Genomic DNA, 144179 nt, shown 5'->3' with positions numbered 1-144179 from the left:
CTCAATCCCACACCCGTCCCCCAACCCATATTTCCTGACCCAATCTCACCCCCGTCCCCGCTGCATTCTGCGGTAAAAGAATAGGTACAAAATAGGCAATAAGAAAGACACGCCATGATAAAAGTGTGATAAATAAAACTGGATACTGTTTTCATTTGAGAACTTTTGTGGGCAGGCTGAGGTCTGAGCTTTCATCGTCTACATTTCATTCTAGCAAATAATTATTTGTGTTCCTATATGGCGCTTCATGTCAGATTCCTCCAGCTTCTAACAGGAGCTAGTACTACACCAATTAATACCGCTGAATTTATTGACCTTGGACGGATAAAAGGTGTAATTTGCCCTATCATGGATTTGGACTTGAAGAGGGTAGGCTGGCTCCATGTGAGAGGCAAGTACTTAACTCGTGAGCTGTCCACTCAAGCGTAACAGATACTGCGGTTGGGGTAGTTTTCCAAGGTATACCAGAGGATGGCTGGTGGTCCACCTGGCACCACTCCCTTCCCCAGAATAAACAGAGGACTCAGCCAACGGCAAGTTAGAACTGCGGTTTAGTGCAAAAACCAACAAGGATCATACAAGACAATCTGTCACGCTCACCTGATTCCCACGGAGGCGCAGATCTGGCTTCGAGTGCTGATGCTTCTTCAATGGTGAAGCGCAGGACTCTGAAGATGGACAGGTAGGGCCCCTCTACTCTGGCTTCTCTGACTCGCAGGAATATTCCCCTGTGCGTGAAAAGGGAGTATCCCCTTACGGGCCGGGGTTCGGAATGCCGGAGTTATGGCGCCGACCCGAAGTGAAACGTGCAGTTACAAATAATGACAGGTAAGTTCTGGATGAGCGTTCGGGTAATGTCTTTGCATTCGCTCATTCAATGTCTTTGTCTTTTTTCCCCATAAGGGCCGGGGTCCGGAATGCCTGGAAGCGGCAGGACCCGAAATGAAATGGGAATGACCCAACAGGTAAGTCTTAGAAGGAAACTGAGCTTTTCCTATTCCCTTCCTTCTCTCACCTTGTGTTCTTGTCTTTTTCTCTCTAGGCTCTGGGAAGTGGCTGCGGATCTGGATGATCGCTGCTGAAGATGGAGGTGCCCAGGAAAGGTGAGTGAAATGCAGCGCTGCAGCGATCGAAGCGAAATGCTCTTAAAAATGATGTTTCCCTTTCAGGATCGTCGGTGTGATGTCTCCGTGATACAGCTTTAGCAGGTAAGGTCTTATTTCTCTCCAATTATCTCTTATCTCCCTTTGCAGGTGACCCAGGATGCTGACAGGCGTGGCTGAAGTCCAGATGCAGGAGCTGACATGGTGAGCGTCCAGCTGCGAGGAGCAGAACAACGCGAAGCGTGAGTTGCTGATCGGGCGTGGTTTAAATAGCTTTGGAAGAAGTTCCAGGTATGTATCCTTCCACCGATCAGGTATGTATCCTTCCCTGACCACACCCAGGTGGAAAGTAGTTCCACAGGTAAAGTAGTTCCATTCAGGCCACAAGAGGGCCTGGATGTAGCAGCATGGTCTGCATCAGGTAAGTGCACATTAAAGCACTTGAACACATGTCTAGCTTTATGAGCCTGGCGCCTAAGGCGCCAGGACAGGGCTCCAAAGGGCCCCAGCTTGGGCCCGCTGGCACTTCCCTGGGGGGAATGATGGCTGCCTCTGGGGTTGCTGGGTCGGACCTGGCTCCTTGGAGGTAGGCATCATGACAGTACACCCCCTCAAGGCCCCTCCCAAGGTTGTTCCCTCCGGGGGTTTTGGCTTGTTCGGAATTCTCCGGTGGAACCTTTGTATTAATCGAGGTGCGTGAACATGGTCACTAGGCTCCCACGATCTCTCCTGAGGTCCATATCCCTTCCAGTCAACAAGATAGAAGAGTTTTGACTTTAACACCTTGGAGTCTAAAATGTCTTTAACTCCGAATTCTAATTCCCCTTCAATTTTAACTGGGTCTGGAGGCTTGGACAGTCGGGTCCCTGGTTGTACTGGCTTCAAAAGTGATGCATGAAAAACTGGATGAATACGCATGTTGGACAGTAAATCCAGTTTAAAGGCCAAGGGATTGATTATAGCCTTGATTGGATAAGGTCCGATGAATCTGGGATTGAAGGTTCGCGGGCCCTTGAGGGGTAAATGTTTCGTTGCTAGCCATACCTGGTCTCCTACTTGGTAAGGAGGAGTTTTACTTCGGTGCCAATCAGCGTTTTCTTTATACTTTTTCTTGGCTTGCTTTAAATGAGTTGCAGCTTCTTTGAAGGCTCGGGTTATTGTGGAATGCAAATGATTTACTGCGGGCATTTCCAGGGTCAGAGGTGGATCTAGGTCAGAGGTCCGAGGATGGTGACCATACAAAGTATAAAAAGGAGTTTGTCCGGTTCCAGAATGCACTGAATTGTTGTATGCATATTCTGCGATCCAAAGGATGCCTTTCCAATTTAACTGGATTGGTGTAACATGCACCGAAGATATTGCTCGAGAGTCTGATTGGTTCTCTCGGTTTGTCCGTCGGTCTGGGGGTGGTGGCTGGTGGATAACCGCACATCTATTTGTGCTAGTTGGCAACACTTCTTCCAAAAATAGGAGATAAATTGACTTCCACGATCCGAGACTAATATGGAAGGGAAACCATGTATGCGAACTATATTCTCCAGAAATTCCTTGGCCAAGGTGGAAGCTGAAGGCAAACCTTTTAAAGGGATAAAGTGGGCCATTTTGGAGAATAGGTCCACAATTACAAGAATAGTGTTGTAACCAGCACAAGGAGGCAGGTCATTTATAAAGTCCATTGACAAGGTGTGCCATGGTGCCGGTGGAATATCCAAGGGTTGAAGTAGGCCGGCTGGCCTTTTCTTTTGACCCTTGTTTTGGGCGCAAATTCCGCAAGACAATACAAAAGACTTTATGTCTTTTCTCCAAGAAGGCCACCAGAAGTGGCGTTTGATTTTTTCCTCCGTTTTAGCGATACCAGGATGTCCTTCCATTAATGATTCATGATGATGGGCAATAACAAGTTCTTGCAATTCTTTACTTGGCAGAAACAACCGCTCCTGGAAGTAGGGTAAATCATCCTTAACGGTGTAATGAGGACCCTTTTGACTCCATTCCAGTAAGGCTGAAGAGTCTAGAAGTTGTTTTACTTGCGTTTGGATGTCCTCAATAGTTTGCAATGAAGTTAGGCCTAAGATTCTTTGTTCAGGTATGATTGGCACAGGTTCTAAACTCGAATTGGGTTCTTCCATGCCAATCCGGGATAAGGCGTCCGCTTTACCATTCTTGCAGCCAGGGCGATAGGTAATTACAAAGTCAAATTCCGCAAAGAATAGAGCCCATCGGAGTTGTCGTGAAGATTGAGCTTTGGCCGTCTTTAAATACTGTAAATTTCTGTGGTCCATAATTACGGTGATGGTGTGTCTTGCCCCGAGAAGGTAGTGACGCCAAGCCTTGAAAGCAGATTTAATAGCCAGTAACTCTTTGTCGGTAATTGCGTAGTTGATTTCAGGAGGAGAAAATTTCCTGGACCAAAAGGCCACTGGGTGTAGTTGGTTAGTTTCTGGGTCTCTTTGCGACAGGACAGCTCCCATGGCCGAACTGGATGCGTCGGTTTCCACAATGTAAGGGAGATCTGGGTGCGGGTGCTTCAATACAGGTGCAGAGGTGAATTTGGTTTTCAGGTCCTGAAAGGCTTGTTCGGCCTCTAGAGTCCATTCAAAGCATTTGTTTTTCTTTAGGAGAGCTGTGATGGGTTGGACTGTTCGGGAAAATTCCGGGATGAATCTTCAATAGAAATTGGCGAAGCTGAGCATGCTCTGAACTCCCTTCACCGAGCTAGGAGATGGCCATTTGAGGATGGCGTCCACCTTTCGCGAGTCCATTCGGACTCCTTGTGGTGTCAGGATGAATCCGAGAAACTCAACTTCTGTGGTATGAAAAACGCATTTTTCGAGCTTTGCAAATAGTCTGTGCTGGCGCAATTTCTCAAGAACTGCCCTAACATGTTTTCTGTGATCGGATTCTGAAGAAGAGTACACCAGGATGTCGTCGATATAAACAATGACACAGACATCGATAAGTTCCCGAAGAACATCATTCATAAAGTACTGAAAGGCGGCAGGTGCATTGCACAAACTGAAGGACATCACCTGATATTAGAAGAGCCCAAATTTGGTGCGGAATGCAGTCTTCCATTCGTCGCCTTCTTTTATACGTACCAGGTGATAAGCTTCTCGAAGATCTAACTTGGTGTACACACAAGCGTCTTTCACCTGGTCGATAAGCTCATGGATCAGGGGCAGAGGATAACGATTCTTAATCGTTATTTGATTTAGGGCGCGATAGTCTATACATGTTCAAAGGTCGCCCTCTTTTTTCGGCACGAAGAACAAAGCTGAGGAGACAGGAGACTTGGACGGGCGAATAAAACCGTTGGCTAGGTACTGATCTAAATACTGACGCAAATGCAGGTTCTCAGGTTCCATAAGAGCATAAATCCTACTACAAGGTAGTTGAGCATTGGGTACCAGATCGATTTGGCAATCATAAGACCGATGGGGAGGTAACCTGTTAGCCTGTTCCTTCTGAAAAACGTCTTGGAATTCTTGGTATTCTGACGGTAGCTGTACAGGGGTGGAAGTTGCTGAGGCTAAACCCATAACTGGATTTCTTGGATAACAAGTTGGTTCACAATCAGGAAAACTTGTCTTCTTTGCTCGCCAGTCAATTCTGGGATTATGTGTTTCTAACCAAGGAATTCCAAGAATTACTTGAAATTGTGGGGCCTTGATCACATCAAACACGATTGTTTCCCTATGTCCATCCTGACCCACCAGTGTCATTTCAACAGTGGAATGCGTTACAGGCCCTGAGGCTATTTCGGTTCCATCCACTATAGTAATGACATCTTGGGTTACTTTCGGGCGGAGAGGGAGCTTAATCCTGGAAGCCAATTCACGGTTTATGTAATTTCCAATAGCTCCACTGTCGATGTATGCTTTTATAGCATGCAACTGCTGAGGCTGTTTTGGATCCACGAGCACCATTGGCATGACAAAATGCGAGGTCAAAGAATCTGTTTTCAAGCTCGGCAAGCGGACCCCTAGGCTTGTCGAGCTAGGTCGTTTCCCGAATCAGGTGTCAATAAATCGTTATCAGTGGCTCCAACCACCTTCTTAGGTGGTTTAACCGGACAATTTCGAAGAAAGTGACCGGAAGTCCCGCAATACAGACAAAGTTGCATTTGCCGCCTTCTCTCTCGTTCCTTCTGCGTTAATGGTCCTTTAACACCGCCGATTTGCATAGGTGCTGATGCTTCTTCAATGGTGAAGCGCAGGACTCTTGAAGTTGGCGTGGGTTTTGATCGGTACTCGGGTTTCGTACTTGAACCGATCTGCTTTTCTATTTTGAAGTCTGTGATCAAGTTGAACCACAAAGTCTATGTAGTCTGCGCAGACCTGGGGTGGATCTACTATCTGAGCTAGAACATCCTTAAGCTCTCCGCGCAGGCCTCGATGAAACAATGTGATCCTTTTGTTTTCTGGCCATCCAGTTTCCACAACCAGTCTATTAAAGGTGGCAACGTAGGACAGGAGATCCTGATTACCTTGTCGTAAGGATAGCAGTTCGTTATCAAGGGCCTGTCCTTGAGAGTGTCGAGCAAACAATCTTTCCATGCTGGCCTGGAAACCCTGAAAATTCTGGAGAATGGGATCATCCTGATTTACCAATGGAATAGACCAATCGGCAGCACTGCCACTGAGGTAAGATAGTATAAAGGCTACCTTGGTCTGGTCGTTAGGGAAGGCCCCGGGTCTGCATAGAAAGTGTAAACGACATTGGTTCATAAAGACGGCATATTTCTTGGTATCCCCCGCAAAACGTTCAGGCGGGGCCAAAGGCATGTGTCCTGGTAGATTGATTTGTACCGGGTTATTCAAACCCATTGATGTGGAAGTACCTCCGGAATTAGGTAAAGGAGTGTGCCCTGCCTGGGCCTGCAATAACTTTTTGGCCAGGTCATCTGTTCTTTCCTTGGATAGGATCAGTTCTCTTTTGAAAGCGTTAGTCTCCTGGCGGGCTGATTGCACTTCTGCCCGTAATTCCTCCAAAAGCTGGGCCAGCTGATCCGTCTCGGAAGTCTCCATAGCGCCCGGGTGGGAAATTGTGGGTAGGCTTCGCGTTCTGTCACGCTCACCTGATTCCCACGGAGGCGCAGATCTGGCTTCAAGTGCTGATGCTTCTTCAATGGTGAAGCGCAGGACTCTGAAGATGGACAGGTAGGGCCCCTCTACTCTGGCTTCTCTGACTCGCAGGAATATTCCCCTGTGCGTGAAAAGGGCGTATTACCTACTGACGGAATAATGCTCAAGCATCCCACTCCCTTCCAACCCTCCACGATTCCCTTCCACGATTCCCCGTGAAGTCTCACCTTAGGGTCTGGAAGGATGAGTTCTCCATCCTGCTTCTGATGCAGGGACGCGTTGAAACCCAGTTACTTCACTAGATTGTGGTTTGTTGGAAGTTCAAATAAGCTTGACTATTCAGGTAAGGCGCTGTAAGAGTTCTGTTGCAAGTTCAAAAGTCCAAGCCTTATAATAATGTTCATAGTCTTATTGCAGCAAGCGCTAACGCTTATGTCTTTTTCCCCTTAGGGGCCGGGGTTCGGAATGCCGGAGTTATGGCGCCGACCCGAAGTGAATCGTGCAGTTCCAAATAATGACAGGTAAGTTCTGGATGAGCGTTCGGGTAATGTCTTTGCATTCGCTCATTCAATGTCTTTGTCTTTTTTCCCCATAGGGGCCGGGGTCCGGAATGCCTGGAAGCGGCAGGACCCGAAATTAAATGGGAATGACTCAACAGGTAAGTCTTAGAAGGAAACTGAGATTTTCCTATTCCCTTCCTTCTCTCACCTTGTGTTCTCTTTCTTTTTCTCTCTAGGCTCTGGGAAGTGGCTGCGGATCCGGATGATCGCTACTGAAGATGGAGGTGCCCAGGAAAGGTGAGTGAAATGCAGCGCTGCAGCGATCGAAGCGAAATGCTCTTAAAAATGATGTCTTCCCTTTCAGGATCGTCGGTGTGATGTCTCCGTGATACAGCTTTAGCAGGTAAGGTCTTCTTTCTCTCCAATTCTCTCTTATCTCCCTTTGCAGGTGACCCAGGATGCTGACAGGCGTGGCTGAAGTCCAGATGCAGGAGCTGACATGGTGAGCGTCCAGCTGCGAGGAGCAGAACAACGCGAAGCGTGAGTTGCTGATCGGGCGTGGTTTAAATAGCTTTGGAAGAAGTTCCAGGTATGTATCCTTCCACCGATCAGGTATGTATCCTTCCCCGACCACACCCAGGTGGAAAGTAGTTCCACAGGTAAAGTAGTTCCATTCAGGCCTCAAGAGGGCCTGGATGTAGCAGCATGGTCTGCATCAGGTAAGTGCACATTAAAGCACTTGAACACATGTCTAGCTTTATGAGCCTGGCGCCTAAGGTGCCAGGACAGGGCTCCAACATGAGCCTGGCGCCTAAGGCGCCAGGACTGTGTCCAAAGGGCCCCAGCTTGGGCCCGCTGGCACTTCCCTGGGGGGAATGATGCCTGCCTCTGGGGTTGCTGGGTCGGACCTGGCTCCTTGGAGGTAGGCATCATGACACAATCAAGATTCTCCAGTACTTCTCAGCTTTCCATGGTGTGTGCTCCATTTTTGTACAAGTATTACGTCATCACCTGGGCCCTTCCCCGAAAAACCTATCATCACAGAGGATTGGGTATCGAGAGTAATAGTACCTATGGAGGTACCCTATAGAGGTTATTCTACTGGCCCTTGCATGTTAGGTGACTGGCGTGTCCCGTCCCCAAGAAACTATCTATTACATTGTTGCAGAGTAATGGTCTTATGATTGGTTCTTGCCCCTTTGCCAACTACCCCTGATTATCTATGCTGTGATTTGTTAGAGCTGATCTCCCCAGGGATGGAACCCGATCCGGTTCTCAGCCCTCAAGGTAATGTGAACGATTGTGTGTCTGTATTGTAATGTGTAGTGTACCAACTTTTCTAATGAGAGTGTGTTCAGACGTTTCAACACATGTTGCTTCTTTCAGCTTGCTTTGCTGGGACTGGCTCTACTTTCCCACCATGGGTGAATGCCTTTTGTTTCGCTCGGCTGCATCACATGCTTAGAGACCACAAAATCGAGCTCTTGGGTCTGTATTTATGAGGATGCATTCCCTTTGTCTGCAGCTGGTTCCCTTGTTGTCTGAAGATTGGAATGTGGCTGTGTATCTCTGACCTTGGCTGTGAGCCTGCTTTGCGCTTTGTGCAGCCTGAATCAGCTCTTCTCATCTCAGGCTATGTGGCTTCAGGCCTTCTTTAATTTTCCTTAAACATTATTTGATTTCTACATGCTCTTGTTATACTAGGTAACCTATAATTTAGTCACACATGGTCCTATCAGGCTCCATATATACTCCTGTAGTCCCATAGGGTTATTTGCGTTAAGCATAGGCAAACTTGCTCAGGATCTCTTGTTTGATGAAAAAAATTATAAAAGCTTCGACAGTATGTATCTGTCCTCTAGCTATAGAACTGAGTAAGCATGTTCTTCGTGTATGCAAGTGTGTGGCTGTGTAATGCAGTGCAGGACTGCGAGTGTTCTTCAGGACTAACAAATCTATGTCGTGGTGTCACTAGTGACGTCAGCATCGTGGCTTCTTGGTGCTTTAATCGAGACTGCCCTTTAGGGTGTTTCCATCCGCGATCTCCGTGGTCTCCCCTATACCTGTAAGGATGTGCACTGGATTGGGTCTGTATGGTTGATTGAGAGGATATATCTCGATGTACGTATCAGCAAATGGTGCACTTTGGTTTCGTCCGAAATAAGACGGGAGCTGCGAGCGTTACTGGCTTTTCATCCTGTCATGAATCTGGGGGTGAGGAGGGGCATTTTGGGACCCTCTCTTCACTGCTACTACCCAACTAAGGGCCTGATTCATAAAACCTTTTCCTATGACATTGCGCCATTATAAAACACAATGAAATTCATTTTATTGGCCCCTCTGAGGATGAAAGGCAGAAAGGACGCAGCCAGAATTGAAACATATGTAGGCAGGTTCCACAAATATTTTTAGAGATGTAAATCTGGCCCCATTGGATGAACTCTCCTAATTAGTCTCCCCTTCTGTCAAGAACTGCATCATGCTAGTTTGATTTACCTTTCTTCCTGGTTCCAATTCCGCAGGCTTCGTCCGACTCGGCTGTTGTGTATTATGGCAAAGAGAGGTATCCCAAAAGACTTCTAACTGGATGGGAACCCAGGAATCCTCTGCGACCTCTCCCAGTACCATGAGTCTGGCTTCCCCTGATTAGCCTGGTACCAGGACAGTGCAGAGCATGGGCATGGGAAGCCAATGTAGGAGATCTAAAGCAATTCACTGGAATGTGATGTCTGGCCATAGACAAGGTGAAGAAGATGTGATGAAACAGTCTGGCCAGAATGTCGGGTAAATCTTCTGGAATGGTGGGATGCAACAATCAGGCAGCACAGCAGGACAGCAGGACAGGACAGGGCTGAGGAGGAAGGACAAAATCCTGGAGCAACCAAAAACCAACATGGGAAAGCAGAGGGTACAAAGCTGGCACAGGAAGCAAGGAAGAGAACTGGAGAAAACAAGCAAAAGGTGCAAGGGCTTAGGCAGGAGAACAGAGAGTAAATGGAGTCAAGAATCATACAAAATGATTCAGTGAGAATCATTAATAACAAAACTAGAAAGGATCACGTCACAGAGGACAGAAAATCCATACAGTGGCTGGCCATCTCAGATTGTATCACCTTTAAGTCAGTTTCAATAGTTCATCACTGCATCTATGGCACTGCCCCAGCATACCTAAAAGAACAAATATCACTGTACCAACCAGGACAATCCCTATGTTCAATGAACCAAGGCCTAGTGAAAACCCCTTGTATCAAAAAGACCAATGGCCTAGGAAGATTCTTTCCAGTTAGAGCTGCTATCAGCTGGAATAATCTTCCTGCCATGCTCAGACTTGAACCAAACTTCAAGGCATTTAAAAAGAAACTCAAAAAGCTTCTTTTCAAGTACTTACAATACCGAATACCGGCTCCCGCCCTGTCCTGTTTGTACCCGCTGTTATATGTTCGGACCCTGATGCCTGCGGTGCGCTATAAATAAATAAAGAGCACAGGGCATGAACATCCGGAGCATTGAGGCTCAATGAGTACTTGTGGAGGCCAGCTTTTTTGTCTTCGGGGTTTCTGTGGCATGTACATGTCACTGTGGAGACCAGAGCACCAGGCTGGGAGTAGAGAGTGCCGGAAGGGAGCAGGGCCACTGCCCTGACTTGGCTGAATTTACATGGAGTGCACCACAGCTTTACAGGGAACTCGCCGCAGCTCAAGAGCTGCCCGTCTTGCCCTGTGGCACAATTGGCACAGAGAATACAAACGCCAGTCCGCTGCAGGTAAATTACCGCCGTGCGTCACGCAGTGGGCTTGCCACCTTCCCAGCTCTCTCGCTTTTCTCTCTCTGTAGTCTCCCCCACAGCACATTGTGGCTAAGGAGCTACGTTTGTGCGATATAAATGTGATAGCTTTATAAATAGGTAGATTTCCTCCTCTGCAGCACAACAGAAATCTACATGCAAGAGCACATTCTAAAGGTGGTAATGCAGACAAACCTCTGTCTACTTTTGTAAACCAACTACTTCACTCACACTCTTTTTTGTAAAGAACTGCCCATAACAGAGCTCTCAAATCATATTCTGTAAGTCCTGGCATTGTTAACGTGTGCCATTTTGCATTACTGTACAGTTACTACATACATGCCTACAAGTACCAGACTGCAATATGGTGTGAGCCTAAATGCCAAGACTGATTTAATATTTGACACCTGGCATGAAAGAACATGATATCCCACCAAATGTGTTGTCCTACCTTTCTCGACCTAAACACACCCCAGACGCAGTGTAACATGCCTTTATTCATTTTTGACACAGGCATGCATCTTATTTTTTATCCTAACACGCATTAACATTTGCAGTTCCACAAAGGTTTCAACACATTGTTCACACATCAGACAAACTAATATGGACACTCATTAGCTACCAGGAGCTGCAACACAGCCGAGCTGTGGCCAGGACAAATATTTGGGCTCTGGAGCTATGTGGGTGGGCCTTGCCCCTCATGCCACAATCTTTTATTCCACTGTGTGCTGGCATTAATTCTACACGCAGCGTGGTTTTGCTTTCCCGCAGTTGTTCTTTTTCTCGGTCCACGTTTGCGGCTAAAAACAACGTATATTTGCAGAAGGTTTTGCAGTTTATTTCGCATAATCATTAAGCCTGACATGCATCCCCGGTATCTCCATATCTAAGATGACCTTGGTGGAAAGACCAATTTAGCAATAGCAACTGGTTGCATCTGGATCCAGTTGCTGACATATGGATTTTGAGACACCAATTGAACTGCTATCGAGGGAAGTCCAGTGTCGGCTTGGAACTGCTCGTTGGTCTTCATTAGTTCCAGTTTAACTACTGGGGCTTCCCTTGTTTTTGCACTACACATCTCCTGCCCTGTCCAAAAAACGACATGGGCCAAGGGGATCCCGTATAGATTATTTGAAAGCAGTCAAATGGAATTCGGGTCTTGCTACTGAATAGCCTACGAAAGCCACATTGAGATTCCTTCCACCCGTCCACGGTTATGGTGTGATGGAGCTTTGACTCTACCTACAAATTGCAATGTAGAAGAAAAACCCCTGCAAGGGATCTATGATGTCACTTCACACCCATTCCCACCCTACATCAAACCTGCCATTATGCTTTCAACCCCTTCCGCCTTCATTGCCCATCTGTGTTTTCCTTTCTTCTCCTTTTTCCTGGTACCTCATCAACTGATCTAACCAGTGGTCGAAGTGAGCGAGAACGTTCGAGAGCCTGTCGCTGTACTTTTATTGTTTACTGTTAACAGATCTACTACTTTTGCAACCATTTCACCATTCCGGAAATGGTCTTTATGAAGTTAAAGCCCACTTCTCCACTTTACCACCTGACGTCAGTTACAGTATACTACTTTTTTGGTACACTTCTATCACTGGATCTAGCTCAAGCCTTCCCCCGCCTGACCCGCCCCATCCGCCCTCCCCCCCCTGATTCGTGCCACCTTCTCTCCACTTCAAGGGGTCAAAGGCCCAGCCCTCCCTCTGCCATAACTCTATCCCCAACCCACTGCGCTTTCTCCGCTCTTGTTTCCACGACATCCCTAAATTTAAAGAGATTCCGGAAATCCCTATGTTTAGCTTTCTACAAATTCCCATCAAATGAGGACCATCTCCAATTAAGTAACATCAGCCGGCACCTGTGAGAGACGTGATGGCTCCAATCCAAACATACCTTCGCCCTCCTACCTCAATCCACAGTCTTCCAAAGCCTCCCTGTGTATCCGCTTGGGGAATGGCTGTTTCTTCCAATTTGGTATAACGAAAATGATCAAAACTCCCTTATTTCGAAGTGAGTGAGAGGGGTTAGGAGTGGAAGGGAGGGGGGAACGCTGGAAGATGCTGTTAAAAGGAGGGTCCCTATAAATGCAAATGGCAGGGCTGGGAAAAAAGATGCAAAATAGAAAAAACAAAAATCGTAGCAACCTGAATGAGGAAAAACCCAGCATAGAACTAGCTGCTTTGGGTTCCATCATTCCTCGTCTTCGAATATCTATTTGGACAAAATGAAAAGATTCTACTTTGGTCAAGATATTTTTCTGTGTTTTCTTATTTAATAACTAACACATGCTCCTCTAGCCAGAAGCAGTGGCAGCCTCAGCTCATATTAGCTGACATGGAAGAGTGCACCATATACACAATGAGTGCACATGTCCATTATAGAGAGTAGGTGAACATTAGCTGACAGTAGATTTGTAACTGAGTGCAATACTAATGCAGAAGGAGGCATTAGGAGTGAGTGGGGCTGTTGTGATGGAGTGGAGGAGGGGAAAGCAGAGCTGGATAACATATGTGGAAAAAAGAAGCAAGTAGCGAAAGCAAGGAAAATCACATCCATACTATCATAGGCCAAAACAAGACAAACTAGTAATTGAAATTTTGAACAAGCTGTTTCAGAAAACAGAATTCATTTAAAGAAAATGTGTATTCCACAACATCTTAATAAGACTCTAAGAACACTACTTATTGTCACAAATCAATACAATTGAATAAAACACCAACGCGTTTCGGGTTAACTATCTCTTCATCAGTGGTATAATTCTTTAAGGTGTCTGGAAAAAAATCGAGAAACACTTACATGTGTGCATGATCAAAAGGCATAAAATAATCATAGCGATATATATATTCAACAGACACTGTTAAAGAGGGTACCAAAAGCTTGATAATTCCCTTCGTGTTCCATGGCCCAATTTATTTCAATGTGATTGGTAGTCACTCATGTGCATGTGTCTAGCACATGTGAACATGTAAAGCCTTGTCAACAGGCAGGTGCCTAGAAGAGGCTGTCAGGGATGCGGCAGTGTCAGTCACATGTCGGGGAGAGTGACATGTTGCTGACTGTGGCTCAGCCTTGCTGGCATCTCTGCTTGGAAATCTCCCCACTTTCCTTGAGCCTGGACTGCCATTGCAGGTGAGGGCTGAAATGGTGAGCGGGCCTCTACTGCTTTTAATAGGTAGGGCATAAATAAATGCAGACGAAAATAACTCTGTTTTATTTCTGTTTTTATTTGTAAAAAAAACGGAAAAAGTGGAAATGCATGCGTCTTTGTTAGCTTTCTAGGTTGTCAAGTGTGGAGCACAGGCGAATGTTTGCAAAGTAACACAATTGAGCACCTACAAAAAGTGATGTATTTCCCCTTGAAGTTTTAAAGGGTTACCGAGATGTTTATAACATCAGCACAAGAAACAGTGTTTGTTTTTAAAGTGAAAATACATCTTGACTTGATGTGCAAGAACCCAGCTCTATGAGCTTCCCATCACAGGCATTAAAGCACTACATTATTTGATTTGAATTAATGCATAAAAGCACTAGGTGTGCATTATTTTGTTTACAGAGCAAATATACATTTGGATAAATACAGATAAAATGGCTAACAGGTAAATAGGGATGGATACAGATGGAAATGTAGGAAAAATAAATGCCATAAAAACGGGAACCTCATTTATAGGGAGGAGGAGTGGTGGGATTCTGTTTCCCTCAGGCAGAAAGCCTGCTACACCTAATGCCTTTGGTGCATCCCTGGGTATGTCTCTTCTTACATTTATAGTCGCAGTTCACATGTCCAATATGATGACAAAAAATTCATTACTCTCTTAGAGTGCGTTCAGGTGCCAATGTGACATTCAGCTGTGCATTTTAGGCAGAGTTCACTTACATTTGTCTTTTTATACACTTTGTTGACAAGAGAAAGTCCCTAGTTATATACAGTACCTGCCATAGACATATGTAATATCACACTGAATGCAATGTGCCAGTTGCAGCAATACAATACCCCCTTCACATCTGTGAGACCCCTTCAACACATTATTTTCATTTCCCTATCCTGTCCTGGATAGACGCTAAAGAAAACGGACTGTGTAACTGCAAGGGGTAGCACTAGACACAGATTGAACTACACATGTGCAAAAGTGTAGCCGCACCCAATGTGTTGGATCATCTGATGATGGTGGCTGGTACCTATTGATGTAAGTTCCTGTACACTTGTAAGTGCATTGTCACCGGATTACTGGTAGTTCAGAGGTTTGAACATGTTACTTTAGAAGGGGAGCAGCAATGCAAGCTGTGTTTGAACATCTCTGCCAGTGTTCTACTTTATGATTTTCCCCAAAACTGTTCTTTTTTCCACAGAAGAACAAGTTACTTACCAACTGGTAATGTTCTTTCGACTGGATGTTCTTCCAACGTATTCCTCATCTTAGATGTATTCGCCCAGCTTTAGCTGCTGGAATTGTTTCTCAAAGGCCTCCGTCGAGGGTGATGTCATCGGGTATACAAGTAGCACGTGCGGCGCCCGTTGGCCTCAGTTATGTTTTTCCCCTCTTGCTCTTGATGTATAGATAGTGTAGGTAGCCAGCTGTCAGCCTTGCGAGAGTTGAAGTGGTAAAAACACCGGAGAATCTCAAGAGGGGTAGGATGGGAGGGTGATGAGGAATACGTTGGAGGAACATCCAGTCGAAATAATGTTACCAGTTGGTAAGTAACTTGTTCTTCGAATGGATGGTGTCCTCCAACGTATTCCTCATCTTAGATAGACTCCCAAAGCAGTGTAAAAAGATCTTTGGAGGAGGGAGTAGATTTCTAAAATTATATAGCTGAATACAGCACTGCTTTACCAAAAGCAAGCTCTTTAGAGTGGGAAGCATCCAGATAATAGAATGTATAAAAGTGTACAGCGAAGACCAAGTTGCTGCTTCACAAATAAGGGAACACCTCTTTGAAGGGACGTCAAAGAGGCAATGCCTCTGGTTGAATAGGCCCTCAAGCCTTCTGGTGGATCTTTTCCTGCCAATCTGTAGCATTCTGAAATGCAAAGCACAATCCAACGTGATAGGGTTTGTTTTGACACCGATTGACCCAACTTTCTTCCGGTGTAGCCAATGAAAAGTTGATTTTCCACTCTGAGCTTGGAGAGCGTAGAAATGTAAAAGCTTAGAGCTCTTCTCGGAACCAGCCAGTGCAATCTTTCCTCCTCCTTACTGTACTCAGCATCAGGGACCCCAGTCCAATGGACCGTCAATCAGCATTCGGAAAAACATATAATGTAGTCTTACAGATCAAGCTCAGTCTGCCCTGTGTTACAGAGCCTCACCCCGTCTCCATCTCAGCGGCGACGCTTCTGGTAGTTAGGCGACCTCCTCCCACCGATTCCATATCTTGTTCGCCTTTTGCGGGCAGCCTCTCGCCTTGTACACCCGGTGTTCCGTTGCAGCGCAAATGTCCACATCTGTGACCCATTGATCATAGCTAGGAGTTCGTTCGGAGCCCCACAGTTGCGCAATGTTCCGCCTAAGTATCACTGTTGCAGTCGACCAGAGCAATTTCTCATAGCAGGAGAGGTCAGTTTCACCGGAGACCCCTAGAAGCAGTTGTTTCGGGCACCTTTGTATCGTCTTACCTATGACGCCGGAGAGTTTATCGCAGCATCTCCGCCAGAGCTGCTGAATGTTGCTGCATTCCCATATGATGTGGTAGAAGGTGCCCTCCTCCCGCTTGCAGCGGAGGCACCGCGCGTCCGACGACCTGCCCCAGCGGAAGAGGGCTACTCTCGGATAATAGGTGCGGTGTAGGATTTTCAATTGGACCAGTCTGAGTCTTGAGGAGATGGCTACCTCGCGTGGGTACATCAGGGCTTCCAACCAATCTTCGGGTTGAAGCGGTCCAACATCTCGTTCCCATTTGGTTTTCAGGCTGGTTAGTTCTGGTGTCGCAAAGGAAGTTATCACATTGTATATTGTCGAGGTGACTTTTTGTTCCACTCGGTCAGTCACTATGTTCCGCTCTAGAGGGGAGCTTTCTGGCATGTCTCGTATGTCCTTGGGCGCCCCAAGCGTGTTTCAGTTGAATGTAGTAGAACCTTTCTGTGGCAGGGAGGAAAAACTCTGCCTGTAGTGTCGCGAAAGATGCCAGATTGTCCTCCCGTACCACATCTCGATTCTGGTGATTCCTCGCTGAACCCATTTAGGCCATCTAGGCAGTTTTTGTATTTCGGGAAGGTAGCGGTTGTTCCATAGGGGTTGGGCCAATGTCAGTTTCCATTCACAACCTAGAAATCAATGTGTTTCCTTCCAGATTCTCACAATATGCGTTGTCATGTCTTCTTTTTGTGTACAGCTGAGACCCCGTATAGGTGCTCTATCTGGGTTGTTGCACTGATGGAAGTGATCCCTTTAATGTGTGGCAGATTTGTGTCCCCATGAAGCATATCATTCACCACCGTCATCTGACTGTCCCAGTAGTATGATTGCAGTCTGGGCAGCCCTATCCCCCCCCTCCCAGATGGACCTCTGGAGAGTAGATAGGGCAATCCGCGGGTGTCCTCCTCCCCATATCAGCTTCCGGAGGGTGCAGTCTAGTTTGTGAAATTCTCGGTATGGGATATATAGTGGAGCATTTTGCAGTATGTACAAAAATTTGGGGAGGGCGATCATCTTGTACAGGGCGGCTCTGCCCAACAGCGTCAGCGGCAAGGAGATCCAATGACGAGTGTCCTCTGCGAATCTTGTAACCAGGGGGGAAAGATTCAAAGCTGTGTAGTCATCGAGTTGTTTCGAGATGTGTATCTCCAGGTATTGAAACTGGTCTACTTCAATTTGATAGGGGCGGTCGATAGGTTTGCCACCGAGACACCTTTTATTGGAAATAAGATGGTCTTGGCCCAGTTCACATGTAGGCCACTGAATGCACCGTATTGTTCCAGCATTTGCATGATTTTGGGGCAGGAATTGTCTGGATCTTTTAGACAAATAAGAAGCTCATCAGCGTAGAGCGATACTCTATCTTCCCATATATTAGACCAACGGAACCCTCCCAGGTTGGAGAGTGTCTCAGGAGGATCGCCAGTGGCTCAATTGTGATTACAAAGATTAGGGCCGATAAAGGGCAGCCTTGCCTTGTGCCTCTCCCTAGGCTAAAAGGGTCCGATCGCCAACCATTCACTCTGGTCCTGGCCAGTGGGCGTTTGTATAATAGTTGCACCCAGCTCATGAAATTCTCGCCGAAGCCCATGCGGTGCATTATGTCCCAAATAGCCTCCCATCTTACAGAATCGAAGGCCTTTTCGAAATCGATTGCTAGCTAGTAGGGCCAGGGGGCCTTGTATGCCGTCGGCTCTTTCCAGGGCTGAGAATAGTCTATGGAGGTTCATGCGTGTTGATCTTTGTGGCATGAAGCCGCATTGGTCCGGGTGGATCAGGGAAGGGATAACCCTCTGTAGGCGGTCTGCTAGTAGTTTTGGCCTCTATGAGCTGCAGCTTTGAGGGGGTTTTCCAGGTTTGGGTATGACTATGATTTTTGCTTCTCGCAGATCTGGAGGGAGAGTGCCTTTTACGCGCGCATGTTGATACATCCGTAAGAGGTGGGGGGCAACCACGTTAGCCCCCACCTTCTGCCATAGTTGAACCGGGAAGCCATTGGGCACTGGGGACTTGCCTGTTTGGAGGCCAGAGATGGAATTTAGGACTTCATCTTCTGTGATCTCCCTCTCTAGGAGCTCCTGCTGCGCTTCATCTAAGGTGGGGATGTCGATTTCCTCCATAACTGTAGTGTCCATTGGCATTGTGGGATCCCTATAGAGTTCAGCGTAGTATTCCGCAAAGCCCTGCATTATGTCCTGGTCTGACACGCATGTGTTTGGCCCTCCTGTTTCTAGCCGTTGAACATGGCTTCGTCCTAGCTCTCTCCGTTCCAGCCATGCCAGCATTTTTTCAGCCTTGTCCCCTGTTTCATAGATTTGTGCACGCATTGCTGTATGTGCTTGTCTAGCATTGTCCATTGCAATATTTTGGAGCCTTTCCTGTGCCAGGAGTAGCTTAAGGTTTGTGTCCGGCGTATCCTCACGTATATGCTTTTCTTCCGCCAGTTTCACTTGCTGTTCGGCTTCATGTTCCTTACTCAAGGAGATTCATTCTTGAATTTCCCAATGCCACAATTGCTTCTCGGCACAGAGGTAGTGACCCTACACCTCCTCTTTTGTTTAGGTAATGTATGGCCACTATGTTGTCCGTCATTATCAGGACATGTATTCCTCTGACAGATGGCAGAAAAGCCTTCAGTGCTAGTCTAATTGCTCTCAGCTCTAAAAGGTTGATGTGTAGTTTGGACTCCGATGGAGACCAACGACCGCTGATTGTCAGATTGTCAGATCGTTGGCATGAGCTCCCCACCCCATGAGTGAGGTGTCCGTCACTACTGTAATCTCCAGCCATCGTTGCCAAAAATGTTCTCCTTTTAGGATGTTTTCTGTGTAAGTCCACCACAGAAGATCCTGCCGAACCTTGTTCGTAATCTGAAGGAGATCCATCATTTGTCCTGAGAACTGGGACCATTGAGTTTTTAGAGCCCATTGAAGGGATCTCATCCTCAGGCGTGCTTCTGGCACTAGGAACATGCAGGATGCCATGAGGCCAAGCAACCTCAAGAAGTCGTATGCCTGGAGATTTTGGGCATTTTGGAATTTGGAAACCATCTGAAGAATGTCTTGAGCCCTCGACTTGGGAGGCGAGCTCTTTCCTGAGGATGTGTCTAGTACAGCCCCTATGTACTGGAGCTGTTGGGAAGGTGTCATTTGTGATTTTTTGAAATTGGGGGGGAAGGCCAGTCTTTGGAGGAAGTGGCAGGTGATTTTCAGATTATTCAGGGCTTGCTCGGCCGCAGGGGCGTTGCTAGGGGGGGCTAAGGGGGCTATAACCCCTGATCTTTTGGTTGTAGCCCCGGATAGAATCTCAGGAGCTACAGCCAAAAGACTAGCTAGCCCCCAGTCCTGACAATTCCGACATCAACTTAGCCCCGGGTCTTTTCCAGACCTAGCAACTCCCCTGCTCGGCCGAATGCGCCCTGATCAACCAATCGTCCAGGTAGGGGTAGGCATGAATCCCTCCTCTCCTGAGGTGCGCTGCCACCACTGCCATTAACTTGGTGAAGACCCTCGGGGCAGAGGTCATCCCAAATGGTAGGACTCGAAGCAGATAATGGGAGTCGCCAACCATGAACCTCAGGTATTTTCTGCGCATGAGATTGATTGGCACATGAAAATAAGCATCCTGAAGTTCCAATGACACCAACCAATCCTGAAGTTGAAGTGCCTGAAGGATCTGAGAAAGAGTAACTATCTGGAACTTGTCCTTCCTGAGGAACGTGTTCAAGCCTCTTAAGTCCAAGATGGATCTCAGTCCCCCGTCCTTTTTGGGGATCAAAAAATATGGGGTGTACCATCCCTTGTTCCTTTCCGCTACAGGTACTGGTTCTATATCACCTTTCTCTAGCAGAGTTAAAACTTCCTGCTGTCTGGAAGCTTCAAGACAGTCTACCTGGTGGATTGCTTTGAGGTTGCGTTAGAAAAGGAAGGCAGTAACCTTGGACTATTTTTTCTAGAGCCCAAACATCTGAGTAATTGCTCACCATTCTTGCAGATGCTGTGACAGCCTGCCTCCTACAGGTGTCTTGTGATGCAAGTCCTCAAAGTGGTTTTGCAGCGGTTGCTGCAGCCGCTGATGGCAAAGAGGCTGCAGCTGGGGCTGGCTTAGCACGTTTACCTCGTCCACCATGAGTGGTTTTTCTCTGGCCCCTTTGACTGGCCATTCCTCTCGCCTTTCCATATGAGGAGTAATAACGATCGGATTGTTGTACATGATGTACGAAAAGGCTGAGGTTGCCTAATAGCAGCTCCTAAAGATTTGGCTGCTGCTTTTGAGGTCTGCACCTCTCAAGGCTCTCGTCAGCCTTGTTGCCGAAAAGGTAAGACCCGTCAAAAGGCATGTTCAAAAGACGGTTTTGCACGTCTGGTGCGAAACCCGACTTTCACAACCATGCAAATCTACGTATCACTGTGCTAGTAGCCATGGACCTGCTCACTGTATCTGCAGTGTCCAATCCAGACTGAAGGGATTCTTGCATAGCTTCCTTTCCATCTCTAACGATGGCTAGAAATCCTTCCCTTTCTTCCCCTTCTGGTATGTGCTCTGCCGCCATAGCAGTGCACTCCCAAAGAATGTACGAAAATGTTGGCAAAGCACATGTGGAGTTGGCCGATTTTAATGCCATACTCCCAGCTGAAAATACCTTGCGTGCCCAACCATCCACACGCTTGTCCCTATCTGGAGGGATGGAAGGGTACGCCACCTTATTAGAAGCTGTGGCTGCCTGGACCACCAGACTCTCAGGAGTAGGGTGTTTGGACAGATAGCCGGGGTCGCTACTGGAAGGGCGGTATTTTGAAGTGAGGCCCTTATTCACAGGATTGAGTCCGGGGTCTCCCAATTTTTGGCCACCCTATTTTGTAAGGCTACACGGAAGGGTAAAATCGGATCTTCGGTGGGCCCATGATCCAATATATCAGTCAGGTCATCCTGGATGAACTGAGTTGGTAGTCTAGCCCATCCTAAATAATCCACCACCTTTGTCATCAGTTGTCTGTATGAGGGACTGGCATGTTCCCCTGGTTCTGGCCTGCCAAAATCTGTTTCAGGTGATGTGTCAATTCCACTTGCGTTATATGCAAGGTTTCCACCAAATCCCTCATTCTGCTTTCCTCAGAAATCAGACATTCTGGGACATTAGGTGTGCCATACTTTAGGCCTCCTCCACCGACCTTTCTTGTTCTTCAAAAATTGAAGTCAAGTATTTAAAATATTCCTTCCTTGGTAGAGGTTTATACATTTTTTCTGGAGGAGCTGCTACATTGGAGGTTGAAGGTTTTATAGTCTTTACAGCTTTTTTTGTTGCTGTTTTGTCAGTTTCTGGCTGAACTGGAGCCTTTGAGACTTTTGGCACTGAAGACACCGAAGGCTTCGAAGTTGACGTCGACAAAGGCGTCGATGGTGCCAACGAGATAACAGTCGTCGACGGAGCTGGCTTCGAGGGCGTGGAAACGCTCTTCAAAGGCTCGCCCTGCGAAGTGTGTCGGGTTCCGGACGGCATCAATGACCTCGAGTGGTCGACTTGACTCGAGCGATCTTTATCACCCGGGCTCGAGGGCGCACGAGTGTCGGAACGGTAACGCTCTCGGCCTGCTTCCGAGGAAGGCGCAGACCAAGGCTTCGCCTTTTCAAAAACCTCCATCATTTTGACTCTAACTGCTGCCCATTCTTCAGAGGAAGAATGTTTTGTGGGGCATTTCATTTTCTTGGGGGATTCGTACGAAGACGGGGTGGGAGGGGACCGGTGGCGTCTCTTTTTGGACTTTGTCATCGAAGACGAAGAGTGGTGTGAACCACTTCGGGACCTAGACCTGTGTTTTCGGCTTTCGCATTGAGGAGATTTCTCCTCATGGGATATGGACTTGACGCTTGAGGCTTTTCGGTCGTGTTTTCGACCAACCTGTAGTTTTCCCTTCCTCTCTCGCAAGGCCTTGCCCGTCATTGCCTGACACTTCGTACAGGCCTCCATGTCATGGTTTTCACCAAGGCACCACAGACATTCTCGGTGCGGATCAGTGATCGACATCTTGGAACAGCAGGTTTGAAATTTTTTGAACCCCGAATGTGGTGTACTCGGGGTCGACGATGAGGACATCTCGAATATCTTCTTTCTCAATAACTGCGTCACAGAACTATCGAGGCGCACTGAGTCTCCAAAGCAACACGTACTGCAAAAAAATGGAACTGAGGCCAATGGGCGTCATGCGTGCTACTTGTATACCTGATGACGTCACCCTCGATGGAGGCCTCCGAGGGACTTCAACTCGACAACATCAACGCACGGCGCCCTCTGCCGAGAAAACATTTCAGGAGCAGCTAAAGCTGGGCGGATCTAAGATCTAAGATGAGGAATACGCTGGAGGACACAATCCATTTGAATAAGGACTTTTGCAATGTCCTAAAGTAAAACGTATTGTGCCAAGCTTAAAGTAGCACGCATATTACAGTATGCTTTGGTAGCTTTTGGTAGGGTAGATTTGACAATTTAAATGTCATCAGCATCCTGAATTCATACATTTAAGGCATCTCCATGCACAACATTCTTTCTTTTATGTCGTTGTTTTATAAATGTGTATCGGCTCGAATGTAATGTTTGTCACCACAGAAAAGTCTCACGTATTTTTAAGGCTACACTGTGGGTTATATGACCATGGAACTAATACGGGTGGTATTCTGCTTGACATGTTAGGCTTTCTTGGAAAGTGAGAATTCGCACACATCACAGGGAGTATTCATCTCCTTGAAATGCCAAGGTCAAGTGACCCCGATTACTGAATCCCCCATGTTTGAATGGTGTGCACAAAGGAGTTCTCAATGAATAAAAAAACCAGACAACATAGTGCAATTTGCCGCCAATTCTGTCACGTCGTCAGCTCTTTTAAGGACCTAGTTTTGGCATTAGCGTTATGTGCACTGTTACAGATTGTAAAATAGTGAGAACCACTGCATCAGATCATGCTGTAGTTAACAGATTCCCCCTTCAGTAATTAAAATGATTGGGCCCAAGTTAGGCACAAAGCTCAAGGAGTGTTCTACTGCAGGATGTTCGATCAAAGAAAACTTTCTGTGCCTCTTACGCAGCTTTCTAATTTGTAAAGGTATGGATTTCATGTCCCAACACTGATCAAATGATGAACTTCAACTGTTTTCACTGCATAGTCTGCTTAGCTTAGATTCTAAAGCATCAGTCTTTGCATTGGGGTGGAGGTGCTCTCTTTTCCTCTCTCTTCATTTTTAAGGTAGGGACTTCACGTCCCAACACTGGTCTAATGACGACCTTTAGCTGTTTGTATGGCATAGTCTGAAAAGTGCAGATTTTAGAGTTTTGTGTTTGACTTTGGGGGCATTCTATTTCTCAGCTCTCATAATATTTAAGGTATGGACTTCACGTCTCTGTTGGGACGGGCTCCTTAAACACCTTAACCCAAGCGGGCCCACCACTTTAGGAACGAGTGCACAGTTTGTACGTAAAACAAGTTTTTTCAACAATCATCCGGGGAGAAGTTAGATGGTGCTGTTGAACCAAACTAACCCAAGTCTCAACAAACTACATCAGTTGAGATCTTATATACAATCTTGCAACAGTTAAAAGACTCACAGATACCTTATTACAACCAACACCTCACATGTGATTGGACAAAACATCTTGAAAGAAATCCCATCCTTCTCAAATTCCTACACTCTCATTGGTGGTCGTTATCTTAACCACCATCTTCAGCTCATTTGTAGAACCCACCTCCTTTTAGGATTTGTCTGTGGTAGGTCATGACATCATCAGGCAGTTAAACATTTGTATGCAAACATAATTCATTACTATTAATAACTAGCCTAAGCCCTTTAATCCTCAACTCTTAACTGCAGATGGTTCCCATAAATACTTCAAGCGATATGAAGAAGGCTGGGTATACAAGTTCTCTTTGAATTAGCGATGATTATCTAATTCCCCAGGTCAATGGTTCCATTGGAACATTATAATCTAAATTACTGTCATTTTATTGCACACAGCACATCTGAAACTCCTGGGTTTCAATTACTTTTAGCCTTGGGCATTGACTCACTCCATGTTTTACTGTTGGCCAAAAAACAAATAGCAAAACCCCTCTGTCAAGATCCCATCCATTCATGAGATTACTTGTGCTGCCTGCAATCCATAGCATACTATAAACGCCATGGCCGGCTCCTTCAGCTGAGCACAAAGGTTGAGTTACTTATGTACCCATCCTCTGGCCTCTGAAATCCAGCAGAATCAGTTTTTCAAAAGTCAAAATTCACCTTGCAAACAGCCCTGACTGTCTTAATCCATTTTCAAAAAGCCCACGACATTTAGGTTGCATTTGTATCAGTGTACCTGCATGTTTAATAACTGTCATACTTTCTTCACAGTGGGTTCTCTATGACAGCCCTTTTCCTTGCATGCGCATTAAAAACCTTCCCCGTCTCTCAGTTTCCACATACTTCAGAGCACTCCATGTGTGAATTGTGTTTATGTTTCATTTGGTGGGTTTAACATTTTATCTTCTGCGCGCGTGTAAGCTAATATGCATCAGTTCTAAACCAAATGTAACACTACAGTAACATATTCCATCCATACTTAACTAAACTGGATGAATATGAAGTTGCAACATCGCGCATATTGCTTAAATGTTGGCCTTTGGGGGCCATTCTCAACTCTCTCATTTTTTAAGGTAGGGACTCCACGTCCCTACACTGCTCTAAAGATGACCTTTAGTTGTTTGTGTGGCATAGCCTGCTTAGTGTAGATTTTAGAGCTTTAGTGTTGGCCTTTGGTGGGTGTTATCTCTCTCAGCTCTCATCATTGTTAAGGAAGGGACTTAACATCCCTACACTGTTCTAATTATGGGTTATATGTCGTTTTATTGACAGTAGATCTTTCGGTGGATTTTATACTGAAAATAATCCATCCAAAAAAACTCAGACAATTTATTTTCAATTTTGGGGGGGTTCCCCTTAAACTCCCATTTACCTATGTTATTAACCCCATCCGACCACCTCCCCATGCCTTTTTCACCCCCTTACCAATGCCCCAATATATATTTCAATGAATTATTTTGATGGAAAATTTTCGGGTAAAATTTCAACAACAAAAAAACCACTGTCGGCAAAAGGACGTTGTACCCTTATAATGAATGACCTTTAGCTGTTTGCGATGCATATCCTGCTTAGTGTAGATTTTAGAGCTTTAGCGTTGGCCTTTGGTGGGTGTTTTCTTTCTCGGCTCTCTTCTTTTTTAAGGTAGGGACTTCATGTTCCTTCACTGGTCTAATAACGACCTTCAGCTGTTTGCACGGCATAGTCTGCTTAGTGTAGGTTTTAGAGTTCAGTTTTGGCCTTTGGGGGCGTTTTCTTTGCCAGCTCTATTAAGGTAGGGGCTTCACAGCTCTACGCTGGCCTAATGACGACCTTCAGCTGTTTGCACGGCATAGGCTGCATAGTGTACATTTTAGAGTTAGTTTTGGCCTTTGGGGGGCATTCTTTTTCTCAGCTCGCTTCATCTTTAAGATAGACCGCAGAGGAAAGGGTGTTTGCTCTCTGCTCTCTGCCAAATGTGCAGGAACCGGACTGTTGCGAGGGAACCTGAGCCGTTCTTGGATGAGTCGTTTTTTTTTTTTTTTTTAAATGGTTCATTTTACAATACATTATCTGTGACAAATATGGTAAAAAGCCACACAGTTTATAAACAGTTTTGAAAAAATCCATTACATGCCATGTCACCAACAATGCACAGGAGCATTTTCCAATGCATTTTCATTATGCCTTTACCCACTACATGCCAATATTCTGCCAGTGTAAAAAACATCTTCATGCTGATTGTGCCCATATGTGTCCATACTGTTGTGCCCATATATGCCAGTGCTCCCACACAAGAACATACTCGTGTTTGCTTTACCCATAATACAATTAATCATATAACAAAACATGTTCATTCTGGGTCTGCGAATATGTGTCAGTTTCCCCACATAAAAGCACACTCCTGTTGGCTTTGCCCTTAATGGCAGTAAAATTGCCATGTCACAGTAGGAAGAAATTGACTTGCGGGTTTCACATATGCCACCATGTAAGAACGCTACATTTTGCATTTGACCTTGAGACCACTAAAAAAATGCCATGCCACTGTAAGAAAACATGCCTTCTCCTCTGCCATTTAAGAGCACTTATCTTATAGTCTTTGTTCTTAATGTGAGTAAAAGATTCCATACCACAGTATGAAAAGCTGCCAGACCCTTTTTAGTACCGTCCCCCCCTTACTTGTTCCCTCCAGACTCGACACAACACTTTCTCCTCAGCTGCTCTCCAAGCCTCCAGCTCCCATGCTCCACACAGACAGGGATCAGGAAGCAGGGAGAGCTTCCTAATTTTTTTCATGCACAGAGGAGCCAGAGAGTGGCCCCTGCTGCTCAGCTATCACAATGACATCTGTAAATGCCCACACATCACTGCTGTGCGGGCATGCACAGGTTTTGAGTGGGCATCGCTCGCTTAGGCCCTAGCAGGTCTACGCCTCTATAAGGGGACATGGCTTTGTCAGGTGACAGCACTACATGCAAGGGGCATCACCAGTTCCATTGGGCTACCAAAGCTGGGGCTATAATCTGCACTGCAGCTTTTAAAAACCTACCCTGCATTAAGCACTTAATTTGGAAGAGGAGTTCCTGAAAATGGCCCTGTGGAAAACTCTCACAGGGAACACCATATTCTAGTCCAGGGCTTTGCATTTACTTTAGTCCAGTTTATTGAATTGAAGTGAACCATGACTACAATTCCCAGAACGTAGTTGATGTCGAAATGAAAGCCCTGGTGTGGGTCATGGACATATCTCATGGAGTCATCTGGTACATGTAGGGATTGCTAGCTCAAGAGTTAAGTGCTCACCTCAAACATGGGATCAGCCTGCACGTGCCATGTTTGAATCCTGCAGCAGGGATGACGCAGCCTTGTTGGGTCGATAAACTGAGTAAAACAACATCTGTTATTACATGTCATAAAAGTGAGAGGAATACACTTGAAGTGCTACTTAAGAGCACACATTATTGTTAGCTAGGGGAGCTAAGCGGCTGCGAATATCCAAGCACACAAATCACCTTGATGCATTTCAATGGAGGGGAGAGATGAGCCACAGATAGACACTTGTCAAATAATCAATACTGCTTGAAATGTCTGATAATAACATTAATCAGCCATACGGCCAGCCTCTACTTCGCAAGCTCAAATCCCAAAGCAGGGCTGACTCAGTAGTTCCTCCTTCCGGGGTTGATAAAATAAGGAGCACTAACTTAGGTAAGATTAGCAACTATAAGTACAGGTTTTGGAAGTGGAAGAAACCCGATTGAAGTTCTATAAAAGAACACAAACCATTGTTGGTAGAGCCAGGTGGCCATGATTAGGCAAGCACTCAAACCGCGTTCATACTTTTCACTGTGTGGGGGAGGGAAAAGATGAGAAGCGGATAGACACTTGTCAAATAATCAATACTGCTTGATATTTGTGGTAATAATAATATTTCACAGGCTCATGCAGCGGCGGGCTCATTGGTGGGGAGGATGGAGCCCACAGCTCATGCAGCGGCGGGCTCATTGGTGGGGAGGATGGAGCCCACAGCTCATGCAGCGGCGGGCTCATTGGTGGGGGTGGTGGGAATGATCCCGCAGCTCGTGCAGCTGCTTGCTTTTCAGTTCAGTGTTCTAACCTCTGGTGCATGAAAACTTTGGCTACCATGTGCGCCTCAGTACATGTAAAACTACTACCGTATATGGAAGGATCATGAGTGTGCACACAGGAGGGGCTCCATTAAATGATAAGGAGACATCTACTGGTGAAAGGACAGAAGAGTCTCGCATGAGTGCCTCCTCACATCTGAGGGAGATTTTGGAGGCAAAAGAATGGCCGTTGTACATCAATGATATGGCTGTTGAGGGGATAAAAACAAAGTAGTTTGTTCAAATATCACCCCATTGCACAGTAGCAAATTATAATTACAAGCAGTATTTTGTCCCTCTTTTGTCACAGCTTTATGACCGCCCAAAGAAATCTGATATTAATAAATCATGTTCAGAACAAAAGGTACATGTATTTTACATAAGTGCCAAATAACTGCAAACTACCATAAATACAATCACAACATAAGTCAAATGCAGAATTATATGTACATCGAGTATAACTTGTCCAGAGCTTAAATTGCAGGTCAATATGCCTGTTAATTAAACACATTACAGTTTTGCAACATGTAAAAGGGGCGGCTGAACTATGAATTAAAACAGTTGATTTATATTTTGGTTTAGCGGCAGGTTAACACAACATGGTCCAAAGTGATTTCCAAATAATACATTTGTTAGTACAGGTGGTGTTCTGCGTGGACCTCGGTCCACCTGGCATGAGCTCCAGGGACTGCTTGAAAAAGGAGTAGCCAAAAGCCGTCTCCCTGCTCTGAATGGAGTCTCTCCCGCACACCCAGTCTTATCACACTCACGCTTGGATTTTAAAAGAGACACCATGCATCCCGGGACTCTATGTACCAGCCTCTTCATGTGATAGCTTCTACTAGTCTGGATTCACCTCTCCTTCCCTCATAGTGGTTCTGTAGCTGGCTCCTAGTCCCATCTCTAACTCCTAGCCAGAAATGTAGAGCCCGGGGAGCGTCTGATTCTGAGAGTCGGCAGTCCACCCCAAAGCTAATAATGGTATTTACTTTCGAGGGGTGACGGCAAAACAACCACATCGGTACTCGGTACATTTCGAGGGTCCAGATGAGGGGTGTGAGCCAATCGTCAAACAGTTCCAGGGTGCGGAAGGGAAAAGGGTGGTGTCTGCTTCTCAGCAGTGGTGGCTGGTGAATTTTTTTATTCGAGGGGCATAAATGTATGTGTCTAATATGCAGCAGCGACTGAGCGCAACGAGGGGTCCTGAACCAAACAAGTGTGCTTAAGCAAAGTTTTTAAACAATGGGCTTAAATGGTGCATTTTACAGCACTTTATGTGAAAAAGGAGTAAAAAGCTACCCAGTTCGCCATCAATTTTATTTTGTAGCACATGAAAAGAACCAATAGATGCATGTTGCCAACAGCGCACTGGTCCATTTTCCAACGCATGTTTATTATGTTTTTGCCCATGACATATGCCAGTATGTTTCTTGCTGGCTGTGCCTATTCATGTACATGCATGCAATATATATCAGTATTACCATATAAGGACTCCCAGCCAGTAAAAAATGACATGCTGCAGAAAGAAATATATCCAAACTGACTATACCATTACAGGTCATTGTACCAACTGATCACACTTATGTTTGCTTTTACTCTTGATGCAAAGTACAAAAATGCCATGGCACACAAGAAACATATGGCAACACTGGAGCCACCAATAAAAGCCACGTAATAACACTCATCGTGTTTGTTTTTTCCCTTGATATCAAGCAAGAAGTAACAAATGCCCTGCCACAGTAAGAAATGAAATGCACATTGACAGCATAGGCCCAGCGAGCCATGTAGTAACACTTATCATGTTTGCTTTACCCTTGGCTCCAAGTAAAACATGTCATGCCACTTTAAGAACGTAGATGCAGACTGGCACTGCATATACTTTCTTAATGTGGCATGGCTTTTTTTTACTTGGCATCAGGGGTAATGCAAACATGTTAAGTGTTATTACATGGCTAGACTGACCTACACTCAATGCAGGCCATTCTACCCAGGTAATAACACTTTGTGGCCTGATTCACGATATACCTGTTTTTCTATCGATTATATATATATATGAAACAAAGAATGGCAAATTTAATCCAGTATCGTTTTAATCTTGGTTGGGTGGAAATCTATCAAATGATCTAGTAGTTCCTTTGAGGAAAGGTCAAAGGTCACTAAATCATCCTCATGAGTTAATGGGAGAAGCCTCTTCGTAATGGAATTGCTCAGCTAACCAATCTCTGTGAGAGGTTAACATCTGTTCTCAGAAGTCATGTATCGTCTTGGATGCTAATTACAAGAAAATCCCATTTGGCAGCCAAAATATGTTCAACCTCTTTGAGCAGTACTGCAACTGTGCAGGAATCATCACTTTGCCAAATTGTACAGATTCATTTTATAATTCCAAATCTCATTCTGTCATAATTCCTGTGACAAATGCAATGTGGAATATTTTGTTTTTTTGTATGAAAGATTTCAGATTTCAGTTTTGAAGACTATTTATTATTTTTTTTATTTTTATAATGCTCTGAATTGCAATAAAATTCATCGCTTCTAAGCGCAGACTCATGATTTTGTATGATTCAGGCAATAAACCCAGAGACTGCGGCCCATTACAGCATAAGCTAATGCCCCTGGGGCCCATAGTTACAGGCCCCGGGGGCATTACCGTATGCGGTAATGATATGCAGTCTCGGGGCTTATTGCCATTAGTACCCCTGCCCATTAGACTGGGGTACTAAAGGCATTATTTTTTCTGTTCCGAAAACGCAATGGCGTTTCGTAACAGAAAAAAAAAAAAAATGATAAAATGGCCGTCGGGGAAGGGAAAACAAAGTCTGTTTACCTTTCCATGGCAGCCATTGAAATAAAATGGGAAACAAGTAAACAAACAAAATGGCCACCATGCGAAGGGAGAAAGGACTACACATAGTCCCTTCTCCCTTTCCATGGCAGCCATTAAAAATATAGGAAAAAAGTAAACAAACAAAATGGCCGCCATGGGAAGGGAGAAGGGACTACACATAGACCCTTCTTCCTTTCCATAACGGCTTGTCGCAGATCGGGAGCGGACGCGCTGGGGACTGAAGTATTCCCAGCATGTCCGCTCTCGAAAATGACAAAAAAGAATGTAAGTGAGGTTAGGAGGGCGGGCAGGGAATTCTGTGGATGGGGACATGTGGTGGGAGAAGACTTAACCGATTCCTCAGAGAGGGGAGATGGCACCCGCCAGCCATGAGAGAGGCTTAGGGCAGCGGGATTACCATGTTTTAATGTCCGCATTCTGAGCCTCCCCATTGGCTGTGAGGCCGCCACACCCCCCTCGCAGGGTACTAATTCTGACATCCGAATCCACATGTTGTTTGTAAAGGGTTAAAGCTAGTGCCAAATACTACGGAATGAACATGTTTTGGGCCAATTGTGCCAATTGTGTTTTTCTGGTCAGTTTTCAAATAAGGTCCTGGAGTCATAACTATTTTTAGAGCACCGTAGGGCCTTGAACCTTGGTGAATGAATTATGCATTTTTTGGACCTCTAAAATATCATTCATTTGTACGCACAATTTTTGAAAAATCATACAAAAAGGGTAATTGCAATCCTGGTAGGGCAATGCATTTACTTCTAGCATCATGGCATTCCATTCCTAAAATGCCTGACAACCCTCAACTTTCACCTTTGATTTGATGCCTCATGGTCGCAGATGAAATAGGTATCAAGGCATCAGCACAAAATTATAGCAATTCTTGGGAAAATGTTATGCTTATTCCCTAAGGCTGAGGCATAAAACATTAACCAGAACCCTTCCGCTAAAGGAAATAACCCAACAAAGGGGATTTGGTGCTGAATGCTTGACCTCTCGTGGGGAGTGGGGGTCTTTTAGAGTTCTGTGACTGTGGTAAACCAGGAAGTATTTCACGGCGTCAAATTCTGAGTTTCAAATCAAACTGTCTTTGTATGTAAGTAATTACTGCCACGGAAAAGCATTACCCCATGAAGTAATGACCACGTGCTGTAATTACTTCCTATTGGACTCCAAAATGGGGCATAACTGCATGAGTTTGAATCTTACTTTCCGCATGCGGTAGTGGTATTGTTTAGCGCCAATTCCAGAGGTAATACCACCAAACTCTGAAAGACCTCCTCTGTGATATTATTAATCAGGCATCCCTACTAACGTAGTTGCTCCTTTGGGAATTATCACCCAATTACCTAGAGCCAATGGAGCTAATTTTCCATGTCCCTGTAGCGTGTATGGCAGCGCTAACGATGGGCGTAATGGTGTTACGCAAGTCTTAACACCGTTTTTCACGCTGTGGGGGATTTTCAGGTGGTGGGTGGAAGCGGAACAGGAGATACGTTTCCGTCTCCCGTTTAATCTCCACCTTCAAAAACAGCATAGATTCGTGCCACCATAAGAAACCACCTGCAGTTTGAACCAGCAAAAAGGAGGCTTTTTCCATAGGGAATCATTGTAAATACCAACTGCCTTGCGTACATGGCTAGCAGCATTTACTCTCTTTACACTGCTGAGTGTAAAAGAGAGGCGTAAAGTGGCTTCTGCCACCTCTTTACACCTCTCTTTTGCACTCCACAGGGCAAATGACGAAAATTGCCCAAAGGAAACAGTTTGCATATCCGTCCAGTCAATTTATGTTTTTATGAAAAATTAGGTCCAATGTGTTTTAAAAGTTCTTAATAGAAAGCAGGGTGGTCGATCTCTGTAAATTTAGTTTAAACTATCCTTCTCATAATTGGTGGACGTCATCTTTTAGTTTTCTTTCTTGCATTGTAGGTGAGTTGAGTATAACAAAGTTACTCACCGTAGTGACTATCTTAGTCCTAGTCCATAGTCCCCTTTCCTCCATACTTTTGGGACATTCAGTCCAGTTGGACGGGACCGGAACACTTTTGTAAAAAAGCACCAAATTGAAAAATGTGTCCTTCTCTTTTTATGCGGGGTACCACGGGGTACCGCACGTGGCCATAACCCTGCCCTCCTTAGCTCCGCCCCGCGCATTGCCCTTCAGTCCTTTTCTATCGACAAGTTTGAGACCTTTAATTAATAATAGAGGATACTTACTAGAGGGGATGGCGGGCAGGCATATGGAGGAAAGGGGACTATCGACTACGAGTAAGATGGTCACTACGGTGAGTAACTTTGTTATACTCCTACATCCCGTCCGCTTTCCTCCATGGTCTAAGCAGTAATGCTTACCAAAAGCTGGTGGGAAAGCCCCATTGCTGGAAAAAGTTGGAGATGATTTTGCTGTTCATCTCACACTCGTAACCAATGTCGACTGGCGACTGAATTAATCTGCGGTCAAATTGAGGAGACCCAGAATGTGTGGAGCCTGGAGCCAAACAATATACTGTATGAAAAGATCCACAAGGAGAGGAGAGTCTGTGTCGCCCCCTGTTTGTTGATGAAAAACCTCGCTTTAAGGGAGGTATTCAAAATAGCCACCGTGACCCGCAGAGGTTGGGCAGCCATTATCACACACCAGGGGCAAACTGCGTCACAGGAGCAAGTGAAGCAATAGTTTCCTCAGAGGAGTCAGGGGGCCTTGCATGCCATGCTAGACTTGAAACAAGGAACCTCAGCAGAGCCGGTACTGGCAGATCTAGGGTATTTGCTCGACACATCAGGGGCTTCCCCAAAATTAGCTTCTAGTGGAGGATCCTCGGCACTGTCTGTGGTACTTGACAGCCTTCTTTAGCCCCCTCGACAGAACTGGTATCACCATGGCCGTGTGCGAGAAAAGGCTCAGGGATATACCTTACAGCCAGGACCCTGGATGAGGGACTCTCAATTCTGTTGGAGACCGATTTAGCCCCAAGCAGGAGAACCTCAGGTTTAACCCTGGTCTTATAGCCACCTCAAGAGGGGCTTCGAGCCAAGACTCGATACAGTTAGCTCCAGATGGAGAAGCCTCAGGGCGAACCCTGGTATCCAAAGAGACAGACAGTCAGCCTTAGCCCCAAATGGGGAACCTTGGAAGAAGATCTGGTATTTGGAGACCGCTGCGGGGCCCCTCAGTGGAGTTTCCGGTGCATATTGCTTAGCCGAGACCAAAAGGAGTACCTGAATCTGAAGTGTTCTGCTCCCACAGAGAACCGCAGATATTTCATATGCGGACTCCAGAGAACCGCAGATATTTCATATGCGGGCTCCAAGTCAGAATGTGCATTTATGCATCCTGGAATACCACCACGCTGAGCCAATCGCCCTTCCGAAGAGAGGACTTTATTTGGCAGGGCGTAATCAACTTGAATTTCTCTGAAAGATCGAAGATAGTGCGCATACCAGCCTGGTTGAGCACTGTGAAAGGACAGCAGTACTAGCCCCTCCCTTGCTCCATGAGGGGAACAGGTTCCACCGCTCTGAGGTATAGAAGTTTCTGTAGGTCTGCTCTGAGGGAGGACATCCGTATCTGTCAGAAGAGATGTTTCAAGGGTGGGGTAGGAAGAAAGGGCAAGCAAAAACTCGCCTAAACGATGGACAACCCCCACCAGTCTTCGGTGATGGTTTGCCACGCCTCCAGATGAGACGAGCTTCGGCCTCCCACCGAAGTGTAGTGTGACCGATAAAAAAATTATAATTTGGTGATATGGCAGCAGGGAGATTACCTATCGCTGTAGAGGAGGCTGATGGCCGAGAGAAAAACCAACCACCTTGTTGCTGCCGCTTAAGGCGGGGCTACCAACAGGAGTTTCAGATCGGCACGCGCATCGACCCTGAAACCCCATGATCCCAGAGAAGGCTGATTCTGGGACCCTGACCTCTGTGTACAAGGGGCCTTAGCTGAAGCTGTCACCGGGACCAACAAACGGATCTTTGTTGTCCACATAAAGTGGAAAAAATGCTCAGCCCCAAAAGGAACGCTCCCAGCACCAGTCGTCATGAAAGTTGGTGTAAGGGAGGTATCCAAAATGGCTGCCGTGGGCCAAGGAGGTTAGGCCGCCATGTAGTCAACACCTGAAGAGAACTGCATCATAGGAGAAAATGAGGCAACTGTCCCCTCAGGGGAATCAGTGGACTTAAGAAACGCTTAGCCTTGAAACAAGGATCCTCTGCCGATCCAGTGCTGGCATATCTAGGATGTTTAGTGGACATCCTAGGAACTGACCCAGAATTAGCCTCCAATCGAGGAACTTCGGCAGAGCCGGAGCTGGAAGGCCTGTTGCTAATCACCTTCTTTGCCTCCTCGACAGAATCGGTACCACCACAACCCCGAGCGTGGGACGGTTGAGGAATGTACCCTACCGACAGGACCCTTAGAGGATCCCTCGACTCCGTCGGTACTTTATTTGGAGGAACCTTGGGTTTTGACCCAGGACATATAGATCCCTCAAGAGGGGCCTGAAGCCATGACTCGGTGTGACAAGCACCAGAAACGGAGACCTCAGGGTGTACCCCAGTATCAGTGTGGAAAAATCCAGAAATTGAGACCTCATGTAGAACCACGGTATCCAGAGCCGCAGACGAACTGAACTGAACCTTAGCACCCAAATGGTGAACCTCAGAACCACATCTGGTTTTGGCAGGTCCTCTGAGGGACCGTCAGTGAACACTCTGCTGCGCCTATTAGGCCCTTGAGGCACCTCAGGGGAATCCCTGGTAACAGAGCTACACAAGCCCCTCCCGGTCATGGAATGCTCTCGCCAAGCGGGGCTGCTCATCACCGTCCTCATCCGCTTAAGGCTCATCCCAAAGAGGCGGGAACAGAAGATTGGTCCTCCATGCCTACCGCCTCAGGTTTTAAAAGGAAACCCAAATCGGAGCAGCTGGGGCCAGGGTGGAACAGAAGTGAAAAGACACTTCAAATACATCCTCATAGGGTCAGAGTGCATGAGCATCGGAAACTTCCCAAAAAACTCATCCTCAGTTGAGGGCTTAGGTGTCGAAGAGGAAGAAACCACTCGTAAGGGACCTACCCCCCCCCCCGAACACAAGGAGGATGGTTGCCAGGAGGGTCCACCACCAGCCGGGTCCACATAGATCAGTGGCGCAAAAGCAGGAGGGAGCGAGACAGTATGAGGCAACGGAGTCCACGCACCCTGGTCAAAGAAGGGCAGAACGGGTTACTATTGCCGAAAGGAATGCTCCCAGCACCAGACGTTGCAAACATAGGTGTAAGGGAGGTATCCAAAATGGCTGCCGTAGGCCACGCTGGTTGGGCCGCCATTTTGTTGCCACCTGAAAAGAACTGCGCTGAGGCAATTGCCTCCTCAGGAGAGTCAGAGGACTTAAGTAACACTTTAGCCTTACAAGGATCCTCGGCAGAGCCGGTAATGGGTGGTCTCGGATGTTTAGTCGACATATTCAAACCAATCTCAAAATTTGCCTCCAACGGAGGAACCTCGGACAAGCTGGTACCAGAGGGAATGCGGTCCGTGACCCCCCTCTTTGCCCCCTCGACAGAACCGGTACCACAACGATCCTGAGCGTGGGACGGTTGAGCACAATACCTCACTGACAAGAGCCTCAGAGAAGGCCTCTCAGATCTGTCGATATAGACTTTAGCCTCCACAAGAGGAACCTCAGGTTTCAACCTGGTATGTAAAGCTTCCTTAAAGGTATGTAAAGCTCCCTTAAAAGGGGCCTCGAATCGGGACTCGGTACAGACTTTAGCCTCCACAAGAGGAACCTCAGGTTTCAACCTGGTTACAGCGGGGAAAGCTCCAGAAACTGAGACCTCAGTGTGAACCCTGGTATCCCAGCACCCAGCCGAAGAGGGCTTATCTTTAGCACCGTGATAGTGAACCTCGGAACAATGTCTGGTACTGGCAGGTCCGTCAGAACCCTCTGAGGAATCTCTGGTATGCCTGTTAGGCCCTTGTGGCACCTCAGGGAAAAACCTTGGTGACAGAGCTACAAGAAGGGCCCTTAAAGTGCTCCCTCATGGGGTCAGAGTGCATAAGTCTCTGAAACTTCCTGAAAAAGGCATCCTCTGACGAAGAGGCTGCCAGGAAGCGAGACCGTATGCGGTAGTGGCATCCGAGCGCGCCAATCATAAGAAGAACGGGTTCGCACTGACCCGTGGAAACGGTTGTTCACCAAAAAGAAGGTTCCTAGCACACGCCGTCGATAGCATGGGTGTAAGGGAAGAATCAAAAATGGCCGCCCTAGACCACGCGAGAAGGTACGCGATTTTGTTAACATCTGAGGAGAACTGCGTCACATGTGTGGATGAGACAGGCATCTCCACAGACTGGTCAGGGGACTTGATTGAAACTTTAGCCTTGATGCAAGGATCCTTGGCAGAGCCGGTACTATGGGACCTCAGATGTTTAGTCGATATCCTGCCCCTTGAATTAGCCTCCAAGAGAGGAACCGCGGCAAAGCCGGTAACAGAGGAGAAATGGTCAGCGACTTCTCCCTGTGCCCCCTCAACAGAACCGGTACCACCACGAGCGTGGGAAAGTTGAAGAATCCACCTCACAGACAAGACTTTGACAGGTCTCTCAGTTCTGTCGGTGCACACCTTAGCCTCGATTTTTTTTGTAAAGTATTTTATTAGCATTTGTGCAAATACATATGTTTTCATAATTAACAGATTTCAACGTAACAAACAAACAGATAACCAATGCAGTCCTCATGTTGCAGTGTGAAGTTCTTGTCGATTTGAGTGGGGAGGGGGCAGGTGTTCAGCGAATCCGACGTCAGAAGGGGTTGGTTTCAAGGGGTTTCCATCTCTCGGGTGGTTCTTCATCAACTTGCTGTTAGGGGTGCATTTTCAGGGGGGTTTATGGTCCGCGGCGTACTGTATGTTGCGCAGCAGAGCTTTCCATGATTCTAGGGTGTCATTGGCATTGTCGCCGCCTGCGTTGATTCCCTCCTGCCAGGCTCTGGTCTCAGCTTTCGTCCATCTTTCTAGGTCGTTAAGCCATCATTCATGCCCCGGTGACTTCCAAGCCATTGCTATGGATCTCTTTGCGAGAGTGCAGGCTAAGTCCATTAGTTTGAACAGGTGTTTGTACTTGCTCAGTCTGGGATGGGCTCCTAATAAGCATTCTTTTGGGTTCCACTCGTATCTGGTTAGGCCAGCGTTCATGCAGGTGTTTTTCACCATGGACCAGAATTTTGCCATTTTGGTGCAAGTCAAGAACATGTGGATCATGTCAGCTTTGTCGTTTCCGCACCAGGGGCATTGTGGGGATACCTGTTTGTGGAAGGTAGCCACTCTCGATGGGGTCATGTACGTTCTATATAAGACGTTCAGCTGGATCTGTTTGAATCTGGTGTTTCTTGACCACACCTTAGCCTCGATAAGAGGAAACTCGGAACGGAGTCCGGTCTGAACAGCACCCCCGAGAGGGGCCTCGAACCGTTGTTCAGTACAGAAAGTCTCAACGGTGGCCTCTGGGTGCACCCCGGTGTCTGTATGGGAAGCTCCAGACAAGGAGACCTCGGAGCAAACTCCGGTACCCAAAGCCTCAGCACGACTGGGCTGGCTATTAGCACCTGAATGGTGAACCTCGGATTGTGATCCGGTGATGGCAGGCCCCTCACGGGAACCCTCGGAGTAAACCCCTGGTACGCCTATTAGGCCTGCGAGGCCCCTCAGGGGAAACCCTGGTAGCAGAGCTCTTAAAGCCCCTCCCCGACCTGGAGGACGCCAGGAAGGAGTCCCCCGGCCGGGGTTCCCTGAAAAGTAAGGAACTTACCGGGCGTCTCTTCTTTCCGTTGATGAAGAGTTGAAAATGCAGTGGAGGAACGCGCTGGAAGACTTCCTCCTACCAACGAAGACGACGCTGAAGTGCCCGGACCAAAAGGGAGTTGCAGTAGAAACACGAGTCCCAACAGTGATCCGGTCCCACACACTCCAAACAGAGAGAATGGAGATCCGCCCTAGCGAAACAACGTTCGCAAGAGGAACAAGATACAAATCCCACATGATCCGGCATAGACGTGTACTACGCAACCGCAGAACCGGAGCAGGAGAGAAGGACAACGGAAAGAAGAAACATTTCTTTCTGGTGATGCAAGTGCGTAAAGCCCCGACCGCGCGGCGAAAAGGCCTGAAGGGCGATGGGTGGACGGAGCTAAGGAGGGCGGGGTTATGGCCGTGTGCGATACCCCGCGTAAAAAGAGAAGAAGGACACATTTTTCAATTAGGTGCTTTTTTACAAAAGTGCTGCAGTCCCGTCCAACTGGATGGTATGTCCCAAAATTATGGAGGAAAAGGGACGGGACATAGGAGTATTAAGGATTATTGTGTCTCAGTTTCTCAATTTTAAAACCCAGGTCAGTATAGTTAAGTTGACTTTTTCAAATTGGGTCAATTTGACTTTTGATATGTATGTAAAAGAAATGTGTGGAGCAAGATAAAAACAAGCTGTTGCCATGCCAGCTTCCTTCCATCCAGGTGCGTTAGGTCTGTACCAACTCGGCCGCCTTGCCCATGAAGCCTTCCTAGAATGTTTTGGTTGGGAGTTCACTTCTACTTCGGAAGCTTGCGCCTCATTTGCTCACACAGCTTCTTGGGACGCCGCATTTTGCTGGCGAGATCACAACGTGATCCAACTGGATCTGAGAGCTATAAACCAATGGACAATAAATGATCCGTTCTTTATAGGGCCCTTCATCATAAGTGATATTTTCTCTAGAACATTTTCATGATTAGTGTCAGGTGTACACAACGGAATTACCCAAATTGACCGTTTACAATTGACCTTTTGTCCTTTTTGACCTACAAATTGATGTCCTTGTTTACCTTTTAAACATTTGACCTTCCATTACCACATACCTTTCTTCTTTCTCTTCCCTTGTATCTTACCATATTTCCTTCACGTCTTTTCTTGGTAACTTCCTCTTTCCCTCTGTCAAAGGTTGGAATAAAAAACATCCATGAATATAGATTCTATAACATTCTATTGGTTTCTCTACAATCCAACTAACATAAACCATTCAACAATATTTATCAAACTATTTCATTTTTACGTTTAATGTTCACATGTATCAGATTGTCTTTCGTTCACAACTCTGCCGCAAAGGCATTAATATAATAGTGAAAGACATTTCATTTCAAGAGTTTTCCACTACAATGTTATGAAGCTAACTGCAAAGACCATGCTGGTCAAATAGTTCGCCATACTCAAGGAAGTAAACATTTATGCAATTCCTCTCATTTAAAAAAAAAGTTTTGCACTCATTTTAGGCTTCTTTTTTGCATGTTCATACCGCTCAATGTTTGAATTATTGTGTTCTCCTACATCCCCTGCCCTGTTTGTAACACGCTTAGGAATTTCCATAATGTGGGTTTTGCATGGCCCCTTACCACATTCCGGCCATTATTCCACCCTTCGAGTTTGTTATTTGTTTTGAGTGAGTCATTTACTATGGCATTGAAGCATTGAAACAATTCCAGTAGTTTAATTGGATTTTGGGTACCTTGTGTCCACAACTGGTTTGTGCCCCCAGCCATGTTTCTTCATTGTAATTAAGAAAGTCAACCAATTCCATTTTGTGTCTTTTATAGTATGTGTCATTTACTAATGTTAATTATCCTGTGATCACATCCTCCTTGGGTATGAAGGCAAGAGCGCAAAGTTTGCGCACATGGGCCCTCATTACAACCCTGGCGTTAAGGGGTTAATGGCGCCGTAAAAGGTGGCGGCGCCATTAACCCCTTAACGCCTGATTACGAGGTCCTTTTGCGGGTTGGAGATGTTAACGCCTGCTTTTTGCAGGCGTTAAAAACCAACCCGCAAAGGGACCTTGGTGCGAAGTACGGTGCCGCAATTTGTGGCACCGTACTTAGCGCCTTCCCCATTCCCATTGAGCCCTATGGGGCAAAAATGGGAATGGGGAAGGGCCATGGCGGCATGGGGAATTACCGCCCCGCCAACCTCGGAATGGGGCGGTAATTCCCCATTCCGCCATGGCGGGGTCGGTAAGTTAGCGGCATGGACCATGGTGCTATTAGCACCATGGTCCAACGCCAGCGTCGTAATGAGGGCCAAGGTGCTGAAAGTCACTGTTGGAGCAATATTTTTTCTGTAATTCAGGCTTTTGCAAATTGCGCCACAGCGCCAAGTTGTAATGAAAATAGCAACCTTGTACAATGAAATTCTGGAAAACATGTGTGATTGCTTTTATCAGAGCCATTTCATAGTCCATGTTAAATGCTTTGTTTGCTTCACATGTCTCTTTTAAACCCTTCATCTTTTCAAAAACCTCCAGTATCCCTTTTCACGCTGATCACTCATCAATATATAAATGAGTGGAAAGAAATCCGTATTTATCTCACCATGTACACTATATAGTTGTTTAAATGGCTTAGGGCATGTTTTAAAAGTTCTGTCTAATATGCAATTTTTGGATAATCCTAATCTTGTTAAAATTTGAGCAGTTGCAAAAATTATATACATGTTCTCATCATTTCCACTGTCAAAGTGCAAGAAGCTTTCCCCTTGTAGTATTTTTTAAAGGTTTTCTGGTTTATCAATATCGCTTACTTAGTTTGGTAGTCTTGCAACCTTATTTACTAAATTCCGTTGGTACAGAATGTGCTTTTTTAACAATTTTCCACATGGCATTGCACCAGCCAAACACAGATGTAGTTCTTCCAGTACTTGTCACTCTAGTTGTCGACTAGCACTTTTAGCCTTTCTTTTGAGTTCATAACATTTTTTTTTTACTTCAATTATTGTAACCCTTGGTTTGTGATTATGATTCTTAGTATTTTCTAGGTATTCCCCTTTTGTTCGTGCTCTTCCTCTACAATTACATTTCTTGTACTCTATAAACTTCCACCACATTTTGTCATTCTGAAATCTCTCCAGATTCATTGCTTTTCAGTTGTTTTTTTCCTCTTGAAGATATTACATAATATGCCTTTTCCATTTTTCTAAAATAGAATTGACCCTAATATACATCAAATGAAAGGCAGACGTTAGCTCACAATGATGTCTTTTTTTGCTTATCATTTATATTAATGGAAACAAACGAAATTACCAGATAAATTAATATCCTTTCGAATCCAAACTAGTGCATTTATCTTCTGGTGATGTGTCTATCATGATTTCAAACTATTCAGGATTGAAATCAACTTAATTTCACAATATCCCTCTTCTTTCAATCCTGTCAGCTGTTGTTCGCACGTACCACCTTGGCACGTTCACTTTCCACTCATACACCACAGTTAACATATCATACGGCTTCAATTACCTGGCATGCAAAATTCCCATGTCACCATCCCAAACTTGGCGAGAGCGCTATCCGGAGACCTTCTAGCCCTCGACTTCTTCTTCGGTAAGTTCCTTCTTTGAATATTACCATTTTTGCCAATATTCGTATTTGTTTTACAATAATCGTTATTGCGCATTTACATGAATAATATACCATACGCACTGAAGAAATATTGATTGGACAGATAGATTATAACGCACATTCACTTTTTAAAGATGTAATTCACACTTACAAACTGTTGATCCTACAGACAGGTTGCCCGTGAGCTGTTCACTCGTGAACAATTCCTGCACAACGACATTGATGGTTAATTGGGGTTCTCGTTAGCCTTTCATTAACTCTTGACCTTTGGATCTCCATCGAGGATATGCACAAGTGCATACATGATATTGTGTCTCCCCTTTAGAACAAATTGTATCTTGGGCTCATTTCTGCAGACTTGTGCATGCTCCAAAGCCAACTGGCCATGCTTCCATGTTCCCATGCATCATTGCGGTATGAGTGATTTCAATATTTTTCACATTCCCTTTGTCAACTATGGTTATGGATTTATTCGGTCTATCATTGTTGGCTGTTGCTGAGTCTTATTTACAAAAAATAATTTGAGTAGACAGATCATTTGACAATGGATCTATAACTCATCTTTTCCCCGTTTAATTATTTAATATGCAGTCGCTTAAGGCTCACAAAAAATATTTTGTAAACAATCACAAATGTAGCAGTCAATTAATGTAGTCTATAATAGGTGAAATACATGTCAATAATTCACTAATTAAAACATAATCCAGGCAGTATTCGAAGCGAGCAGAAACGTTCGGGAGCAGTATTCCATTCCTTTTTTTCTGTTTACCATTCCTCTTCTTTTTACAACCGCATTCACCATTCTATAGAGAGGATGTGTCCATTCATGCCCCTGTACAGGTGTTACTAGTCACTTAGTCTATTGTAATGCTCCGGCCGCCACAACTTGTCACATGTTGCACTATGCTTTCCCCTACCCTCTGCCCTTCCGAGACCACAATTCCACTACTTTTTTCGGTACACTTCTACCACTGAATCCAGGCCTTCATTACAAGTATGGTGGTGTTGGGAAATAGTGTCTGTAACAGATTTACTGCCATTTTTATCACACCAAACCCCAGAAGAGTTGTTTAGGGCTCCAAAAAAAAATGGGGGCTTACAATAGCGCCCCGCCACTCGTAATGTAGAGGATTTACCGCCAAAGCAAGGGGCATGAACAGAAAATAATTTTGGTGGTATTTCCTCTGGAAATCCTGCCATACTGATTACAAGGCCCAATGTTCAAATTCTAACCTCCCATTCTAAATATTCATCCAAATGGCACCATGTATGCAGACATCATTTCCATTGTAGTCCTGAACAGAGAGTGGTCTCCTGCCTCTTTAGCGCCCTCTCACACTGAACGCTGGTAAATACTTATTCAGCTTTGAGAGTGACATCAGAAACGGTATCAAACAAACAGACAAAGGTATCCATAGAAAAAAGAAAAATTTAAAAAACGAATGGGTTATTTGTTAAAATTTCAGCTGAACGAACATTTCAAACAGCCAACATTTTTTAACAAAGAACCCATTCAGGGCCATTATAGTGTACCAGGGGAGCAGGCGTTTCAGGGGTGTCCCCAACACCCTTCTTCACTACAATGGCATCAGGGGTTGCAGTGGTGTCCACCGCTCCCTAAACAATAAAGCTTAAAAAAAAGGATCCTGAAGCACAGGTTCCCATGCACGTAAGTGAAGGAAACCAGCATCGCAGAGGGATGGAGGAATCGGCGGCACAGAGCAAAGTGTGCCGCCAAAAGGTAAGGAACGGGTTGGGGAGGAGAGGGTTGCAGGAAATGTCCACGGGAGAAAAAAACGAAAGTAATTTTCGTTCAAATAACTTTTGTTTTTTTCTACCGCTGACATTTCTCATTCGATTATTCATTTAATGGACATCCACAATAAAATACCCTCCGCAAATACTCAGCGAGTTAAGTGCTCAAACATTACTGCAGGTTGCAAGTTCATATCCTGGCAAGACCAACTGAGGCTTTTATTCTAGACTATCCAAGACTGATAAAAATGAGTATCAATTTCACTTCAGTAAAATTAATTTTACATAAAAATAGTTCTATGTAAAGCACTTTGGAGAAATTGATATATATAAATATAAGTTTTCTAGCTGTACATGGTTGATCATGCATGTTCCAAGAGCTTTCACACACGCACAGGATGGTGGACCAGCCTGTCGCATGTAATCATGAAATGGGGTGCTTGTTTTAGCATTAGAAGGAACTAGGGATGGCAATCTCTCATTCCAAGAACCTCTCAGAGGGGGAGTATTATGCCTTCACCGAGCACTTAAATTGCCCGTGAAATGCAGTACTGCTCCGTATATATAGATAAAACCCAGGAAATAGACATTGTTGTTGGTACAGCTAACCCACAATTTCTCCCCTCGCACACCCACCTTTGTAACTTAGCAGAAGGCAAGGTCTCACTCCACACACCATGCACACACATTTAACACAATCACAATTGCACATCACCTCTGCTGTAAGAATTAAGCTACTGTTAACGACAGAAATTTCAACTGTAGCCTCCCACATATCTCCTTAAACACGATTCCTCACGTAGCCATTGTATTCCTCCACTGCACCCATACACACTGCTTTTAGACATGGGTAACTACCAGGGTCTTGGTCACTCTCACATAACTTTAATGGCCGAAATACAAACACGCATAATATTACCTCTGAAACACTCACACATTTTTAGACTCTGGTCCCTCCGAGGGCATTCAACGAAAAGCACGTTGGGACAATAGTTATGGTTAAAGGTGCTATAACAAATGACAAAATTAATGAATATGAATGTGTGCAACCCAGCTGTTGCTAACAAGAGTGTTGTGCGCCTTTCATATTTGAAAGAATGAGAGCAACATGTGTGTCGTGCAGAAATGCTGTCCATTACACTGACGGCTCATTATCTGCACTGGGAGAGGTGAGTGGGATGTGGACAGAAACTGCAAGGGGTGATGGGCTGTAAGGGACATTAGGATCAGGCTGCAGTGTCTACAATTTCATTTATTTTCTTTTCCTGTTTATTTCTGTTGGCGCATACCGTAACAAATGTCTGAGTTTAGCAGCACTATTATTTACCAGTGGCCAGCACAAATAACTAAACATGACTCTTTGCAAGAAGGAAGAATATTTTCGGAGATATAATAGTGTATACTCTCAGTAAAAAAAGGTTAATTGAAAAATGAAGATTATTCAGTTGTACAAAGATTGTAAAATGGCCCTTTTATAACGATTACTTTCAAAATGTATTTCAGTTATAATAAGAACTTCGAAGGGATTGTGTCCTCCGACGTATTCCTTATCTTAGATATCTCTTTCCAGCTTTGCTGGCCTCAGAAATTTTTTCTCTCTAGAGGGTGCTGCGCGTCGACGTCCGCCGAGTCGATGTCCCTCAACAGCCGCCGTATCGACGTCGATGTCATCCTGCCTACAAAGGCTGCACGCAGCGTCCGTTGCTCAGTTCCGTTTTTCCGCGCTTACTCAGTGCCTCGGAATATCGTTGCTCAGTTTTGTAGAGAATTTATGGGGTGGTCAACACCTTCACAGGCTTTCCAACAGGATGACCTCACGGATATTCTTTATAAAGGTCCACAGGAGGATCCTGTAGTACCTTTTCATAAAGCTCTTCAAAGAAAAATCATGACGAACTGGGAAACCCCAGATGTCGTCCCGGCAGTAAATAAAAAACTATCTACTAAATACAGGGTATCTTCTGCAGACCCAGAGTTTTTGTCTAAACACCCATCCCCAGAAAGTCTGGTGGTACAGGCAGCATCTTCTACTGACATCAAGACTGCTTACCCTACCGTCCCACAGGACAGGGACGATAAAAAATACGATGCTATGGCTAAGAAAGTCTTTTCAGCATGTAGCATGGCGTTAACATCTATTAATGCTACTTGCACCCTTGCTAGATTCAGCCATACACTTTGGGAGTGTGCTTCTACAGCGGCTGACTGCATCCCGAAGGGAGAAGAAAGGGAGGCGTTCCTAAATATCATAAAGGACGGTAAAGACGCTATGTGCGAATCCCTCCAGACGGGCATTGATTCGGCTGACAGTATCAGCAGAGCAATGGCGGCAAGTACAACAACCAGGAGATTTGCTTGGTTTAGAAAGTCTGGTTTTGCCCCAGATGTGCAAGCCAGGCTCTTGAACCTGCCATTTGATGGCTATTCTTTGTTTAGGAAAAAGGCGAATGACAGTTTAGAAAAACTGCAAACATCAAAGGCAGCAGCAAAATCCCTAGGCGCTGCAATCCGTCAGACACCTTTTCGTCCCACAGGAACCTCTGCGAGAGGCAAGTCCTTTCGCTTCTACTCCGCATTCGGAAGAGGTAGAGGACGACCGGCTCAAAGGGGACAAAGAAGAACTACCCGAGGTGGACTGGGTAGATATTTAAAAGCCGCAGCAACAGCAGGTGCCTCTTTACCATCGGCATCTGCATCAGCCGCCCCAAAACCACTCTGAGGACTTCCCTCACAAGACACCTGTAGGAGGCAGGTTAACTCAACATCTGGCGGAATGGCAGGCTATCACGTCAGATGCTTGGGCATTGGAGACAGTTGTACAAGGTTACTGCCTGCCTCTCCTACGCATACCTCAGAGTCATCCACCGGGGATCAGCTCTCAAAAAGCTCCAGATCCGCTCCTCTTGCAGGAAATTGTAGACCTGCTAGAGAAAAGTGCCATAGAACTGGTACCTGTAGCGGAGAGGGACAAGGGCTGGTACTCCCCTTACTTTCTCATACCAAAGAAAGACGGAGGACTGAGACCTATCTTGGACTTGCGAGAATTGAACAAATTCCTCAGGAAAGACAAATTCAGGATGGTAACTCTTTCTCAGATCCTTTAGGCCCTTCAGTTCCAGGACTGGTTGGTATCTCTGGACCTTCAGGACGCTTATTTCCATGTGCCAATCCATCTCAAACACAGGAAATACCTGAGGTTCGCAATTGGCAACTCTCATTATCAATTTCGAGTGCTGCCATTTGGGCTGACCTCCGCCCCGAGGGTCTTCACCAAGTTAATGTTGGTAGTGGCTGCAAGTCTAAGGAGGGAAGGGATTCACATCTACCCCTACCTGGACGATTGGTTGATCAGAGCTGTATCTTCGGAACAAGCTCAGATCCAGCTAGATCATGTTTGCCACTCCCTTCACAGACTGGGCTTCTCCCTCAATTTAAAGAAGTCACAAATGATACCATCGCAGAGACTCCAGTTCATCGGAGCGATCCTGGACACTTCCCTGGGAAAAGCCTCGCCACCAGAGGTGAGGGCTCAAGATATTCTACAGATGGTCACTAAGTTTCAAAATGCCCAACGTCTCCCAGCCTTCGACTTTTTGAGGTTGCTAGGCCTCATGGCATCCTGCATTTTCCTAGTGCCAGAGGCTCGCCTGAGAATGAGATCTCTCCAGTGGGCACTGAGAACTCAGTGGTCACAATTCTCAGGGAGAATGACAGATCTTCTTCAGGTTCTCGACAGGGTGGCTCGAGACCTTCAGTGGTGGGCCTGTCAGGAGAACATTCTGAAAGGAGAGGAGTTTTGGCAACCCTGGCCGGAGATAACAGTAGTCACGGATGCCTCACTCACGGGGTGGGGAGCCCACGCCAACGTCTTGACCATCAGCGGTCGTTGGTCTCCATCGGAGTCCAGACTACATATCAACCTGTTAGAGCTGAGGGCCATCAGACTTGCGCTGAAGGCTTTTCTGCCATCTGTACAAGGAAAGAATGTCCTGATAATGATGGACAACACAGTGGCCATGCATTACCTCAACAAAAGAGGAGGCGTAGGATCACTACCTCTGTGCAGAGAGGCGATGCAGCTCTGGTTTTGGGCAATCCAAGAAGGAATCTATCGGCAGTTCACCTAGCCGGAGAGAAGAACTTGACAGCGGACGCTCTGAGCAGGCAGAGCACAGTCTCCCACGAGTGGGAACTAGCTCAGGAAGTCCTTCAAGAGATCTTCGCCCTTTGGGGAACCCCTCAGGTGGATCTGTTCGCCACCAGTGTCAACAGGAAGTGCGATCTGTTCTGTTCAAGGGAATTTCCCACGAGAGGAACTCTGGGAGACGCGTTCATAGTGGACTGGGAGTTTCCACTCCTGTACGTGTTTCCACCGGTCCCGGTCATTCCTCAAATGATCAGGAGGTTGAGAAGATTCCGGAAAACCATGATCCTAATTGCCCCAGATTGGGCCAGGAGAACGTGGTACCCGGACCTTCTAGACTTGTCCATCTGCCCTCCAATTCGACTTCCACTCAGAGAGAATCTGCTCTCACAGAAGGGAGATCAGGTTCTCCATCCAGACATCAAAACCCTCAACCTTCACGCTTGGCTTCTGAAAGGCTGAGGTACAAGGATTGGGACCTCCCTGATGACGTTATGGAGGTGTTGCTATCGGCAAGAAGGCCAGCAACAAAATCTTTATGCCGCTGCCGTTGGAACAGATTTTGCAGCTGGTGTAGGGAAAAGAATATCAATCCCTTTTCACGTGGTACACCAATGGTTTTGTCCTTCCTACTTTATTTAGCTAATTCAGGCCTTCAAGTTGGCACCATCAAGGGCTATCTCACAGTGCTATCCATCTTTAAGCGCACTGCGGAAGAACCATCCTATTTCAAGTTACCCTTGGTAATACAGTTTCTAAAGGGGTTAACTAACGTTTATCCCCCAAGACCATTCCAGGTTCCCCTATAGGATTTAAATTTAGTCCTAACTTTCCTGATGGGCACACCTTTCGAACCACTCCACTCTTGTTCGTTAAGATTTCTTACCCTTAAGACTGTTTTATTAGTAGCACTTACATCTGCTAGAAGGGTGAGCGAGTTACAAGCTCTTTCTTGTAAACCCCCTCATACAATCTTTCACAAAGACAAAGTTGTTCTGCAAGTGAAGCCTAATTTCCTCCCAAAGGTGGTTTCTGAATTTCATATCACACAGAAGATTACCTTCCATCTTTCTATCCTCCTCCCCATCCGGGGAAAGAGGAAGAGAGGTTACACAGGCTGGACCCAAGAAGGGCTTTAAGTTTTTACATTAGTAGACTGCCTAGGATAAGACAAGCAGACCAGCTGTTTGTAGGCTACGCAGGTCACAATCTGGGGCTACCGATAACTAAGCAGACCATTTCCAGATGGATCATTTTAGCCATTTTGGAATGTTATAAACTGGCAGGAAAAGAGCCCCCTCAAAATCTTAGGGCTCATTCGACCAGAGGTATCGCAGCTTCATCGGCCCTCAAAAGAGGAGTGCCGGTTAGAGACATATGTGCGGCAGCCACATGGTCGTCCGTCCATACCTTTACACGGTTTTACAACTTGGATTCCTCCTCCAGTCAGGAAACTAGGTTTGGAAGGGCAGTATTGCACTCTATTCATCAATAAGAAGAAGCATGAAGTCAGTACTCCCACCTCCAATAACAGAATACTGATATGGGAGCCTATCTAAGATAAGGAATACGTCGGAGGACACAATCCCTTCGAAGAACAAGTTACTTCTTAACTTGTAACGTTCTTTCGATGGGATGTTCCTCCGATGTATTCCTTATCGACCCTGCCATCCATCCCCGCAGTACTACTTCCCTTGTTGTTGCAGTTTACGCTCCTTCAGGGTGATTAGTCTAGTCCAGAAAGAATTATTGTGGGCTACAAAACGGAACTGAGCAACGGACGCTGCGCGCGGCCTTTATAGGCAGGATGACGTCGACGTCGATACGGCGGCTGTCGAGGGACATCGACTCGGCGGACGTCCACGCGCAGCGCCCTCTAGAGAGAAAACATTTCCGAGGCATGCAAAGCTGGAAAGAGATATCTAAGATAAGGAATACGTCGGAGGAACATCCCATCGAAAGAACGTTACAAGGTAAGAAGTAACTTGTTCATTACATTTACCTTACATAGCACACCATTGAAGCACATTACAAAAACATTCAAACAAAGTTTTCTTTTTCTGATGCACGCACCAGACAACCCATTCTCATCAAGGCAATTCTGAACTGCCACTTTTACAATATAACAACACATACACTGGCCATGATCCAAGACAACACAAATCACATTCCTTAAGGAAAGGATGGACTAATTAGAAGAATAAATGACTGACATTTCAAAATGGATGGAAGAGGTCATTAAAATCAATAGTCAGTATAAATATGTATATAGTCAGGGAATAAACTCTAGTTGAAGTGCAGTTAAGGTGAGTAAATTTAACACAACAAAACCATTGGGAAAATCAGAACTGGCTTAACTCAGAGCCTTCTCGTTGATCTCCCCCATAATGCCATTGGGTATGGCATTGTAAATTCCTTCTCTTATAATATATATGTGCCCTTGGGCTTTGCAACGCGAACAAGCTGAATTAAGCCAGTCCTCAGTTTCCCAATGCACTGCATTTTAAGGGTTTTGTTATTCCATAGGTTTTTCATGCCCACTGTATATTTTTCAGCACCACTGGCGTTCAGTCATTGTCTAGTGGGCACGCCTTCGGCCATGTCTAGTGCATAATTTTCAGCGCCACTTGCCCTTCCACCTGGCCACTGTATATTTTTTGGCACATTTGGCCATGCCAGTAGGCACGGCCTTCAGCCGTGGCCACTGTATGTTTTTTAGTGCCACTATCCATGGCCTGCAGATTCCCTCGGTTATACCTTTGGTTATTTGTAGTCATTAGACCCACGGTTATTGGGAAAAATGGCAATAAAATCCTTTGTTGCCCTTCCAGCCACTAAACAGGTTTCCACCTCATCTGTGCCTGCTCCACCACCTCCACTCATGGCCTCCTAACCTCCCCTGCCCTCTCCCTTTACCCCAACACTCGTTGTTTCTGTGACCCAGTTTTATCTGTGAAGTGGGGTAGCCGTGGTTATTCCTTCAATACCCAAGAGTATATAAAAGCTGTATGTTGCAAACTCTCTCTCTTAGCCCACCCCCAAATCTCAAATGTCACTTAGTGTCCTCTTGCCTCCCCCACCTCTTGCCTAATGGCATTTGCTTGTTTTCTGCCCTGCAAATGGCATTTATTTGCCTTTTCAATTCCAATAACCAAGGGTGTACCTTCGGTTATCTCTTGCATCGAGAAAAAAAATATGGCGGCTCTTCCATTTCTGAAAAGCCTCATGGTGCAATGCATCATGGGGATATAGCTATAATATTGGGAGAATGGGGTGCCCCTTTCCCTCTCGAATATTAAAAAAAACTCCACGACAGAATATCCTGCCAAAACCACAAATGTATTGCAAGTCAACGCTTCATGTCCCAATTGTTTTGGACCAGGTCCAAATCCGTCCAGCGAAATGGGGAATAGGCAAAAAGTGCACATTTTTGGTTTCTTAATAACTTGTTATTTTTAACAAATCTTTCCCAAACTTTGTATTCTGTGGGGAGAAGGGGGTGCAAAATTGTCCGAAAAGTTATTAGCAAGTTAACAAGTTATGGTGGGTTTAAAAAGGTTTGAAAAAAAATCCTTTCACCTGAAATGTGAAAGTAGGATGTGGGACTTGGCTCAAATGGACTTTCCTGCACATTGGAAACTGGTCATGGGCAGAGACGCACTTGCCCTGAGTTCCAGCACCTTTTCTTCTAACACTCTGTAAAGGCTTTCTCATATGAGAGAGGACACATTAGCTCCAGAAAAGAGAATCTCAATTGAGCCCACACCCTAACCGAATGATAGATGTAGCAGCCATTTTATCCTCATAACCAAATTCTGAGTATGTCCCAATTAGTATATATGGTTTAAATTGAAACACAGTGGGTGTTTAAAAAAAATAAATGAACACAAAGCACAGGGATTCATGCATACAGCCCTTTTATCACTAACATGTTTTTGAAATATTAACTATGGCCATTCATATGTTCCCAAAATGTTCTTTTAATGTCATGCGCAGCTGCAAGAAACCCTATTTGGTTCTATTTCTCTCCTTCCCTTTTCTCATAGGGGTAGTTTGAAATAGTGTCATAGGAGTTTATCAGTCTGTCCATCTTGGAATGATGACCTTCTAGCAGAATATTTTTTGTGTGGTTACTTAGGTTTTGATAATGTGCTTTCCACACTAAGAAAAGTATACTTTTATTATAACTCCAATATATAGTAGAAGTGATCATTACAAATTGGCATTATACAATTGCAAAAAGAGCCAGTTTGCAATTTTAGTGCACTTAAACAATTTACTTTGACTTTATTAGCTTCTTTTTCAGACAAAAACATTCTTATTTTGTCTCTCAAAATATCCTTCCTTCTTGGGAAACTACACTCTGCTGAACCCACACGTGGGGCAGTAGGCACTAACACTAATAGTTTGCAAAATATAGAAACGAATATGTTCCTATGAGAAAGCATATATCCCCAGTTTTAAAGAAGCTTCCCTGGATGCAAGAATCAAATTTGGTACCCGGTGATAATAACGAAAAGATAATAACGAATATTTTTAACAAATAATTTTTACTGAAAAAATACTGAATTTTAAAAATATACATATGAGGTTAAAATGTGTGGGGCAGTGGTTGGAGTAGGGTTATAAGGGAAATGTTTTCGGTAAACATTTTTCATAAAAAGTTTTTTGTTATTTACTTATTCATTAATATCACAGTGAACCTCAAATTTAAGACCTTGGAGCTCATAACGGGTGTTCCGGTAACTCACCGGTAATTCCAGCGTGTTACCGGCAAACCTGCCTTACTGTTACTGGTGTCCGATATCCTGGTATTACATAGGAATCCATAGAACGGTTTTTACCGGACCAACACACTTTTTCACATTTTTACCAGACCAACACTCTTAATGAGACCCCTTGACTTTGATTTTAAGGTGTTACAGAAAACCAGCCCCAAATACGTTTTATTCTCCCCTCGTGTTCTCAGATGCTATCATGCTCTGCTTCTCTTAGACATTAGAATTAGATGTTCCAGAGCAATGGCAAGGAACTTTCAAGCATTAGCCATCAAACTCTGGAATTCACTCCCCTTAGATCTTCGGATGCTAAATAACCTTCTGGATTTTAGGAAAAGGTTAGAAACCTTCATGTTGGTGTGATTTCTTCTCTTATTTTCAGTATCCTTAGGAGATCGTTAGTGCTTAGATGTGTTGGCAACAGGTGCTTGATAAATAAATGTACATACATACACTGCAATAGTACAGCCCTCAGCCTGATCCTCTGATTCCTTAAAAGGCCTGTTGTAGATTCACCAGGCCCTGCAGAGCCTATTTGTGCACCTTTCACCTTCCATATCTGTACAATGTGTGCTCAGTGTGAGGGCAACATTCCTGCAGGACACACGTGATGACAATATATGTATCGAAATACTAGCCTGCTCCCCAACTCGTGTGTGATGCCTCTGCTGCTCTCGTTTTACTTTTAACCATACAAAGATCACAGCACCTACCCACCCATCCAAGATATCTGTGTTGTTTCTGTAATTGTACTGCTGTCAGCAATGGCTGGGGTGGCTCTAACAGTGCATCTGACAAATTGATTCTTGACCACAGACAGACGGAGACAGATATAGACTGAGCGATAGAGAAAGAGAGAATAGAGAGTGTTCAGAAATAAAGAGAGGGCTCAGAAATAAAGATAATGCATTGTTGCACCTCAAAAAGAAAGAAAGTATTTGGATACAATGGGCCTCATTACTAGTTAGCCGATCCGGATTTAACTGTGCCGGTAAAACCGTACCAGCACCGTTGTCTGGACCGGCTAGCTCCGAGTTCTATGGCCGGGTGGTGTTACGCCTGCCAGGACTGACCTGCCGGGCGTAACGCCACCGGCCTCAGACAGACGCGGAAACACCAGCACCATTACCGCATGGTGCTGGTGTTTGCGCAGCCCCATTCCCGTGGAGTCCCACGGGAATGGGGAATAACGGAATACTGGTGCTGGAATTAACGGACCACCAGGGCTTTAATGCCCCAGTAATTCCGGCAAGTCTGGCGCCGGTATATCCCCACGAGTCCAGCGGCAGCCTGCCGGTTTTACTGGCATGCCTACTGCCAGACTCGTAATGGGGGCCAATGTCTTTGAGGAGCTACATCTGAACTAATCAAGAGCAATAATTTTAATGTTTCTTTAGGATATTATGTTGTTCTACTCAATGGTGTTTGATTGTATATGGGATATGTATTAGGGGTGTGATATCATGTGATGTTTGGACCAGCCTCTCTGGAAAAACATTAATCAAAATAACAAATCAGCAAATTAAAGGTTGGAGTATTCCAATATTCCAGGTCTGACAACAATGAGATTACATCAGGATCTCCCTGTTATGTTGGAGGCTTGTCTAGAGCTGAATGCCACAGAAAGATCATCATGCAGCAATGAAAGTAAAGAGCAGAAATGGCCGCGGGGATCTAGAGAAATAAACATGACTCACCTGCTACAACTACGCAGACGAAACACAAATCCACTAGTCAGCAGGAGTGGGGAACCTGGCCTTACCCTTACAAACATCTCACAGAAATAAACAAATGGATGAGCACCAACAGCCTTAAACTTAACCTGGGCACAAACGAAATCATGCTCACGCCCAACAACCCGTCGAGCCCACTGTACATTCAATGGCCTACAGAAATGGGAAATCAACCAGAACCTTCCAAAGTAGTTAAAAACCTCAACATATTAATGGAAATGACTTAACACTAGAATCAGTCGACAAAGTAGTAAATAAATGCTTCTGCCACCCACACACAATCAAACAGATATTATCCTCCTCACCTTTCAACATAGAATGTTTCCCATCATCTCCCTCGTCATTTCAAGAATAGACTTCGCCAACAGCATCTATCTCAGTATAATGAGCCACTGCACCAATAATATTACAGCAAATTTGGAATGCAGCAGCAAGACTCCTACTGAGGTCCAGCAAGAGAGAGCACATCACACCAGCACTGAGAACCCTACACTAGTTGCCAGTCAAAATAAATATTTTCTACAAGACACTGCATAACTCACAGAGCAATTGTGGGGGGAAAGTCGGGAATCAAAGATTTTATGTACTCCCTTAGCATACTGTTGTATTATACTAATGAGTAGGTACTGCAGACTCAAATGTTTAAACAACTGTTTCTTGCCTGGGTGAGGTAGGGCTTTAGGCTTTACTGTGCATGTCCTTGCAATCAAGACTTTGCCTAGTTTAAAGCTATGCTCGGCTCCACATGTCTTGCTTCTGACGTGTTTTCCTTTTGGCATATGTAAGCATGTTTTAGGTTCCCGCTTTCTCAGGAAAAGCGGCTTTAGTAGACAGAAGTCATCATACTGTAAGCGTGCTTGCCTGCCTCAGATCATGTGTGAACCTTTGAGGAGTATATTCAGCTTTACTAAACGTATGACTTCATGCTGCACTTCCTGATAACATTGTTTTACATGTAAGAACGCAGCTCGTATCAAAGTCTTGGATAGAGGGGCTTTGTTCCATGCTTGTAACATTGTTTCAGTATGATTCCTCACCCTGTTTGAATGTCCCCTTCCATTGACATGCATGTGTTCCTTTGGGTATAAAAGAATGGTGCACGGAGGGAAGGGGGGATCCCGACTTCCCACTTGTGTTGAAGTCTCATACTATCAATGGTTTGTTTTTGTCTGTTGCATGCTTTTTACTAATACATTGTGCACCAATCCACTGGAATATAGAGCGGTCATTTTTTACATGACACAATCCATGGCCAAGGAGCAGAATTCCTACAGGAAATAAATCGCTACTTACAAACCAATCGAACACTGAGATTCATCAACGACATACGCCTCGAACCAAAAAAGTACTTGAAGCAGAAATGTGGTAGATCAGCATTCTCCTGCAACTCAGCAAAACTGTAGAACTCACTCTCAAAGGAAATACGAACAAAAGAACCACACCTTACATTCAGAACAATACTAATAACATTGCTCTTTAACTCACTGAACTAAGGAGTAAACACAATAGAAGAGAAACTGCCATCACAACACAAGGGAAACACCCAAAACGACCTTACTCTAATGATCCAAAGCATGAAACAAAGCATTTTACCACAGACCACCATAAAAAAACTCAACCCTGACAAACTAACTTAACCCTCAAATTAGAAGGGCACAGAAAGCCCTCATCACTAACCCTCAAACACCAAAATAAAAACACCTCTACCTGAACAGACATCTGAAACCACCACAAACTGCACACGCTCGACAACACCCTACTACACCAAACGCACTACAAAAAACAAAATCAGAGACACATAAACCACCCATGCACACTCACACACAAAACACAGCATAACCACAACTGACTAAAAAAAATGAGTACACAGTGACCATTTTTTCTGAAGTGAGACTACCAACAGCACATCAAAGCTCTCTTGAACTTTCCCTCTCTATACCACTAACCAACCCTCCTGAGCCCTCCTTCCTTTTCAGGTCAGCCAGAGTGCTGGGAGTCCATGAAAATGGTAGTGGTGCGCGGTATAAATCTCATTAACATATCATAACTTAGAACTGGAGCAAGAGTTTATGCTGACCTAGGTGAAGTGCCTTTAAGGTGCTAAACCAGATTTGGTTTTAGTGGTCCAGCTTGACACCCACTGAGCCCTTTGCTGGTGGCACCCTAGACAACAGACAAGAATTGCCTTTTGGTAACACCATCCCTGACACCAGTCAACTGGGGGGGGGCTGGTGCCGAGGGATGATAACTGGGCCTCAGGGGACCTCTTAGTCATGAATATGCACAAACACTCCATTCTATTGTACAGATTATGTGTAGGCAAAATGAATGCCGGAGAAACAAAATTGACTAAATTCGCCACCAATTCCGTTCCGTTTCACTGTCCAGGTGTTTTTTCTCTGACTGCCACATTTTATGGCAGATATTTTTCCGCTCACAAATATTCTTTAAATACCCGAAACATTTAAAAAAACTAAATTTTGCAGAAAAATACCCAGAAATGATTTTTTTCCATGGCAATACATTTGAGGTGGAGAAAAGCCTATAAATGCCTATTCCCCTGCAGGGGTGGACTGGGAACCAAAAGAGGCCTTGGAAATAAGTTTCAAGCTGGCCCCATATTACACATTTTCAGCAAGCCCAACCCTTTTCCTATGAGAAAATGTGGACATAAAATAAATGACCACAAAAAAGTCCCATGGTGCAGAGGCCTACCAGGAAACCTCCAGCCTGCCCCTGTTCCGCTGAACAGGTGATAATTGCCAGGTGGGTGGCTTTTTCCAGAAATAATTTTTCCACTGAACAAAATTCACCCTTTTCACCTAGTAGAGATAAATGGTTGGCCTTGAATATACCTCAGGCGACATTGGACTTCAAAATGCATGTTTGTGGCTAGAAATTGATTAATGTGATGAATGGGTAAAGATTCACAGAGCTAAATATATAGGGAGCCTTGGAACAGGGCTTTCTTACCATCCATCGATAGAACTGTTGGCGGCCATTTATGGGGCCTTCATAGTACCCTGACCTATGCCCGATTCTACCCAAGCCCTGTCCACCTTCCAGCCTGTCTGGTAGTCTGGTTTTGGTCCTAGAAGACAGTGAGGCGTTGGAATGTGGCGAGTGTATCTGTGCTTCTTTAGTGAACTGCGTACAGTGCAGTGGCTGGAGGATGCCTTTATGAGCTGCCAGCACAAGCAAAAGAAAAATAGGCTGGCCCCATCTGGAAAGCGTAAAAGAGCTGCCGTTCCATGAAAGGTCCCCTGCAGAGGTGTGCAGAGTGGCTCTCTAATGCAATCTGTAACACTGAGGATAAATGAGCCGTGGGCGGCTCTGACTCAGACAGGAAGCTGCTGCTGTGGAAACTACAGTATTCTTTCCCTCTGAAGGGCCCAACGCTTTTGAGCCCTGATAATGCCAATGTACATCATGGTGTGCTGAAGACACCCTCTGGCCTCTGCTAATGGCAAAAAGATGATTACAATCATCCCATGCACTTCCACATTATTCAACAAGCGTGCCATGCAGCCAATGCCCCACCAGATTTTCAGGTTAACCTATGAGTGCGTAATTTGTACCCATTACAGTTTACTGTATTCAGGTATATTTTGTGAGGATATTCTGAAAACATGAGAGGGATTTGCATAGCTGCCAAGTTTCCCTGTTCAATGTGCAATCTTTTTGCGCTGCATACTAGGACTTTTAGGCCTACCCGTGCAATGCTCTAGATGCAGCCACCTTTGTCATAGAGAATCCTGCCACTATTACATTGGGGTGCTCAGCAATATTATATTTGGAGCACGTAATGTTTGGCATCCTATAGAGGTCCAAATCCAACCTGACCACTCAAAGGGCATCAATGTATGGGATTATACTGTCCAGCCTTTCCATTCACATTGTTCAATGCAAAACTGTTAACCCGGTCACCTTCCTCAGTGAACCGATCAGTGACACTGACGACATACATGACTATCAGTTACGAAGGACCAGACTATGACATCCCAAAGGCACGAGAGACTGTGCTCTTGACAATGGAGAGATTTTCTTGGTTTACGGGTCAGCAGCTATTGACCAGGAGACAGGCAAAAGGCACATAGGTGCCACAGTGGTGTGGCTAGTGGATGAGGAATATGAAGTGTTAGTGCAAAAGAGACTGCCCATGCATTACTCTGCACATGCATTACTCTGCCCAAGCTGCAGAGCTCATTTCCTTGATAGAAACGCTGAAGGCGTCCCAGGGCTGTCGAATTACCATCTATTCTGATTCAGCATGCGTTAATATCACACTTCACTTGGGATTGTCAAGATGGAAATTGCAGGAGTTTAAAAGAGCTAGACTGGGTAATTTATGTGCATCCCACTTTGGTCGTAATGGTTACGTCTGCCATGCACACGAATAACAAAGACCCAATTTCTCTTGGAAACGATACAGCAGACCAGGCAACCACAATAGCAGCCTATCTCCCAGATAGTGAGTATGTGGTTACAATTAGAGGACCCATACTCATCATTACCAGTAACCTAGACAATAGAGCTACAGGGACAAGCCCCGCAGGCTGAAAAGCTTCACTGGCAGAAATGTTGGTGTGAACAATCTCTGACTGACCTTATTTGGAGACAGGGCTCCCATGTGTCTAACCAGCACGTAGCTGTGGACATATAGGAGGATTGATACATGCCAACTATACAGGAGATATTAAATGTGTTCATTTTCAATTGCAGGATATCTGGAGAGGGCTGGGCTCTGGAAGGGTTGAAGTGTCACAAAGGATAGAGAGGATTCGGAATTAGGTCTGGATAGGGGATGCACCAACAGACACTTGGGCAGCAAGACACAAAGTTATTGGTGGTGGCGGGGCACATATTGCATGATTAGTTTGGGAAATAGCTGAAAAAGTGCAATACAGGCAGTTGTTTTCAATGTGGCTATTTTGTATGCACAGCAATGCAGCTTGCTATATTACTAAATAGTAATCCATTGCAGTAGCTTAAATGGAGTAGTACAGAACTTTATATGTATGTAATATGCCAATGTATTAATACAGAAAATATAATGTTTGCATTGGCTCACCAGGCTGCACTGTAGCCCATCCACCTCCCACTGACAATCACTTTCCTCTCGGGCTGCAAGGAGATTCTGTATGGGACACTGGACAACAGCCAAGAGGGCAGTTGAAAGAAGCAGTGCCTGATGATGTTTAACATTCTTGCAGAACACAACATAATGTCCTCTCTGCCCATGCCTTTGGGTCCTTCAGAAGAAAATATTGGTTGTCCCATGGAAATGGCACCCAAGCGCGTGTACCAGGCTGCAAGGCTTTTGGAAGCTGGACGGAGCTATACCTGCAACTGGCATTGAGTAGGAGGAGATATCTATACCTGTGACTGAGGGTCAGTTACCTGTACCGTTTACTGGTCATGAATGGTAGCTGGTTGTAACTGTTGCTGGTAATGGTGATTAGTGGCTGCATCCATTACAGAGCAATGCCAGAGGTTAAGATTAATTCTAAACCTTCCAGACATCACCTGTTTTTTTTTTGCTGCAGTCACCCCGAGTGGAACGGGTATGTCCAAACGTGGGTTCTGTGCCTGCTGGGCCTAGGGACCCAATCTACTCCTCACTGACGAGGCCCAACAAGGCCAAAACATGTTTGGGGATGCTGGTGGTCTTGTGTAGAAGGGATATGACCAAGAAGTTCGGGCTAAACTACCCATATTGGGGTGGGACCAAGACTGCCTTGCATGTGGCCTTTCCCCTTTTCTAATGGCTTGGCGGGTGAAGAACGATGGTCTGAAGGGTTGCCCAGAGCAATGCGCGAGGTTAAGATTAATTCTAAACCTTCCAGCGATCATCTCTTTTCTTTTCTGTACCCATTACTTAACTTGAGAGGGAACTATCTGTAACTATTACTGGGAATGAGTAGGAGTAAGCAGTGACTGTTACTGGCCATGTGTAAGAGTTAGTTGTACTTTTTACTAAGCATGAGTGGTGGAGGGTTTTATCTTTTTGTGGTATTGATGTGTGAGGAATTTGACCATCCTCACGGCGGGTGTGCAATCGCCTGGGATTTTTTGATATTTTTAAAGAAATTGAATGATAGGAGAGCAACCTCAGAATATGTGTGGGGCAAATCCGCACACATGTTCCTATGCTCACAGCACGACAAACCCATAGACCTCTATACTCGCAGTCCTCCCGTCACATTTAGTTGGAATGTGACAGCCAGAAGCACATGAAAGCATCAAGAGGAGGAGGGCAACACTTTCCTCCTGCCATGGCCAGCCTAATTAAATATTAACCGCTCCATGGATCCACCCTATCCTTTGTCCGCCTGCTGGTGGCAGTGCATACTGATGAGAGTTAATTGAAGCAGGCCTGCGGGAGGCCTAGTTGCAGGACTGATAATGAACTGGATACCCAACACCCATTTGATATGCATCTGCGTCAACAGGAAGTCATCTCCCACCCCTTAGTATAAAGGGCAGTGAATGTCATGTCTGGGCCAACTGTTTACAGTAGGCAACCCCTTTCATAGGGAAGATGTTTGTGATTTGAAGGAGATGGAAAGTCTGTTCTCGCCATTATTTCAAGGGAGACCTGCGCTTAGATCAGGGACAACAGAGAGCTCAAATTAACCAAAGACACCCTTTGATCCACAACAGACAGGAGGATGGGTGGGACTTAGTAGTACATACGTTCACCCCTTTACCTTTCCTGTTGCAAAGCACTCTGGCTATTACCTCACGTATAACAAAAGATTGTAGATGGGGAACCAGGATTGGTTCATTAACGTAGGCTTAGTCTATCAATGGGGACCATTTGGCTTTAAAATAGGGCTGAGACCCTCCCTTAGCAGAGTCATCTGAAGACTGTGGAAGAAATTGCAAGATGGACACGGGTCCTAGCGCTCCTAAAAAAAACAACCCTTGATCCAACATCCCCCCAACAACTACCACCCCAACACGACCGTCCTATTTCTGTTAAAAATACCTGATAGAGTAGCATACGTCTAAATACAGCAACACTTAGAAAAAAAACACATACTTGGCATCCATCAATCCGGCTTCTGCCCTGGGCACGTAACTGAATCTGCCCTCCTTGATTTAAAACATCTAATGGATGATTTCAGGGATAAAGATAAACTTGCCCTCTTGCTGCTACAAGACTTGTCACCAACATTTGACTTAGTTGACCACAGCATACTCTGCAGACACCTTCCCCAAGAAGCTTCCTTCTAACCAGAAGCAACAGCATGGATAGCCTCCTTTCTAGAAGGTAGGAGAATGAAAGTCTTCTCTGAGAATGTTAGCGCCACACCCTCACCAATCAACTGTGGAGTCCCCCAATGCTCATGTGATTCCCCCATACTCTAACATATTCACAAAGCCCCTCTTCAACCTCGACATTGCATATACAAATTATGCAGACAATACCCAAATTCTCCTCCCCCTCATTGGCATCTACTCATAAGATGCTGCCACACTTAACTCAACCTTCACCATCATTCAAGCCTGGAAGGCCTCCCACGGCCTGTGCTTGAATGATGACAAAACAGAACTCCTTATCATAGGACCCCCAACAGCTCTGCACAAATTCAACCCTGAATACTCGACCTTCATTATCGATGAAATCCCAATCCCAGTTTCACCCACAGTAGAAACCCTGGGAGTCTATCTAGGCCAATGACCTCTGCCTTAATGCCAGTAAGACTGAGATTCTCCTCATCGGCACACCCACGCCCTCCTTTCCTGTCACTCTCTGGCTGGCCTCCCTTGACCCTCTTCCTGCTCCTACCTGCGGGGCTAAAAACCTATGCATCATCTTCGACTCCACACTCTCCTTCTCTCCTCACATCTCTGACGTCTCTAAGAAGTAAAACTACCAGCTGCACCTCCTCAGAGGTATTCTCCCTTTCCTGTCCTTCCCCCAGAAGCTCACTGTCTCCAGAGCGATGGTCCCCTCTAGGCTGGACTACTGCAATAGCTTCTTTCTAAATCTGCCTGCCCCTATTGTCCGCCCTCTGCAACTCATCTCAAGTTCAAAACCCTCTGCATTGTCCACAAGGCCTACTGGGACCTGGGGCCTCAATACCTTCAACTCTCTCTTCCTAAACATCTGCCTTCTCGATCTCTTCGCTCATCCACCTCCAGCTCTCTTAGGGTCAGTCGCTTCTCCAAGCAACGAGTGGGTGGTAGACCGCTTTCCTCGGCTGGGGCCTTCCTCTGGAACAGCCTCCCTGCCTCCCTGAAACTTGAGGAGAAACATCTCTGGTTCCGGAAGCACCTCAAAACCTTTCTCTTCGCTTCTGCCTTTTCTCCTCCTCTCCCCTGCTGACCTCCCTTCTGAATCTGCACTGGTTACCTGGCCACCCTCTGTTTCTCGGGCCCAGGTCCCTCACCCGCCAGTCGCACATACCCACTGGCGTAACAGGGGCCCCCGCGGTGCGGGGGGACTCACCAGCACATGTCCTGGGAGGGGGCTCCACTTGAAGAAAAACAAGAATTTTCAAAAAAAAAAAAATGTTCTTTTTGATTTCACTTTGCATTCATAAAGAAATAATTTATGTAACAGAAATAATTTCTTTATGAAGGCAGAGTGACTAGAAAAATAAATGTTCTTTTTGAAGTACACGGGATACCCCACCCCATGCAATGGAAGACCTTAGGGTGAAGGCCTCCATGTCATGGGGTGGGGAAGCCCTATGACTTAAAAAAGAAACAGAGGGCCTCATTATAAGTTTGCCGGTCCAGGAACTACGGTACCAGTAAGCTTTCCGGTACTGTAGTTCCCAGACCGGCAAACTACGAGTTGTGCTCACGGGTGCCTTTCTGCTCACCAGGTCTGACCTGGTGGGCAGAGCAGCACCCGCAAGCACAGCAAGTTGGATGCACCGGCACCGTTTATAATGGTGCCTAGTACATCCAACCTCCCCATTCCCATTGAGCCCTATTGGGCTCAAATGGGAATTGAGAGCATTCCGTTCCAGTGCCCGCGAATGGGAAATTACCGGGTCCGGCAGAGGCCATAATGGCCCGGTAATTGCCCATTGGCGGGTGCCAGACATTTTTCAGAAGTTTGGTGGCAGCCTGCCGGTTTTACCGCCAAACTTCTAATGAGACCCAGTATCTTTTGAAGTCACTCTGCATTCATAGAGAAATTATTTCTGTTATGGTTCGGACCTTATCGGAAATAATTTCTTCATGACGTCAAAGTGACTTCAAAAAGAAACTATTTCTTTTTGAAGTAATAGGGCTCCCCTCAGCCCCATGACGGGTGCGTGTGTGAGTGTATGTTGAAAGGGTGCACACTTAAATGTACAGGTGACTGCCTGGGTGTACCTGCATGGTGAAAGGGTGCACACTTAAATGTAGGGGTGGGTGCCTGGTGTGTGTGCCTGTATGGTGAAAGGGTGTACACTTAAATGTATGGGTGGCTGCATGTGTGAGTGTATGGTGAAAGGGTGCACAATTAAATGTACGGGTGGCTGCCTGGATGTGCCTCTATGGTGAAAGAGTGCACACTTAAATGTATGGATGGCTGGGTGTGCATTTGTTTATTTGGTGAATGGTGTGTGTGCTTGTGTTCAGAGGTGCAACAAAACCTACATTTCCGGTTGGCTACCTGTTCAAATGTTGGAAGAGGCGCTAACTTCTATGGGCAGTGGGGGAGGGTCAAACTTGTTTGTGTGGGGGCATCTAATTTCTTAACACATTTTAATGAAACTATTCTAGCGCAGCTTCAATGTTACAAGCAGTTTATCTCATTTAAGTTTGAAAGCTCCCACTTATGGACTGATGCGAGAGTTGAGTGGTCTCCTCTTCCCTCTTTACCCTTCCAATCACTCCCCTGGCATGCAAGTACCAAACTCACATCGCGGTTTCAATTGCCTAAAATATAGTGATTTGACTTCAGGCACTAACAGTAAAATGCTTTATGTTAGTAATTGATGGTCTCTTGTTAACAGCGAAACCCAGAACCCAAGTGCTGTTTAACATATTTGTCCTGGTCTGTCAGGTAACTGCTCTGAAGGTCAGCCAGGTCAAGTCAACATAGCACGACATTTCGGAGGGGGAAGAGGGAGTGCTGAATCCCAGTCAACTCAATGGTGTTGCACCACTACTTGTGGCTTGATGTGTGGCGTAATGGCTTTATTACTTATTGGTAATCTTCATTACTCCTAGCCCTATTCTTCCTCGTCAAAGTACTTGTGTATGAGGTACTATGCCTCATACACAAGTACTGGGATGAGGTAGAGGTACATGGAGGTAATGTCTGACTTAGCTACCTGTACTTTTCATTAATCCTAGTCCCACTCTAGGAGCCTCATACATAAGCTCTGGGACAAAGAGGGACGTGGAGGTAATTCTGGGTCAAGAAGATGATTTTGGAAGTTGGGGTGGGAGGGTGAGGGAATGTTTCTGGGAGGGGGGCAGGATTGTGTAACAAATCATAATGGTTGTCCATGTCCAGACTAAGCAGGCATGATATGTGGTATTAGTGGCTAGAGAGGCATTTTGGTGCAGCCATTCTAGTCATTCCCCAGTTTGGTATGACATTTGTTTATAAATGTGCATTTCTGATGCAGAAGTTCCGCTAAGTGTAATTACCTGGCTAGACTGATATTTGGGTGGTGCCAGATTACTTGTTTCTTACTGGGCATTGTATATTGTTTCTGGGCATCTGTGATAAAATGATATAAGTCATTTATAATGCACCTGTACACAAGTGTTTCTAGGCGTGACAAGACACGGGAGGGAAGATAGAGGGAGGACAAGACAAACAATCTTACTAGGCCTTGTATCATTCAGATCGTGCAGGTGAGAGAACAAGAAGTGCAAGTGGAAAGGGAGGGGGGAAGTGCAAGGGAGAGGGGAGGGAAAAACAGGGCAGCAATGGTAGCCCAGCAACCAGTCGGTACAGCAGACAGGTAGGTCAGGTAAGCCAGCAGTGGAGGGAGGGAGAGAGAGAAAGCAGAGGAGAAGAATGTTTTTAGCTGCTTTCGGATCTTCAGGTGGTCCAGCTCAAGTTTGAGAGGGGCAGGGAGGCCTTTCAAGAGGGAGGCACCTGCATAGGAGCGAGATCTACCACCCCACTCTCTACCTGGTGAAGCGTCTAACCCTTAGAGAGTTGGAGGTAGCTGAGCGAAGGGCTTGAGAAGTAAGGTATTTTGGAAGAGAGCGTTGGATGTAGTGTGGGCCCAGACCCAGAAGGCTTTGTGGACAATGCAAAAGGTCTTGAACCCGATCCTTGCAGCAACCGGGAGCCAGTAGAGTAGAGAGATTTCAGGGCTGTAGAGATATGATCCCTGGGCTTGAGGCCAAGGATAAGTCTCGCAGTCCTGTTCTGGATTAGTTACAGGGGGCAGAGAGTAGAGGAAGACAGGTTGAGAACGAGTCTGTTGCAGTAGTCCAGGGCTCTGGAGACAGTGAGCTTCTGGGGGAAAGTGAGAAAGGGAAGAGTCCCTTTGAGGAGGAGAAGCTGGTAGTGGGACTTCTTGGCAATGCCCTAGATGTGAGGAGAGAAAGAGAGAGTGGAGTCAAAGATGACAACAAAGTTTTTTGCCCCGCAGGAAGGCAAAGGAAGAGGGCCCAAGGTGGGCGGCCGAAGTGCGAGAGGGAAAGCAGGGGCAGGGGTCCCAATGAGAAGGATCTCCATTTTACTGGCATTAAAGGGCCCAAGAAGAGGTTGAAAAACCAGGGTGGGTGAGAGGATAGAGCCTGGGGAACGCCACAGGTATAGAGAGATGTGGTGGAGAGAAAGGGACCAAGTTGCACCTGGGAGGGGCAGTCCAAGAGGAAGGAGGTCAGCCACTCAAGGCCTGATCCGTGATGCCCAAGTTCTCATGGTGTCGATTGATCAGGATGGCGTGGTTGACAGTGTCGAAAGCAGATGAAATATTAAGGAGGATGAGGACAGAAGCAATGCTGTAATCAAGGTTAGAGAGCGGATCTTCACGGGTGTTCAGGAGAACAGTTCAGGAGAACAGTTTCCATGCCTGTAGCAGCTCTGAAGCCAGACTTATGGTCATGGAGACAACCAACAGAATCAGTGTGGAGAGTAAGCTGGAAGATGGCCAGTTCTTTTCCAACAATTTGCCAAGGAAAGAGGTGATGGAGATTGGGAAATATTTTGCAAGGCAGGCAGGAAAGGCAGACGGCTTCTTGAGGAGTGAGTGCACAAGGGAGTGCTTAAGGGGGAAAGCGGAACGTTGCAGTGGTGAAAGAGTGATTACAGAAATCGGCCAAGGCTGGAGCGAGGGTGTTAATATGGTCCTTGATGGTTCTAGAGGAGCAGGGGAGCACCTGTTTGGACTACACTTTCATAGATCAGACTTGTCTAGAAACCTCATCAGGTATTGTCAGAGAGAAAGAGGAGAAAGGAGTAAGAGAAGTAGAGCTGGCCAAAGGGGGTCCAAGAGAGGAAGAGGAAAAGGAAGAGGAGATGGGGGACAGGATGTCCTGAGCTTCAGCGGAGAAGGGAGAGAACAGAGCCATACAGAGGGCCTGCAAGGGAACAGGAGAGGTAAAGACTGCAACAGGATTGACCAGTTACTTGCTGATTTTAAAGAGTTTAGCCGTGTTGTTAGAGGCTACAGAGACTTGGGCTTGAATGTGTGTTCTCTTCTTGATGAGTGTTATTGCTTCGACTGGCATTTTGGTGCAACCCGTCTAGGTATGTCTAAATGTAGCTTGCCATGCTTTACTGTAATGTTATTATGTGTCTACACTAGTCTACATTGTGCAGCCAGTTGGACACGTTTTCATTGTGTCATGGCATTTTTAATAGCAAAGCATTAATGTTCCTGTGCACTGTTGGTGACTTGCACGTATTGGATTGGTGTTACCCTACAAAACCATTGCAAACACTCTGGCTTTTTAGCCAATTTTTCTCAGAAAGAGTGCTGTATATTGCATTAAAACACATATTTATATATTTCTCCTAGTGTGGCATACCCCTTCAACAGCACATTCGTGTGTATTGCACAAGTGTGATAATTTAGGCCAGCCCAGAGTGTGGCGCGATGCGTGAATTGTTGCTGAGTTGGGGGGCCCCCTCAGCATGGCTCGCAGGGGGGCACACACATTTTGTGTTCCGCCACTGCACATACCTGCACTGCCTGTCTGGCAGCCCCTGCACTTGGTGACTGTTTCTGTATCCCTACAGTACCACTACCAGCACTTGACACCTGTTGTCTGCACTTACCATTGCACTTGCCACCAGCTGGTCATTACTTTACTTATTGTTATTATTCCATGCCTATGTACTGCACTAGCCCTTCCCCTTTCCCCCCGCACTATCCCCTTCACCCATCCCCCCATTCCCATACACTTGCACGATCTGAATGACACCTGGCCTAGTAGGGTCGCTGTCTGTCCACCCTTTTGTTCCCCCTCCCTTGCCTCGTCGCGCCTTGAAACACCTGTGTATAGGCACGTTATAAATGCTATATCATATCATATATCATAGATGCATCGCTCACACTCACCAGACAAGTCAACACCATCGCCTCTTCAGCTGCATACACCACAAAACTCCTTAATGCCTCAAAACTCTTCATATCGCCAGATAGTTGCCTGATAATCGCTCGCGCCATGGTGGGCACCAGATTAGACTATTGTAATGCTCTATTTGCTGGCACCTCATCCTACAATCTAAAATAATTGTAAGTCATACAAAATAATGCCCTAAGAGCTGCCCTCAATCTCCCCAAAATGGAACACATATAATTTGCCTGCAGGAAGGTACACTGGCTCCCTCTCCGGGAAAGAAACCTCCCTAACCCTAGCCATTACTCATAGATGCATATCCAAATCAGCACCACCCTACCTCTCTCAAAGATTCTCCAAACCGCAATCAATCAGATCCTTCAGAACCCCCTATGCACAAAGGCTAGTTGTACCCAACTTCAAATGAGCCAAAGCATGTGGCTGAAGCTTTCCTGTCATTGCAGCCAAGCAATGGAACTCTCTGCCACACAATCACAGATCTGAAGGCTCATACTGGGATTTCCGTGCATGCCTCAAAACCTGGCTCTTCAACTAACTCGAAGATCTTTAGTCTCCCACCATTTCAGAACCTCGCAGCAATATCTATGCACTGTTATATTTTATAAGTCTTTATGCTACAATGTAACCAATGCTCCAATGTAACCTGTAACCAGCTTCTGGGTATAAGTGGCCTCATGTAACCTGTCTTCCACAGCACCCTGATGCCCGAGTAAGTGCGTGCGCTATACAAATGCAAAAATAAATATACATCAAAGTAGACTCCTTGGGACCTTGACTGAAGTTACAGTCTGCCTTACATCTTCCACCACTGAAGGAAGGCCAGGAAATCCAAGAGGGAAGCAAGACCCCTCCCCTAAACATCTCACAGGGAACAGAGGGAGATGCTGAATCCAGAGCCCCTCCAGCAGCTCCAGAATCAGTACCCAGACAGCACACAGCTTGCCTGCTAGGCTCTGCAAGCAAGCTTCCTAGGTGGGAAGTGCCAGAGAGTCTCTGAACAAAACCAAGGACAAGGCCGTTGCCTGCAACACTCTACTCAGTTTGGGCCGGGCACCTTAAAGGACGGCATAAGCCCAGCGAAGAAACTAGGAGAAGTGCACCGGCAAGCTTCAACCAGCGTCCACTTTTAAGGACATTTTCAAGGCAGTCGAGCCCCTCGAGCTGCAACAGACTACACTGCTTAATGTTGTCACGCTACAGTCACTCACGTCATCCGAGACGCCTCGAGCAGTGCTTCAGACCCGCCTACTAGCACTCAGACAACGATTTGTGACCTTGAACTGCTGTGTAGTCCAGCTTGCAGCTGTACATCCAGCCTCGCTCGCCAAACTGCCTGCTGCCTGATACCCGCAGCTGTCTCCTGTCTTGAACTCTGTTGCAGAAGCTGCAAAGTACCCTGAAGCTGACTCGACGCTGTGGAGCACCAAGAACTTCTTCAAGCACAAGGTACATTGTGGTTCTGTCCTTATGGTCCTTCTCTGAAGACCGCTAGTGACATTTTATGACCCATTGCTCCCTCTGAACTTAAACCAAGTATCCTTGAACTATTGAGATTAATTACCTTACCGACTACCCTTCTGTCAGTATCCAAAGTGCATCCCCTTTCTTTCTTGAAACTGTCTGTCCTCTGTATTCCTTTACAGGGTGTTTCACCAAATCTTGGCTCTGTTGGTCCGGTCTAACATGGCAACATGTCGATTCGAATTAGGTAATATAGTTCAGAATTATTTTCAAAAAACTTGTGTTTACTAAGGTTGCGTCTCTCTGGGTTTGTGGCTTAGCCAAGAAAAATACCACATGTTAACATTAATATAGAAGAGAAAACCCAGGGTGAGACTGCGCCCAGTTTCAAAAAGATGATTTAATATATAGAAAGGCCCTTTAGAATGACACATGTTTCGGTCCCTTTGTAGACCTTTTTCAAGTCAGGGCTCGGTTTCTCTAGCTCCCCTTTAGTTAGGTTTTGCAGAGATCGTCTGCTTATTCCAATTTCGGGTTAGATCCCTTGCACATCTGTCTCGCGTTTGATCGCGTGTAGCCTGAAGTCCGTACAGGGTGGGTTGCATTTTTAGTGTGCAAAAAGACAGCCCCAGAGTGACAGAGATAGAGAGGTCATGCTACGCCCCTATTGTGAGAGTGAAGCTGGGCAATGTGGAGTTCCACTGAAATATAAAAGCCAGTACAAAACTGTTATTTCGACATAAGGCCTAGTGAAATGGAAAGAAATTATGTAAAACTGCAGCAGTGCACATCAGAAGAAAAGACACATTTGAAACACTGCACATTTGGAAGATAAAAAGGAGGAATGATGCTTGACATTTAAGAACTAAAGTCAAGTGTCAGATTGTGTTTAATCAGGAATAAAGAGACTTAATTTGGTCAGCTAAAATGACAGCCTGTAAAGAGAAAGTCCTATTTCGTTTTTGTAAAAGTGAACGCTGGTTACCTATGTTAACTGTCGCTTATCTGTGTGCATAAAATTAATAAGGTATTTACCTCTGTTCTAATATAGTAGAAAAGAAAGGTTGTATTTATGAACAGCAGATCGAATGCTAAAATGTTATCAAGAGCTTTGGCTGAGGACCTCTCGGAGAAGGAGGTCTGGTTTTCAGTTTAAATGCTAAGATATACAGAGATGTAGATCACAATTAGCGGATTTGCAAATAACACAGCCAGCAGAAATGACCTTTAAGGTCAGGTCTCCCCATTAACTGTGCATTAGTTTCTAACAAAACTCTTTGAAACCCAGGAGCGCAGGTCATGGTCACATGGGCCAGCCAGATGTACTGATCAGGTCATAGAAGAGAAATGCAACCTGAGAATTTGTGGGACTATGTGAAACTGAGGGACTTGTGGTGCGTTGTCATTGACTAATATTGAATACATTTTCTTGAATAAAAAGTGCATTGTTTGTCCCAGTGAGCTCATCCCGGGTTCATATTAAAGGGGAAGCCCATCTGGACCTTTTGTGATGGATACAATTATGATTCCGGCCTCCTAGTAATTCCAAGGGAATAGAAAGTTGTTGTGATGATAGGTTATGGAAGCAACGTTTTAATCAGGAAGGGGCAGATTTGTTACTATTTCGGCTCAGGAGCAAACCATGAAAAATGGTAGCTCTGCCCAGGAAGGGCGTACCGAAATAAAATTAGTATTTTCTGACTCACCATAAATTATAGAACTCAAATATATATGTGCTGGCAATTATCTGAAAAAATGTGGTAGCTATCATGTTCTTAGATTTTCGGACACTGAAGAAGTTAAACCCACTTGTCAGTTTGGGATGATGAATCTTTCTCCTCCCTCAGCCTCCATCATTCACACCCCCTAACTCCTTGTCTATTAGCAGGCAGTGGCGTATTAGAGGTAGGGAGAGGGGGACAGCAGGCCAATACGTAGCGTAGGAAATATGATAATAATGAAGTGTCACCAGTCCTTTAAGAGATCAGTTTTCTATCTGAGTGACACAGGCTTGTTGATATTCCTTTGATTCTTCGATTCTTGGGACCTTTCTTTGTGTGGGAGACAGAGACTGGGAAATCTAGAAGCTAGCCAGGCACGCCATTTGTGGAGCCTGAGGAAGTCTGAGTGCTGGGGGGTACCCTTGACCGAAGCCTTTGACCAGAGCTGTGCTGTTCTCAGAGGAGCCCTGCTGTTTTCCTGGATGCCCCATAACCAAGGCCTCTGATGTAAGTAGATGTATCCAAAGCTATCAAAAGTGTGGGAGGGAATCTGCCAGCCATATCCCGGGCTTGCATAGCTTGTAGGGGGTGGTACTGGGGAGACCCTTGACACATTTTTATTAAATCCAATTCAAATTAATTCCACAATAGAAAATCACCCTATCCATTGACATTGAATTGTGTTAGAAACTGCCTCCCTTAATCCTTTCCATTAAATTGTGGGGATGGGGAAGCTGTGTAGATCCTTAGCGCATTGAATTGAAGTTAAATCAATGAATTCCCATAAAGAAAATCACGGGATGAGTGTTATTAAAGTACGAAACTAACAACGTTCATGCCCTGTGTGTTAGAGCCGGTATAGACAATAAAGTACTTGGGTGACTCCACATTTCTGAAACCCCTGTCTTCTGTACCGAAGGGGGGGTGTCCATAATGAATATAGAGGTTACAAAATGAAATTTCCCATTTATTTACTTGCATCCCAAAATGATTTTCCCAAAGCCCTGCATCTCATGGAAATAAAAAGCCCAAAACGATTTTCCCATTGAGTTCCTATCCTGACTTTGCCTTTCATGCAAATAAAAGCCCAAAACGATTTTCCCATTGAGTTCCTTTCATAACTTTGCCTTTTAAACATAAATCCCTATACGATGTTGCTACTGTATTCACACTCCCCTGTACCTTACCTTCAGATCCGAGGGATCATATCTAATTTATGCTTGGAGGGTGAGGTTTGTATGGCAAAAGGAGTATTGTGCCAAACTAAGCAATCACTGTGGCGTTTTGTATGTTTCCTAATGGTTAATTTGCAAGAAATCTGATGTAAAGTGATAACTGTCCATCTCTAAATTTTACCTGTGTGTTGTAATATCTGTACGTTCATTAGAAATATAAGTTAGTCAATTGGTGCAAGAAATTTTAATTTGTGATATTGTGTAGTGCCACAACATTGATGGTTGATGTTTTGGTTTCTAGACTTCTTTGACAAACCTTAAATAAATATATACTCTTACTTTACACTGGCCTGGTTCCTAGCTCATTGGTGGTACAGAGGGTATTTAATCGGGTAGTGCAAGATGGGTTGGAGGCCTCACTAAAGTTGAATCTGTATAAGCGCTTTGGGTGCATGCCACCTTGCTTGGGGGGGGACTCAATGAGTTGAGAGTAACTGCCTAATATATCATCACATGTGATAATAATAAAGTAGATATTTGTATACAACCTTAACTGGACAGTCCCTTTTATCATTAGGTAATAATTGTATTTTCGCTGTGTTGCAACAGACCAATGATCCATGACCTTGCGGAGATGAGCCTGCCGTTCCGTCCATGTTATCAAAATTGTACAAGGAGGTTTATAATTTACTTGTGTTCCCAAACTGTTTGTATCCCTGATTCGTCACATAGTGAGAGCTCATTGTGTTTATCACTGGGCATGAGTAAGAGGTAGCAGTACCAATTACTAAGCATAGTTGAAAGCAGGATATGCTTTTACTGGGCTGGAGTGAAAGTTAGTTATACCTGTTAAAGGGTTTTGGGACTGTTCAGGCATTAGTGAGAGCTAGTTCCTATTGGGCATGAGTGGAAGATGGCTGTACATATTATGGAACCTGGCTGCGCCTGGGCATGCTTGGGAGCTGGTTGTTTCTATAACTGGACAGTTTAGGGCATTTTAGGGCCTGGGTAGCTGTGACGGATATTGGGCATGTTGTACCTATTACTAGCCATGAACACACACCCTGATTGGGAGCACAACTTTCTCAAAAGGGAAGATTATCGTTTTGGATATTGAAGATGAATATCCCAAGGCGCAATAGGTTAAAATATGCTACAGCTTACACAAGCTCAAACTTCGGCCTGGTGCGCAGTAGTGCGAAAAAGAAAACACTTAGATAAAATAACATAGCCCCTTAATCCACAGTGACCTTACCCAAGGATTAGAGGTTTATGCTTCAGACCCAATCTGTCACAATAGCCCCAGATACTCAGCCACAATTTGGCAACAGGACTTCCTATAAGAATTCTCTGGCTCACCTAGTGTTAACGTGGCTTAGAAGTCAATGACAACTCTTAAGATGATGACCCGCCCACTAAAGAAGGTGCAGGATTGGGAAGTGAATACACTCTTGCAACTGGAGTTTGGTGCAGCTGTGCTTTTTTCACCACAATAGTTTTCTGGTTTCCGGGCGAGTGCAGGTCTGTCCCCAATGGTGGGAGCTCAAGTAGAAATGTACTCCTGAGAGTTACCATGAAGCTTGTCAGGTCAGCAGGAGTTCTTGGCTTTGTAATGACAGGGAAGAGAGAAACCAGACAGACTCTAACCAGATTCCATTATTTTACCCACTGCATGATATCCTTGCATTCTATCACTAGCATCCGTACAAAAACCCTCATGCAGCACCATACGAGCCAAAATAGACAACATCAGATTATTGGTGTAATGCCATACAGGATTTGAGGCTAAAGTATTTTCTAAGATTTGTGGATGATGAAGAGCGGCTGCCAACAGATGACTTGTTTACAGAGACACAGGAAGATATGAGGTGGCCATTTCTATCGCCTTGGTGACATTTCTGGGAGCTATAGGCATAGCTTTGATAAAAGAATAATGAAAAACATTCTCTTTCTTTTTCTTTCTTTAAATTTCTTCTATACATCCTCCTTTTAATCAATTGTAATGTGAACTGATGTTTTGAGTTCATGAATTGATGTGTTGAATCAATGAATCAATGCATGAATAATATGTTGCTTTTATCTTCTTAAATGTTTACATTCTTTTTACATGTTTATGCAAGAAAAATGTTGTTGGTTAATTCATGATTACATTTTTTGAAAGAAATCATACAAAAGGCGAACTGAGGAACAGTGGATTCTGAAATCTCCGAAGTGATCAAAGATAGCACAAATAGGATTAATGGATTTAAAGAGATTGCAATTGCAAGTTTACCTGCCTGTAGATGTGTGTACGTAGTCTCATATTTGGAACCACCCCATTGCTATCGGATGAAAATGCCAAGAGGAATGAACAGTGAAACTCCTGGTGCAGTGTCCTTGTTGTGGCTCTTGTGGCTGCATGGACTTGTTTTGCTGGCCGCAGTTGGTTCCTGCCGTTGTTATTCTGATGCTACATCTATCTTTGTTCCCATCCACTTCCATTTTTAGTTGATGGGTGAAAGTGAAATCAGAGATTTCAGCCAAGGGGGTGGATGATACGGTGGAGGGAGAAAAAGAAATAGACAATTGCAGAATAAGTGCATACAGAGTCCGAAAGGTGATCTATTTTTAAACAAATGTTTTTACTACTGTCCTGGGTTATACCAATGTAAAATAGAGGGAGACAAACTTGAAGAGCAAATAAAGGGGCTCATTACAAGTATGGTGCTTTGGGTAAAAATTGGCAGTAAAGGAACAGTATAGCCCTGGATGTGGGGGATTTACCTCCAGCATCAAGTTGGAGGTAAATCCAAAAATTGGCAAAATTGGCAGAATTACTGTAGCGAAAATTCCGCCAGCAGTAATTCCATCGAAAAAGTTCCATAGAGTCCAAATGGGCATTTACTCCGCCACTTGTAATCCGCTGTACCAAGTTGCGATAATTGTAATTCCGTTGGGTGGTATGCCAGCGGATTTACCACCGGAATACCACCCAACCCACAATGAGGGCTTTGTCCAAGATCACACAGTTTGGTTATGCATGGCCCGGCATGCATGCATGGAATTTAAAAATCTAATCTAGTGAGGTATGGGGGCATTCTGGTCACATACCCACCCCCAGTTATGTCCTGCTCTGCGATTACACCAGCTTCAATACATCTTTTTTTCCCCCAAAATAAATATCCCTTTTTCGATTGATGCTATGCAGTTAAGAATATCACAGGAGGGATATGTCATGTGGTTCCAGCCATGTGCAAGCGTAATATACCCCTTAAGAGTCTGCGCCATTTGCAAACATAGCGTCCTCGAATATCCAATATATTACGCCTCTATGCCGTGAGCGCTTATAGGATCATGCTTAATGGCCTGCCGGACTAGGATCATTGTGCTATCGACAGCTTTAATAGCCTACGCTTTATTGATGAATTTCCCATAGCTGGCGTGCCAAGTTTGCGCCAAGGTTTCATCGATCACTGCAAGCAGCTATAGTAACCTTCTGTGTTTATACCCATCAGGCATATCCAACCATTTCTGATTTTTTGGCATAATCTTTCAAAAAAGAGTTCTGCAGTATGTCCACCTCAGATGCCATGAAAATAACCTTTTAAAAGATAATAGAGGTGTGAGGGTTGTGCCATTATGGCTTTGCTTGCGGTCATTGCAGCTATTAGACGGCGGTACCCTGTGCAAAAGCGCGTGGTACAGGCGCGAGGCGGGTGAAAGCCTTCGCCACAGGCCTGTGACGCAGCTCTGCTGCTGCAACAGTGGCCGACCGCTGAGGCGGGGCCACGGGCATGCCCTGCAGCATTGTGGGGGAATCGCTCCTACTTCTGTCATGAGCGGGGCGAGCTGATGGCGCATGTACTGGGCAGAGACAGCGGGAAACCGGGAAAGGAAGCCGGCTGCAGGCGGGCAGAGCGACCAGCAGTGTCGTCACTAGAAATCAATATTGGGTGGGGGGGTTAATATGGGGGAACAAATACAACAAGATGGGAGAGGATGCACATCAAATAAGGGTAAACAGGCCGGGGAGGTGGTCGGGGAGTGCTGGCACATCAAATAAAGGTCACCAAGCCACACTGGTTTATTTTACCAAGCTGGTTAAAAAAAATGGCATTAAGCTTCAGAGTACGTTTAAGACAAATGGGCTCATTCGAGTATGGCGATGTGGGAAAAAAGTACCAGCACTTTTCACTTTCTATTGAAAATCGGCAGAATTACTGCAGAGGTAATTCCATCAGCGGTACTTCTCGCAAAAAAGCCCCATAGGGCCCAATGGACTCTCAAAAAATGGGAATTAACTCTGCCACTGCCATTTGTAATCCTGCGGTAACTGTGCCGGAGCTAGTGGCAGTAACAGTAATTCTGTTGGGCGGTATTCCGGCAGATTTACTGCAGAAATACCGCCCAACTCGTAAGTAAGACCAAAAGCTTTGCGTCCAGTTAATATACAGTCTAAAAAGTTAACTCCTGTTCAACAGTTGCAAACATTCCCTATGCACTCAGCAAAAGACATCATTTGTTTAACTCAAGCAGACATCATTCCCAACAAACCTTCAAATAATGTGTACTTGAGGTTGGTATATAGTAGGAGATATTTCTTCCAACTCAGCTTTAAATAATAGCCAGTCAAAAAGAGTCAATTTAACCGAAAAGATATCCCTCATACCAATGTTTCAAATGATAGTCAAGGACAGTCTGTTTAACAAATGAAATACCACATACAGGTGCTGAGTACAGGGGCAAAAGAGGCAACTGCCACCTTGGTTCTTTAGGAATGGTTGCAGGAATATCACTTTGATCCCACAGAATTGTTTACAGTTTTTAGTTTCTGGCTGTACAAACAGTGGCAGCTGGTGAATCTTTTAAATGGAGGGGTGTAAATATTTCCCACAAGTATGGCAGAGCGACCGAGCATAGCGAGGCAGTCCGAGCCAATCAAGAGGGATTAATAGGGGGGATTAGCCTCCTCCCTCCCCCTAGTCTTGTTTAAAATAATTGCTTACAATTTTGCATTTGTTTTGTAGGGTAACTGATGAAAAATCCAATAGATGAAAATCCCCAAGAGAGCACAGGAGCATTTCCACAACACATTTGTATATCTTTGTCCACAACATATGCCAGTATAAAAACATTGTCACACTGGCAGTGCCCATACATTTCCATGTTGGTTGCACCAATATATGTCCGTATTTTTGATATAAGAAATGTGAGAAACCTGAAGGTGTCTCACCCGCTAGTCCCCGGGAATCTGTCATCTAGGTGGCCAGGACACAGCCATTGCTATTGGATCCAGTTCCTGGGGGTGGACCAGTGTGGGAGCATCACCTGAATGAGGGGTCATCGGTGAGTGGAAGTGGGACACTGAAGGATGAGACACTGTATCCCTTTCCCTGTAACACCTTTTCCCCATCCTACCAGGTAGGATACCTAGAAGCTGCAACAACCCTTCTCCCACCAAAATCAGCTCCACTGCCCAGACAAACACACATGCACACACATTCCCAGGCAGCCTCCCCTGACTAGCCGACTGCGTCTGCTCCACTCCATCTCGTCATTGCACTATTGATCCCCACCCATTTTTCCCCTAGCACGTGCCCTCCTGGGCTCCCCTTAGCACTTGCCCAGCCTGCTCAGCCCCTTCCCTCCTGCACTTCTCCCTCTCCCTATACTTTCCTTTCGCCCTGATCTGACACCTCTCCCTGCACTTCTTGTTACTGCACTTGCACGATCCGTATGTCACAAGGCCTAGTAGGACCGTTATTGTTGTTTTCTCCCCTGTCCCCCATCTCTTGTCTTGTTGTGCCTGGAATTTTTTTTTGCTGTATAAGCGACTTACAAATGTTCAAAAAATAAAATTAATGAATTCACACAGAACATGCACTCACTCATTCACACGCGCGCCCATCCTCATACACTCACTCATTGCACACAACACAAGCATAAACAAATAAATACACATATTTAAATTAACTTACCTTCTGCTCCAGTCTGGAAGTTTCCTCCCTGTGCTCCATATCCCGCATAGCACGAACAGGAAGCAAAGAGCGTTTCCTGGTTCCTGTACATGTGCGCAAGAGCCAGAGCACTGATGCCAAACCCTGCCCGTTTGGGGAAGCAAAAAGCCCCCCGATTTGCATGGCCCATTGGACATGCATAGCTGGGGAATAGAACTGTCAAACCAAAACCCTGTTTCCCTTTGACAGTTCAAGCCAGCCCAGATGTGTTTCCTCAGCTGCAAAAAGTAGCTGAGGGAGTGCTCAGTGTTTACACTGGGCTGGCTGCTAGGCTGCTCCATAGTGACCAAGGGTGGCGGTGCATCAGCGCCGGTTTGCCCATTATGGACGAGGCGCTGCTGGTTCACCCTCAACCAACCTATGCACAGGTTTAGTGTGGCGGAAGATGAAATACGGTTGTCTTTCAAGTCTTGTACATGTACTGCACTGTTTGTAATGCAGTGATTCTGAGCACATTAAGGGATCCATAGACACGCTCGACAGTAGAAGACTATCAGGTTATCTCAGCAGGTTGAGTGACTGTTGCTGAAATGTTATAGATTTAAAACTGGCTGTAAATCCTATGCCTTTTTACAATTCCTTCTTAAAAAAAAAAAAAAAAAAAGAGAAGTGCTAGAAAATGTGTTTGACCAGGGGATGGGTTGGACTGGTTGCTTGCTGATGTTCAGGGTGGGGGGTATGGGGGAATTTCTACCCCATAGTGAAAATCTAAAGTTGGCACACATGAACCACATTTAAATTTCCTAATAACTGCTGTCAGCACAATAGAAGCATTTATTTGTTATTAAGCAGTTTGACGAGCATAAACATCTTTAAAAATATATCTGTGATAAAACACAAAGGAAGGAGCACAAAAATCTCAGGGTATTTGTGTGGCGGTCAGACAAAAAAACACGTTTTATAGAAAACTAGTGAATGTAAGTTTAAGAAGCATGCTAAAGTTTGGAAATGTCTTTCTTGATTTGTTCTGTGCAAATGTAAGCGGCACATTTGCAATAGAGTGCCCAGCATTTAGGAAGCCTGCTTTTCACAGTGATAGCACCCCCTCACCTCCTCCCCCAGCCTCTGATATTCATCGCTCTTTGATTCCTGTGGTGTTCCTTTTAGGCCACGAGAAAGAAAACAGGCATCGAAAATAAGAGCCTGCAAATGTGTGAATGACAGCTGTGGAAAACAGGCACCTTTGAGTCTCCAGGAAAGAGTTCCTTGCCAGAGGGGGGCCAGCCTCAAATTAGGGGGCAAAGCAGTACATGGGGGAGGGGCAATTGCCCCATTTTGCCTCCTTCTAGGGACGCCTAAGGTGAACAGGCTTTGAAGCACGCTGTCTGCAATCACCTGACCCATGAGGCGCACTGACTTCTGCTTGGCTGGGCCCTATGTGGTGGGACCATTAGGGGCTCCTCATCACATGTTGCCTGTGGATGGGGGAGGAGTGGCAGAAATTGTAAAGCTGCTGTATATCTATCTTGTATGACGCAGCTCAGTTACACATTTCTGTACATGAATTTGGTGTTGCCACACCGAATTACATGGAGGCATATATGGTCTGGGCCCGGATAAAATGAAGAAGTAAGAGGTGGAGTTAGACTGGGACAAAAAAGGCTGTGAAAGCTGCTCGCATTAACACATTTATCCATTTTCTCTGAGTTTTCTTGGAAAACAAATTGCACCCAGATTTGCATTTTTGCAGAAGTGTGTGTCAAATTGTGCCTCTTAACGAACATGGCGGATTGCAGTGGTCAAAACTTCCAGCTGCATGGCTCACCAAGTCACATCTCACATTTTGAGACTACTGGGTGGGTAAACACTGTCGATTTCTTTTGGGCCGGTTAGGCCCCATGTAACTGTATTGAACAGGGGTCGGAATTTAGATTTAATGAGTAGAAGTTAAAACTAACTCCTGTGCATTGGACATTAGCTAGTAGGCAGGAGCTATCCCTAGGGTACCAGGTGCTACTACATAGCGTGCCGCAAATGTTTATGTGAGATGCAAACTTGTACTTTTTATCCATTATATGCAATCCATGAAGCTTTAAAGGTTTTCTAGATGCCTAATGTCACATAGGTAGGTTTGTATGGCACCAGATGGCCTCAGGATCCCACAGTAGCTGCTGTTGACCTAACCAGGCTCCCCTGGGCTAGAAGCAGGAAGTTAAGGAGCTTGGCGGATGAATGATGTGATTCCATGGTGGTTGACACCCGCCTAAGCGTATTTGTATTTCTTTATTTGTATAGCTAATGTATAGCACGCCGGGCCCAAGGGCATCTGGACGCTACATTTAGAGTTACTGTGACATCATGATGAAATTTACAGTATAATACAGAGTGATACACGTACATAGTAAAGTAATGCAATATACAATAAAACAGAGTGATAAAAGGTACAAGGTGTACAGTGCATGGAAAAAAGATGATAAATATACAGGGATGATTCGTGGCTGTACAGCGCAAGTTCAAAGTATATACAAAATGCAGGTTATCAATAGTGAAGTGGCCTGATGAAAGGAGATCTCAGGCAGTCAGAGGATTGACAGGTTCCGCTAACCACAGTTTGGTTTTGTGTTTAAAGGAATGGAATGAAGGTTCCGCTCTAAGCAGATTGGGCAATGTATTCCATAGTTTGCATGCTAGTGTAGGGAAGCTAGACTCACCCGCTTTCTGTAATTTGAATCTAGGTAGAACAAGGCAATAAGCCTGCACGGATCTGAGTGGTTGGAGTGACGTGTGGGGTGTGAAGCGGCAGGCGAGGTAGATGGGCGCCTGGTTGTTTAGGCATTTATGAGTGAGGGACAGCGTTTTCAAGGAAATTCTTTGACCTACTGAGAGCCAGCGTAAGTTGCGTCTGGTATCCGAGATGTGCTGACCCCTGGGGAAGTTTAGGGCCACCCTGATGGCATTGTTCTGAATGACCTGAAGTTTGTTTAAATTATGTTGACTCGTACCTAAGTAGAGGGCATTGCAGTAGTCAATCTTAGACATGACAAGAGTTCTGCCTAGGATGATACAGATAGCTGTGGTGAGGAGGGGGCGGCAGGCAGTAATACGTTTGCATATGTATGCAGAAGCAGAGCAACGGCATTAGTTTGCTTTGAGAGAGATAGAGTGGAGTCGAGGTAGATGCCTAGCGTCTTAGTGTCATTCAAGACCTTGATGGTGTTGCCGTCGATGGTGTAGGTTTTTAATGCTGGGTCGAGTTTCTTGAGTCGATAGTTAGAGCACAGGATGAGGAGCATGGTCTTATCATTGTTGAGGCACAACTCATGTTGAGCCATCCACGCCTGAATGACCAAGTAAACCTTATTCAGTTTAGTTTAGTTTATTTATAGAGCGTGACCGAACCTTCGGGTAACTGGGCGCATAATCATATGGACAACATAGTTACATATCGTTGCGCACAGCAGGAAAAGTACATATATTCAATGGTGCAGACAAATGGTGAAGTAAAAAATAAGCAAAGAATACAATAGAAAATAGGTGGTGTCAGCCTGATAGCCTCCTGTAATGGGGATGAGTATCTGGGTGTCATTGGAGTAGTTTGTGTAGGTGACACCCAGATAGTCAAGAATATCGAATAGCGGTTTGGTGAACACATTATATAATGTAGGCGAGACACACAAACCTTAGGGGACACACATAATACAGGTGAGGGTTCGGTGGATGCTGAGAGGGAGAAGACCCTCATAGATCTATTGTTGAGGAATGACTTGATCCATAAGGTGGCGGAGTCTGAGAAGTGGGTGGCTGATTTGAGGTGCTGGCAAAGGATTTGGTGGTTGACCAAATCGAAGGCCGCTGATAGGTCTAATAATAGTAGGAGTGCTAATTTCCCTTGGTCTTTTATGTCTTCAATTTGTGTTTTCAAGTTAATAAGGGCGGTTTGAGTGTCGTGCGTAGGGCGAATGCCAGATCGCCTAAGGCCCAGGAGTTTGTTAGATTCTAAATAATCTTGGATCTGTAAATAGGCAGCGCGGTCCAGTATTTTAAGCAGAAATGGTACCGTTGTGATGGGTATGCTTTGGTCAAGGGTAGTTTTTTGAGGAGGGGGATGACCCAGGCGTCCTTGAGGTTGTCAGGAACAGTGCATGTTTTAAATGATGAATTTATGAAAGCTGTGATAAATGGGGCTAATTCGTGAGTGGCCTCCTTGATAATAGGTGCTGGGCAGGGGTCCCCTTGGCAGTTTGACGGTTTGAGATTGTTGATGATATTTTCAACCTTGGTGATTTACAAAGGTAAAAATGTGAATTGAGTGAGTGGGATGGGAGTAGGGGTGCTTGTGCTGGTAGGCATATTAGGCAAGAGGTCAGGTTGAAGGCTGCTTTGTTTAGCATTGATTTTGGTTTGGAGTGTGGTGATTTTACCTAGGAGTGCGTTTTGAATGTTAGAGCACCAAATGCTGTCTTTGATGCAGATGTTGGGGGAGTGACAGGGGTCTCAAGTTCCTTCAAGACCTTGACGAGCTCCTTGGTGTTTGATTCGGCTTGAATAATGCGCTTATTGTATTTGTCTTTTTTTGCTTGGAAGATGGCTTCCTTGAAGTTAAGAGATGCTAATGTGAGGCTAGCCTTATTGGAGTCAGTGGGGAGACTATTCCATCGAGCTTCACCAGTGCGCTTCTCTTGCTGTAGTGATCTGAGTTGTGGTGTGAACCACGAGTTGAGGTGTGCGCGTGGTTTAGGTTTCCTAAGCTTGAGGGGGGCAATGGTATTCAAGGCTTGGAGCATAACCTGGTTGTAGGAGTCGAATAGCATTGTGGGATCGGTGCAGAAAGATGACACTTTGTTCAGAATGGGTAGAAGAAGCGGTAGGAGCTTATCTATTGTTATATCCCTTTTATTTCCTGTATGAATAGGGAGAGCTATGTCATTTTTGCGGGCATGTACATTGGCTTTAATGTTAAACGAGATCAGATGGTGGTCTGACCATGTGCAAAGAACGTTTGATTGTACTTTTAATGTTGCAGTTATGGTCGACTAGCCAGTCGAGGGTTCTTCCCTTAATGTGGGTAGGTTCATGTATGTGGTGGGAGAAGCCCAGGTCTGAAAGGGTGCTAGCAATGTCCAAGGCTATGGCGTCATTGGGGTATTGGAAGCCAAGGTTGAATTCACTGAGTAAAATGATTTGGGAGTTAGTTTTGGTTTTGTCTGCGATGATGGACATAATGTCATCGACGAAGGTGGTAATGGGTCCGGAAGGCCGGTAGATAAGGTGAATGGTGGCAGTTTGATTGGGTGAAATGGGTAGCTTGACTGATAGGAGTTCAGCAGATGGAATCTGGTGGTGCAAGATTGCTCCAATGGAAACAGATATTTTGTGAATAAAGGCAACGCCTCCACCTTTGGACTGGGTGGTTTTGCGTCACATCTGATGATTGTGTAATCTGTGGGTAAGGCAAGGGCTAATAATGAACCTGAGGCTACATGGAGCCAGGTCTCAGTTATAGCCAGGAGGTCAAGATTTTGGATGGTAATGAAATCAGCAATATCTAGGGCGTGTGCGCAGTAAGGGACCTAGCGTTGATCAGTGCGCATTTGATCAGATAGTCATTGGGTGCTTGCGTGGAGAAGGCAGGTGTAGGCGAGGGAGAGGAGTTGGCTGGGCTGGTGGGTGGTTGTGTAGGTGTATGTGGTATCACGGTAGTGCTGTACTTCTTTGTGTGATAGGTTGAGTGAAAGAGTATAGAGCCTAATCTGAGGTTACGAAAGTGCAGAGTGCAAGGTTTGTTTGGTGTGGGTTTCTTTGCAAAGTGTTCCAGCCATAATGCAGGGCAGTTCAAATAAGGGTTGATAGGGGATGGACGGGTAGTCAGAGATGGTGCAGAGCTAAGGGGAACATGCTGCTGACCCCAGGCATAGGAGATGTGTGCAAGCTGGCATGATGGCAAGATGTAGTTGGGATAGATAGTGGAATTATACATCATGTAGTATTCTGGCTGGGGTGGGGGGCTATGGGCATATCTATGTGCTAAGGCTAGTAAGAATATTAGTGTGAAGTGGCGTAGGGTGATGTGGTAATTGCACATAGTGATCAGCAATAAGTTTGGTAGTTAGACGTGTCTGTGAGGAATGTAGCACTTATGATCCAGGTGGGTTGCAAGTTGTTCAGTACTTAGGTGTTGGTGGTCGTGCTTAGAGGTTGGACAAGTGTGTGCAGAGAACAGAATTAGGTTGAGGGGGTGGCTTGGTAGGTGTAGGGGAGCCAAGTGTAATGAGCGGGGGGGTGCGTTAAGGGGGTGATGCCAAGTGCAGTATAGGGAGTAGTTTCCTAGTATTAGCTAAGGCAGGGTAATAGCGGGATGGCTAAGGCACACATGTCCGGCAGGCAGGCAGGTATATAAGGATAGGTCAGGGCAGACTGGTTACTAAGCAAGATAAAGCATATACAGACTGAGCATGTTCGAGTGAATACACAGGTGGAGCAGGCAAGCTTAAGGTTGTAAATCAAAGCAGGCTAGAACATTATGCAATGCAATGCAGTGCAGTTAAACAAGTTCATTTTGGCACACAGATAGGCGAACAGGTAAATGCAGATCAGTGAAGGCACGCTATTAGCACAGGCAGGAGTAAGAAATACAGTGCGTGGTTGAGTGCAGAGGTATATATGCACACTGGGCAGAAATTAATTCTAGCACACATATGGAGTGGCAGTGGCAATGCAATAACGGGGAGCCGGATCAAACAAATTCATACGTGAAACGGGCAAATATAAGCTAATAACACAGGCTGATGCGACAGGCATGAAATAGGAGAGCAGCGAGTGGCTTAGCGTGATATTAAAGACAGGCACGCAGCCAGGCAACTGGAACAGTTGGACACAGGGGGAAGTGGGCGGATATATGCCGATGGGCTGATAGTTATAACAAGATTCTATAGTACAACGTAAGATTGCAGTATCACCATTGACAGGATGAAAGCGTGTCCCGAACAGGGTATAAGTTGTGCTGCATTATGCAAATTGCAAGACGAGTGCAGAAAAAGTCACGGTACGTCCGTTAGGCATGTGCATGGTAGAAGCCATGTACAGAAAACAATGTGGCAGGACATGATTGATAATATCAAGGCTCAATAATACATAAGCAACGGCAAACGTAGTCCGGCACATAGCACAAGAATGATTGATTGATTTATTTATTTATAGAGCGCCTTACACCAAGGCGCTGATAAGCAGTTACGGTAGGTACAGCGAGGTCAGAGCTGGTGTGTACACAGTAAATTAGTGTTTTATGATGCGGGCGTCAGGCTACAGGGTTATGATGCCTCGCCAGACGTAGGTTTCATCTAGAAGTGTTTATGACAACGACAGCTAACCCGGATAGATGGTAGCAATCGAGGGACCAAGGGCGCACGGGCAGGGTTCCTGGCCCTGGCCTCTGTCAACTCTGGATAGGCTCGGGACAGGCAAAGTTCCTTGTTGTGCTGGTCCTTAGTGGGCGGGCTGGCGTTCGCCTGCTGGCGAGTGATTGGTCTTGATGAGGGAAGACTGACCAATCATAGCAGATTGCAGGGCCTGTGCCGCAGGCCCCGGGCCGCATAAAATGCGGGCCGATGGAGGGCTTGGGAGTTTAGGCGCGGGGTGGGGGAAAACGGCGCAAAAGCAGTAGGGAGGGGCGTCCGAACGGCGGCACAAGAAACAAAAGCCCAGGAAAGGGCAGGAAACAGCACCTGGGGAAGGTGCGAAATATAACAGCAAGGGCCCGGGGGGAAACCCGATCCCCAAGAAGGAACAAAAGGCCTGGGGTGTATAAGTAAGCCAGGAAAAGGAGAGACGGCACAAACCAGATAAAGAGCTCACCTCTCTCAGGTAGGCTCTTAGTGCCTGGATAAGGGGAAGGAAAAACGTTTGCTCTTGCGGGCTCACGCATTTTCCACATTCTCTTAATTTGGGCTAAGTACAGTGGCTACGAGTTCGTCCAGCCGTGCTGGAGCAGGAGCAACGCAGAAGTACCAGCCAGAGGACAGATAAGGAGACAGGGCAGTGCGCCGGACCACGAGGACACAAGTGAACAGAGCTCTTTTGCCGCGGACAGGCGAGACAGGCGAGAAAGATCGGGAGAAGAAGACCAGGAGAAGCAGAGGGCGCACGGCGTGCAGGAGCAAGAAGGCGTGGCTGACAGAATTCAGACGAGAAGGATGGTGGAAGGAAGAGCAAAAAGGGCCCAAGAATTCTCAGAATGGGCAAAAAAGGAAGAGAAAGAATATGGGGCACAATGGGTGCTGGAGATAATGCAGAAGGAAGAAAGGGCGAAGGCAATGTCACCCTTGCTGTTCATAGAGCCCAGCAGCAGCGAAGGAGAAGACGAGGTACCGCAAGGACGTGAAGAGGGGGAGAGAGGAGTCGAGGAGATCGGAGGAACAGACAGAGGCACCTACCAAGAGGAGGAAAAGAAAAGAGAAAAACAAAAGGTACTGTGAATAATGATGTGGGGAATAAAATCGTAAAAATGTTAAAAAATTGCGTCACGGTTTCGGGTAAGTCGCCCAGAACCAATGGCAAGAAGAGCAGACGTGTTAAGGGAGCCAGGGAGGAGCAACAAGGGAATTCTTCAACTGAAGAGAGCAGTGATGACGAAGAGAGGGATCATTTAAGGGCTTGGGTAAAATGGAGAGGGGTGGTGAGCAGGGAGAAACAGAGAGGGGCAGAGGGGGCAGGGGCAGAACCCAGGGAAACCCCGGTCCCGGCGCCACAAGGGGCACCAATAGTCCTGGCGCCACAAGGTGCACCAGTAGGGCCAAACACAGGGGGGGCACCGCAAGGACCCAACCCACAACCGTTGGTGCCAACAGGGACACCGGCGGCACCAGTGGCAGGGGACCAACCGCCGGGGGCAGTACCACCAGTGGCAGCGGCAGAAGTTGGGGGACCACTCATGACGAAATATGCCAGACCAACCATGGGTAAAGATGCACAGGGCAGGTTAATGAAGGCAATGGCTTGGTATATAAATGACAAAGTAAAGGATAAAATATGGAGGAAGGAATTGATTGATATTTTCACATTGTTAGATTGTCAAAAGAGGGGATGAATGTGGCACTAGATGAAATTAAGGAGAACGAGAAAAGCTTACTGAAAAAGGGGCCAGTATTAAGGAATTTTGACAACTGGATGTCGGCCTTTACCATATTGTCTACAATTATATTACAGAAATTCCCAGAAGACGGGGTAGCATTAGTTGCGTATCAACAGAGGGTGCTGAAGGTACACGCGGCATTTGGAGGAGACGCATGGCTGGAGTACGATCACAAGTTCAGAAAGGAGATGGACTGCTTTCCGGATATGGGATGGGATGAGGAGAATTTCAATCTCTACATATTTAATGTGCTGAAGGAGAAATGGGATTCCAAGGAGCGAAGCGCAGGAGGGCAGCAGAGAAGGCAGTATTGGCAGAATGATTACAAAGCTGATTATAGATACAATAACAGAAGATATGAATACAGCTATGACAGAAATAGAAACCAAAATTTTGGGAGCAGGAACTATGGTTCACAGAGAGGGTGGCAGAGCAGCCTGACCCCAACAACGCAGGGGGAGGTGGAGTGGGAGCACAGGGACAACACGGGCAGAACAAGGACAATGTGGAAATTTAGAGAAGGGAGTACCCTGTAGCTGGGGATGGAAGTGCAAGTTCAGCCACAAGTGCGAGAGATGTAAGGGTGACCACAGCAGCTCCAAGTGCACAAGGGCCGCAGCTCCAAGCGGCAGAAGCGATGAGACGCGAAAATGAGAGCGGGGGCGGGAAGGGGGCCACGCCAGTAAAAATTGAGAGGATGGAAGTGTGGCTCCAGAAATACCCAGACCAAAGAGCAGCAGATGAGATCAGGCAAGGCTTTAGAGAAGGTTTTAACATCCCGTTTACTGGGCAGGGAGCGCAGGACATTCCTAGAAACCTGAAGTCCGCAACCCAGAACAGAGATATAGTGACCAGTAAAATCCGAAAAGAGGTAGAACTGAGTAGGGTGGAGGGCCCCTTTACAGTCTTACCATTTGAAGAATTCATATGCTCTCCACTGGGGCTGGTGCCGAAAAAGGAAGAAGGGGAATACAGGCTAATCCACCACCTATCCTAACCCCCGGGGTCCTCGGTGAATGACGGCATTGCCCAGAGCGATGCAACAGTATCATATTCAGACTTCGAGGAGGCAGTAGAACTGGTCAGGAAAGCAGGAAAAGGAGCGTGGATGGCGAAAGCAGACATTAAATCTGCATTCCGGCTGTTGCCAGTCAACAGCAGTTCTCAAAGATGGTTGTGTATGCATTGGGAGGGGGAATACTTCATCGACAAATGTCTCCCTATGGGGTGCGCCATCTCATGTTCATATTTCGAGAGGGTAAGTTCATTTTTGCAGTGGGCAGTCACAGAAGAGATGAGGGAGGACATGATGGTACATTACCTGGACGACTTTTTATTCATAGGGCCCAAAGGTTCAAAGCTATGCAAGGCAATCCTGGATAAATTTGTGGAGATAATGGGCGAGTGGGGTTTTCCACTGGCGGGGGAGAAAACGATGGGCCCAACACAGATTATCCAATTCCTAGGAATAGAAATTGACTCAAGCCTGGGGGTGTGCCGGATCCCGGATGACAAGGTGATAGATCTGCTGAAGACAATAAAGGAACTACAAGGAAGAAACAAAGTGACAGTGAGAGAATTGCAAGCGCTGGCAGGAAAGCTGAACTTTGCAGGAAGAGTCATACCACAGGGGAGGGTGTTCCAGAGAAGCAATGAGCTAAAAACAAGAGGGGCTACAATGGGGCACCACAGAGCCAGGGAGGAATCAAGAGAGATCTGGAAGTGTGCGCAGAATTTCTGAGGTACTTCAATGGGTCAGTGATATGGCGATCACCTATAAATGAGCAAGGGAAAAGGGTGTTGTTCACCGATGCAGCAGGTGGCCTTGGGTTTGGCGCAATACTGGGGAGACAGTGGTGTGCAGGCGAATGGCCAAAAACATGGAAGGTGGCGGAATGGACAAAAAACATAACGCTGCTGGAGCTCTTCCCAATATGGGTCGCGTTATGCGCATGGGGGGAAGAGCTAGGAAACAAGGAGTTGGCAGTATGGTCGGATAACATGGCGGTGGTGCACGTGTTAAATGAAGGAAGTGCGTCATGCATAATAGTGTTGGAATGAATGCGGGCAATCACTCAGGAAAGCCTAAAAATGAATACATGCATAAGGGCGAGGCACATCACTGGGGAAGCAAACGTGGTGGCTGATGCAATCTCTCGCTTTCAGTGGGAGAGATTCAGGGAGCTGAGACCGGACGCCGACAAGGAAAGAACGCCCACGCCGCAGAAGGCATGGGTCCCGTTGGAGGCACTGGAAAGGAAAGCACGTTTGGCTACAAGGTCGACTCTAAAGAAGTGGGAGAAGCACGGAGAACGGAACGGGTCATTGACAAACTGACCAGGAACGCCCTAACGTTCAAAACGGGTAAGCAGTACGAAAAGCATGTAAAAGATGTGTTGGTGGAAACAGGTGTACAAGAGGTGGAAAAAATTTCAACTAAAAAAATGTGTGAATTTCTCAAAAGGGCATTTGCCAAAGGGAAAAAGAAAAGCTGGGCGGCAGCGCACCTAGCGGCGGTGGCATATACCACAAAAGTGGCGGGCATACCGGACCCGACCAACAGCGCTAGAATAAAATATGCTATGAGAGGATGGGCTAAATTAGAGGGGAAGAAACCAGATAGCAGAAGGCCGGTGAACTTTGGGAAGTTGATAATTCTGTTAAATGTGTTACGAGATACATGCAGCAGCACGTACGAAACTGCGCTGTTCAGGGCAGCATTTGCGCTGGCATATTACGGGGCTTTCAGGGTAGGGGAGCTGGTGGCCAGTAATACGGTGGCAGGAGACGGCCTGGCAAGAGGGGCCATTAGTATGGGAAACACGGGGATGTCTACAATGCTAAAGAAATCTAAAACAGACCAAACGGGGAAGGGGAGAGCAATAGACCTCAATTACATTAGAGAGAAGGACCACTGTCCCAGATGCATCACCCAAGAATTCCTAGATCTCCAACCAGAGGTCGACGGGCAGCTATTAATACATAGGGACGGCAGCGCACTCAGCAGGTACCAGTTTCAGGTGGTATTAAAACAGGCGGTGGCAAAAGCGGGATGGGATCCAGCCGAATTTGGAACACACTCATTCAGGCTAGGGGCAGCAACCTCTGCATGGGCAGGGGGCCTGGGAGCAAAGGGAGTGAAAAGGATTGGGGGATGGAAGTCGCAATGCTTTAAAAAATACATAAGGGAGGAACTGATATAAATGCTTATCTCCCCCGTTTCCATAGAGGCTGGACCCTACAAATCGGCATGGATAGTGGGGCACTCTTTCGTGACCCGGGCAGGCAGGTGGCTGGAGGAAGTGAAGCAAGGACTACATTTCAAAAACACAATTACATCCTGGTGGGGCCTCCCAGGGATGCACTGGGAGGACATTCACGACAGGCTGTCGGACCCGATAGGTGTCAGGGTCTCCCCCCCCCTGAGTACCTGGTTATTCACCTCGGTGGGAACGACCTGGTGAGCACAAATAGGGGTAAATTACAGAGGAACATTTGCGAGTCGCTACATAGCATAGCCCACAGTTGGTGGAAAACCGAGATTTTCATGTCGGAAATAATACCAAGAAGGGTCTGGTATGGGGCACAGAGGAGGCACGTAATCGAAATAGCCAGAAAATAAACTAAATAAATCAGTAGAAAAGTACTGCAAGAGCACAAGGTTACACTTCATAAAACATGGACTACACCGGAACAATCCGGATATGTTTCACCAGGATGGGGTACACCTATCAAGGAAGGGGATGGGTTTTTTTTCCGACAACATTTTTAGGGCACTTTTGGGGGGGGACCTGAACGGGCGCGAACAACACCCGCTCAGGTGTGGCGGCACGTGCCCAGGAACGAAGGCCCAGGGATAACAATGACTCAGGAGGAGCCTTGGGCAACTTCGGGACTGGACACAAGGTGCCCAAAAGCATATGGCAGTGTATTGATTTTTGTTGTTTTGTATTTTCTGTAAGAAAATAAAATGCCTACGGCCTACAACTTTTCCATAAACATAATTGGTCTGTGATTTATTATTTAGGTAGGGATCTGGTAAGAAGAGCAAAGCGAGCTCACACTACTCAGCCTATGCCCCAGGCCCCGGGCCGCCTAAAATGCGGGCCGATGAAGGGCCTGGGAGTTTAGGCGCGGGGTGGGGGGAAATGGCGCGAAAGCTGTAGGGAGGGGCGTCCGAACTGCGCCACAAGAAACAAAAGCCCAGGAAAGGGCAGGAAACAGCACCTGTGGAAAGTGCGAAATACAACAGCAAGGGGGTGGGGGGAAACCCAGCCCCCAAGAAGGAACAAAAGGCCTGGGGTGTATAAGTAAGACAGGAAAAGGAGAGGCAGCACAAACCAGGTAAAGAGCTCATCTCTCTCGGGTAGGCTCTTAGTGCCTGGCTAAGGGGAAGGGAAAACGTTTGCCACCCAACCCACCCTACAAGAATAACGGAAGAAGAAGGAAGCAGGCAGGAGCCGGAACGCCGAGTACTTTTTCGGTACACAGTCCAAAAAAGAAGGAGCAGGCAGAAGTGGGAACGCCGAGTACTCTTTCGGTACACGGTCCAAAGCATGTCGTAGGCGGCATGTGCCCAGGAACGAAGGCCCAGGGATAACAAGGACTCAGGAGGAGCCTTTGGCAACTTCGGGACTGGACACCAGGTGCCCAAAAGCATATGGCAATGTATTGATTTTTGTTGTTTTGTATTTTCTGTAAGAAAATAAAATGCCTACGGCCTACAACTTTTCCATAAACATAATTGGTCCGTGATTTATTATTTAGGTAGGGATCTGGTAAGAAGAGCAAAGCGAACCCACACTACTCAGCCTAAAGGCAATTCGAATCAGGCTGGAACACAGAGGATGCCGTCGGCCATCTTAGAATGGGGCCACCTCATGTGTTGCCATGGTGGCTCTGCAGGCTTGTGCAAAATAAATGTTTCAAAGGGAGAATGAGGCAAAAAAGCCAATTTCTGAACATCGAGCGCACAATAGGGGAAATGTCATACTAGTTGAAAGGTATACAAAGGCACCAAACGGATCCCTAAAAGTGCCAATTGGGGATGGTTGTTGGATAATGTAATTTGTCACCAGGGGATAGTGCAAATCTGCGTGTAACCAACTGACTTCCTTGACCCATCCTTCCTGGCCATCCAAGCCTGCGACCCTCTTCCATAAGCACCACATCTGCACTCTCTGTACCCTTTAGCGTCACATCACTGTTTCCCTGAGGATTCGAGGGTGAGTTGAAAAATGCATATATAGACATGGTCCTGAAGGCCTCACCATATCAGGCTGGGATAGTGCAGCACAAATAAAGAAGAGCTGCTTTCTCCTGCTACCCTTGCTCACTTGTTGGTAGCAGGCTAAGCAAAGTTCTCCACGGAAGAAGAGAGGGGTAAGTACAGCTATTAACATAGGTGACTTGGCGAGTTCAGCACTCACTACTGACCCCGATGCAATTCCCCAGCCCCAGTACTTGTGGCAAAATTCAGGCGGCCTCTCCGGAAGGGCCGTGCCCACCTACAGTGACCGTCCCCCAAAACGTGTACGCAGCAGAAGTGGTCCGTGTGTGTGCCAGCTTTGACGAAACCTGCCTGCTCGTTGGAGCCGGGAACGGGCCAGACCTGTTGTGGAAGACCCGCGAACGATGCTGTCGGAAGACCGCAGATACGCAAGTATAGATTGCAAGGAGTAATAATGTCTAGGGAATGGTATAGAGTGGTATGGTAGAGGGGAACCCGCAATGAATGAATGTGGATGGATGACCTGGATTGTTGAATGTTGAAATGTTTTCTATATGGCCATGGTTTTTCATTTTTTAGTTTTTAAGGTATATGGAGATATTAAACAGGAAGGAAAGGGAGCCTCTCCGTCTGAGGAGAGAATGTGGGAGCCACAGTGCACTGTCCCGACCAGTGCAGGAAAATACAAATAAGGAGAAACTTAGGAGCTCCACATAAGTAGAAGGCTCAGGAAAAAGTAGCGGTTGTTGTTTTAGCTTGTTATTTTAGTTTGTTGTTTTCGGTGTACTTTTTTCACATGTATGGAGAAGGCCCAGGAGGGGCGTGTATGGTGTGAATGAGAAGCAACTAGAGAAAGTGTGGAGGGAGTGAATGAGGATGCTCTAAGGGGGAAGAATAAGTTAAACGTTTTTAACATACACGTTCTTTGATATAAGTACAATTGTGACATCATTGGTTGACAGTACAGAGATCTTTGTGACATGCATGTAATAAGGGGTTTTTGACTAACACTACATGACTTAAAGGTCTGGGCTGACGGGGAAAAACACTGAACAAAACATAGAGGTGACACACATTCTAGACAGACGACGACCATGGGGACAGACACACCTCTAACCCACATATGTAAAGCCTTACCCATATTTAGTGACAAAATCAAAAAATACCACGTCAATGGGTGACAGAGACTAAAGGGGAGGGGATACCTCACTTCTGGCCAGAGGAGGAATGTTTCGATAAGTGTGCATTAGACCATATGTCAATGTAACTTGACTGCTAAATACAAGGACAGACCACTACAGAACTGATGGGAGATATTGGATTTGTGGCAGATGTTTGAGGAAACAGAGACCCCAAGGTGGGAGGAGTATTGCCAAACAAGGAGAAGGAGATGGACACGGGGGAGGGCGAGAAAGGGGGGAGAAGCACCAAAGAAGGTTTATCCATCGCTGACTAGACATGCAGAGGTATACACAAATCCAACCTATGTCTCTGAGGGAATGATGGTAGTCAACCCCAGTACAGCCCTGCATCCCCATTTGTTGCAACCCCTGCAGTGCCCATCCATACAGGAGCAAGTGTGAGAGATTTTGAGGTGACATTATCCACCCCATGTACAGAATGTACGAGAGTACGACCCGCATGTGAAAACACTGGGGTGACGGGAGTGCAGGTGCTGCCCCCAGACACACCACCCTTGCCACCTGGAGAGGAATGGCAATCAGGGGACTTCTTGTTCACGATTGATAATGCACCCATACAGGCTGTACGTGTGGAAAGAGAAGTGGAAACAGATAGCCTTGGAAATGAGAATGTAGGATCGAGAAGAGGGGATGAGGAATATTGGAGCAATTCCGACGATACAGAAGAAGGGGCAGTGGGAGGAAAAGGACCTTAAATAACACCCAGAGTGGAAAGCTTGTGGGAGTTTGTTTAATAGTTTTTTTTATAACACGCTTAATACCTGAGTTAGTTTTCTAAGCGTGGATCCGGGATTCAAACCTCTGGTGCTCTGCGTAGTCTTGCTTCCAAGACCAGCTCGTTGCCCCTGTGCTATCCTCCATTCAAATGGGGAGGGGAGGTTAAGAGAACTGTTTGGGAGGATAGGAGCAGGCCGTACGCATTACGTCTCCTGCGGGTGCAGGAAAATGGATATATGCATTCAAAAAAGACACTGCCGGGGTGGGCCCTAGCGATAGGAGACATTAAGAGCCTGTTAGTATCGGCAGTTGGACATCAAGCCGAGTGAGTGTGGGTGAAAGCGGGATACCTTGGAGTAACACTAAGCAACGACACCCATTATGGGGCTTCATTCAAAAATATTAGGGCACTTGTTTGGGATGCACTGCGGAGGACCTTCCCAGATACACCCGATTTACAATCAATAATGCAATGCACAATAGGGGATAATGCTGCGCAGTACAGTCTTCGGGTTCAGGAGATGTGGAGAGCAGAGACGGGCAACACTTGGGACCAATCAACGTCTTTATTTTACCTTATTGGGAAATGTGGACTTCCAAAGGAAATGCAGAAGGGTGGAAGCAAATGGCTGGCCTGAGATTCAAAGCATCATAGTACAGCATTGTAGAAGTATCAAAGACTGAGAATAGGAAATGATCCAACGACGACAGGCAGAAGCAAAACTAGTTCAGAATAAACTAGTGAAAGTAGCTGCAATGTCAGTAGCATCGCCCCCAGAACAGACAGGAAAGGAAGGGTGTACCTCAGTGGTCACACAGGCGAGGAAGGCAGTGGTGTGGGCAGATAATGGGCAAGGACAGTGGGGAGGAAATTAACAGTACATGGGACCCCAATGGCAAGGAGGGGGCAACCAAGAGGACGAGAAAGAGGGAAAAGAGTAGGGGGTTACGGGGTCAATGACAGTGAGGAGACAGTCAGGGACAGTGTTGGTCCTGCGGAAGGTGGGGGCACTTTGCCAGAGAATGTCACAGTCGGCCGGGAGGGAACTAGAGCTATAATCCACCGCAACATGGTTGCCCTCACGCGGGAGCCCACAGAGGCCTATCCAGGGGTTGATAATGATCCCATACGAAATACACCAAGCATACAACCAGTTACTTCCCCCGATCCCCGGCCCATACCGCCACCCACCACAAAAACTGCAAGCCATGCAACAACATCAGTGCTACCCCAACGCACAGGCTGAGAGAAGCCGGCACCCTTTCACCCTTTCACCACTACACCCAACGGTGCTGCGGCCCCCTACCAAGGTGTGACAGTTTTGGGAGAGAATCAATTAGCATTCCCAGGTACACACACCTACCCTGACTAGGACAGCCGACAGGGAGCACTTGCGTGTCCAGTACTGTCAATGACCTTGCATCCATAAGAGGAACTACTGGTGGGGCAGACAAGGGAAATAAGCAATTCATCTTCATGGTGGACTCAGAGGCGGAAAAGTCATACATAAACGAAGGTGACTTCCCGTTATCAAGAAAAACTCTCGACATGCAGGGAGTTCCTTATACAGAAGATTTAGATGTCAAAATAGGAGGGAAAATTGTTAGGGCACCACTCCTTTACTACGACAGCTCCCCTGTCAACTTACTGGGTCGAGCCTTGCTCAGAAAATTGAATATGACAATAACTTCCACAGACAGAGGAATTGTCTGCGCCGCACCATGCATGTGCCCCCTCCCGGCCATGCTTGTGATACACACAGTGGGCATTGATATGGTAGTGCGAGGGATACCTATGAACCCAGAAATGTTTATTTATGGCATTAGAGTGCTTGCCTGAGCAGTGCCCCAGATAACAAGAAAAGACTGGAGGGTATCTGCAGATTTTGTTTTCCGACCTGTAGCAGTGCCTGAGGTAGTTGCTGGTACTATCTTGTCATTGGACTTGGAGAGATTACAGGTGTCTGTAAAAAGAATTGTAGTACTGAGTGCAGACATTCATGGGTGTCAATGGCTTACAGTGTTATATATTGACCCCAATATACCATTGAGACAATTAACAGATGAGGAACTGTTTGAGGATGGCCACAAAGATGGAGAGATAAAACTGGAGATTTGATTCCTTGTGACATCATGGTACAATATAGGAAAGTACAGAGCCCCCTTAAGGCGATTGTTAGCGATCCTCCCCCTTTCTGTGAAGGAGATCTACAGCAGGCTCCACCACACTTATGGACCACAAACCCACACGATGTAGGGATGCTAAAAGAAGTGACACCAGTAAGAATAACCCTCAAACCAGGCACAGTATTACCAAGGGTAAAACAATATCCCCTGTCCTGAGAAGCAGAAGAAGGGATTCAGGAAACATCACAGGCCCTGTTGCAGCAAGGGATTATATGGCCCTCCGCGTCCCCATTCAAGACTGCTATCTATCCGATCAAGAAAGACACAGGGGATAGTTTGAGAATGATCCAGGAACTCCGACCCCTTAATGATATTGTTTGTACAGGAGATTCCTCTTGTTCTCAACCCGGCCTCTATTCAGTGTAGCTTCCCGAAACAGGCCACCCACATCACTGTAGTGGACCTGAAAAATGCGTTTTTCTCAGTGCCACTCGCCCCAGAATCACAGTACCTTACAGCGTTGAACACCATTGTTTGCCCCAGGGTACTGTGAAAGCCCCAGCATCTTTAACCGTATACTCCACGAAGACCTTGGCAATATTCAGGTGCCCAGCACCATCATTCATTATGTAGACAACCTACTGGTCTGCAGCGACAGCGAGTACAGCTGTCGCAGGGACTCCATTGCCCTCCTACACTTAAAGGATGTAAGGTCGATAAAAACAAACTCCAGTACTGTTTACCCAAAGTGCTCTACTTAGGGCAACGTATCTCCAAAGATGGTAAGAGAATAATACCAGACAGGGCGCGTCACTCCCAAACCAACAACAGTGAAGGAAATGCAAACATTCTTGGATCTCTGCAATTATTGCCAAGCATGGATTTTAGACTATACGGCCTATACCAGGCCACTCCTACAAGGGCTCAAGGAGGCACAGAAGGAGGGAACGGCCATCCAATGGACAGCAGATACAGTGACTGTTTTTAATGAGTTGAAAGCTGCAACTTCCAAAGCCCCAGTTCTAGCAACCCCAGACTACACACAAGAGTTGTATTTTTTTCACACTCCAATGGCACTCGCATGACCACAGTATTGACCCAGAAAAGCTCCAGGGGACACAAGCCTCTGGCCTACTTCAGCGGTACACTTTATTCGGTCATGCAGGGACTGTTAGCTTGTGAACAAGCACTTGCTGCAGTGGCATTCGCAATTGAAAAGAGTTCTACTATCATAATGGGATGTTCAGTAACATTGTACGTTGAGCATTCCCTGTTTGCCATACTTGAACGCTCCAAATCCACTTTAACAACACAAAGAACATCGGCCTATTTGATAATATTATCGAGCCCAAATATCCATGTATTGCGATGCAGAACAGTAAACCCAGCCACATTTCTGACAGAACCCTGTAATTCTGAAGATCTGCAACAACATGATTGTGCAACATATGGAGGGAAAGGGGATAACATTGCCAAAGCAAAGGACAGTGCCTTGGAAGAGGGGGAAATATTTGTTGACGACGGGGCAGCATCAATTGATCCGGAGACGGGAGAGAAACATGTTGGGGCGGCTGTAGTAAGATTGGAGAAAGGGGAGTACGAAACGCTCATCATGAAAAGATTCACTAGACATTTTTCAGCACAAGCGGCAGAACTTGTAGCACTGATTGAGGCCCTAAAAGCATCAAAGGGATGTTGCATGACAATACATTCGGACTCTGTGTATGTCACTACAACAGTGCACGCAGGTCTGTCCCGATGGAGGAGAAGGGGGTGCAGGAGGGCAGATGGGTCCCCAGTGCAACATGTAGAATTACTGAACACATTGATCACTACCCTCACAGAGCGCTCAGTGGTAGCAGTGGTTAAATGCTTAGCGCACACTCAAAATACAGACAAAATATCTTCGGGGAACGCAGCTGCAGAAACGAAACAAGCATCATACCTTCCAGTAAACATGAGTGCAGAATACGTCTTGGTAAGTGAGGCAGCGCCCCCAACCATGGATGGATATACCACACTACCCAGAGCCCAGATTATCGAGTTGCAGTGTTGAGCACCCCAAGAAGAGTAGGAACTCTGGCTCCAATGTGGATGTGTTCAATTGCCCACAGATCTCCTCTGACAACAGCAAGCAACAGGAAAAGTTGTAATGCCAGTGGAGCTACTTTACACAGCATTTGAACAGCTGCATAACCCGTACCACAGTTCCATTTTAGCTGATCTCCCGGAAGATTGGTTCATTCCGAATTTACAAGAGCCCCCGACACAAATGGTGGTCCAATGTACCACGTGGCAAGTGTTCAGCACAGGGATGAGATTGAGAACCTTATGGGTAAATTACCCTACCCTGTGGGCCCTTTCCGAGAGCTGCACATTGACTCCGCAGACATGGAAGAAAGGTGCAATGGAGCAAGATATTTCATCGTGGTGGTGTGCCCATTTTCCCGATGGGTGGAAACAGGTACCTGTGCCCACCATGATGCAAAGTGTGCCGCGAAGTTCCTTGTCAGAGAAGTTTTCCCCAATGGGGAGTGTGATGTCCTGCGATCAGACAATGGGATTCATTATTTCAATTAATTGTTCAAGGAAGTGACAAAATTGTTGGGGATCAAACACAAAAGGTGCTCAATTTACCACTCACAAGTGAACGGGATGGTGGAGAAAATAAACAGCATCCTCAAAAGTAGATTGTCCAAACTATCCAACACCCTCAAGAATAATTGGGTGTACTCCCTGCCCTTGGCACTGTTCCAATTGTGCACCCAGCACAGTAAAGACCACCGCCTGTCCCCTCATGAAATAGTGACTGGTCGACACATGCAAACGCCACTGTCACCAGTATGGAAAGCTTCAGACGCACACAGAGCTGCCACCATTTTAGGAGAAGAATTCAAACAATGGGGGTCATTAAGAGGTAGGCGGTAAGGGGTTAACGATGCCGGTAAAGGTGTTGGAGCCCTCAACCCCTTACCGCCTCATTACGAGTACAGCTCGCGGGACCCTCTAAGGCTGCCTGGTAAAACCAGGCGTCCTTAGCGGGTCCCGCAAGCAGAGCAGGGTGCTAACAACGGGCCCGTTATTAATTGGCCCGTTGTTAGCACACTCCCCATTCCAATTGAGCCCTATGAGGGCTCGAATGGGGATGGGTTCCTTGAATGAGGAATTACCGGGCACTCCAAGGTCGTAATGGCCCGGTAATTACTCATTCAAGGAACCATGACCCGGTTAGAGGGTAGCCATGCCGCTAATAGCGCATGGTTACCTCCTACCTCATAATGACCCCCAATATCTCATACAATTTACACATGCAATAAGATGCATTACAAATCAAATTGCACCACCATTCACAAAAACAAGAGAAACTACAACTACTTTGTCTGATACGAGCCCAACCCAAACCTTGTTACTGGGGGAGTGGATTTATGTAAGGAGTTTTGTTAGGAAGTAGAACACACCCGCTTCCACAGACCTTATGAAGTGGTGTTTTCCACCCCACTTGCAGTAAAAGTAAAGGGGCTGCGGTACTGGAAACATCTCTCAGATGTTCGTAAAGCCCCAGACAATACCTCAAAAAACGCACCGACTGAAAGCAACCAAGCTACTACCTCAACCTAAAGTGGCCTTAGCCAAATTTTATCTGTGCATGTGAGCTGTGTAAAAGAACATGCTTTGCTGCTAGAGCAGGGGACACCTGAAATTAAAAATCTCTCCCTCTTTCTCAACCTCAAACCCACCCCGTTCTTTCCCTCTCTACAGGTGTAACGATTATGGAGATTACACCATTGCGAAGTTCATCAAATGTAGATAGCAGTAGGAGCAGTGTTACGGCTCACCTGATATCCCCGGGGGCATCTGGAAGGCTCTGAGATCTGGAACCCTGGATGCGTAATTGCCCAGTGCTGAATAATTAATCTTAGTTATTGTAGGGTCAGCTATCCGTCCTGTGTTTCTTATGCCGGGGTGCTTGACGTTTGTTAGGAAGCTGCCCGAGTTGCTTCACTGGTACAGTACGCCTTCCTTGGGCCCAGGCCTGCTGTGACCCCGAATCTGCTGGTAGGAAGGTAGGTTTGTTAATTGTAAGTCTTTGTTCTGTTTATGGTGGGAATTCGTTTATGTCTTTATCTCCTTCTTTTCAGGTGCCAAGGTCTTGATGCTGGCGTGCCGGATGGAGAGGCACATTTTCTAGGTAAGAGAAAGCGCAAAGCGCAGCGCCTTTATTTTCTTTTAAAGCTAACCTGTGTTTTCTTCTTCTTCTTCTCCTCACAGGCCGCTATGGTGCTGCGAGTGGATGAGAGCGTGATGAAAAACAGGACCCCGGAATCCGTTAAGGTAAGTACAGCGCTGTGCGGTTGTTTAATATTGAAAGCGAACCTGAATATGTCTCTTTTCCTTTGCTATGGTGCTCCGGATGGAAGCGTGTGGTTGCGCGATGGAGTTCAGGTAAGACTGATGGAATTCAATGTTTTGGAAACACGCGTTCTAATATTATTTTTCCCTTTCTCGTTATTGCAGGGTGCAATGTTCCAACAGCAGCTGTGGTAGCGGTTCGCCGGAAGTCCTTAAGCTAGTACTCACAGGTGAGTGATGTTTCTTCTTCTCTCGGTTTCCACAGATTGCAGCCCAGTTGAGATGCTGAGTGCTATATGGTGTTTTCTCAGGTAAGACAGAATAATCTTGTTCTTGCAGGATTACAGGAAGATGCTGAAGACCAGGAGCTGGACACAGTGAGCGTCACGCTGCTGGTTGCACAATAACATGAAGCGTGTTCTGCCATCAGGGTGTGGTTTATATAGCCCAGGTAAAGAAGTGCCAGGGAAAGTAGTTCCAGGCCTGCCACACCCAAAACACTAGACCACATGGCTTGGTTCTTAGAACTAGACTGTGTGGGTGCTTCCATGTTGGATTTAAAGGCCCATGTACATAAATGGGACCTAGTTTGAACAGCCCTTCCTTCCTACATATGAGCCTAGTGCCAAAGACGCCAGGACTGGCTCCAGGAGCCCTTTTGCAGTGGTTATAAGGCCCTCAGGGTTCTGGTGGGAGCCTGCGTGTGGTACAACTTGTGCCCCCTCACAGTGGTCATGACAGTAGAATGAGTTCTTTGTGAATGTATAGTTACAGCTGAGGTTTGCAATTTTGTAGCAAGTTTGTTTACTATACTGATATTAGCATTGGGCATTTACTGGGGATCGTCTGGGGGGGACCATATAAAAGAACGGGGGACGGGGGATAAATGAACATGGGATGGGAACTGGCCTATAAACCTTACAAGTGTGCATCGTAATATGACAAGAAAGGTCCCAAGTGTTATTGTGTCGACTGAAGATGTAACTGATAAATCACCAGATGCCCCCAATGTCACATATAAGGCCCTCAGGGTTCTGGTGGGAGCCTGCTTGTGGTACAACTTGTGCCCCCTCACAGTGGTCATGACAGTAGAATGAGTTCTTTGTGAATGTATAGTTACAGCTGAGGTTTGCATTTTGTAGCAAGTTTGTTTACTATACTGATATTAGCATTGGGCATTTACTGGGGATCGTCTGGGGGGGACCATATAAAAGAACGGGGGACGGGGGATAAATGAACATGGGATGGGAACTGGCCTATAAACCTTACAAGTGTGCATCGTAATATGACAAGAAAGGTCCCAAGTGTTATTGTGTCGACTGAAGATGTAACTGATAAATCACCAGATGCCCCCAATGTCACATATATACCCCCTTTAGCACTTACCCACAATCATCTGCCTCACTATTTAACATGTTGTTGACCTCAGCCCCTAACATGATTACAGGTTTTTCCTGCCCCTTTACCCTGAGTGAAAGGATGCATGAAAGCGCCCAGGTAATGAGCACTGAACCATATGCTGGAGCAACAAATAACATAATTCATAATACTATACATACTACATGTAGCAACTCCCAATCCACGCCCTGGAATCATCCAGTGTTTACTACTCACACAGCAGTGCGAGGTAGAAAGAGAGAAAGATCCCCTTGCGTAGCGATAAAAGAAAACATCAAGCGCGCCCACATAAGGATGATGCATATCATGGTTTAGGTTTAGACATAGTGGAAGACCTTCGCCATCCCGAACATTCAAACCGTTGGTACTCTGATATGAGTGCGATGGGAAAGCGAACGACTAATGGGAGTTCCTATGTCTGTTATCTAATACCCCATGCATCTGGGGCTCCCAGGGTATTGATACCACGAGAGGTACCATTGAACGAAACACAATGTCTAATTCACCTTGAACTATGTAGGATAAAAGGCATTTTCCAGGCATGCAGTGTTCACTTAAAACTCCTTGAGCCAGATTCCCGAAAATGCAAGACCAGCTCCACTAACCCCAACTGTTTCAAGGAAGCATTCCTCGCTATACAAGGGACAAAATACATGGAAAATAAGCGGCAAGAAGCAACATTTATGTGCAAAGCAGAAGCAATTGTCAGTTACTCAGGTGAAACACTAGCCCTCGTTGAGCAAGCAGGTGCACACAAATGGACAGATATGTTGCAAAACTGACATGGGTCACAGCAATTGAAAAACCGGTGAAGGTGCACTAGGAAGAACGTAATGAACTATGTTTTTACAGCGAAGGAACTGTCTCGGTAGGATCAAACAAGCGATGCAACCAAACACTGCTTATTCCAGACCTCCGAAAGGGTACTGCCGCGTTGATGGACTACTACATGGTATGCAGCCAGAAAGCATACTTGCACCTCCAGTGATCATGGAGGGGCTATTGTTTGCTTGCAATGCTGCATTCGACCCTACTTGTAGTATCCGAAGAGCATTTAAAGGGGGGACCGTTCCTAGATGAAGATCAAGGGGTGCCCGAAACCACAGCAATTGAACCAACCATTTCGCCTCCAAGTTTCTGCATCCTACTAGAAAAGGAACATCATGACCGCCAGCGGAGAAAAAAGCGGTCCTCTAACTATTTGTCTCAAGAATGGTCAGACTTGCTCGCACAAATACCAAACGGATATTGACTGTACAATTCTGCAAAGACATTTTTCGCATCCCTTGTGCCCAGCGTCCAGACTCGAGCAAATGTTAAATGGCTCCTAATAGTTTGATGGTAGTTGATCCAGCTTGCAAATGACACTGAAGAAGGGTTCAACGCCCTTAAGGTTTAGCTAAGAGCGCTCAGGCTAATGACCATGCAAAATAGATATGTCGACCTCATAACAGCTATGGAGGGTGGGGGTCTGCAAAAAGATCAGTAGTTCATGTTGCACGTTCGTACCTTCTGCTGACGCCGACAATGGGACACTACCACATGTCATTGCAGCAATACATGAACTTGGGGTGAAAATTAAGAAAGAAGCAGGGATCCAAGAAGATGGCTGGGTGAACATGGCATTTGGCTGGGTACCATCCTGGCTTGGAACAACGATCCTCGTGTTTATTTTGGTGATTTTTTGCACGTGCCAATTGGGTCTTCGATGTTGTGTCAAAGCAGTCCCCAGTAGAGCAATGATGATGGTGACAATTGGGAATACTCATGGTAAGACCCCTCGTGGTACCAAAGAAGTAGAAATCCAGGCAGAAGAAAACAATGACCCTGAATATCGTATGGTTACTGTCTATCAAGTACACATGGATGAGGTGGACACTATCTATTGCACACCCGCCCGACCCCGAAAATTATACAGAAGTGTGGGTGGATTTAGCATGGGATGGGGGGTGTACATATATGAACACCAGAATAATACGTGCATAGTGGGAAGAGCCTGAGAATGTCTGTAGAGCATGGATGCCCATAAAAGGGCCACCCGCATGGGACAAAGCAGAGAGGCAGGCAAATGAACGGAAATATGGGGACGTGAATTTGTTTCTGTAGAAGTAACGAAAGGGGAGAATGTTGGGATGGAAATGAGCCTATCCTACGCCCCCCCACCTCCGGGCACTTCCATATAAGGTGAAACCCATACGAAGCAATCTAACGTACCAGAGGGGAGCAGTCGATTCCCCCGGGCACCATATAGAAACCTCATATCGCTTAGAAGTAAATACGAACACTAGAAATGCCCACACTTCACAAAGCCATTTCCTAATAGGCCCAAGCTAGACGACCGCAGACGCATGCTGCTCATGCTCCAATTTCTACACAACATGCTGGCTTCGCTTGAGCCTTGTTCCCACAGAAGTCCATTTCTCTCTCATCCCGGCAGTGTTGCGAATAATCAGTATCGCCTTCAGGAATGTGCCCGACATGGAGCGTGAGACAGTAACAGGCCCGGCATGTGTCTATTCAGCTCCACTAAACTTCCATTGAGCCTCCGACCCCCACCCAGCCAGCCCGGTGCTGGCCGCACATCACTAACCTGACCCCCATTCCCCTGGCTCTCTAAGAAGGTCCTAACCTCCATAAAGCGCCCACCAAAGATCCAAAGCACACAGTACTGGATTTCTCCTTAGCAATAACACACGTCCAAGCAACATGAGATGCAGAGAAGGGTAAATCAAAGAAAAAACCCCAGAGGGGAGACCTTCAGTGTGGGACTGTGGGATCAATGGAACCCTAAATGAATGGGTCAGCATGACTGTATCTTATCCTCCCGCTCTCCGCACCCCTTTCCTGTGCCGCCCAGGTGCCTGCCATAATGAATAGCATGTCGTAGTTGTTTAGTTTAGATATGAAACAGTGTATTTCATAAGTGTCCTGCCCTTCACCACGAGGATGAGCCCAGCTGACCCACGTAGATCCAGAAGAACCAGCCAATTTGTGCTTGGCATCCCCTATGGAGAAAGCCTATGTGTAGGGTGCCTCCAATCGGGAGCACCAAAATGTCTCATATTGCTATGATGTAATTTTTGTTTATAACCCCATGTTTTCTGAAGTAAGACCAGAGTGCTCTCAAGCAGCAGAATTATTTGCTGATATTTGTATTTTGTACGAGTAAACCTTGTTGTCCTTGCAAAGCTATCACTTGGCTTATTTCCCTAGCGGGTTGTATTCACTCTGGTGTGCGCGTATTGTGGGACTTGCCTTCACATGCTACATTTGAATTCGTAATTGTCTTTCCAGTGCCTTAGGGCTATTTTCTTAGCAACCATGATACCCTTTTTGATCCACAGGATTGCATGTTTGTCTATAATTCCTGCTTGTGAGAGGGTCTTAAGAGGTATCATGTCTTCCAAGAGGACGTTTCCACATTTATTATCAACTGTTTCTTTTTCCAGTGAACTGATTAGGCTAGTTGTTTCTCTTTAATATAATACTTAATCCTGTATCTTAACATACCACAAAATCATTTATTTGATATATTTTCTCTGTGAAGCAATAGGCACATTTAGTATATTTCTAAGTAGAACTAACTATACGAAAGAGGACGATTAGGTGGTGATTTAGCACAACTTTAAAGAAACAACTATTGCATTGGAGTACAAATAAGAGTGAAATGTGAGGAAAGAAGACAGCTTATGGGTGGTGTTTGACTGTTTACTCACCCATTGACCGCCCATGGCCATGCCAATCAATTTGATCCAAAACACGCCCTGCTGGTATCTCTTTCAGCTATTCCCCAATACCATCAAACGTTGTGCTGTATATAGCCTGCCAATGGCATTTCTAGGCATTTCTAATCTTCTGACAGTCAAGAGCTTAATTACAGCTGTAAAAGTAGCCCCTTGCGTGCTAGAAATGGGTTACTGAAGTGCGTCTCCAGTCACTTCTTGTATAAACAACGTGTGTCTCATCATATCGGTCCCCTGTGTTGAAATACTGTGAAAAAAGATGTACTTAGTTTAGGATGGGTATTAGTCAGGCCTTTGCAAGCAGTGGTCGAAGTGTACGAAAAGAAGTAGTGGAACTATGTTCCCTGCTAGCCTGCATCCACTCCCCACAAACCCCATCACCACACCGCCCCCCCCCCCACACAATACAAACCCCTAAACACATGCACCTGCTGTTTAAGGGAAAGTTCAGTGTAGTTCAGTGTAGTGAACTGAAAGTGCTCCTACACTGTTATTTTAAAACGAAACCGTTCCGGAACAGTTTCTTTTTAAAAGAAAAGTATAGGAGCAGTAAAAGTCAGCAACTCCAGAACACACATCAGACCAGGGAACAATTTTGGCAACATGTCATTCACAGTTGAGGCCGCCGATTCTTTGGAGTGTCTCAACAGGAAAGGCTTTCAGAAGTAAAGGTCACATGCCAAGTTAATTGCAAACTAAGCATTCTGTGACTCTCAATTTCGATGGTGGCATTTCCAAAGAGTTGATAGACCCATGGTTATATGTTAAGGTATGGAAACTTCAAGACAAAGGAAACAATCAATATACAGTAACTGTTTGGAACATACAATGGAAATGTGCACTGCTGTTGGAGAGCAAAAAGGTCTGCCATGTTTATTCAGTCTGTCCTTTATGTTTTTTATGTATACCCGCTGCGGCTATACTATGTTGCTCAGTAATGTTAGTCCGATTATGTCTGTCTCAGGCTTCCACTTGGCTGTACGTGTACATCAGAATTCTGAAACCTGCAGCGCTCTAGATGTTTTTGACTACAACTTCACCCAACCTTGTCAATTCTGGCTTACACTAATGGGAGTTGGAGTCCAAAATATTTGGAGAGCCAACGGTTTAAAAACTCCCAAGGCAGATCTATAAATACACATACAAATCCACACGCTATATTAAACGGTATACACGCATTTCGTCGAATGATTTTACATCGTGGGACTTATCATTGCCAACCCTTTCATCGCTAAAAACTTTTTTTTTTACTTTTTAATGGGGGGGGTGTTTGGTGCGGTTTTTAAAAAATGAGTTTTTGGCAATGAAAGGGTGGCGATGAAAAGTCCCACGATGTAAAATCATTCGGCGAAATAACGTAGAACTATTGAAGCAGGCTATGCTTGAGTATTGTGTTTCCTTTAGGCAGGGGTCTCGTTGCCTACTATGCCTAGGGTTGATGGGAGTTGAAGTCCAAATCATCTGGTGAGCCAAAGGTTGTCTTTAAGAATGTCAGTGTCTCCATCTGATCCCATCTATCTCTTCTTGCCTCAAGTGTACATGGTACATAATTATAAGTATGAGCCTCTTTATATAGAATTGTGCTTTAACACACTATTTTAGTGACCTATTTGTTGCTTGATATTTAAATGAGGTAAAGATGGCAGGCTTCTGTGCATTAACATGCTGACACCTTATGCTCACAGTTCAGTCTGGAGAAGTGTGACTAAAATCCCCTTAACGGAAAGGAAGAAATGGTTGCCATGGCAACAAGCGACTCCCACTGAGGAGAGATTTAGATGACTTGAGTTGTTCAACCATTAGCTCGGTTGGTGTGTGCAAAGAGAAGTCCTCGAATGTGTAGATAGTATAGCAGACTGCCGCGTCGAAGTGGATACACATGTTTAAATGTACATACACCTTGCTAATACTAAGTCAACAGTGAAATCCAAGGGTTGGGTCAAAGCAACCTTTTAAATAAAGCTTACATATGTGTCAAAGATAAATCAAAGGGGTGTGGCCAAGATGGCTTTCATATAAGAGGCACACCCCTCACCTGTGGTCTTCCAAAATATATGATTGAAAAAGTGCAATTAAATGTGTGTGCTCACCATTGGTACTGTGTAACAGGGTCATCACAAGCCCCATTTGAGGTTCACTCAAGGGCGGTTCGCTAATGAGCAACCGTTTTCATCTGAATGTGGTGACTGGGATCTCATAGGCAGGGTGACTTGGCATGGTCGGATGGCCAGATCCCCTTGGTTACTGACGCTAAAGAAAGGATAGGAACCTGTGGTCGAAGTGAGTGGGAGTGGTTGGAAGCGGTGATCCTCTACTTACATAAATTAAGTTTTATCGTTCCTATACTTTGATTTTAAGATGAAACTATTCCGGAATGGTTTCGTTTTAAAATAAAATTGTAGGAAGAAGTTGAAACTTGCACCTGCGTGTGGGAGGTGGCGTGGTGATGGGGTTTGTGGGGAGTGGGTGCAGGCCAGCAGGGAACATAGTTTCACTAATTTGTTTGGTATGCTTCGACCACTGATAGCAACATAGGAGCCACCAATGGCTATCTTTGCTTGGTCAATAGATATAGCGCTGCTGATTGATGGCTAGATGCAGCCAAAGTGAAAGGATACGCTGCGTGAATACTGCTTTAGCAGATGCTGTGCATGGCCTTAATGTTAAGGAATTATGCATTCATACCCGACCCTGCAGGGAGGATCGGGTGTTATCGACCCATGGTTCGAGTTAAATGCCTAGCACGCCAGATTGGATATGAATGCTATTAGCACCCCGGATTGCCAATCCGTAACCCAGGGTGCTGAGAGCATTGTATTTTGTTGGAACGAACAGGACGACTCTGGGTGTCCCGTTCATTCAAACAAAATACTTTAGCATGATAGCGCCACTGAACTGGAAGACTTAGATCAGTAGTTTTAGCCTGCGTTCCCAGCAACCTGATTGGTTGCTGCCCCCTCACCGGGTGCTAATAAGAAGGAAGACATGCCTACATAACAAACTGTGATGTAGTGCTTTTTCTGAGGCAATAGGATGGCAGTGCTTCTTCTGGGGCAAAGGGGTGGGAATTAAGTGAGGAACCTGGGGCTGAGTGCACCAGCTTAGCCGAGGAGTTATATGAAAGACCCTCCATTGCTTAGCCACCTTTCCCATTCTTTGTAGTTTTGCAAGGCACACATGCTCCCGAAAACACAGCACTAGAAGATGCTTAAAAGCCAGGGCAGATTTATTCTCTGACCGGTTCGTGGTTTCCACTCAGAGCATGAGGCTGATTCGGGTCAAAAGAGTGCACATGCAGTCTGTGAACTGGAACATGTATGCCAAAGTCATCTCCAGCGTATGCAGTAACCACGTACGTAGAGTCGCTCACAAACACTGATTAGCAGTGGGAAAACAGTAGAATGAACAAATACAAAATGGAGGGAACCATGGCGGAATCGGGTGGCTGCCATGACAATCTGAGGATACTCCTGTCAGCTCACACAAATGCCCCCACTCACACTCATTGCCCCAGTCACGCTTAGGATCAACAAGTAAAAGGGAGCCAGAGCACAGCCAGAGTAAGGGAATTTGGAGGCAGGTTAGCAGCGCGGAGGAGTCTGGAAGGACCAAATGAGCAGGAAGGGAAGGAGAAGGGTAAGGAAGGACTTGAAAGGGGGACAGAGGAGAGCCAGGAGAAGGAGAGTGGAGAAGAAGACGATGGGGAAAGGACAATAAGTCATTGGACGAGGGCCATATGAAGAAAAGAGGAAGGAATACTGTGAATGGGCAGAAAGGCATAGGAAAGGTGACAGAGGAGAGCAAGGGAGCGGTCATGTAGCCAAATGGGGACCAGAAGGGGACAAATACAATTTGCAGGTTCGGATGGGTTTTATTTAACACAAAAAGGTCTCCTCTTTGGTCAGACTCAAAACATAATCCGTCAGGAGAATCCATTTTAACACATCCAACAGTGCAAGGGGCCCCTTATAAAATTCACAAGCGTTTGGGCTAAACCTGCTACCCCTTTACTCACAGTCTCTAAAAGTACACTATCTTTGTCACCTTCTTTTTGATGGTTCCTAGTGTGATAAGCCTACCTCCAATCCTCCTTGTATCTCCTGTAGATGTTCCTGTGTCTTCATCACATGCTGTAGATTCCAGCAGAGGTTTTCTTCAACGTTTAGTCTGACATCCCCACTTTCCACAGCGAGCTTCAGAGGGCCTTATCAACTCCATCTCTTAGGGTCCGGATTTCTTTCCAATCCACAACATCTGAACTCCTACTCTGGCCCTGCCCCTTCACCAAGCCATGCCACATACTTGTTCCTTCACCCGCCCTCAGATTCGGCTCTCCACTCTGCTACTTGCCTTAGGCCAAGCCATGCCCTCTCATTCCTTCCTGACCAAACAGCTTGCTACCCTCCTGCTCTTGCTCCTGACATTCACTCCAACCTACTCCTGATTTTCATCTCCCGAGACGTGAGGTTGAGCCATAAGAGTGTCCTTATTTGAACGCAGGGTGGGCCTAATAGGCACTCTCTTAATTCGGGAACAAGGATATGAAGGGACATCACCAGCCAGACATTTGTATAGTATACTGCATGCCTTAAATTGAATTCTCTGGAAGCCAATGCAGTTAGCAAGCCGTAAAAATGTGGGACCGTCAGTCCACACCACAGACTGCACAGACCTCTACATTTTAATAACTTGGAGCCTTTTAATATTTGTCTAAGAGGTGCCGACCAGAAGGCTATTACAATAGTCTAGTTTTGTATTTGTCGTTGCAGCTGCAATCAGACCACTGTTTTCTTCAGACAGATAGGGGTGATTTTGCCATAACAAGTGTGTTGTGTAGGCACACGAACACCTCAGATGGGAAGCCTGTTTCTTAAAAGTTAGCTGGGAGTCAAAAAATACCCCAAGAGTTTTGACACACTCTGAAACAGGAATATTATTACCTTCAATCTGGAAGCAGCTGTATTGAGGAACCAATTCTTTCAGTTTAGCACCCGTTCCAAGAATAAGGATCTTATTTGTTCATCCTTTAGGGTAAGTGAGTTCCTCGCCATCCATATCTTAATAGAACCAAAGACCTCCTGTATCCTAACCAGGTCCTTGGTGTATGACCCGGATCACTTCAGGATGATCTGTGTACACCCAGACCATCCAGGAGATCACATAAAGGTCTAGAATAGACATTGAACAATAGGGGCGACAGGCACAAGCCCTGCGGAACCCTGCAGTTAAGAGGGGCCTACTGTGACTGACATTTGTCCTTAACCACTCTTGACATCCTGAGAACAAGAAAGGAGTTAAACAAATTGGTGGCTTTATTCGAGGATTTTCCAGTCCCGACCAATCTACCTACCAGCATCTTGTGATTCACCAAAAAGAGCCTGAAAGGTTGAGAAGTAGAAGTAATGCCAAGCCACTTTTACCAATGATTTTAGCAATGTTAGACTTTAAATCCAAGAGCGCTGTTCTGTGCCATGTTTCATCTAAAAGCCTGGTTGTCCCAGGGCGAGAATTCCTTGTTGTTCTGTATGGATGGGAACGGGTTTGGGCCTGTGATTGCTTATGTTCCATTAATTTGCCTGTGCTTGATTTGGCGCCTAAACAACTCTTCAAACGGCCAGTTTGCCATCTTAGACTTTAATCTCATCAGTTGTGGGATGCTGCAGCCCCAGGCTATCCACAGCATTTCTCTTGTATGAAATTGGCCATGGAGCCATTGTGTGCATTCTGTGGGAGTGTTAAATGATGGTGAGCAAAGTGAAAGCACTTTTGAATGTGGCACCATTTCTCTGTGTGAGTTCCTTGCTCCCACACTGCAGGTAAACTAATGCAGCATTGGTTTAAGGTGACTCGCTTAGCGAGTAGCCACTTGTAACTGTGCCTCCTATGTCTGTGGGGTCTACCTATGCAGATGCCATAAGAGAAAATATGGTGTGCCTCCGATATCTTCATCGGCTCGAGGTATGAGTGGAAAGGCATTTGCAAGATAGATCTGATGCCCAAGCAGGTGTTCGATATCAGTATTGTAATCTAATCATTCGATTCTTTTTTCACTCTAAGAGCTCCGCTCTCTTAAAGGCACAATACCTATATTTGTATCTGCTCCTTGAATACATGAAGCACTGATATTTGAGTACCAGGAGAACATGGAATCTCTGATTCTGCTTTGTTACCCACGCATAGGACCGGTCACATTTAAAGTGACAGTGCCCCTACATTGCCTAATGTGACTGTATTCTGAATTGAGACAAGAACTAAGTGGGAGTTACTGGAGGATACTTCCCATACAACCCCAGACACCCACTTGCTTGGGCAATCACTGGGCATCTTGGTGGCTCCACTATATGTCCCCAGAGTTAAATAAGAGGAGTTTGGAGGAATGCCAATGACAAAGGAAGAAGGAGGTCATTCGAGGCAAAAGTATAAACAAAGTAAAGGAAGGCTGTGGCAATGGCAGTGACCAAGTCCATCAGCATTGGCCAACAGTGAAGAGGGGTGAAAGGTGAGGCCAGCTACGTTTTCAGGGCTAGTGAAATTGACAGCTATGTTAACCTGGAAAAGAGACTAGTAGGACTAAAATCTAAAGACCCAAAGGAAATTGATAGCTAAACCTATGAGACATGATAGACTACCAAGGGGACAAAGTATGTAGTCTAGCGGGATTGTCAAACTCGCCACTGATAATAATTAGAATTTGCTTGTAATCAGAGAATGTGGAAAGAGAAACAGTCTTGCTGGACCCAATGTCTGCAGCGCTGTGGGACTGGGAGACAAACGAAACAGAATATATTAGTCTTGCTTGCTAGAGGCAGAAAACAATAGAATCAGAGACCAGTTGCGAAGACCCAAAACCCATCAAAGACAGCAGAGTGCCGAAACAAAGGCTCATGATGCAGAGATTGAGCCGTATTCCCAACCAAAAAGGTTCCTTGGGATCCTGTACCAAAATGAACCAGTGCAAGGTCAATTTGGAGAGATACAGAAAAAACAGAATCCAGTGAACTCACTGAACACGTGAACCCAATGGACTACAATTATCAAACCAGAGAAAGGTCTGTCGTGGTCTTGAGGGACATCTAAGCTGAAATTGCCTCAGGAGTTAGAGCTGGATTTAGGTGCCATACTTTGCCCACATAGCCCTTGGCTGGGGGTCTTCAAAGACTGGGGCTGCCAGTGGAAGAAATCAGCTGTCATAAGAAAGCCAAGTGACCAAAGCCAAGAAGTGCCAATACCTGCTGGCAATGACTATAGAAGACTTCCAGTAACCACATACTCAGAAAACTGTAGGTAACTTTGTACAATTTGTTTCACAGAAACCAATGCTGACCACATACTACATACAAGCAACCAATCAAACTCGGTCCACCACAGTGATACGATGGTTGAAGGTTGAACCTTGTTTGCGTCAAACATTCTTCTCATTCATTCAAACCCTTCTAAGGAGAAGCATGTGTGTTTGGTTCAACCCTCACTTGAACCCCTGTGATTAGACTGAATAAAGTCTTTTTTTTCAAAGCTAGCATGAGTCTCAAGTCTTCTGCTGATCCCCTGGCTTGTGATGTTAGTCCAGAAACGACTCGAATCATGCATAGTATGTATATTATGTTGGCCAGAAACCAATTGCATCATGTGACAAACATCGCAAACACAGAACCATCAGAATCGTCAGCATAACCAGAGGGCGTCCATGTTATGCAATATCCGCCATTTGCTTTTTCTTTTCTATGAAATGCTTTCCAAAATGTATTTTATTCTGAAAGCTCATACACGGTGCAAGGCCACAGCCTGCATGTTGAAAGATCAACCCAGACAGGAATGCCAAACAGTACAGAAACACATTGTTTTCCTCCCTCACAAAGTCCTTGGAGGCAAGCAGAAACAGCAATTAATCAGCGGCCCAGGTGCCGGCCTGTCTTACAAAAGCTGTAGAAATAGGCAGTTAAGACATTAATTATATTCTTTTAGCGGCTCTCCTTCGCGGATCTGCCTCAGAACAGTCTGACCCCTAGTTCACGAATAAAAACAGGTAGATAACGTACGATGGAATGTGTCTCTCTTACGAAAATGATATCCTTGCTGAACAAGTGCTTTATGTTCCCCATAACAAAGAACTGTCTCTGCAACTGTTGCTAAAATAAGTATAATTAGATTGAATAAGAAACTTGTCAAAATGTGTCATAATTGTCATGATTGTCAATCACAAACCCTAGCCCTAGAAGATACATTATGGGCGGTTTGATTTGCCTTTAAAGATTGCATGTTTGTATATATGTTGTCGCTTGAGCGATGCTCGCTCTCTTGCGTCTCACGAGGTCTGGGTGACACACGTTGTGAGACGTTAGACCCCAGTCGGCCGACTGAGAATACTTTTAAATAAACCATATTATTTGGAAAATCAAACCTCGTGTCACTAGTATATGGTGATTGTGCCTTAGTTTCCATATGCGGGGGTCTTTACGGCCTAGCAAACATGGTGCCCGAATAGGGACCTTCCCCCTTTTGCTCCATCGTATACGTTGAGTTTGCCACAGTTAGGGAAATGCAAATGGAAGCAACTACAGACGAAATAAGAGCATGGTCTGAGGGTCCAGCAGAATTAGACATAGAAGATTGCTTGGTGGACAAAAAGAATAAAAAATGGATGTTGCCAAAAGCCTATGTAACAGTGATGGTCACTAAGGCCCATAGCCCAACACACATATGTGCTAAGAAAATTATTCAACATTTAGACACAGTATGGCAGAATCCGCACATTAGAAAAACTGCTGACAGGCTGGTTCAAAACTGCATGACTTGTTTGCAACTTAACATTGGAAAAGGAACAGCGACTCCAGTAGGTAGCTTTGGCCCCCCCCTCAATGCCATTTGAAGTGATCCATTTTGATTTTATAGGAATGGAAAGGTGTCAAAATTACAAATACGTCCTTGTGGTCTGTGCATTTAGCAAATGGATCGAGGCCTATTCCTTAAAAGACTGTACAGCAATGAGCACAGCGAAAGTGATGCTAAAAGAGTATTCTTCCCGCTTCGGCTTGTCACGTGCCATATGGTCAGATAACAGACCGCATTTTATTGCAGTCGTGATACTTCAGATTTGCGCAGGCCTTCAGATTGATAAAAGAATCCATTCGGCCAGGCACCCGATGAGTGCCGGTTTGGTAGAACGCCAGAACTGTATTTTAAAGAATAAAATTAGTAAGATCTGTGAAGGAAGTCAGTTGAAGTGGCCTGAGGCATTGCCATTAGCTTTGTTCTGCATGCGTCCCTCTGTGCAGGCAAGAACTGGACTCTCCCCCTATGAAATTGTCATGGGGAGACCAGCAAATGTGTGGAATGCCCCGCAGCCTAAGCATTTGGAAGACATTGAACACCCTTTGCTTATTACTTACTGTAAACTATTAACTCAGAACTTGCGTTTGATTCATTAGCAGGTACAGGAGGCTCTTCCTGTCAGATATACCGGCCCAGGGCATTGTCTGCAGCCAGGAGACTGGATCCTCGTTAAGAACTTTGAAAGAAAATCATCACTTGCACCACGGTGGAAGGGACCTTATCAGATTCTCCTGGCAACACAGACCGTAGTCCGAGTGGATGGCCGCAAGTCATGGATACATGCCACGCATACGAAAAGAATTCCGTTTCTTTTGAAAGAGCTGCCGGATTCGAGCGCCGTAAGAGAAACAGCTGCACTCTATCACAAAGATACCATTGCCAGTTCTCTGCCAGAAGTGCTTCCTAAGCCAGAGAAAGGGCTTGGGGAGATTGCAACAAGATCGAAAGGCCAAAGGTGCCTCAACTCTGTCCGAATGCTGCCGCATCATCACTAATTGCATCACAGGCTGCCACTGATCCTGCAGCTGGAAATGAGAGTGTATTGTTCAGTGATCATACAGTACCTGGAGCCATAATGTACAACCTACGTTCTCAAAGTCGGAACTGATTGGCGTGTTTGTTTTGCCTCTGTTCCCAAACACGGATGGAATGGGAAACAGAGGCCTAGGGAAATGGAGCATATGAGCTGTATCAATCCGCAACAAATTGAAAGCTCTGAAACGCTTTTTCCCGGTGCTACCTTTGAAAAGTGAAGGACCAGTGTGAGCCCGTGCGGACAAGCGGAAGGCACCTGATACCGACACAATTGATACTTGCTCCTACCTTTCGTGGAGCTTTGTGCAAATCAACATTGGCCTGCAGCCATTTATTAAGCAGGCTAGCCTGAATTGGCTCGGACGCTTTACTCCTATTTGAACGCTTTGCTGTTTAACGTGTGTTGCTGTGGAGAACGTTTACGTGACGAACATTGCTGAGATAAACATTGCAGACAATGCCTACACTTACTCCTGCTCCTTCCTGCACCTATGCTGTTGACATTATAGACAAAGAGACTAAACGTGTCCCTAGAAGAATTTGTTTCAGAAGAAATATGCTAGTAATTATGATATCACTTTGCATTTTGATTACATTGGTCCCAATATTTTGGTATCTGGAAACTGTGCATCCTCTGAGCTTTCTTTTACCTGCTACCAATGCTCCTACCACAAAAAGCCCAGTACATGTGCTCTCTTATACTCTCCCCTCACAAGAAGTAAGACACAGAAGAGGGTATGATAATAACACATTACTTTTGATTATGAATATGACTGCTATTCTGAATAGGTCCATCTGCTGGGCCTGCTCCAATTATGCCCCAGCATGGCGGAAAAGGAATGAGCTGGTATGTACTGCCATTACCGCTTAATACTGCATGGTATGTATCGTTGAGTGCATTATTTTACGGAAAGTGGAATAACAGTGATACTGGTCAATTGGACGGAACAAACATGGACGAGTTCGAAAAAGTGGTAATGAAACCAGTGGATTGTTCCATAGTTAACTGGGCGAGAATAATAAAACCAACGGCAAACCTGATAGATAGGCTCTTTGTGCCTTACAAATCCTCTGTAATTACTTTCCACATGGCTCCCGTAGGGAATAAGGATGTTGTGCCACCCTCCTATACTATTAATTACAGTCCACATACTGTCCCATTTTGCTTACGATAAAAAGGGTTCCTATTCGGTGGGAACGTTTGCTAGATGTATGAATATTGTAGTGCTTGAAAAAGAAGTGGAACCAATATATTTAGGCGATACTGTTTATTTTATATGTGGAGAGCAGGCCTATCCCTGGTTACCTAGAAATTGGGCAGGGACCTGTTACTTAGGAATACTTTTCTCTGGTGTATTCCTTTCCAGAACTTCAGACATATTCAAACTATCTAGATCTAGGCCGTGGCGGGATGATACAAGACTTATTGCAGGCGATATAGCAAAGTCATTTATACCATTTTGGGGACAAGCAATACATTCATGGAATATAAGGAAACTGTCCAGGGTGTTAGAAAGGACGATAAATGGAACTACCGATATACTCTATAACATGACACTAGAAGAGAAAGCAGTTAGATTAATGACACTTCAGAATAGAATGGCTCTTGATATCATTTTGGCTGATCGTGGAGGTGTGTGCAAAATCGTGGGGTCAGCGTGCTGTGTATTCGTAAGTGACTCCTCCCCTATGATTTTTGAAGCGATCAAGAAATTGAACGTCCTGAGTTCTGATATTCATGTCTCCAGAGGTGGTTGGAATCTGAACATAAGCACATGGTTTTGGGAACTACTGCGTTCATGGGGATGGAAATAATTGCAATTTTAGTCACGGTACTTGGAATTCTCATGTTCTGCTGTTGTTGCATACACTGCCTGCCAATTTTTTGTTCTGAGATTACAAATGAATGTGTACACGCAATAAAAGTGAAACCCCCTCACATATTAAATGAAGGTGCAAATCACGAAATTGACACAATCAAGGAATTCATGTCAATTAATGTTGAAAATGACGATTAAAGTAGCATGCATATTTCAGAATTAGATCCACGGTCAAATGAAGATGAATTGAAAAGATGAATTTGAAAGCTTTGCTTCATTGCTATACATGTGCTTCCTCATAAAGATGACCATAGAATCATACCTCTGTCTTCTGACATAAACTAGCCGACATGTGCAATTTCCTGTACTTAATTCTTTTTCTAAGTTGTTGGCTCTATAAACTGTTCAGAGTTCTTTAATTTGTCCTAAGATGTAATTATTTTATACAATAATGTAATGTAATTATTTTAAACAATAAGATGTATGGAGGATGCTCTTGGCTTACGGCCAAACGGAGGGTTTCTTAGTCCAGAAACTACCCTAATCATGCATAGTATGTATATTATGTTGGCCAGAAACCAAACGCATCATGTGACAAACATCGCAAATACAGAATTATCAGAATCGTCATCACCAGAGGGCTTCCATTTTGTGTAATATACGCCATTTGCCTTTTCTTTTCGGTCAAATGCTTTGCAAAATGTATTTTATTCTGAAAGCTCATACACGGTGCGAGACCACAGCCTGCATGTTGAAAGATTAACCCAGACAGGAATGCCAAACAGTACAGAAATACATTGTTTTCCTCCCTCACAAAGTCCTTGGAGGCAAGCAGAAACGGCATTTAATCAGAGGCCCAGGTGCCGGCCTGTTTTACCAAAGCTGTAGAAATAGGCAGTTAAGACATGAATTATATTCTTTAAGCAGTCCTCCTTCGCGGATCTGCCTCAGAACAGTCTGACTCCTAGTTCACAAATCGAAACGGGTAGATAACGTACGATGGAATCTGTCTCTCTTACGAACATGATATCCTTGCTGAACAAGTGCTTTATGTTCCCCATAACAAAGAACTGTCTCTGCAACTGTTGCTAAAATAAGTATAATTAGATTGAATGAATAAGAAACTTGTCATAATGTGTCATAATTGTCATGATTGTCAATCACCGAACCCTAACCCTAGAAGATACATAATGCGCGGTTTGATTTGCCTTTAAAGATTGCATGTTTGTATATATGTTGTTGCTTGAGCCGTATTATTTGGAAAATCGAACCTTGTGTTTGTCGTGTCACTGGTATATGGTGATTGTCCCTTAGTTTCCATATGCGGGGGTCTTTACGGCCTAGCAGTGAAAGACCCTTAGGTCATCACCAATGGTCAAGTAATCACTTTGTAATACAGCAGTGGAGTCTCACATCCTCATTCAGCCTTTCCCATAACCTAAAACATTGCAGCACGAATCAGAATCATAGAAGCCCAAGCACCAACAATTCCTGATGGGCCTGCTCCAATGTGCACATTTACACGCCTGTCAACAGTGTGTAAGAACCATAAATATGCCTGAATGAGCACTCCTCATTGAGTGTGAATCTCGCTGCTGCCATACCAGACTTCTTCATTTGCCTAGCACCTGAGTGTCTGACTTGCCAGTTTGACTCGGACTGACTTTGTTTGCTACCTCACTCCCGCGCTCAGTTAATTCCTCCCAAAATGCTTGATCCCCTCGCTTTCGGCATGACCTTAACTTTGGTACATTACTTCTCACACCTCTAAAATTCCCCCTGCCCACAGCCAATCTACGTATAAGCACTATGCTCGCCTTTCACAAAAGTCCTGTTAAAAACAAGCTTTGGCAAAGCCGACAGTTTTGGCTTGTGTATAAGTATTAGGCATTCACCAGGCATTGCTATTATTTGCCCAGTTAGTTGAATCATGTTGCAGCTACCACCATCAATGGCCAATCAATACCACTGCGGCAGTGCTCATAAATGCCTTTGCCATGCCTACAAAAAAGCCCAAACTGTTGGTATTGCCAATACTTGTCCTTTTTGTCTTGCAGCAGGGAAGATCAGAAATGTGTACTTCCTCCCTACTTAGGGTCCAGCAGCACAGCGCGCAGCCAGCCTGAGTCACATAAAACACAAGATTGCAAACATTTTCAAATAGCCTGTGCTGAAGCCCTGCATTGGATCCTGTGCTATGAGTGCACAGTGTGATTGCATTGCACACCAGGACGATGACAGTTGCTTGAAATTGGGCAGTGTTGCCTTTTCCTCACGCCTTGCTGGGCTGAATGGATGTAATTAACTCAACTCCAAGAACACAGCACAGCCTGACCAACAATTGCGGAATTAGTGCATAAAATGGAGAACACAAGTCTTTTCTCGGAACATGCACATGATTTGTAGGGGTGGAGTAGGCCGATGGTGCTACCCCTAACCAATCAGAAGCTCGGGCTTCTGACACTAGGGGGAGAAATCTGCATTGGAAAAAAGTGGAAAGAATTGGGATGAATTTAAACAGACAGGACATGAACTAACTGCAGTGAACGATTCCAGATGTTGACGAGAGGGTGTCCGCCCTGAATTGCAGCAACGAGGACATTATCAGCAAATTGATTTCAAGACAACAGAAACATCAAATATGAAACCAAAATCATGGATTACGACTACCAAAACCACAGAAAGAACGTATGCATGCTGAGGCTGCTGAAAGTCCTATATCAGGACCTTAGAATTCGACACTACCACGACCGTGTGTTTATTTAACGGGTGGGCAGGCATCACACAGAGGTCAGATTACAGGGGTCGTGGATCTCCTTATATCCTAATGTAAGCATCAACAGGCAAAAGCATGGCTGCCATTTGTTTCTCTCAATGGGAAACTGAGAAAGACATCAGATCCGCTTTGCTGCATCGAATAAAATTGAGGATCGATATCTTAACTGGCCAATCGTCAGTGCCAAGGAGGAATAAAGGAACAATTTCATCCTGCTGGGCCAGCTGGGGTGTGAGGAAGATCACAGGGGAATCAGAATGTTTAAATCGTTATCCTGTTAGGGCTGGAAGGCCATCATGCTTTTAGGCAGTTTAGTTCAGCTGCGTGGGTCTGGATCCTGGTGGCTGCTCTTTGCTACTTTGGCGGTCGCAGCTGGATGCTCATAGTCACCTGGAGGTGGTGGGTGTACTAACTTGAGATATGTTCATGTTTTGCAAACTGGTGGGTTCAGGGTACTTGATGCTTCCAGGAGTTCTCAGGTGAGGGAATTCATTTGTGTATTTATGGGATACATCTCCCACTGCACACACATGCATTTGTGCTCGATTATGGCCAAGTGTGGTGTGATCTCATGGATGCTCCTCGAAGGAGCATTAATAGTTTTGTTGAAAGGTTGAGTTTCTGGCCTACATTCGTGGAAAGGTGATAAGAACCCTACTTTACGAGAAATTAATGTTACAAACTTTGGCCCATCGTGCTCGGCATCGTCAAGTGGACTATAACTCTAGGCTGCCACTGACATTTAAGGGAAGCTGGATATTCCTTGTTGATGTACAGACGGCGATGCTTCCATTTTAAGAATATCATATTGTTTTCTAAATATCGTTACATGTGAAACAACTGCAGCTATTTAACATTGCACACAAGAGTGATTTTATTTTAGCCTACTATCCAGCACTTTCCCCCACATGTTCTTTTTGTGTATAGTTCTATTCGTGCTAGAATATGTTGGGAAGGCTGTATATTGGGCTACAGAAAAAAACACTATATTATGTTTAACATTTGGTGATGTTAAATAGTTCCTAGTTTTCCACATTGAACCTGTACAGTAGGCTCTAGAAAGCCCCAGCATTAGCAGAACAGATAGGCCACGGAGTCCTGTACTCAATAACGGAAATAGTCAAGGTAAATGGCTGTTATATGTATATTGTTGATGCTTCCTTGCATTCCGTTCAGCTGTTCCCAGTCACCGCCTCAAGGCCGCGTCACACAGCGCCCTCACAGGTGCTAGGAGCACAGGACTCTAAAAAAAAAAAAAAAATTTTCTTTTTCCTTCTGGAAAAGCACACAAGATGTTTTCGGCAACCACAAAAAGTCCACGCACCCAAACGCCCCCAATCTCAAAAAGCAGTGAACCACACACTCAGCTAAGTGCAAAACATCGTACTCTATTACAAACTGTGCAAAACATTGTGCCCTAGATACACTCATCACCTCAAACATGCAAAACGTGCCGCACCCCACCGAATTTCTTCCTTGCCCCGGAACCCCAACCTGCCCCTGGGAGCAATGGCTGGACAGCTTCCAAATATACCTCAGGGCAATTGGCGGAAGTAAATTTAATGACGACCTTAAGGAAGCAACCCTCCTAAACTGTTTAGGAACCGAAGGCCTCAGGATATTCAGGGCGCTCCCAGAGCCAGACGGCGCAATTGGAGATGGCACCCAGAAGTTCGACACAGCATTAATAAAGCTCACCAAGCACTTCGGCAGCAAGATAAATGTAGTACTAGAAAGATATAAATTCTTTTCTCGGAAACAAACTAAAGGTGAACCTGTCGACGCATACTTGGCCTCCCTCAGAGTACTCATGTCTACGTGCGAATTTACAGGTGTCAGTGATGAGTACTTGAGAGACCAGCTAGTCCTCAATGTAGCAGACCCTCGCATACAGCAAAAACTATGGCAAACAAAGAATCCCTCGCTGGACCAAGCCACTGAGATAGTGAGAAGCATGGAATTTGGGGACCGTTGTATGAAAGAGAGGCAGGTTCTGAAGGAGGGTGCTGGAGTGGAAGTGAAATACGTGGAAGGCAGTTCTGACTACGACCATGATGGGGCATTAGTAGCAGCAGTAAAAAATCCCCCCCAAAGTATCAGGAGAAGTTCTAGGAGGGGGGGAACATCAGTGTACGATAATCAAAATCCCACGAGTTGTCAAAAGTGTGGATGGTATAAACGCCATATTCCTGGGAGGACGTGCCCGGCCAATAATGTCGAGTGCTATAAGTGTGGTCAGTTAGGCCACTTTGCTAAACTCTGCCGAAACACCCGCGGGAGACCACGTGGACCTGGCAAAGGCAGCAGATAAACCATCAACAGATATGGATCAGTGAAAACAGTAGACTATGAGCAAATGTCAGACAGTATGCTATCCGTCAATCAAACGCACCCGCAGGTGCAGATCCTCACAGTCACTTCTTTCCAAGAGGCGAATGGTCCATGGGTTAACATGTGCGTCAATGACATACCCTTGAGAGTGATGGTAGACACCGGATCCCCATATACCATGGTGGATGTCGAAACCTTTGTAAAGGTAATTTCTGGCAAAATTCATGACTTACGAAGCTCCTCAGTGAGAGCCACTGGATATGGAAAGACACCCATTGACATCATGGGTTACACCTGGGTCAAGCTCAAATTTCGGGACAGACAAACATACTGCAAGTTGTTTGTAGCCAAGGACGGATCCTCCGTAGTAGGATGGGAAGAACAGGCGGCTCTCCAAGTGAGAATCCATCCCGGAGAAGATGTCCCCATACTGAGTGTGCTAAAAAACGATACCGATATCAAAGGCAACTTGGCCGAACAATTTCCCAAAGTGTTCCGCGATAAGATCGGATTACTCAAAGGCTTCCTGCAGAGAGTAATATTAAAAAAGGTGCTGTCCCTGTGGTCCATCGGGTGCGTGGAGTGCCCTTTGGGAACATGTCATGATCTCTGCTTCCAAAAGATCAGGACTTGCCCGACTCCCTTGGAAGCAGACCCATAACCCCGGTTCCGAGTGCCAGCCAGTCCCAATTGGGACCTTTTGGACCCTGTCCTGGCGCCAGTGGCACCAGGCTCATAAAGATGCCCACTCCCAGCGCTGGAAGCGCCGGGCTCATAATGCTTGGGTGGACTTACCTGCAGCAGACCATGCTGCTTACTTACCTGCCAGTTGAACCCCTGATCCTCTACTACTTTTCCTGTTGGGTGGGGCAGGAGCCACTCCCTAGGTTCAGAACACTGGAACTCTTCTGGAAAGCAGGAACTCTTTTCTTACCTAGGCGTGGCTGTGGAAGGAGACACCTAAGCACTACAGGAGGCTATTTAAACCACACCCGATGGATGAATCTTGCTTTGCGTTATTCTTCATTCTCTGCAGCAGAACGCTCATCGTGTCTTCTGCTTCTGATCCTGGGCCTAAGGGAACAAAGGCTTACCATCCTGGAATCCAGTCTTCAGCAGCACCTGTAAAGACAAAGAAAGAACAAGTTAGCACTACGGTCTTCAGTGGCAGCGCATCTCTTACCTGGTCCATCGGCTGTCACCAACGCCTCGCGCTGCATTCCGGCATCTGAAAGACAAAGGCTTACCTACTCTTCGCATGCTCCGGAGGTCTTCGCACTGCATTCCGGCATCTGAAAGACAAAAGCTTACCAGCTCTTTGCACGCTCCGGAGGCCTTCGGCGCTGCATCCCGCATCTGAAAGACAAAAGAAGGTGCGTTTAAAGACATTGGGCAACTTTATTACTCACGTGCCATTACTCCTTCCCACGCCGAATCCAGTGGGTATTCCAGCACCCTTCAGCTTCTCTAGAAGCTCCGAACTTGTACCTGCAAGATAAAAGGGACAGTTAGTGCGCATCGTGAAGCAGGCTACAAGCGCTTACTTACGTGCTTCCAGGCGCTGCTATTCCTCACGCGGGTTCGATTCTCAACTCTCATCAGCCCGCCACCCGCCATCGCCGGAACCCTGCAAAACAAGAGATATCATTACAAAAGACTTTTAAGACATTTGAAGTGCCCAGAACTTACCGTTCGTGCAGTTAACGACGGACAGCAGTCCTCTGAGGTCAAGAGGCCTGCACCCTTATCCAGTGAAGAAACTGGTTACGGCACCCTGCCCCGAGGCAGATGGAGAGCTTGGCGTTCACTTACCTAAGGTGAGGGTGTTAACCTTTGGGGTTCTACAGGAGAAGAGAAAGGGAAGAGGAGAGAGGCACCCAATAACCCCAGTTCATTAATCCCATATTTTCTATCTGCAGACATCTTACTCTTCGAGTCAGACATACAGTGCACAGAGGTCCAGCCCAAAGAGCCAACCGTGTGTTACACATCACCTTTGAAGAAACGGCATTCACCCAGTCAAGACCGGCGCCTCTGCGGGAATCAGGTGAGCGTTACAGAACGCAAAGCCTATCGCAAAACTCCCACCCAGGCGCTATGGAAACCTCGGATACCGACCAGCTAGCCCAGTTACTTGGGGAACTAAGAGCAGAAGTGCATGCAGCCCGTCAGGAAACGAATGCTCTAAGAAGGGAACTGATTATTTCCAAGGAGCAAACAGACGATCTCGCTAGACAATTGCTACAGTCACAAGCCGGACAAACTCAGTTACCCGCATCAGGGGCAAATCTTCCTTCAACATCCTCTACGAAGCCAGTGCAGATCAACCTACCTGGGAATGTACCTCTGGCTCCGCCCGAACGATTTTCTGAGACCCAAAGAGGTTTGCAGTATTTATTAATCAGTGCCGGTTGCACTTCTTATGCCGGCCAGCAGCCTTTCCAACTGATCAAGCTAAGGTAGCTTTTGTGCTTTCGTACCTTAGTGGCAATGCGGCAGACTGGTCGATCCCTCTAGTTAATCAAGATGATCCGGTTCTCCATAATTTTCAAGCTTTTCAGCTCAGTATGGAAAAACTGTTTGCAAGACATTCACAGGGGCAGGCCTTGGACAATGAGCTCCTTTCACTGCGACAGGGTAATCAAGACCTTTTGGCTTATATTGCGTCTTTCAACTGACTGATAGTGGAAACTCGATGGCCTGAGGACAAAAGGATTACGCTGTTTTATAGAGGTCTACGTGGAGAGCTCAAAGATGTGTTAGCCCAAGTAGTGAATCCCCCGCAAGACTGTTCGGACTATATTGACTTAGTCGTTCAAATTGACCACAGACTGCAGAACAGGAAGGCCGATCGTTCCAAGTTTGATGCTCGAGTATTTTCCAAACCACCAACTCCTACCAAAGGAGTAGACTCCGGGGAACCCATGCAAATAGGGGGCCTGAAAGGACCACTAACACAAAAGAAGCGGGAAAGGAGAAAACAGCTGCAATTATGCCTCTATTGCGGAAACTCGGGGCACTTTCTTCGAGACTGTCCGGTGAAACCAGCCAAGAAGGCAGTAGGAGCTGCAGTTACCAGGGTCACAAACTCTGAGCAGGGAAACGACCTCGCCCGACAAGAATAGAGGTCCTCTTGCCGAGCGTTAAAACCAGTTCCGTGACCTCGCATTTCGTGATACCTATGGTCCTCATTAGCCCTGAACATCCGGATCGATTACATGCGATTTAAGCTTACGTCGACAGCGGTGCCATCGGCAATTATATGGATCATGAAATGGTTTTGAGGATGAATCTGACTCTTTGTCCAAAGGCTGTAAAGGACGTCATTACTACGGTGGATGGTACGGAGATAGCCTCCGGACCAGTAACGCATACCACCCAAGAAGTGACGCTAGTAAGTCAAGATGGACACCATGAGAAGATCGTGTTCGATGTGATCAAGGCCCCTCAGTTCCAGATTATTCTAGGAATTCCTTGGTTAGAGAAGCACAATCCTCAGATCGATTGGCGAGCAAGAACGGTTCAGTTTCCAGAATGTGTCTCTACTTGTCACCCTCGACCTGGTGTTGCACTGGCAGCAATTTCCTCGGAGGCTCCCCAGTTACCTCCTGAATACCTAGAATTCCAAGATGTTTTCCGGAAGGATCAGGCTAACTCTCTACCTCCTCATAGGTCTTATGACTGCCAGATAGACCTGATACCTGGATCTACTCCTCCTTGTAGTAGAATTTATGCCCTCACCGAGCCTGAGAATCTTCACCTCCGACAATACCTGGATCAATACCTAGCGAATGGGTTTATTCGTCCTTCCAAGTCCCCTGCTTCCTCAGCTTTGTTCTTCGTTCCAAAAAAAGAAGGGGACCTTAGAACTTGTATAGATTATCGCGCCCTGAACCAGAACACCGTTAAGAATAGATATCCGTTACCTTTGATCCCTGAACTCCTGGACCAAGTCAGAAAAGCATGCATATATACAAAGCTGGATCTTAGAGGAGCCTACCACTTGGTACGAGTAAAAGAGGGCGATGAATGGAAGACGGCCTTCCGCACCAAGTATGGGCTATTTAAATATCAGGTCATGGCCTTCGGACTTTGCAATGCCCCGGCCGCCTTTCAATATTTTATGAACGATGTCCTCAGAGAGCTCATAGATGTGTGTGTTGTTGTTTACATTGACGACATCCTCGTTTATTCTTCATCGGAAAGTGAACATCGGAAACACGTGAAAATGGTCCTCGAGAGATTGCGTCAACACAAACTTTTCGCTAAGTTGGAAAAATGTGTTTTCAACGTGACTGAAGATGAATTCTTGGGATTCATATTATCACCTAGCGGAGTGCGTATGGATTCAAAGAAGGTCGATGCAATACTTAAATGGCCATCGCCATCCTCTGTAAAAGGTGTTCAAAGCATGTTAGGTTTCGCTAACTTTTACCGCAGGTTTATCCCCGAATTCTCTCGAATAGTCCAGCCCATCACCGCCTTGTTAAAGAAAAACAAATGTTTTGAATGGTCTACCGAGGCGGAACAAGCTTTCCAGAATTTGAAGACTAGATTTATCTCTGCACCGATCTTAAAACATCCTCCCCCAGAACTCCCCTACATCGTTGAAACTGATGCTTCGAGCCTTGCCATGGGGGCAGTTCTATCACAAAAGGACCCAGTAACCAATCAGTTGCATCCCGTGGCATTTTGGTCCCGCAAATTCTCGCCTCCTGAAATCAATTACACTATTACTGATAAGGAACTTCTAGCTATCAAGTCCGCCTTTAAGGCTTGGCGGCATTATCTTCTGGGGGCCCGACACACCGTTACTGTGATTACAGATCACCGAAACCTGCAATATTTGAAAACCGCAAAAGCTCAATCCTCTAGGCAACTCCGTTGGGCACTATTCTTTGCCGAGTTTGACTTCATAATTACCTATCGACCTGGTACAAAAAACGGTAAAACTGATGCCCTTTCTCGGATGGGAGTGGAAGAACATTTGATCAATCCTAAACCTGTACCTATCATTCCCGAACAAAGAATTCTAAGTGTAATCGCCACACAATCCATAGAGGAAGTTAAGGATAAAGCCAGGCTACTGGTAACTCCAGCAGACATATAGAATTGGCATCTGCAGGGAAAGGACTTTACGGTGAAGGACAACCTATTATATTTCCAAGAACGGTTATACCTGCCCAGCACAGATTTACAGAAAAAGGTAATCTCTTGTTATCACAATTCTTTAATGGAAGGACATCCCGGTATGACCAAGACCTCGGAAAAGATCAAGCGCTACTTCTGGTGGCCGTCTTGGAAAAAAGATATCAGAGACTTTATAATGTCCTGTGGAGTATGCGCCCAAAACAAGAGTCAAAAGGAAAAACCAGCTGGCCTCTTACGCCCTATTGACATCCCGCCTCGCCCTTGGCATACGCTTTCTATGGACTTCATCACCGATCTACCTCCATGCTCCGGATACAATACGATCCTAGTAATCGTGGACCTATTCTCCAAGATGGCGCATTTCATTCCACTCAAAGGCTTACCAACAGCAGCAACTCTGGCCCGAGAATTTCTCGAAAACATCGTCCGACTGCACGGTTTTCCTTCAGTTCTAATTTCGGATCGAGGTAGTCAATTTATTTCTCATTTTTGGCGAAGTTGCTGTCGGTCGGCTCAAATTGATGTGAGACTTTCGACCAGCCACCACCCTCAAACCGACGGACAAACCGAGAGGACCAATCAAACTCTGGAACAGTATTTGCGCTGCATGCTACAACAAACTGAAAAAACTTGGAAAGATATCCTTTGGATAGCCGAATATGCCTACAATAACTCTGTCCACTCCGGAACTGGGAAGACCCCGTTTTTTCTTTTATACGGTAGTCACCCTCGAACCTCGGAGTTGGATCCACTCCAAGATCTTGGAACACCAGCAGTAGACCACCTGCATTCTACAATCACCCAAGCCTTTAAGGAAGCCGTTTCTCACCTTCAAAGGGCTAAAGAACAATACAAGAAAGGAGCAGACCAACATCGGAAGGAAGCCCCCCAATATCAAGTAGGAGATCAAGTCTGGTTATCCACCAAATATCTACCTCTAAAAGGACCACGCACATTCAACCCAAGATACGTTGGTCCCTATTCCATCACTACCATAGTAAATCCAGTAGCGGTCAAGTTGGACTTGCCCCCTCACATGAAGATACATCCGGTCTTCCACGTCTCTCTATTAAAACCCGTGCAACCTCAAACCCGACTAACTACATCTCCAAAACCTATTCTAGTTGATGGAGAACTCGAGTTTGAAGTCAAAAGCATCCTGGATTCCAAGATCTCCAAATCTAAACTATTTTACCTGATTGACTGGAAAGGCTACGGTCCCCAAGAAAGATCCTGGGAACCTGCAGAATATGTCCACGCACCTCGTCTAATCAAAAGATTTCATCGAACATTTCCTAACAAGCCCAAACCCCCGGAGAAGCCCGGTTTGGGAGGGGCCTTGAGGGGGGGTGCTGTCATGATCTCTGCTTCCAAAGATCAGGACTTGCCCGACTCCCTTGGAAGCAGACCCATATCCCCGGTTCCGAGTGCCAGCCAGTCCCAATTGGGACCTTTTGGACCATGTCCTGGCGCCAGTGGCACCAGGCTCATAAAGATGCCCAGTCCCAGCGCTGGAAGCGCCGGGCTCATAATGCTTGGGTGGACTTACCTGCAGCAGACCATGCTGCTTACTTACCTGCCAGTTGAACCCCTGATCCTCTTCTGTTTGGGACTACTTTTCCTGTTGGGTGGGGCAGGAGCCACTCCCTAGGTTCAGAACACTGGAACTCTTCTGGAAAGCAGGAACTCTTTTCTTACCTAGGCGTGGCTGTGGAAGGAGACACCTAAGCACTACAGGAGGCTATTTAAACCACACCCGATGGATGAATCTTGCTTTGCGTTATTCTGCATTCTCTGCAGCAGAACGCTCATCGTGTCTTCTGCTTCTGATCCTGGGCCTAAGGGAACAAAGGCTTACCATCCTGGAATCCAGTCTTCAGCAGCACCTGTAAAGACAAAGAAAGAACAAGTTAGCACTACGGTCTTCAGTGGCAGCGCATCTCTCACCTGGTCCATTGGCTGTCACCAATGCCTCGCGCTGCATCCCGCATCTGAAAGACAAAAGAAGGTGCGTTTAAAGACATTGGGCAACTTTATTACTCACGTGCCATTACTCCTTCCCACGCCGAATCCAGTGGGTATTCCAGCACCCTTCAGCTTCTCTAGAAGCTCCGAACTTGTACCTGCAAGATAAAAGGGACAGTTAGTGCGCATCGTGAAGCAGACTACAAGCGCTTACTTACGTGCTTCCAGGCGCTGCTATTCCTCACGCGGGTTCGATCTTTAACTCTCATCAGCCCGCCATCCGCCATCGCCGGAACCCTGCAAAACAAGAGATATCATTACAAAAGACTTTTAAGACATTTGAAGTGCCCAGAACTTACCGTTTGTGCAGTTAACGACGGACAGCAGTCCTCTGAGGTCAAGAGGCCTGCACCCTTATCCAGTGAAGAAACTGGTTACGGCACCCTGCCCCGAGGCAGATGGAGAGCTCGGCGTTCACTTACCTAAGGTGAGGGTGTTAACCTTTGGGGTTCTACAGGAGAAGAGAAAGGGAAGAGGAGAGAGGCACCCAATAACCCCAGTTCATTAATCCCATATTTTCTATCTGCAGACATCTTACTCTTCGAGTCAGACATACAGTGCACAGAGGTCCAGCCCAAAGAGCCAACCGTGTGTTACACATCACCTTTGAAGATACGGCATTCACCCAGTCAAGACCGGCGCCTCTGCGGGAATCAGGTGAGCGTTACAGACCAAGGTAGCACTCAAAGACGAACTCGCACACCTATGCAATGAGAACATTATACAACCCATAGAGAGTTCTGAATGGCTTGCCCCCATCGTCCTTGTAAAGAAACCCGACAATTCCATACGCATGTGCGTTGACCTAAGAGACCTAAACAAAAACATATGGGTCGACAGGCATCCACTTCCCAATATAACAGAACTTCTTTCAACCATGGAACCGGCAAGTTTTTTTAGCACTTTCGATCTCTCCTCGGCATACCACCAAATTGCCTTAGATGACAATTCAAAGGCCCTCACTTCTTTTGTCACACCTTTGGGAGATTACATGTTCAACAGAATGCCGTTCGGGCTTGCTTCGGCTGCAGCAGTGTTCCAGAGACTCATGTCACATCTCTTTGGAAGTCTTGACGGAGTACGATGCTTCCAAGACGATATTCTCATATCAGCCAGAACCGAGGAAGATCACGATGCCAAACTGATGGGCGTGCTACGGATAATCCAAAGGAGTGGACTCACCCTCAAGTTAGAGAAATGCAACATAAAATACAATCAAGTCTCCTATCTTGGCCATTCCATCGATGCCAGAGGCATCCGTCCAAAGAAAAAACTCCTGGACACAATATTGAGTCTGACCGAACCCACCAACAAAGACCAGTTGAAAAGTTTTTTAGGAATGACGGAGTACTACTCCAAATTTGTCAGTAATTATGCTAATAAGACAGAGAACATGAGGAAACTCATGAAAAAAGTAGCAGATTTCAATGGTCCATGGATTGCGATTACAAGGCTAAGACAATAGTGTCAGTGGATGCCAGTAAGATCGGCCTTGGTGCAGTACTAGAACAACAACAGAAGGGCAACATCGTGACCATCGCATTTGCATCGAGAGTGCTCAGGGATGCAGAATTGAACTATTCCACCATTGAGAGAGAAGCCTTGGCTGTCAAGTGGGCTCTACAACACTTCAGAAATCTAATTTGGGGTCTACCCATTTTCTTAAAGACTGATCACAAACCTCTTGTCAACATCCTTCAATCTAAAACGCCACACTTGATATCCCCTAGAATAAGACGCTGGTTCCTGGATGTGATGCAATATAATCTTCAAGTTCTCTACAATCCGGGCTCACTAAACCAAGTTGCAGATTGCCTCTCCAGACGAACCACCAATCAAGACAAAACAGACACTGAAAATGAAGTTCAAGATGAAGACATCATAGCTACCATTCATTCTACCATCCCCTCCAATGAGTGGACATGCATCACCAAAGCCGACACGGAGCAGCAAGAAATCAGAAGAGCCATAATGAATGACTGGGAAGATGTCGGGCAAGAGTTGGCAAAATTCACCCCATTCAAAGACGAAATATCCATTAAAGACAACCTTATCTTGAGAGGTAACAGAATTATTCCAGCTGTCGCACTCAGGAAAAAATTAATTGAACTAGCCCATGAAGGACACCTGGGAAGGAGTATGACAAAGAACAGGATAAGGAGCAACTACTGGTGGCCCAACATGTGGATAGAAGCAGAAGAAACAGTAAAAAACTGTAGTGCCTGCGCTTCCAGCGACAAATCGAAAATCTTAAGAAAAACACCACTTCAACCGGTAGAAGCTCCCAAACACGTATGGTCAAAGCTGGCCATAGACATCATGGGCCCTTTTGAAAATTTGGAAGCCGAAAGTTTGATGCTCGAGTATTTTCCAAACCACTAACTCCTACCAAAGGAGTAGACTCCGGGGAACCCATGCAAATAGGGGGCCTGAAAGGACCACTAACACAAAAGGAGCGGGAAAGGACAAAACAGCTGCAATTATGCCTCTATTGCGGAAACTCGGGGCACTTTCTTCGAGACTGTCCGGTGAAACCAGCCAAGAAGGCAGTAGGAGCTGCAGTTACCAGGGTCACAAACTCTGAGCAGGGAAACGACCTCGCCCGACAAGAATAGAGGTCCTCTTGCCGAGCGTTAAAACCAGTTCCGTGACCTCGCATTTCGTGATACCTATGGTCCTCATTAGCCCTGAACATCCGGATCGATTACATGCGATTGAAGCTTACGTCGACAGCGGTGCCATCGGCAATTATATGGATCATGAAATGGTTTTGAGGATGAATCTGACTCTTTGTCCAAAGGCTGTAAAGGACGTCATTACTACGGTGGATGGTACGGAGATAGCCTCCGGACCAGTAACGCATACCACCCAAGAAGTGACGCTAGTAAGTCAAGATGGACACCATGAGAAGATCGTGTTCGATGTGATCAAGGCCCCTCAGTTCCAGATTATTCTAGGAATTCCTTGGTTAGAGAAGCACAATCCTCAGATCGATTGGCGAGCAAGAACGGTTCAGTTTCCAGAATGTGTCTCTACTTGTCACCCTCGACCTGGTGTTGCACTGGCAGCAATTTCCTCGGAGGCTCCCCAGTTACCTCCTGAATACCTAGAATTCCAAGATGTTTTCCGGAAGGATCAGGCTAACTCTCTACCTCCTCATAGGTCTTATGACTGCCAGATAGACCTGATACCTGGATCTACTCCTCCTTGTAGTAGAATTTATGCCCTCACCGAGCCTGAGAATCTTCACCTCCGACAATACCTGGATCAATACCTAGCGAATGGGTTTATTCGTCCTTCCAAGTCCCCTGCTTCCTCAGCTTTGTTCTTCGTTCCAAAAAAAGAAGGGGACCTTAGAACTTGTATAGATTATCGCGCCCTGAACCAGAACACCGTTAAGAATAGATATCCGTTACCTTTGATCCCTGAACTCCTGGACCAAGTCAGAAAAGCATGCATATATACAAAGCTGGATCTTAGAGGAGCCTACCACTTGGTACGAGTAAAAGAGGGCGATGAATGGAAGACGGCCTTCCGCACCAAGTATGGGCTATTTGAATATCAGGTCATGGCCTTCGGACTTTGCAATGCCCCGGCCGCCTTTCAATATTTTATGAACGATGTCCTCAGAGAGCTCATAGATGTGTGTGTTGTTGTTTACATTGACGACATCCTTGTTTATTCTTCATCGGAAACTGAACATCGGAAACACGTGAAAATGGTCCTCGAGAGATTGCGTCAACACAAACTTTTCGCTAAGTTGGAAAAATGTGTTTTCAACGTGACTGAAGTTGAATTCTTGGGATTCATATTATCACCTAGCGGAGTGCGTATGGATTCAAAGAAGGTCGATGCAATTCTCAAATGGCCATCGCCATCCTCTGTAAAAGGTGTTCAAAGCATGTTAGGTTTCGCTAACTTTTACCGCAGGTTTATCCCCGAATTCTCTCGAATAGTCCAGCCCATCACCGCCTTGTTAAAGAAAAACAAATGTTTTGAATGGTCTACCGAGGCGGAACAAGCTTTCCAGAATTTGAAGACTAGATTTATCTCTGCACCGATCTTAAAACATCCTCGCCCAGAACTCCCCTACATCGTTGAAACTGATGCTTCGAGCCTTGCCATGGGGGCAGTTCTATCACAAAAGGACCCAGTAACCAATCAGTTGCATCCCGTGGCATTTTGGTCCCGCAAATTCTCGCCTCCTGAAATCAATTACACTATTACTGATAAGGAACTTCTAGCTATCAAGTCCGCCTTTAAGGCTTGGCGGCATTATCTTCTGGGGGCCCGACACACCGTTACTGTGATTACAGATCACCGAAACCTGCAATATTTGAAAACCGCAAAAGCTCAATCCTCTAGGCAACTCCGTTGGGCACTATTCTTTGCCGAGTTTGACTTCATAATTACCTATCGACCTGGTACAAAAAACGGTAAAGCTGATGCCCTTTCTCGGATGGGAGTGGAAGAACATTTGATCAATCCTAAACCTGTACCTATCATTCCCGAACAAAGAATTCTAAGTGTAATCGCCACACAATCCATAGAGGAAGTTAAGGATAAAGCCAGGCTACTGGTAACTCCAGCAGACATATAGAATTGGCATCTGCAGGGAAAGGACTTTACGGTGAAGGACAACCTATTATATTTCCAAGAACGGTTATACCTGCCCAGCACAGATTTACAGAAAAAGGTAATCTCTTGTTATCACGATTCTTTAATGGAAGGACATCCCGGTATGACCAAGACCTCGGAAAAGATCAAGCGCTACTTCTGGTGGCCGTCTTGGAAAAAAGATATCAGAGACTTTATAATGTACTGTGGAGTATGCGCCCAAAACAAGAGTCAAAAGGAAAAACCAGCTGGCCTCTTACGCCCTATTGACATCCCGCCTCGCCCTTGGCATACGCTTTCTATGGACTTCATCACCGATCTACCTCCATGCTCCGGATACAATACGATCCTAGTAATCGTGGACCTATTCTCCAAGATGGCGCATTTCATTCCACTCAAAGGCTTACCAACAGCAGCAACTCTGGCCCGAGAATTTCTCGAAAACATCGTCCGACTGCACGGTTTTCCTTCAGTTCTAATTTCGGATCGAGGTAGTCAATTTATTTCTCATTTTTGGCGAAGTTGCTGTCGGTCGGCTCAAATTGATGTGAGACTTTCGACCAGCCACCACCCTCAAACTGACGGACAAACCGAGAGGACCAATCAAACTCTGGAACAGTATTTGCGCTGCATGCTACAACAAACTGAAAAAACTTGGAAAGATATCCTTTGGATAGCCGAATATGCCTACAATAACTCTGTCCACTCGGGAACTGGGAAGACCCCGTTTTTTCTTTTATACGGTAGTCACCCTCGAACCTCGGAGTTGGATCCACCCCAAGATCTTGGAACACCAGCAGTAGACCACCTGCATTCTACAATCACCCAAGCCTTTAAGGAAGCCATTTCTCACCTTCAAAGGGCTAAAGAACAATACAAGAAAGGAGCAGACCAACATCGGAAGGAAGCCCCCCAATATCAAGTAGGAGATCAAGTCTGGTTATCCACCAAATATCTACCTCTAAAAGGACCACGCACATTCAACCCAAGATACCTTGGTCCCTATTCCATCACTACCATAGTAAATCCAGTAGCGGTCCAGTTGGACTTGCCCCCTCACATGAAGATACATCCGGTCTTCCACGTCTCTCTATTAAAACCCGTGCAACCTCAAACCCGACTAACTACATCTCCAAAACCTATTCTAGTTGATGGAGAACTCGAGTTTGAAGTCAAAAGCATCCTGGATTCCAAGATCTCCAAATCTAAACTATTTTACCTGATTGACTGGAAAGGCTACGGTCCCCAAGAAAGATCCTGGGAACCTGCAGAATATGTCCACGCACCTCGTCTAATCAAAAGATTTCATCGAACATTTCCTAACAAGCCCAAACCCCTGGAGAAGCCCGGTTTGGGAGGGGCCTTGAGGGGGGGTGCTGTCATGATCTCTGCTTCCAAAAGATCAGGACTTGCCCGACTCCCTTGGAAGCAGACCCATAACCCCGGTTCCGAGTGCCAGCCAGTCCCAATTGGGACCTTTTGGACCCTGTCCTGGCGCCAGTGGCACCAGGCTCATAAAGATGCCCAGTCCCAGCGCTGGAAGCGCCGGGCTCATAATGCTTGGGTGGACTTACCTGCAGCAGACCATGCTGCTTACTTACCTGCCAGTTGAACCCCTGATCCTCTTCTGTTTGGGACTACTTTTCCTGTAGGGTGGGGCAGGAGCCACTCCCTAGGTTCAGAACACTGGAACTCTTCTGGAAAGCAGGAACTCTTTTCTTACCTAGGCGTGGCTGTGGAAGGAGACACCTAAGCACTACAGGAGGCTATTTAAACCACACCCGATGGATGAATCTTGCTTTGCGTTATTCTGCATTCTCTGCAGCAGAACGCTCATCGTGTCTTCTGCTTCTGATCCTGGGCCTAAGGGAACAAAGGCTTACCATCCTGGAATCCAGTCTTCAGCAGCACCTGTAAAGACAAAGAAAGAACAAGTTAGCACTACGGTCTTCAGTGGCAGCGCATCTCTTACCTGGTCCATCGGCTGTCACCAATGCCTCGTGCTGCATTCCGGCATCTGAAAGACAAAGGCTTACCTACTCTTCGCATGCTCCGGAGGTCTTCGCACTGCATTTCGGCATCTGAAAGACAAAAGCTTACCAGCTCTTTGCACGCTCCGGAGGCCTTCGGCGCTGCATCCCGCATCTGAAAGACAAAAGAAGGTGCGTTTAAAGACATTGGGCAACTTTATTACTCACGTGCCATTACTCCTTCCCACGCCGAATCCAGTGGGTATTCCAGCACCCTTCAGCTTCTCTAGAAGCTCCGAACTTGTACCTGCAAGATAAAAGGGACAGTTAGTGCGCATCGTGAAGCAGGCTACAAGCGCTTACTTACGTGCTTCCAGGCGCTGCTATTCCTCACGCGGGTTCGATCCTCAACTCTCATCAGCCCGCCATCCGCCATCGCCGGAACCCTGCAAAACAAGAGATATCATTACAAAAGACTTTTAAGACATTTGAAGTGCCCAGAACTTACCGTTTGTGCAGTTAACGACGGACAGCAGTCCTCTGAGGTCAAGAGGCCTGCACCCTTATCCAGTGAAGAAACTGGTTACGGCACCCTGCCCCGAGGCAGATGGAGAGCTCGGCGTTCACTTACCTAAGGTGAGGGTGTTAACCTTTGGGGTTCTACAGGAGAAGAGAAAGGGAAGAGGAGAGAGGCACCCAATAACCCCAGTTCATTAATCCCATATTTTCTATCTGCAGACATCTTACTCTTCGAGTCAGACATACAGTGCACAGAGGTCCAGCCCAAAGAGCCAACCGTGTGTTACACATCACCTTTGAAGATACGGCATTCACCCAGTCAAGACCGGCGCCTCTGCGGGAATCAGGTGAGCGTTACAGACCAAGGTAGCACTCAAAGACGAACTCGCACGCCTATGCAATGAGAACATTATAAAACCCATAGAGAGTTCTGAATGGCTTGCCCCCATCGTCCTTGTAAAGAAACCCAACAATTCCATACGCATGTGCGTTGACCTAAGAGACCTAAACAAAAACATATGGGTCGACAGGCATCCACTTCCCAATATAACAGAACTTCTTTCAACCATGGAACCGGCAAGTTTTTTTAGCACTTTCGATCTCTCCTCGGCATACCACCAAATTGCCTTAGATGACAATTCAAAGGCCCTCACTTCTTTTGTCACACCTTTGGGAGCTTACATGTTCAACAGAATGCCGTTCGGGTTTGCTTCGGCTGCAGCAGTGTTCCAGAGACTCATGTCACATCTCTTTGGAAGTCTTGACGGAGTACGATGCTTCCAAGACGATATTCTCATATCAGCCAGAACCGAGGAAGATCACGATGCCAAACTGATGGGCGTGCTACGGATAATCCAAAGGAGTGGACTCACCCTCAAGTTAGAGAAATGCAACATAAAATACAATCAAGTCTCCTATCTTGGCCATTCCATCGATGCCAGAGGCATCCGTCCAAAGAAAAAACTCCTGGACACAATATTGAGTCTGACCGAACCCACCAACAAAGACCAGTTGAAAAGTTTTTTAGGAATGACGGAGTACTACTCCAAATTTGTCAGTAATTATGCTAATAAGACAGAGAACATGAGGAAACTCATGAAAAAAGTAGCAGATTTCAATGGTCCATGGATTGCGATTACAAGGCTAAGCCAATAGTGTCAGTGGATGCCAGTAAGATCGGCCTTGGTGCAGTACTAGAACAACAACAGAAGGGCAACATCGTGACCATCGCATTTGCATCGAGAGTGCTCAGGGATGCAGAATTGAACTATTCCACCATTGAGAGAGAAGCCTTGGCTGTCAAGTGGGCTCTACAACACTTCAGAAATCTAATTTGGGGTCTACCCATTTTCTTAAAGACTGATCACAAACCTCTTGTCAACATCCTTCAATCTAAAACGCCACACTTGATATCCCCTAGAATAAGACGCTGGTTCCTGGATGTGATGCAATATAATCTTCAAGTTCTCTACAATCCGGGCTCACTAAACCAAGTTGCAGATTGCCTCTCCAGACTAACCACCAATCAAGACAAAACAGACACTGAAAATGAAGTTCAAGATGAAGACATCATAGCTACCATTCATTCTACCATCCCCTCCAATGAGTGGACACGCATCACCAAAGCCGACACGGAGCAGCAAGAAATCAGAAGAGCCGTAATGAATGACTGGGAAGATGTCGGGCAAGAGTTGGCAAAATTCACCCCATTCAAAGACGAAATATCCATTAAAGACAACCTTATCTTGAGAGGTAACAGAATTATTCCAGCTGTCGCACTCAGGAAAAAATTAATTGAACTAGCCCATGAAGGACACCTGGGAAGGAGTATGACAAAGAACAGGATAAGGAGCAACTACTGGTGGCCCAACATGTGGAAAGAAGCAGAAGAAACAGTAAAAAACTGTAGTGCCTGCGCTTCCAGCGACAAATCGAAAATCTTAAGAAAAACACCACTTCAACCGGTAGAAGCTCCCAAACACGTATGGTCAAAGCTGGCCATAGACATCATGGGCCCTTTTGAAAATGGACCGAATGGGGTGTGGTAGAAACCAGCGCAACCACGAAAAAAGTCATTGACTTCCTTACAGAAATATTCAACAGGGAAGGTGACCCCAGAGACATAGTGTCAGACAACGGGTCCCAGTTCACCTCGTTGGAATTCCACGAATTTCTTGCAAAGAAATCCATCAACCACATCACCACATCGCTCTACCACCCAATGTCCAATGGATTGGTGGAAAGAATGAACAGACTAATAAAAAGTGTCATCCAACTAGCCACAGCCAATGGCATGCCATGGAGAGAAACCCTCAAGGAGTCCCTGCTCGCATACAGAACAACGCCGCATTCCACCACCAACTCAGAACCCTTCACCTTGATGCGTGGAAGAACAGCAACCAACCAACTGAGACCAGCATGGATTTTCCTAGATACTGGCGAAGCAAGAATAAACACAGAATGGAAGGTGGACATGGAACAAATCCATAGAAATATAAAAGAGAAACAAGGGAAGTACAAAGACTACTACGACCAGAAGAATGGAACAAGAGAATTGACACTACAGGAAGGTGACTGGGTCTGTGTCAGAGAACCCAAAAAGACACTGAAGGGCGAATCGAAATTTAGATCCCCACAAAAGGTCATGCGCTGCCACGGAAAGTCAGTCACTTTAGAGGATGGAAAGAGATGGTCCCACGACGATCTCGTGAAAATAACGAATGACAACCACAGAGCGAGCACTTCCAAAAACAACCACATTGATACCCGGTCAAGAGAAGGTGTGAAAAGAACAACCACCAACACTTACAGACCCAGTACTTCCACAGACCCACACGTCGTCACAAACTGGCACAGCGAGCACCGTCACAATGATGAGGGATCCTCCACCAGAAGTCTGTCGAGAAGGAACCACACCATCATCCAGAATTTCAAGAATGATTTTGTCTACTATTGATCTATATCTGTTCACCCGTCCTCCCCGCACCTTCTCCTGTTTTCCCCTCCCTTCCATCTTCCCCGTTTTATTTTTTTCCTTAGATAAGGAGATGTTATATGTATATTGTTGATGCTTCCTTGCATTCCGTTCCTACCAGAACGGAGAATGCTCATTCCCCCCCGTTCCACCACGGAACGTTTTGGTCATTCCCTCCCTGGCTGCTCCAACCTCCGGGGGCCGTAAAATAAAGCTCCTTCTTACCTCTATTAGTGTTGCAGTTTATTACAATGGCAAAGGCCTATTTTATTAACAATACGCATAAAGCAGGGACAGCAAAAAGCATGCAAGTCTCCAAGCTCTCTGAATTCTACAATACAAAACAATGGGTCATAAACAAAAAATACGTCCTACTGTTGTTACACTGCAATCTTGGTTACAAAAACCTACGGGTCGGGGGATTGGTTAGGGGATTTGTCTACATATAGGATGCAAAGGTGTCAGTCTTTTCATTGGTCATTACTATCTGATCGTTCCACCTCGGACCACCCCTAAATTGATACAAGTAAGAAAGACATCAGCTTAGCAACAGGTAATTGGAGGACTGTGATTGGTGGGCTTTGGTCTTAGCAACCTTTCTCATTTGGCAGGTCGTCAGCACATGAGCAAAAATAGTGGTAGTAGGAGTGATAAAGGAATTGCTTTGTTTAACTGAATAAGACACCATCCCTGATTTCCTAGGCCACATGCCTGGGTATTTAGCTTTGTGCTTGGCCTTGTCTAGTGTTTCTCGTTCTGGGAATCTGTCGGGAGTGAGGGCAGGTGGCCTATCAGTGTCTGGAGTTCATAAATGGACACTGTTCTTCAATTATAAGTCACGTGTGAGGAGACCACATTTTGAGTTATTCCACTCAACTTTTCTTGGGATTTTAGCTTGTATTAATTTGTGTGCTATTGCTCTCTCTGACCACTGGAGACTTGGTCGAGCTATTCCTCATGCAGTATTAAGCTTCTAATTAATGGGCACCTTGCTTGCAAAGGTTGTTTGTTCTCTACTTAATCTAAGAGAAATATGCTAAGTGCTTGGAAATTATCTTCTATTCTTCTTTGCAGACATCCAAACCTCCTTTTTACAGTAACCTTGGAAGGGCTGTGCAACCACTGTCTTGCTTGCAAAGGTCTGTATTTTACCTAATTTAACAACTCAAATCTCTCTGCAGCTTCTCGGCTTCTTTGAGGTTCCCCATTTACTCTAAAGTGGCTTCGCCGTCCATTTTATCCAAAATGGCCACTCGCTGCTGTTGGGTTTCTACGTTTAGCAAGCTTTATACGTACATCGTTCGTCTACCGTTTCAGTGTTTTCATTGATTGTTATGTTACTCATGCCTTATGGTGCCGGTAACATTCTTCATGTCCAAATGCAAGTTTGACCTAGTGTCTGCGTTTCTTCATGGGGAGTGCATCTCTGCTTTATGTCTAGTGCATCTATGTGTGTCAGTTTGGCAGTGATGTCACTTGCTCTCGTCACCTTCGGTTACAGAATGTTCATATATTCATGAACTTGCAGATTCATCTCTTCTTCGATTGTTCCAGGATTAGGTAGGGTTGCCTTAGTGAATAGCGTCTTTCGCACTTATTGTATAGCGGCACAGTCCTTTTGTTTCTACGATATAGAGACGGGATGGGCCGACACCATGAATGACGCATTAATTTGCCTCTCGACAAACCCTACATTTTTATAGTCCCAAAGTTAGACTATTGCAGGGCCATGAACAGCAGATACTTCTGGGCTGGTGACTTGAATTCAGTCATTAATCTAAACCCAGAGGGAGTGACAGAGCCCAGTGTTGGGGGTCAAATGGACTTTTAAGAACTATGATAGAGCATGGGCTACATATTGCTCATTAAGAACCAGTTCCATATCTGCACCAAAAAGCCGGTCAGATAGCACAGCGAGTAGAGCGCTCGCTTTGACATCCGTGCAGAGCCTGCTGACACAGGGTTGAATCCCCGCAGGGCTTAACTCAGCCTTTCATCCTTTCGAGGTCGATAAATGAGCACCACACGCCGTGGGTAATAAGAAGCGCTCAGATGCCTGAGGGTTTGTAGCAATATATATATGCTAAATTATTATTATTATAAAAACTACATTTTTATAGGATTCAAACACAACTTCATCTCTTTTTATGGCAAATGTAATGTTTTCCAATACGACATTAAGAGTTTAAGTTTAGGTCTTACTGAACTCCAATATGATATCCTAAATTTGATGTGAAATTTCAGGAATTTTTACAAAGTACATCTTTCCCCCGTAAACCACTAAAACCAAAAAACACAAACAGTGGGCAGAAGGACGTATCGTGGATATTGTACTTCAGGTGGCCTTAAGACTTCACTAAATCTAACTGTATTTTCAAAAAAGGTAGCAGGCGCCCCTCTCCAGACAGAACATGGCATGATAACCTGTTATGTGGTTCTTTCCCACTTTGAGAGTCTGCAGCTATCGCCTTTTGCTCACTGTACCTTTCACAGATGGGAAATATCATTTGCATATCTATGTCCCGTCCACATGGGCATTCCAGCACCAACATGCTATGGCAATTCCCTTCCGAACAAGAGTACCAACACCAACCCCACACACGTGTTTTAGCCTTGTTGGGCTTTGTATTTAACTACAGGTTTGGTGAATAGGACTGTTTTGTGAAATTGATTTTGAAACTGTACAATGCTAGGATGCTGAATGAGGAAAGACTTTCTTTGTAAAGGTTCCTGTAATAAATTTCACATTTACATTTAGGATATCATATTTGGAGTTCAATATGACCTCAACTTGTATTGTAAACATAGTATTGGAATATATTTTCCTTGTCTAAAAACAACAGGTGAACCTTTGTTTGAATCATATAAAATAATTGGTTTGCTGTGAATATGAAGATAATGCCTACAAAAAATGAATTGTTGATTTAGGTACAGTGGCGAACCCATCAGGTATCCCTTATCGAACAAACATCCCAGTCCAATACACAAATAATGACTCCTCTTAGACATTCTGTAAGATGTGATTTGGTTAATATTCTACACTAAGTGGGCAGCTCTGCTGTAAAGCCCCATGGTATACAGCCCACCTCACAATTCTGGACAAGAAACAGACAGTTACATCAAAACACAAATGTATTTAAATACATCAATTAAAGGTGATCCCCTAGCTTTATATAGGGAAGGTCACCACAATATTAAACGACCACAGGCAGCTTTTCCACAAAAACAAAAACTAACCTGCCACACAAACATCCTTTTAATGATAATTATGTGTTTTTATACAGTGCTTACGCCTAAGTGCTTTACATAGAGCATATATACAGACAATATCACCCAACCGGAGTTGGTACTCAATTATCAACCTTGGAAGGATGAAAAGCTGTGTTGGCCTTGCCGGGATTCAAACCTGCTACATGCAGGTTCACACACGGATCAAAGCAGCAGGTGCTCAACCTGCTGAGCTATCTTACTGGCGGGGTGGGTTTTACATAATCGTCTCTCTATATGTTTAATTCTGAATAGCAATAGGAATTCTAGGCTTGATTCTGTCCCTTATCGGCCAGTGTTCTCAATTATTTACAAATGTTTTCAAATTACACATAAAGTTACCTTAACAAATGATACAAAGAATGTGGCTTTCATCAATAACACCAGCAATATATGGAATTAGAGATGTGTTGCATAGAAAATAACATTTATATACATATCCTTATATCCCTTTACGTCTATTAGTTCTCTCTGGTGCAGTGGCCTTCAAACTGGGGGCTGTTGAAGAGAGGAAGATGACTGGTTTTTTAATATCAAAAAGAATTAAGATGACTGCTTTTAATATAAAATATAAGCAGTAGACCATCTGCTAATATGTTAAAGAGCCTGGGCCCCCCTGGCCATCCTTTGGGGCTTTTAGGGGGCCAATCCCTAGGTGGGGAGAGAGTA

Source organism: Ambystoma mexicanum, chromosome 2q (genome assembly GCF_040938575.1).
Source record: "Ambystoma mexicanum isolate Mex_15411 chromosome 2q, UKY_AmexF1_1, whole genome shotgun sequence".
Classification (NCBI taxonomy): domain Eukaryota; kingdom Metazoa; phylum Chordata; class Amphibia; order Caudata; family Ambystomatidae; genus Ambystoma; species Ambystoma mexicanum.
This window is presented reverse-complemented; position numbering follows the sequence as displayed.